This window comes from Saccopteryx bilineata, chromosome 3, assembly GCF_036850765.1.
Source record: "Saccopteryx bilineata isolate mSacBil1 chromosome 3, mSacBil1_pri_phased_curated, whole genome shotgun sequence".
Lineage (NCBI taxonomy): Eukaryota > Metazoa > Chordata > Mammalia > Chiroptera > Emballonuridae > Saccopteryx > Saccopteryx bilineata.
The window spans coordinates 96500917-96645095 of record NC_089492.1 but is presented as its reverse complement, the minus strand read 5'-3'; the positions used below and the strand labels follow the sequence as shown (position 1 = coordinate 96645095).

The 144179-nt window shown below is 41.3% G+C and overlaps 2 protein-coding genes and 1 long non-coding RNA gene across 6 annotated transcripts in view; 1 reads left to right on the top strand and 2 right to left on the bottom strand.

Annotated features, from left to right (window-relative positions):
* Positions 1-7692, bottom strand: part of LOC136328646 (uncharacterized) — a 13388-nt gene extending 5696 nt beyond the window's left edge. The window contains exons 1-2 of the long non-coding RNA XR_010730083.1: positions 7636-7692; positions 6853-6956 (exon numbers count right to left, since the gene is read on the bottom strand). This is a non-coding gene — a long non-coding RNA (uncharacterized lncRNA). The remainder of the gene's footprint in view (positions 1-6852; positions 6957-7635) is intronic.
* A 1471-nt stretch (positions 7693-9163) lies between these two features.
* On the top strand, positions 9164-41392 carry THUMPD2 (THUMP domain containing 2). Of its 4 annotated transcripts, XM_066266972.1 has the most exons (10): positions 9164-9306; positions 19347-19482; positions 21220-21632; positions 22590-22667; positions 25038-25090; positions 28800-28887; positions 30039-30110; positions 30563-30677; positions 34480-34588; positions 40479-41391. In XM_066266972.1, the coding sequence occupies exons 1-10, from the start codon at positions 9181-9183 to the stop codon at positions 40801-40803; spliced, it is 1515 nt and encodes a 504-aa protein (XP_066123069.1). In that variant the 5' UTR covers positions 9164-9180; the 3' UTR covers positions 40804-41391. The 4 variants fall into 4 exon arrangements, with proteins under 4 accessions (XP_066123069.1, XP_066123072.1, XP_066123070.1 ...); XM_066266975.1 differs by lacking the exon at positions 30563-30677 and having other exon boundaries at positions 40479-40614; XM_066266973.1 differs by lacking the exons at positions 34480-34588; positions 40479-41391 and adding an exon at positions 33648-33879.
* A 22136-nt stretch (positions 41393-63528) lies between these two features.
* Positions 63529-112689, bottom strand: TMEM178A (transmembrane protein 178A). The gene is made up of 4 exons (XM_066264741.1): positions 111761-112689; positions 77781-77894; positions 74202-74339; positions 63529-64492 (listed from the first exon to the last, which is right to left on the bottom strand). Exons 1-4 carry the CDS (start codon positions 112158-112160, stop codon positions 64251-64253), a joined length of 894 nt encoding a protein of 297 aa, XP_066120838.1. The 5' UTR covers positions 112161-112689; the 3' UTR covers positions 63529-64250.
* Positions 112690-144179: the final 31490 nt, after the last annotated feature.

The following is a 144179-nucleotide window of genomic DNA, read 5'->3' as shown; positions in this document are numbered from 1 at the left end:
TAAATGAGTACAGAGGTATAGATTAGTAAAAATGTCTCAATGTAACTTATTTAAAAATTGGTGACTAATAGCATTTACTGCACAGTTACTTAAAGCATGCACTCACAACTGCAAACCTACTTTTGCCCCACCATGTAGAGGAAAAAGATTTTCTATGCTTTCTAAATATTTTTATTGAATTAGGCCTAACCATGCACAGAATATATAGCTGTGCTGATTTTCAAAATCACACCAAGCAACTCGGAAATAGTTAGAGCTTTACTTCTGACATTTATTTACCGAAATATGTGTTGAGCAGTAAAAAGAGAAAGGAAGGAAAGAATAACAAAATCCCATCTCTGTAGGCAGTGCAAGTGTTAATACAGTAAAATGGAATAAAAGAGAAAAGCTTATTAAAAACTATTTCCAGTGATTATTACCATTTTTAAAATTTGTTTCTCAGGTTGTATTTTATCACACTTTGGTTTCCACTTAATCCAGGACATCAGATTGGATGGTTTGCCTCTGTCAGATGTTGACACCTGGGGAAAATAGAGTTTCCAGTTGGTGCCATAAAACTTCAGGCCAGAAGGCCATCACAATAACTCAGGGAGGGAGGAGGAACACAGGGTGGTCCAAATAGAACATTTCTTTCTCCTCTCCTTCAAAATCCAAACTGGGCTGAAACTATGCAGTCATAAAACACCAACCAACTTAGAACACATCCTTCGAAGACCTTGACCTCCAAAAATTTGTTTGTTCTGCACAATTTTTTTATGAGCAAAAACTTTTGATTATCATCAGTTCCCCTAAAGAGAACATGAGAATTCCCACACATTGCTGTAGTTTGTCTGTGTGAATTGTGTCTCTTTTTGTGGATATTTTCTCAAAAGTGCAGCCTCCTTGTTTTTCCATATTTATTCTATTTTCTACCTTCCAAGTACATTAAAAAAAGACTTTTCTTTAAAAAAAATTAACCGAGGAATAGCTAGTGAAAAAATTTCCCACTGGACTCCCTACAAGAACCTTTATGTTGGCCCTGGCTGATGAGCTAAGTGGTAGAGTGTCAGCCCAGTGTGTGGATGTCCTGGGTTTGATTCCTGGTCAGAGCACACAGAAGAAGCACTGCTTCTCCCCCTCTCTTTCTTCCCCCTCTCACCTCTCTCTCTCTCTCTCTCTCTCTCTCTCTCTCTCATTTCTCCTCCCCTCTTGCAGCCACAGCTCGACTGGAGCGAGTTGGCCCCAGGTACTGAGAATGGCTCTATGGCCTCTGCCTCAGGCACTAAAAACTGGCTCCTGTTGCAACAGAGCAAGGGCCCCAGATGGGCAGATCATTGCCCCTTGGTGGGCTTGCCGGGTGGATCCCAGTCGGGTCGCATGCAAGAGTGGGTCTCTGCCTCCCCACCTCTCACTAAATTAAAAAAAAAAAAAAGAACCTTTATGTTTAATTGATAATAATTATTATTCAATTAATCAAGCCCCTGTCTATGGAGATACTGGCATTTCTATAAATAACTAGTTGTTTAGCATTGTCTCAAACAGGGGTCCCCAAACTACGGCCCATGGACCGCATGCGGCCCCCTGAGGCCATTTATCCGGCCCCCACCGCACTTCCAGAAGGGGCACCTCTTTCATTGGTGATCGGTGAGAGGAGCGTAGTTCCCATTGAAATACTGGTCAGTTTGTTGATTTAAATTTACTTGTTCTTTATTTTAAATATTGTATTTGTTCTCATTTTGTATTTTTACTTTAAAATAAGATATGTGCAGTGTGCATAGGGATTTGTTCATAGTTTTTTTTTATAGTCCGGCCCTCCAACAGTCTGAGGGACAGTGAACTGGCCCCCTGTGTAAAAAGTTTGGGGACCTCTGGTCTCAAAGGTAATCCTTTAAAACCTTCCTAAATGCTTTATATAAGAAAATAAAAACATGTCAAGTAATTAGTTGAAGTAAAATTTGAGGAAGACTCTAGGGGAGACCAATTTCTAGATCTTTCTCTTTCCCATCATTTTGCATTCATGATTGGTGGGTGAGGTCTCCTTGGGAATTCACAAAACTCCTATAAATTGACCAAAGCAAGCAGAGCAGCCCAGAGTCACAAGAGCGGTGCCTGCCACAGGTCAGAAAGGAATGCCCACTAATGGTGGTATCCCTTCCCTGTTCTAAATGGGGCACCATGTTGCCATCACAGTGTCCCACTATGTCAGATCTTACTAAAATAAACCCAGACTCAAAGGGAGAGGGAACTCTTGCATAGTTATTAACCTAGGGATGCACTTCCTTCCTTTTTTAGAAAGTAGGCTTCATACAATGTCTAAATAACATATTTAAGCAATTCTGGTTAAAGATTAATCCATATGCTAGTGCTATTTTAAAGTAATTAAAAATAAAAAAAAAACCACCATGCCCTGGCCTGGCCGGATAGCTGTTAGTTGGAGCATCATCCCGAAGCACAGAGGCTGCTGGTTCGATCCATGGTCGGGGCACATACAGGAACAGATCAATGTTCCCCTCTCTCTTTCCCTTCTTCTCTCTAAAATCAATAAAATAAGCACTGGAAAAAAAAAGAAAATATCTTTAAACAGTTTCAGGATTGAAAAAAAAAAAGAAGAAAATGATCATCCAAAAATATAAAATTGAGAATGTTGGGCCCAACCTTTGATTATAATCTCCATTAGTCCAGTAGTTTACCTGCTCTGGGTTGCCCCAAGATTGTAATGTCCACAATCCATTCAGACGGTGCTGTCCCTTTCTACATCACAATCCCCTGAGTCACAAAGCTGTTTTTGTCTATTTGTTTCACTAAACGTTGGGTCACTGGAGAGGGTTTAATATGACAGCAGCATCAGAAACAAACTGAGTATTGAACATCCTCTTAGAAGGTTTATAACTACCAAACCACAGGCAAGCTGTCACTTGTTGCTTACTGCAAACCCCCTCCACCCCCCGCTGCCTCAGTGTCCCACAATCCTGTCCCACATCTTCCCTTTCCTTATCTGATCTTCCCCCCTCACAATATTTCCTATGTCCTATTGACATCTTGTGCAGAACGGTTGAATTATCTCCATATTTCTCCGGTCAGTGACTTGAAGCCTCACTGAACTCCATCAAGCAATTCTTTTTAAACAAGTACTATTTTGTACTTACAATGAATTCTGAGGCCAGCTTTTAAAATTATTTTTTCCCAACCTTGCTAATTTTAATTTTTAAGTTTATGAGGCAGAAGATCTGTATCATCTAAGTTGATTAGAGTAACATGGCAATAAAGCAAAATAGAGTGATTAAAGATACAAATGTCATCTGTGATCTAGAAGCTCAACTGTACCAAGTGATTTCTGGCACTGTTGTCTTATTTCAAAGCTATTTTATGAAAGAACCAAATGATTGCCTAAGCTGCTGCTGCAGGTTACATGCTTTTATTTTGTGTCTACACTGGTTTTCTGTTTAGCCAATGATAATTCATACCATTATAGAGACTTAAATCATTAAATATAACTAGCATATTCTAAATTATTACATTTCAAACTTTTAATAAGAAAATTGTTGGACAAGCCTGATTGGGTGTAGTTATCTGCCAGAAAGAGCTTTTCAAGGATGCTAAAATCTATTTTTCAAAACAGAGCAAAATGTTCATAAGCAGCAAAAAATTATCACCCTTCCACAAAAAGAAAAATAGAGATGAACACATAATGAAGTAAGTTTGCCTGTTCCACAGTCCACTCTCAGCTCTTCATGCCAACAACGGGAGAGGAGTGACTGAATACGCCTACATTCTAATAAAATCTTTAGATTCTATTCTGTCAAGTACTAGTCACAAGAAGGACAATATTCTGTTTCTGACAAAATAAAATCCATCCCTTGGTTGGGTTTGTTTATTCGTGAATCCCATCTGTTTGAGTTTTAAGGTGATTTTTTTCAATTAGCACTGAAAAAAACGGGCAAAATAAATAACCATCAACTACAAAGAAGAAAGGCTTACAGGAAAATGAAAGGGGGAAATACCAAATATGGGTATTCCAGCTAGTTTTGGGCATTTGGGGGACTTCCTTCAGACTAAGAAATAGATAGGTAATAGTAAGACTCTACAGGAAAAATAATTCATAATAAATACACATATAAAATGGAACAAAGTGAAGGAATATTAAAACAATAGTCTGAATGAGGTGAACATAACTGCAAGGAGAAACTGGCTTTATTTAGGCAATATAGTTCATTCAAGTAAACGGAAGAAAATTGTAGATTCAGTTGTAGATTCAGTCAGCAAATGTATCGAAGAAATTCTTTCCATACTCTTTTTCAATTGGAACACTATATGGGTCTATCAAATATGGTTTTATGGGCTCAAAGTAAATTTAAATAAATAAAATAAGATAAAATACCCTAGTGTTTCAAAATATGCATTAAATACATAGAACTTTTTTATGAAAAGCAGTAGCTATACTAGACTCTGTACATCAAAAAATTTCATACGCTGCATAACTAAAGCAATTGAATTGTCTCTCTAGATTAAAGCATGAAAATTGCTTCTTTTAAATTTTGATGCTACATTAAAACTACAGTGATACAAACACTAATGAATAAATAACATTTTAAAGGCAGTATTTACAAACAGAATTCAATAATTTTCTATTAAATTTTCTCTTTCTTGATTGCATGTTCAAAGAAGGACCATTCAAGGTGATTACTGTGCGCATGTAAGTGGTTTAATCAGTATGTGACCAATAGCTTTCTCCCAAATTGCTTTTGCAGTTGCAGCCATAAAAATATGTTCATTCTTTCTTTCACCATTTGCACTGACTTGGTTGGATTGTATATGTTGGAAGATATTTGTATCTGTATCTATGGTTTTAACACAATGCCACAATTGAACACAATTCCACAATTGGAGTTCTAAAAAATGTATAAAATCATTCTCTTGACAAGTTACTATGCTGGATTGTATGAGCAGGAGGAGTTCATCCAACATCCATGTGTCTGCCTCAGGAAGGTGGACCTCAGAAGGTAGATAATGGTCCTTCTGGGCAAAGATGCTTCAAGGAAGGTGAGAAGACAAAAAAATGGCAAATGCTCATTGACTTCAGAAAAAGTTCATTTATTCAACCTCATTTACCAAGTCCCTACTCAATGCCAGACCCAGCTGCATTTCTTTCCTTCCCATATGGCACTTTGTACTGTCATCCTTTTATGTCTCTTTGAGCAACCCAGCACCGTCACCATGACCTCTCATTAAACTGAAAGTTTCCCAAAGGCTGGGACTTTGTCATATTAACTGACACATTGCCATGGCCTCAATAGATATTTATGAATGCAAAAATAATTGATAAAGGTATTATAAAATATTAGGTAAGTAAAATGTTAAAGGAAAGGCAAGAGAAAGCATTATATAAGATGTGGCATTGAGCTTAGCTTTAAATTAAAGCAATGGAAGAGAAAAGGGCTAAACAAAGGGAACAGTATAAGCAAAGGCCTGGGCTGAGAAGAGAGAAAGAGTAGGCATTTCAGAGAAGCTGGCAGTTGAATGGTTGGTAGATAGCAGTGATCTCTGGAGGAGAAGGGGCCCTGGTTCACCACCAACCCTGCTCAACTGCAAAAATGTGAAGAAGTTTATCTTTGGGTTCCTCCTGTCCCCTTAAATGCCCTCCATTGTCCTCGGTAACCTACCCTTATCCCCATAACTAGATCATCAAGGCTCCAGCTGATGTGGGGGTTATAGTAATTCCTCCTATTGAAGGGGACTTCTTTAGTGAGCGACCTTCTGTTTGGTTACATTCCATTCAATTCAGCATACATTTACTGCAAGCCTTCCATAGGCAAGCCAGTGTGCTCTCTAGGGAGGCCCCGATGAATGAGGTCATCCCTTCCTCAAGGACCTCACAATATAAATCATTTGCATATTCATATCTAAATATATATAAAAAGCTTTTTAAGAACTAAAGAAATTGCCAATCATACCAAAATAGTAAGAGATCTTGAAGTAAATGATCTTGCCCTAAATGCCTAAAACATCTCACTTAAAAGTGTATCAGTTCTAAAATTGCTCCTGTCTGCTTCCAACTCCCTACATGTTTAATACCCAATATCCAAATAGCAAAACTCAGCTGGATATGCTAAACATCTGTAGGGATCAATAGTTCTTTTTCACTAGCGACATTTTTTAATAAGAAGTAGGAATTATGGAGGACAGAGTATTCGAGTAATGGGGAGGAAATTCCAAGCAACTCTCCTCTCAGAAACCCAATTATTTTCTTTCAAAAGAGGCAGAACTCCACCTATTTCATCTCATCTCAAGCACTGTGTGAAAGGCAAGTGTTGGAAGTGTTGTGCTGAAGCAGGGTCCAAAGGTGAGCACACTTGACTCCCCTAGAGGAAGAGTAGCCGCTGGCCTTGCTCTCTAAAGCAAGGCTCCTGGAGGGGAAGAGACAACAGAAGAAGGGGAAAGGGTGGTGGGAATGTAAGGGAAAGAGTGGCTTGCAGGACTGCAGCCTCACTCAGCCATGGTTCTGTCCAGAAAAGCAAGTTGCTGACCAGCCATGGGAGGAAAAAAGTCATTTCTTCATCCACCTTGGACAGCACTGCAATAGCTTGGTCCTTACCCACCTCTCCACCTTTATCTCTATCTACTTCTCAACTCATAATTTATGCTCTAATAGCACCTAGCTACTGTTGTGGCCTCCCTGCCCCCCCCACACACACACACTGACATTAAGCTTTGCTGCTCTTTGTACCCTAAAACACACCACCACTCCCATCCCAGTGAGTCATTTAACACATCCTCCAACACTGCACAGGAGTGATTTTTCTCCAAGAAGCTCTCCCTGCCACCTTTTTGTGCTGCCACAGCATCCTAGATACATCTTTGATAAATCCATCTCACCATTCTCTAAGCCGTTTGAAGTCCAGAACCTTGTTTACTTGTCTTTGTATCCTCAAGACTTCATGTGGTGTCTGGCAGAGAGTGGGTGTCCAGTATCTGTTGAACTGAATGAGATACATTATGTCGGCATGCTAACCATCTAGGGTACACAATGTAGGAACTACTAAGGAGGTTTCATGGGTCTCCCCAGACAGACTTGAGGGTCAGGAACCCCAGAATATAGAAAAGTTATAATGAGCTGCGGCACCTGCCAAGAGAAAGAGAGTGTAAGTATGGAGGCAAAAAAAGAGAAAGGATCTCACTACAGTGGGAGGGTCTGAGAAGTCTTAGGACTGAAACTTTGAAAAGCTCTTTTATGGCTTCATAAACATTTTCATGGTGCCATCCCAGTCAACCATAAAGCTGGGGAGAGGCTGGGCAGGAGGGAAGCACATGGGAAGCACTTGCCAGAGAGATAGTCATTCACTGAACAGTTTCTATTTATCTATTCATGTAACCACAGAGCTAATTTAATGTTGTTTTGTTTTGTTTTGTAGGCAGCAAAGTTATATCTAGAAACTGATTCTGTCTTTGACTGCAATTTATTTAGCTATGGGAATTATAATAATTTCACAGTTTTAGGCAATAGGATAAATGATAAAATCTCTTTATCAATAGGATTAAGCATCTCTTAACAAGGCAATAAGGAAATAACATACTCCAAACAAATGACAGATTAATCACCCTACTGATCCATACAAGAAGAGGTAAAGAAACAATATTCAAATTTAATATGAAGTGTACCTTTTCATATGAGGAGGCAACCGAGAGAGAGGGTGACCAACCAAGACCTAATCTCCAGCTGCCTGTGCAAAAAGAATGTTTCCTGTTGCTAGAGCACGTTGCTAGGTAATGACTACAGAAGACACAATGTTACCATTCTAGAAGGAATCACCTCACCAAGGAGCAAATGCCCCAGGGGTCTTCAGAGAGTTTTTAAGTTAGTAAGAGTCAACCTGCTCAAACCAAAACTCAAGCAGTCCTCACAAATTCTCAGGGCAGTTGACCTTGAACAAGATAAGTTGAAATGGGCTGGTCCACTTACACGTGGATTTGTTTTTTCACTAAATACAGTTGGCCCTTTGTACCCTCAGGTTTTGCATCTGTGTATTCAACCAACCTCGAGAGGAAATAGTATTTTCACTTTCCCAACTGTGTATTCCCAACCTCAGGTAGAAAATACAGTTTGAATCCTTGGATGCGAAGGGCCAACTGTAGTTAAGTTTTGAGGGAGTTAAAAGTTATATACAGATTTCCGATTGTGCAGGGGTCGGTGCCCCTAACCCCATGTTTTTCAAGCATCCACTATATTTATAGTATGAATATCCCCCTGCCATAGTTGCTTCTCCACATGTTCTCATGGATATACTCCCATTGCGATCCCCTCAACAGCTAAGCTTAGTGTGTATCAAGGAAGACAGATGAGATGATGACATCCTGACACGACTGACTTTATCCTTAGAGCAAAACAACTTTACTACGAAAGCCAACTATTTTTATGTTGTCATCAACAAGTGGATTGAAACAACCTATCATAACCAAATGGATTGGAAATCATATTCAACCAATCTACAACAAATGGTGTCCCTTTTGTAATATGGATTCTATTCTTTCCAAGAAATATTTTCATTGCCAATTTAAAATTCAGAGTTTAAAAGAAAAAACCAAAACCCTTTCCAGACCCAATCAAATCAGGTGGCCCAAACTAGATCTTGCATCATTACCTTGATTGTTAAATAAGTAATGCAAGAACTGGGACCTGTTTCATGAACATCGAGACATTCGGTTGAAGAGTGGGAATTTCTGCTCTTGGCCCTGGGGATTCTCAGCTTTGGCCCAGTTGTTGGTGAAGATAGAGCAAGGCTCCGTATGAAAGGAGAGTAGCGGCGTGGGATGAAAGAGGAGAAGAGGAAATCGGGAGGAATAGAGAAGGCTTATTTTACTAGATATTCAGACATCTAGGTTCCTGCCTCACCTGCGCCAGTAACTCTCTGTCCTTTAGCCTCACTAGGCATCAACTTCCTCAAGTGGAAAAATAAGGCAGATGGCGATCAATTCTAATCCTTCCACTGTGATTCTAAATCGTTCCAGATGCTTGATCAAGGAGTTTCTAAGGTGACTCACATAGGCCCCCTCCCCGCTGACGTCACCCTCAGGGCTCTCTGCCCCGCTGGCTTCTAACTGCAACCCGCCTCTCACCCCGCGCGCCCGCCTCCCAGAGCGCGGGGCCGCGCCGCGCGCACCCGCGGCCACGTGACCCCTGGGCCGCGGGGCCGCGCCCAAGCGGCCATGGCGGCGAGGCTTGCGGGTCTCGATTCCCGGCCTGCAGCGGGCGCTCGCTTCTTCTGCACCGCGGGCCGCGGCTTGGAGCCCTTCCTGATGCGGGAGGTGCGGGTGCGGCTGCAGGCCACGCAGGTGAGTTGGCCTCCTCGCTGCGCCCCCGGGGGACGGAGGGAGGCCCAGCCCGCATCCCTCCACGCCGGGCCGGTCTTAGACCCGGGAAAGCGACGCAGCCACGCTCGCAGCCCCAGACCGACCGCGGCGACAGCCCCCGTCCTCGGGTCCTGGCAGCGGGTTCTTTCATTACTGCTGGAAAGAACCACCGTTTTTTTCCTGCACATCTATTACCGCACATCAGTCACGGCTGAAGGTTTTAGAAAACAAGTTATTTCTTGGATTCCTTAAAAGATAGTGTTTGGTAGTACCCATCATGAAAATTGGACCTGTCAGAGTCGGAATCCTTTCCCCATCCTTGAAATACAAATGTAATCCTCAGGTTCAGTTACATGACTTGTGACTTTCCTGACAGTGATGGTACTTTCTATTTTGTTGGGAGGATTAAATGATAATCGGGTATATAAATTACACCTTAAACATACGGGAAATAGAAGTTAGAGAAATACTCTTGGAGGCCTCAGTCCAACATTCAGAGAAAGTTAATAGTTTCTGGTATTTATAGGTTGTTGATTTCAAGGACATGAACAAGGTTTCAAACATCAGCTTTGGTTCATGTAGAATCTGCTGAGCTGGTTTCTTGAAAGCAGAGGAAAAAGATGCAACAGAAAGTCCAGTGTCTTGATGGGTAATATGACAGGGAAAGCTTACTAGGTGAAATCAACGACTCTGTTATTGGAAACCCACAAAATTAGTTTCTGCAGTGAAGGGGTGGGGTGAGAGGAGGACAGAGGTGGTCATGAAAGTAGCATCAGTCTTAATAGAGTACCTGCCTTTTGTGGTTTTGGCCACAGATTTTAAGAGTGTTGGATGTAGCTAATCCAAAAAAAAAAAACAATGTAATAACAACAGTTGACATTATGCAGTTAATATGTCAGGCACATGTTCTTAGGTGCTCATTCTGTGTTCACTTGTTTAATTTCACAACAATGCTATGAGTTAGACTTCATATTTCACAGAAAAGGAAAATAAAGCATGGGTAAATCCCATAAATTCTTCAAGTCATGCAACTGAAAATGACAGAGCTGGGATTCAAACCCAAGGTGTCAGGTGGGCTGACTCCTGGGTCCAGTCCTTGACCACTGTGTGGCCATTACATGATGCTGCACTAATTTTTTTTTTTGCTCTTTTTTTTTTTTTTTTTTTTGTATTTTTCTGAAGTTGGAAACGAGGACGCAGTCAAGAGAGACTCCTGCATGTGCCCGACCGGGATCCACCCGGCACGCCCACCAGGGGGCGATGCTCTGCCATCTGGGGTGTTGCTCTGTTGCAACCAGAGCCATTCTAGCGCCTGAGGCAGAGGCCCCAGAGCCATCCTCAGCGCCTGGGCCAACTTTGCTCCAATGGAGCCTTGGCTGCAGGAGAGGAAGAGAGAGACAGAGAGGAAGGAGAGGGGGAGGGGTGGAGAAGCAGATGGGCACTTCTCCTGTGTGACCCTGGCTGGGAACCGAACCCGGGACTCCTGCATGCCAGGCCGACGCTCTACCACTCAGCCAACCGACCAGGGCCAGTGCACTAATTTTTTTTTAATGTTAACTTAGAGTTCTTGGTATGATGAATAGAAAGTTTGACCCAATCTGGGTATGTCAGATTATTAGAAGAAAAAAAGACACTTTCTGCTTGTTCTCCATCTTCTCTATAGGCAAAATGAGATTGGGACGCAGGGCACGTATTTTAATCACAGCAACAAAGTTCAGTTAATTATAGGGAAAAGCTTTTTGACAATGACAAGAATTAAATGTCAAGAGACTTGGGAACTTCTGGTTTTTGGGTTTTTTTAATTTATTTATTCAGTTTAGAGAAGAGAGACAGAGAGAGAGAGTGAAGAGGGGAGGAGCAGGAAGCATCAACTCCCATATGTGCCTTGACCGGGCAAGCCCAGGGTTTTGAACCAGAGACCTCAGCATTCCAGGTCGATGTTTGATTCTCTGTGCCACCACAGGTCAGGCGGAACTTCTGGTTTTGATATGTGTTTTAGGGATAGATATGCCTGGAGATGGGATCTGAACATAAACCTCTGAAATTCCATCTCAGTTTCTCTAATATAAACTCTCAAAATTAAGGGAATCCTGAAATAATAATGACAGTATCTAACATTTATGAAGCACTCAAAATATGTCACACACTTTATGTGCGTGTTACAATTTAATCCCCTGTGTGAAAGGTCATTTTTACCTCTATTTTAGAAAGAAAGAAAGAGAAAGCCAACGCCGAGTGGTGGAGCTGGTGTTTGTATCTGAATCTCTCTAGCTTTGAAACCCGTGTGCTTTAACCACAGTTTACTGTGGGAAACTGCCCTGGAATACTGCGTATAGGTTATTTCTGTACTAGCATGGTGAAAAGTATATGTAGACTTTAGAACAAAAAGACGTGTTCAGATCTTATATCTTTAACAGATTAGTAAATTGGGGCAAATTACTCAGATTTCTGAGTCCCAATTTCCTTGAATATAAAATAGAGGTGATAATGCCTATTTTAAAGGATTACTGCATTCCTTGAGACAAAGCTCCATAGCACATGTAGCACAATGTATGGCAAATAGCAGGGACTCCATAAATGTTCCCATTGAATGAGTTGCTTAGGAATACTTAAAATTATTCCTGCAGTAAGAGAGACTAAGAAACTTTGGTTTGCTCCAAGAAGATTAATAGTATAAAATCTTAACACAAAACAAATCAATTCAGAAGTGATTAGTTAATTTTACAAAGTATTCATTCTATTCTGATCAGTGTTTTTTCCAATTTTAGTGAACATAAGAATCCCCTAGGGAGCTTGTTGAAAATGCATGTCCCTAGGTGCCAGCCCCACAAGGTTAAGCCCAAGGTGTTTGCATTTTGACTGGCAAACTCTCTTCCCTCTCAGGTGACATTTGATATAGGTGCTTCTTCTAACACAGAACTTGCAATAGAAAATTTCTTGTGTATTCTGTTTAGTGTTTTATCATAGAGAATTTCAAACATACACTAAAGTAGACAGAACAGTATGATGAATCTGACTCAACAACCCATGGGGAATTCTGCTCCATTCACACTTCTTCCACTTGCTCCATGTTATTTTGAAGCAACTTCTAGACATCATTTCACCTGTAAATATCTGCTTGTATATCTATAATATTATAGCATAATGTAAAAAAGATAATAAACATGGCTCTTCCTAAAAATAGAAGCCATAATGTCATTATCACATCTAAAAATTAGTGGTTCCTTGTCATCATATATCTAGTCACTATTCAGATTTCAACTTGTCTCACAAATGTCACTTTTTAAAAATTTATTGATTGATTTTAGAGAGAGGGAGGGTGGAAGAGACAGAAACATCGATCTGTTTCTGTATATGCTCGGACCGGGGATCAAACTGGCAACCTTTGCATATTGGGACAGTGCTCTACCAACCAAGTCATCCAGCCAGGAAGTCACTTTTATTTTAAAGTTCACATATTTAAATCAGGATTCACATAAGGTCCACACATTTTGATTGGCTGATATTCTTTTAAGGATCTTTTAATCTATACATTTCCCTCCATCTCTTTCTCTTTCCCATGGCAATTTGTTTGTTAAAGAAGCTGGGTTATTTGTCCCACAGTCTAGAACAGCGGGCAGCAAACTTTTTCTGTTAGTGGACCAGAAAATAAATATTTTAAGTTTTGTGGACCAACAATGTGGTTTTTCTTTTTAGGCTTTCTGGATAACTTTGTGGTTTCTGTTTAATTTTATTATTACTTATATTATAAAAATATAAGAAGCATTCTTAGCTCACCAGGCCTAGTCTTCTGACCCCTGGTCCAGAGCTGTGTGTCCACTAAGATCATCACTAGCCACAATGGATATTTAAGTTAAAATTAATTAAAATTGGATGCAATTTAAAAATTCCCATTCCCAGGTGCACTGGTCACATTTCTAGTGCTCAGAAGCCACATGTGCTGTGGTAGACTGCGTTAGCACAGATTATGGAACGTTTTCATCACCACAGAAAGTTGTTAGCACTGCTGGGGTTTCCCCCAGTCTAGATATTGCCAGTTCTATCTCCATAGTGTAGTTCACCTAGATCCTCTGTTCTGCATTTCCTGTCAATTGGAATCCTCTAAGTTGTGTCTAGAGCTTGGTCAGATTCAGGTTGTGTTTTTCACCTCCTGGTGGTAGGGCAAACTTCTTTTTAGGCTGCTGGGTATTTTAAAATATTTATCATGTATTTTATATATAATATATCTATATAATGTCTATATTTTATATATAGATATATTTTTTACTCAGACTATTTTTAAGAAAAATATGGGGAACAAGTAAGCTTTACTTTGTAACAGTATTTAATGTATTAAATACTTTTACTTATTATAAGAATAATAGTAAAAAGCAGTGATTTTTAATATAAAATTCAACATAGTAGAGGTGGTGGTTTTTTTTTTTTGTATTTTTCTGAAGCTGGAAACGGGGAGAAACAGTCAGACAGACTCCCGCATGCCCCCAACCGGGATCCACCCAGCATGCCCACCAGGGGCGACACTCTGCGCACCAGGGGCGATGCTCTGCCCCTCCGGGGTGTCGCTCTGCTGCAACCAGAGCCACTCTAGCGCCTGGGGCAGAGGCCAAGGAGCCATCCCCAGTGCCCGGGCCATCTTTGCTCCAATGGAGCCTTGGCTGCGGGGGGGAGGGGGGGGGGAGACAGAGAGGAAGGGGGGGGTGGAGAAGCAAATGGGCGCTTCTCCTATGTGCCCTGGGAATCGAACCCCGGTCTCCCGCACGCCAGGCCGACGCTCTACCGCTGAGTCAACCGGCCAGGGCCAGTAGAGGTGGTTTTAATGCCTACTAGCCAGAAAGTCCCTGTCAGGTGATTCATCTGTCTTTATAAATCCACATAGCAAAGACTATTAACCCAAGTGAACAAGCCAGTTTTTTAATGGGGTCATGATAGTAGAAAGTAGCAGGGTAGAATTAAACACATAGTCTACTTATTTCAGGTAAGGGGATGATAGCATAAGGTTGCTTCTTTGAAGATTCTAGGCATTTCTTTTAGATTGGATGACTTTTTAAAAGTGAAATAAAAAGTATTTTAATTCTCTCTTCTAAAATGAACCAAAAAAGCTTACACACCACCTCAACTCTTTCTTCTCTTAGCACTGTTTCATTCTGAAACTAACTGGCATCTGTAGACTTAGGAAAACTTTGGTGTCTCTCTGTATTACGTACTTTACCCACACTCAGACTTTTACTCTTTGAGTTGGACTTGAATCCATGAATTATAAAAGAAAGGCAAAAATGCTAACTGCTTAGATATGCTAGCTGATAATAGCTGTTTTTACTTTAATAAATGCTGTTGTTTCATCTTTGGAAGTGTTAGACATAAAACCAGCTGGTTTTAGACACTTGGTTATGATTGAATTCCATATGGAATAAACAGATTGTAAATATAAATAAAATTTCAAGTAACAAATGTTAGGATGAACTACTACTCTAAAATGCTATATTTCTCCCTTAGAATTATAATTGAATATCATCACTTTCAAGCAATAAACTAAGAAAAAAGGGTAACACTAGCTTCAGCCATTTTTGAAATCATAAGTACCAAAATTCATTCTCCCTACTGCTTTAAGCTATAAAACCTTATCTTCATAAAAGGCAGACCATAAAAGTGCTTTCATATATATGATTATTTCATTTTAACAGTGAGTATTTTACAACTTGGTAAACTACTTCTAAGTATTGAATAAAAGAAATGTAGACCTTATTTTAATTTTTAAATAAAGAGAATAATGTTGATTTTGAGACTGTGTTTAGCATGTTAAAGCATCAACACATACTATTCTTATGATTTGACACCCTGAATAAATTAAACCTTATACATCCTCTTAACTAACTTGGTATTCAGTCATGTTCTTTTTGAAAATATTGCCCCTTCCTCCCCCAAAAATGAGTTTTTAGAAAAACTCACTGTAGCCCAGGGGTAGTCAACCTTTTTATACCTACCGCCCACTTTTGTATCTCTGTTAGTAGTAAAATTTTCTAACCACCCACAGGTTCCACAGTAATAGTGATTTATAAAGCAGGGAAGTAACTTCTTTACTTTATAAAATTTATAAAGCAGAGTTACAGCAAGTTAAAGCATATAATAATAATTATTACCAAGTACTTTATGTCAGATTTTTGCTAAGTTTGTTAGAATAAATCTTTATAAAACAACTTACTATAGTTCAATCTATCTTTTTATTTATACTACTTTGGTTGCTCCGCTACTGCCCACCATGAAAGCTGGAACGCCCACTAGTGGGCGGTAGGGACCAGGTTGACTACCATTGCTGTAGTCTGACCAGGAAGGCGGTGGCGCAGTGTATAGAGCAGGGGTCCCCAAACTTTTTACACAGGGGGCCAGTTCACTGTCCCTCAGACTGTTGGAGGGCTGGACTATAAAAAAAAACTATGAACAAATCCCTATGCACACTGCACATATCTTATTTTAAAGTAAAAAAACAAAACGGGAACAAATACAATATTTAAAATAAAGAACAAGTAAATTTAAATCAACAAACTGACCAGTATTTCAATGGGAACTATGCTCCTCTCACTGACCACCAACGAAAGAGGTGCCCCTTCCAGAAGTGCGGCGGGGGCCGGATAAATGGCCTCAGGGGGCCGCATGCGGCCCGCGGGCCGTAGTTAGGCCTGGGATGCTGAGGACCCAGTTTCAAGACCCCAAGGTCGCCAGCTTGAACACAGACTCACCAGCTTGAGTGTTGGGTCACTGGCTTGAGTGTGAGATCATAGTGCTGACCCCATGGTCTCTGGCTTGAGCAAGGGGTCTCTGGCTCGGCTGTAACCCCTAGGTCAAGGCACACATGAGAAAGCAATCAATGAACAACTAAGGTGCCACAACAAAGAATTGATGCTTCTCATCTCCGTCTGTCTCTTTCTCACTTAAAAAAAAAAAACAAAAAACCCATTGTATATAATATTTCCTTTGATAGTCAATAAGTAAGAAAAGATAAGATTTTTGTACAATTAAGTAACTATAAATTAATATCTAGAACACTGGCTACTTAGGTTAAAATTACTGGTCTAGATGTTGTACCAGTTTGTTTATAGGATTTGAATCTTAAAACTATTCAGTGAAATATTTCAGTTCCCCCAGAATCTTGTCAAGGTATTCTATGTCTATTACTTGTTTTGTGGTGACTTTAATATCAGCTGCATTTTTATGTCAGAGAACAAAATCTGAAATTTTTTAAATTTACTTTTAAAAACTTTGCTTTCAACTTCTAAGCATTTTGAGGGAGGTATTTAGTTTGGACCTTAGTGGAAAATGTCACCTTTGTAATGAGAAAAAAATAAATTCTAGAAACTGGAAATTCTTGTTTTAGCTACTTCATTATCCCCTTAAATATTACCATATTTTCCCATATATAAGATACACCTTTTTTTAAAAAAAAATTGGGGTCTGAAAACTGGGTGCGTCCTATACAGTGGTTGTGGCATTTCAAATGCCATGGATGGAACTGAGGACAAGGCAATATATGAAGACAATGATTCATCATCAGACACAGATGAGGACAAGCTAGTGGATAGGAATTTTGACAATGAGGAGTTGTATGAATTTTATGATGAATAAAACGAGTTTAATAACTTTATGTAATACATTTTTTTTTCAAATTTTGGGCCCCAAAATTAAGGTGCGTCTTATACATGGGAGCGTCTTATATATGGAGAAATACGGTAGTTCCTAACATTCTTCTTATCCTAAACATTCTTCTTATCCCTACTTCATCTACTTGGTCAGCTGCACTGCTGGTATCTAAGGTATTTGGGCCTTTTATTTGTTTTTTTCAGCTTTATTGAACTTTAATTGACATAACATTGTGTAAGTTTAAGGTTTACAGTGTGTTGATTTGATAAATTTATATATTACAAAATGATTACTACCATAACATTAGTTGACACCTCCACCATAACAATTATTTTTTTTTGGTGAGAAGATTTAAGACCTACTCTCTTAGCAACTTTCAATTATAGAATACAGTATTATTAGCTATAACTACAGTGCTATTCATTAGCTCCCCAGAACTTGTTAAATGTACAACCAGAAGTATTTGGGTTTTAATTGGTGTCAACCTAGGGCAAGGGTCCCCAAACTACAGCCCATGCACGGGCTGCATGCGGCCCCCTGAGGCCATTTATCCGCCTCCGCTGCACTTCCGGAAGGGGCATCTCTTTCATTGGTGGTCAGTGAGACGCAAAGCACGGCATCACTCACAGTACTACTTCCAGGTGATGCGGGACTCATGCATCAAGGCTCCAGAAGCGCGTCATATCACTTGTTATGGCTAGCAGTGACAAATATGTAACCAGACATTGACCATCTCATTAGCCAAAAGCAGGCCTATAGTTCCCATTGAAAAACTGGTCAGTTTGTTGATTTAAATTTACTTGTTCTTTATTTTAAATATTGTATTTGTTCCCGTTTTGTTTTTTTACTTTAAAATAAGATATGTGCAGTGTGCATAGGGATTTGTTCATAGTTTTTTTTATAGTCCGGCCCTCCAACGGTCTGAGGGACAGTGAACTGGCCCCCTGTGTAAAAAGTTTGGGGACCCCTGACCTAGGGCTTCCTCAGCAGAGATTCTTCTTCATCAGGCTAGAATGGTAACCCCAGAAGTACCATGCCAAAACCTTCATTAGATCATGTTAAATCAAAAAGAAAAATACTTGTAGTTGAATTTCCCGTTAAATGGGAGCTGGGATACCCCAAATTCTCTGGTGTTTCAGTTCTAGAGATGAGTTAGAACCATGTTAGACAGCCCATGGCAACTGCTAATAGAAGAATTTTAGGACAGTCCACATCCATTCTTAATTTAAGGGAGTTGGGTTGACCCAGAAAGCTTTAGGATTCCATTGGTATTGAGCACCATTCACCATACCTCATTAGACTCTCCCTGAGTCGGGGCTCTTTTCATGTCCCTCTCTTCCCTGCCATTTACCACACATCTACCCTGTCTCCAAAGCCTGTTTCTGTTGGATGCATATTTCTTGCTTCTCTCCATTTTTCAGTTCCCAGAGCCAAGTATCTCATTTCCACCTCAGTAATCTACTTTTCCCTCCAGCGTTACAGTCTACACTCAGTCCTTTATGCCTCTTCCGAAGTAATTTTTTTTCCACCAACTAATTTGGGCCTGTCGGTTTTCATCAAAAGTCTATAATGGTTGACCATTACCATCTGTGGTACTCCATTTCATGACCATTTATCAAGCTGGCCAGAGCTACACCATCCATCTGCCCGATACTCAATCAGCATAACACAGCACATGTTGCCCTGCTAACTTATTTACTTCGGCCAGGGTGTCCCTCCCACTTCTGCATCCTGCCCTTTGTTCTTTCATTAGAATCCCTCTTCCCAAATCTTACAGGATTCTTTCTCAAGACTTTTTACTAATGATGGCTCTCGCATACAGTGTTACTTACACTTACAAATTTTAATTTGTATTACATTGTTATTCATCTTTAGAATATTTGCTTCTAGTAGACCACAAGGTAGGTATTTAATAAATACCCATTGTTATGTTAACTTTGTGCTAGACACCTTATTTGTCCTATTCATTATAGCTTTTCTTTGCCCACTTTCAAATAGTGTGTGAGATTTGGCAATATAATTATTGAGTATTTTGTGTTCTGTTTTTCTAGTAGTGTGTGTACCTGCATATATATACCCATACTTTGCAAATGGTAGCATAACGTAATGTTATAAGTTACTGACTATGTGACTTATAAAAATTTTTAAAACTATCTAACCCTTAGTTTCCTAATGTGTAAAATGGGGGTGATAAAATCTACCTTAGAGAGTTGTTATAAGGATGAGGAAAAATGTATTAAGAATAGCTAGTACAGTGTCTGACAAATACTAGATACTTCAGAAATGGTTGTTATTGTTAATCTAAATGCTATATTTAGTTCATTGGAGGGGAGATGGTTCTTACTCTACACTAGACTACATTAATACCTCTTTTTTTTTTCTATCTCTAGGTTGAATATGTTTCAGGAAAAGTTTTTTTCACCACTTATTCTGACTTGAATATGCTAAAAAAATTAAAATCCGCAGAAAGATTATTTTTACTGATTAAAAAGCAGTTTCCATTTAGTGTTTCTTCCATAAGTAAAGGTATGGTGTCTACCTATTACTTTTACCCACAGGATATATTGTACTCCATAGTTTTCTGCTTGGTAATTAATAAGTAGCCATTTGTCATATTAAAGATTCATTCCTACCTGTGGGATTATTAGTTATGTATTTTCTGTATTTCCTGAATATTATCACCTCATGGTATTATCACCTAATTGTATCTCTTCTCTTTGCATTTGCTGTCTGTCTCACTGAGATTTTAGTGTCCTAAGTCGTATTTAATCTTTGAGAATTCTACTCAGAAACCTTCTCTAGAGATATGTATGGTCAATTTCATTTATTTAGATTTAGGACATGTAATGCCCTATGCATTGTCTTAATAAATTGGTCAAAACTGTTACCTTGTCAATTTTAACTAATGAGTGATATAATTGGAAAAATACTGTGTAGTAAAATTTGGGGGATCTTAAATGTTTTAATAAACTTTTAGCCATTTGTAAAGCTTAAGAGTTAAAGGGAGTTTAAGAGATTATCTGTTTTTATAAATATGCTGCTAAAACAATGTAAGGATGTTAATAAAAGTAAAAATAAGAGCTAGACACTGTTGCTCATTTTGATTGCTGATTATGCGTAAGAGATCATCATGTAAGCATATAGTCTATAATAACTTATATCAAGAAAGATAGAAATGGGAAGAATCAAGATGGCAGAAAAATTATTTTAAAGCAAATACTAAGATATTATACTGTTGTGTCAATATTTTATTTCAGTATTCCACACATTCTCATTATTAGAGAAATACAGTAATTGTTCTTGGGTCTTCTTGATGATCCTTGTTCATCAAGAAAAGATTACATTATATCAAGTATGCTGGTGGTACCGAAGTTATGAATGGGTTGTGTACCTGAAGTGTTGCTTTATGGAAACTTCTTTTATGATGTGTGCTAATACTGGATAGTCTAAAATAGTCTCAAAATACAGTTGCTATTTCTGAGCTCTGTGTTTTATAATTCTATATATTTTTAAAGTTAATTTTATAGGCAAGATCAGCATTATTTCAAAGATTGATGCACACTCTAAGTCTACACTTATATTGAAGAGATACATATATTGTCATAGGACAAATAATCTTGGTAAAGTATAATATATGATAATTCTAGTATAATATTTTAACATTTTCAATGTTTAGTATAGAATATAAGAATGAACCTTGTTCTGCACAATATTCTTATATTAAATTATGTAAGTGCCAGATGAAAGTAAAGACATTCTTCATGTAGTAGTTAAAGAAACCTTATTTTATAGACCCTGGCCAATTGGTTAAGTGGTAGAGGTATGGCCCAGCATGTGGATGTTCCGAGTTTGATTCCCGGTCAGAGCATGCAGGAGAAGCACCCATCTGTTTCTCCACCCCCTCTCTCTTCTCTCTTTCTCTCTCTCTTTCTCTTCCCCGCCTGCAGCCATGGCTTAATTGGAGCAAGCTCACCCCAGGCACTGAAGATGGCTCCATGGCCTGCACCTCAGACGCTAGGAAGAGCTCAGTTGCTGAGCAACAGAGCAGTGCCCCAATAAGGCAGAGTATCGCCTCCTAGTGGGTTTACCGGGTGGATCCCGGTTGGGGCACCTGTGGGAGTCTCTCTGCCTCCCCTCCTCTGCTGAATTTTTTTAAAAAGCCTTATTTTATAAAAATAAATGTAGTAGAATTTTGGGCTGATGCATATACTAGACTGTCTTTAAAGCTTCAATATGGGATAAACTGAGATTTTATTTATTTAGGAAAAATATTTAAGGAAATGCAAAGACTTATAAATGATGATCCTGAAAGTTGGTTGAATGCCATTGCAATTTGGAAAAATCTTCTTGAACTTGATGCAAAAAAGGAAAAGCTTTCTCTAAGAGATGCTAACCTGCTAAAAAGGAAAATGGGAGAAAATGACACCATTATTGCTAAGAAATTGAAAGCAGAACAAATGCAAGCGACACAAGCGAATAAGGAATGCCAGCTAGAAAGGCAAATAGAAGAGGAAACACTGGAGCAAGGAGATGGTCTCACTAAAAGAGACAAATTTCAAGAAGCTGAACTTCAGAATGTTGGAGCGAAAGGCGTTGACACTCCTAACCAGGACAACTTGACTTTCAGAGTTTCTTGTCGCTGCAGCGGAGCTATCGCAAAGACCTTTTCTGCACAGGTACACTCAGCTCCAAAGTGGGCTCCCATTTTGTAAAGGTTGTAAAACTACTCTTTAAAGTTAAAGTGAGATCAACACCTTTCACAGAATGGATAACTAGGCTCAGGCAGATAAGTAGGCCTAATATTGTATAATTAAATCTGTTTAAGAATGTATTTTTCATTTCAACCTTACCTCAATGCTTAATAGGAACAGTATACTGTTTACTTTCTACCCCAAAGTTTTCTTAAACTCACAGGTATCTTTTGCATTTGGAAATCCTGATATCATCGTCCTGAGTTTTTTGGGCTTCTTTTCAGTTCAGTTCTTTTTATTGAGTGATTACCTATAGCATGCCATGTATGTGTGATTGTCTCTAGAACCCAAACATAAATACATTCGAGGTCTCAATTATCTAGGGGATGGTGAACACTGCAAGCAGTTTCCTTCAAAAAACTGATTGTTTGACCCTTACAAGGTTCAGTGAGATAAAGGGCAGAGGTCTGGGTTCTTTGGCCAACTTTAAAACCAGGCAGACCCTAAAGTTTGAATCTAATGCCACTGATCTGGTCCTTTCTAAACACACAGGCTTGCAGTAAGTAAAATAGTTCAGCTTTCAGCTTGCATCCATTTCCTAAACCCAGAATGGCTCTATTTATCACGGCATAGTTTGGTTATTTCATGAATCTAAAATTACAGGAATAGAGATTTACACATGAAGAGATGTTAATGCCATAGAATGTGTTGGGGGCAGGGGGGGGGGGCTGTGTTGGGGTGGGGGGGATATTGAAAGAGGTAAAATGCAGCTTTATTACCATGACTAGAAAATGCTGTAGTGTAATATTTTAACATTTTAATTTAAATTATCAGATAGTCTGACTTGATTTTCCTACTGGCTCTGTTAGTTTCCACTTATATTTAAACTTAAATTTTTCATTTATAACATTCTTATTTTTCTATAACTTGCTGCTTTTCCAGGAGGTAGGAAGAATAATTGGAATTGCTCTTATGAAACAATTTGGATGGAAAGCAAATTTGAGGAATCCGAATTTAGAGGTAATAAATATTCATTTTATTTTACATGCTAATAACCTAATTCTTTAAAGACAAAGTCAATTAATCTATTGTGCTTCTCAATTTTGCTTTAGAGTTTCAGAAAGCATGTCTACAGGGATCCAGCAGTCTGTTTTCTCTTTAGCAGTAGGACAGTGCAGATAATTTTGCTGGTAGTTTTCACTGTGAAAATGTGTTATCCAACTAAAACATTCTGGAATGGAACTGTTTTGTCACAGTTGAACTAAAAAGCACTTATTATGAGGTTGCAGAGATGCGCCCTACAATCACTGTCGTACATAACAAGTTCCTATAATAAGAAATTATAGCTAATGTTTAAAAGAAAAAGAGTGCTTGCTTCAGCAACACATACTAAAAAGAAAAGAAAAGAAAAAAAGAATAGAAAAAAAAAAGGCCTGCACAAAATTCAGTAATATGTTAATAATAGCTTTGTTAAAGTTGTGAGATTATGTTTTTCTTTTCTTTTTCTCTACTTTTTAAACTTAATGAGGTTACACTACTTTTAATTAGAGCAAAATAAAACATGAGAATATAAATACTAGCTATAAAAAATAGTCTTCACTGTTTTTGGTAAACCCTCTCATAAATTTGATAGGTAGTTTAGTCATTTTCATAATTCACTAATTTGTAAATTTATTGTAATGTAGTTTTAAATGAAGTAATTGCCAAATCAGAATATTTTGTGTTGTTTTATTTTTTAACTTTTTTATATGATATTTTTCACTTTTAAAAAGTAATGCCTGGTATATATTTTTTATTCCTGTCATGCAAAATACTTTGATCCCCAAAGAATGTTTTCTCTCTCCCTTCTTCTTTCTGGTTTCCTTCGCTTCATCCCCTTTGATTATCTCCCTTTCTCAGAATTACAGTTTTTCATCATTTAGCTCATAAATAAATATAGCTAGTTGAATTCCTATTAACCATGTAATGTACTTAATGTTAGCTATTATTGGTAGAAATAGTCAACACAAAACAAAATTGACAACCCTAAGATCACACACACTAAAATTTGTTACCAAAATTGATAGAAGAAGCAACAAATTATATACTGGAAATATAATAGAAAATATTTATAGTGGGAGAAGCTATTCTTTTTTCAAAATCACGGGAGAAGCAGGGAGATAGACAGACTCCAGCATGTGCCTGACTGGGATCCACCTGGCAAGCCCCGCCTGGGGTGATGATCTGCCCATCTGGGGCTGCTGCTCCATTGCTTAGCAACTGAGCTATTTTAGCACCTGAGGAGAGGCCATGGAGCCATCCTTTGTTCCTGGAACCAACTTGCTCATTTGAGCTATGACTGTGGGAGGGAAGGGGGTAAGAAGCAGATGGTTGCTTCTCCTGTGTCCCTAGGACTTCCACATGCCAGGCCAACACTCTACCGCGAGCCAACCAACCAGGGCCCAGGAAAAAGCTACTCTTTTTTTTTTTTTGAAAGCTACTCATAATAACATTTCATATATAAAAATATCAGTATATCATATCTTTAGTATAAATTTTAAATAGAAGAGAAAATTAATCCCAATAAATAATTTTGCTAAAGTTGAATAATATAAAAAATTGGAAACTTTAGCTGTGGTAATCAAGGAATTAAATCGACTAAAGGGAATTTATTCCAGGTCATATTTTTCTTGATGAAAGTTTATCAGTATTGAGATAATCCTCCTTAAACTGTAGATATTAAAAATTACCTTGGAATGAGAATAATAATTGGGTTTCAAATGCTCCTGAGGTCACACAGAAGAATTAGAATATTCCATAAACTTCATCAGACTCCAAAAGTAAAAATTTTAAAAGATTCTAACTTTTAAAATTTATTTGGGCTACTAATTATAAATTGAGACATACATGTTCTTTATGGCCTAAAAGAAGAAAGGTGATAGAGAAGAAGAAGCTCCCATACAGATAGTCACCCTTGCTACAGTGTATGTGACTTAAACAGAAAGTATGTAGCCTGTGATGGGCCTGTGTGCTCTCAACTCATTTGAGGTGAGACTTTGTGTGGATTTAGAAAGTCTCCTCTAACCCCAAATGCTAGAAACTCTGATCCAGAAATGATCATTCACAGACTCTTTGGGAATAAAGTTGATCTTGAGTTCTTCATAACATGATTTGCTGTATAACTTGTATACCAAATTACCCTCAAAGTTTTTTTGTAAAATGTCATTAAAATTTATTTCACCTCTGTTCCAGAAAAGTATTATGGAATATTTTTTCATATATGACAAATAAGGCTTTGGAATTTCTTATAAAAATATAAGATATGGGTTTATAAAATAGAAGTTTTCAAATTATCAATTATCTGATAATGCACTTCCTGTTCGATTTTAACTTACGTATTTGTTCTTTCAGATCTTTATACATCTAAATGACATTTACTCTGTCATGGGAATTCCTGTGCTCAGGTAGATATTCTATTCTAAGCTTCAAGTTTATCCCTTGGGAAAATTTATAAAATTAGAAACGTTTTATGCTTTTCATTTATAATATGAAACATTGATACAACAGAGGGGGCTAAAGGCAAAGTATTTGAGTTCTTTACTTTAGCCAGTAAAGTGTTTTCATGGAGCCTAGTGGATATGGTTTTCTCTGACCAGTTAGAGCTATGAAAGATTTTATCACAATAATCTACTGATTACATGATTCATGCTGAAAATTATATCTCATTATTTCTATTATTAAATGATTTTCACAGGCCCCTATTTAAGCTAAAATTTTTAGTCTGTTGGCATCTTGGAATTTTAATTAAAATAAAAACTACAGCACAGTTCTTACAGTTCACCTAGAACATTAACTGTGTACAGCCCTGCCACACTGTACACATATAGCATTGTGGATAAGAGCCATGGACTCAGTTCTGCCTTCTCAACAGATTAACTGCAAATATGGGCAGATTATCATATTTCTCTGCTATAAAATCAGGAAAATAATAGTACCTATTTCATTGCTTTGTGGTTGGGAATAAATGGGATAACCTACATGAAAATGCTTGATACTCTTTAGGATACAGTGTTGAATAAATTTCAACTGCTTTATTTCTGTAGCAGATCAGCAACTAAGGAGGGAACAGAGAAATAGCTCTTAGAGTAAGATTAATTTATTCAGTGAATTTCGGTTGAAACATCTAATGAATACTTATATGCTAAGCATTGTGCTAGATATTCAGCATTCAAAGATGACGAAGATGGTTATTGAGTTCAAGGAATTCAATGTAGTGGTAGAACTACATTGGGTATTTGGGGTTGGGACTGCAACATATCTATTTCGGGAACATAATTCAGTCCGTAGCACGGAATGGGTCTAGTCTGAAGGGGAGGGTGGTGATGGGTACAGGGGTTGTATGATGTCTCTGAAAAGCTGATGCTTGAAGAACGAATGTACCAGCATGTGACATTTGTCTGGGAAGAGTGGGGATGTGTAGTGGGGAAAGGGTTGGACCAGGTGATAAAAGCAACTCAAGAGCCAGAAGAAGACCCAGTGGGTAGAGAGGTGAAGAATCCTTGACTAAAGTTAGGAAAGAGGATCTACCTCTGAGGGAAGATGGTAAGCAGACGAACAGAGAGCAGGCTCAGTTAATGAATTCTTTAACTGGAGAATGGAGGAGTATCTCTTCAATGAGAATACTAAGGAAGGGTTCCTCGAGTGGACAAGAGAAGGAAAGGAACTTACAAGCAAGGGTGTGCGTGTGCGAAGGCATGGAGGTAGGAGAAAACTCGATTTACATGGGGACAGCAGGTAGTGTCAGTGCAGAAGGACAGGGACTACAGAGGAAGAATGGGAAGAAATGAGACTGAGCAATCAGAAGCAAGTCGTGAAGTGTCTTGTAAACCGTGCTGAACAACTTGGGTTTTGTTCTAAAAGCAGTAAGAATTTAAGCAGCGGAGTGATGTGATCAGATTTGTGATTTTTGAGATATTACCAAGGAAAGTATACTATATTTTTAAGTGAAAGAGAAATAAAAAGGAAAAAAGAAGTTTAAATTCTTACAATAGTTCAGGCAATGTAGAGCTGAACTAAGGCAAAATTAAGGATAACAAAAAGGGGGCCGTGAATTCAATAAAGATTTAAGGAGTCTAGAGTAATTGCCATATATCTGCTTTAGAAAAACTAGTAGATATTGATGGTCAGTCACTGACATAGAAAATGTAGGGAAAGTAGTATATATTCAGTAAAAAAAAATGCCTGAGTAGATGTTTACATTTACAAGTTCAGGTGACAAGTCTAGGCTGGCTGGATATCCAATACTGTATATAACGGTAAGTGGCCCAAGAAAATGAGAAATGTATTGAGATATGAAATGCAGGGAAAGGAATGCTCAGTTTACACCTGCTGAATTTGCAGTGCTCCAAGTAAAAAGTGTCTAAACACATTTGAAACTAAAGATATGGGATTCAAGTGACAAGCCTAGGCTAGAAATGTAGATCAGAGTGTCTTCATCCTGGTAATAGATGGTGTGTAAGAGAATAAAGAAGAAATGGAGAAGAGGGTCAGAACTACATGTATTTTTGTGTTATTTAAAAGTCAACTGAAAATCTGATTAAACACCTTAGCCAGAATTCTATGAAAGTAGAGAAGTATTTTTATTTTCAAGGATGTTATTTCTGAACACGTTCTTTCCCTGAGTAAGGTTATTAGATTTATATAATGGGCCCTTTTGTTGAAGTAACAGCATATAATATGCCCAGGTTTATGAAAAATAACTCATTTATTTTGGTCACATATTAATAGGGTCAGCACCCATAAAATAGAACCTCTATTGGTAAAAATATACTTATAATTGTCAAAATTTTCAAAGGTTCTACATAAATCCCTGATGATTAGAAAGACACTTAGCAATATGTCTGGACAAAGACAGTTTTCCATACCAAGTCTCGTATTGTGGTACCAAGAGGGAAAAATAACCTCTCAATTCTGGTTTTAACTAATGTGTTTTGTAGCCAGACAATCCAAGCCTAGCCTGTAAGCATCAAGATTCCTGGATCAAAATATTTTCCAGTCATTCCTCCTGCAAAGTTTATATCCCAGATTCTAAATCTATGGATATAGTACTGTCTGCAATATGCATTATTTTCTGAAAAACCTTTAAAAAACCAAATTCCCCTGGGTTTACCATGCAGAGCTTCCTTATCATAGCAGCAAAAATACAATTACTCTGTTTTCTTTGAAAGAGAAACCTCATCTAATTATAATATTTTAAGAGGCTTACAATAAATACACACACACACACAAAAAAAAAAACACACACAAAAAACAGGGTAAGAACATCAAAGACAGATCAGAAACAAAATGATGAAAGGCATAGGGTTGGTGTGATGTTTGGAGAGGAGCCCTCTTAGTGGGTTTGGAACAAGCCCTCCCCCCAAAACAACCAAGCATGAATTCTTGAAATTATATCTTCACTACTTACCCACAAAGTAAATAAATGAAATAGGAAACTGCACTGAAATTTCTAAGGAAGTGCTTGTTCATTGCATTAGACACATAAAATCATATTTTGAAAGTTTCTATCAAATCGGGAAACGCTGACAGCAGCCCGGGGGAGGTGGAGGAAGAAGTATGAAGACCAGAGGGCTCACTGGGAGACGCCAGCTCCGGTACAGACAATGCGGCAGCGTGCTGCAGTTCATCTTTTGGGAAAGATGCAAAGAGCAAACTTACAAAAGAAACTTTTTATAGGAAACCTATTTCAAGGGTCAGCATCCATCCAGTCCTTGCCATACCACAGCTGCGTCGCAAACCAGCCCGTTCTTCTTGATGACTCCAGATCAGCAAACAAAAGTTCTCTTCCATATGGAAAGACAGAGAAGTATTGAAACACTTTAGAAAAATTTCCTGCACGTGTGATTAAATTTTATAAGCTAAACACAGAAGGGTTTAACTTTCTGTTATTTAAAAATTTTACCTTTCTGAAGTTCCACACTCGCTGGTTAAACAAAGTACCAACTAGAAAAGGTAGTTTTGTATACGCTTAAATACTCCCAACTTAGGGAATACTTTAGTGTGTGTTGCATGACCATGATAATTCACAGGTATGGACAGGTTAATCATTTTTATTTATGTCAGGTTATATCCGGTTCTTCTTTAACTTCCAGTAATATTGGGTCTATCATGCAGGGTTCCTTTAGCCAGCAGGGCTTACATCAGGACGGCAGGACTGAGATCCACCATAGCGTGGGCAATGGCCTCTGTTGCTGAAATTAAGGTAAGGAAAATGTTTTCATTCTTATTAATATAATAATGACATTATTTTTTTATAATTGACCTGGCCGGGTAGCTTGGTTGTTTAGAGCATTTTCCAGAAGTTCAGAGATTGCCGGTTCGATCCCCAGTTGGGCATATACAGAAACAGCTCAGTTTTCCTGTCTTTCTTTCTCCCTTCCCTTCTCTCTAAAATAAAAAATAATAAAATAGGTAAAGCTTTAGTCATTTCAAACTGTTGTCATTCTTTAACATTCCACATCAAATCCAACTGCTTCTTACCACTTCCACCAATACCTCTAAATTTAAGCTACCATCATCTCCTGGATTCCCTAACTAGCCTCCCTGTTAACACTCTTATCCTTCTTTTCTATTCTCAACAGATCATCTAGTATGATCGCTTTAAAATGTAATGTCATGTTCCTTCTCTGATCAGAACTCTGCAGGAGTTTCCCATCCTTCAGAATAGAACCAGCATCTGACAGTATCTACCAGATATGACATGTGACCCCCCAGAGTGGGAATGATTAGATTTTTCTCCAAATTTCTCATTCTCTTCCCAGGTGCAGATAGGATTACACTCTTCTGGCTCCTTCACATTGGGTGTATCATGTAACTGACATGCTTCAGCCAGTTAAATGTTGGTGGACATGATGTGTGTCACTCACAGATGGCACCTTTAAGACCTAATGCGTAATTTGTCATGCTGTGTTTCCCTCTGCCCCAGTGATGGCAGTGCTCCAAATGGTGACCACTTTGTCAGTTTGGCCTCCAGAGTGAGGAGCAGAATCCCCAGGAGCCCTACTATGGGCTTGTAACAGGAGGTTGCATGATGTTTTCAACCTCTAAGATTTGGAGATTGTTACCATGTACAACATAAGCCAGCCCATCTCAATGGAATCACCTACTTACGCCTCTGGTGTGATCACCACATTTTCCCTCTCATTCACTCTGCTTTGGCCATAACTGGTCTCCTTCCTAATCTTTAAATATGCCAAACATATACTTGCCTTCGGACTTTACCAACTGAAATTGCTCAAGTGTAAAAAGGAATCTTTACTCTTACGATAATATTGATTCCTCAAGTTTCAGGTTTCTTTTAGAATACCTACTATAATAGACCTAATAGTACCAAATCAATATTTCTGTCTGTAGCCTGGTGCATTCGTTTTAGATCCGATGTGTGGACTCGGAACAATACTTTTGGAAGCTGCTAAAGAATGGCCGGTAAGTTCTAAACTTTGGTAAACTATTGAGAAATAGATTTACTTTAATTGGTATATGCATGTTCGCATACCAATTTTTTACAAGTAGATTGTTTTGGGGGATTATTATTCTAATTATATGAGCCACTATTTACTATTGTCAAATGGCTTATGAAGGTTTAATTACATTGCTATATTATTTTTTTAAATAGTATGATAAATTTAGCATAATATGAGTAATTCCAATAATTAGTCATGGAAAATTTTGCTAATCCCCAAATTCTCTAGGTATTTGAAATTGTAAAATATTATTAATAGATTTTAAAATTTTAACTAAAATTATTGTCACTGAATATCATTTTAAAGAAATAGTATAAATTTGCTTCAGCCTAAAATAACACACTTATTGATTTAACTAGAGAAAATACCTGATAGTTTTATTTATACTTAAAATATTAATTTCTTTCCTCACAGAATGTGTACTATGTGGGTGCCGATGTCAGTGACTCACAGTTACAGGGCGCATGTGACAATCTGAAAGCTGCAGGCCTCACAGATAAGATTGAGTTCCTTAAAGTCTCTGTGATAGGTATGATGTTAAAAAAGCAAACATTTGGGGAAATGAACATAATGTAAATATCTCTAGAATCATAATATTAATTAAGTCTCACTTTTCATATATAAAGACTGAGTTATTTTTACCCTGTAATACATCGGTGGGGCTAATACTCAATTTGCTTCCAACATTATGGTTGCAACTTTTTTATTTTTCAAAAGATCCATGATGAGGAAGAATGTTCATATAGTTTTCCAAAGCATCGTGAATAGGTAGTAGGTAGGTCCCAGGATTGAATCTGTAATCTGAAGAAATAAGATATTGTTTGAAAGATGTTTTTTTGTAGTGGAAAAATAGGAGTAACGAAGTGGGCGGACAAGTTAGTCCAAGGCCCCGTGGGACCACTCAGGGAGATCAAAAGAGAAAGATCAGCACAGCTCACCAAGCCAACGACATGGCTCCTCCCCCAAGAAGGCAGCAGCCTCAGCATCACCCAGAAAGGCTCTTGGTTATCTGAAAAATTGAGGAGGAGCTGATCTAGAACTAGTTTGGGGAAAGGGGCATAATCCAGAGATCTGTTCCCTCGTCCCTTCCCCATTCTGCAGCTCTCCCGAGTCTATGAGGGAACACTCCAGTCGTTCTTGGAACTTGTGGATATTGACTAGAGTGAATCGCCAGTGTTATGATCCACCCACCCATTTCAAGATGGGGAAACCTAACTTTCTCATGTGGGTTAATTCTTTCATTTCTTACAACAAATAAATGCCTGCTATATCCCTTTAAAAGAAAATATAAAGCCTGACCTGTGGTGGTGCAGTGGATAAAGCATCGACCTGGAAACACTGAGGTCGCTGGTTCAAAACCCTGGACTTGCCTGGTCAAGGCACATATGGGAGTTGATGCTTCCTGCTCCTCCCCCCTTCTCTCTCTCTGTCTATCTCTCCTCTCCCTCTCTCTCTCCTTTCTAAAAAAAAAAAAAAAAGAATAAATTTTTAAAAAAAGAAAATATGTAAATTACTATTATCTGGCCTCAAAGAATTCCAGTCTGGCTCTCTTCTCCCTAAGTTGCAGAGGTCATGTGATTCCCAGTACAGTATATGCTTGGGTGACTTGGACAAGAAAATCAAGATGCCCAAAAAGTTTGGTATGTTTGGAGCTATCACTGTGCATCAAATTGCTAATATGTTGAGCTTGCCAGTATGTGAGAAGTGACTACATCTGAAGTATTACATTCTGCATGTCTGTAATAATTTGTGTCCAGATATTTCAGTGGGTTTGGAATGGTCCATTTGTCTAGAGTACTAACTTTTCAACATGTTGTTTGGAACAAATGTGTGTTTGAAGGGATAGATCTTGGTTATTAGTTATAGAGTGGTACATTTGTTCAGGTGCATTTTGGTGTTGGCCATACTATTGAACTTACCACCACTTCCCATAGCCTAAAAGGTTTCAGTCATGGCCTGTTCTTCTAGCTGGTAATGTGATCAAGGCAAATGTGGTGGTGGATCTTGCTGAATGCAGTTTCTCAATGCTCCAGCATGACTCTTGCCACAAATGTTCAGGCCATCAGAAGCATCCCAGGTACATGAGATGGGGAGTCCATCACTACCTGGGCAGTCCATTACACCTTATTTGCCACAATTCTGAATCACACACTCCCACAAGGGAAAATGGCTGTTAATTCTAGATTCACATTCTATACCATGCATAGCCAACATATGGCCCACGGGCCGGATTCAGCCCGCGTAATGAGTTTATGCGGCCCGCGGTTAAATTTTTAATATTCTCCACTACTTTAAAATCTCAGCTACTCAGAAGCGGAAGTGTCTTTGATTATTGGAATACGAGATATTTAAGAAGATAGTGATACGTGGAAAAGAATTCCGCGTGTGACTCATCTAGGGTTAAGTTCCAATAATTGGTCAAAGGATTTGCAATACTTCTTTATTTTTAAAACAAGGCCACTATAAAGATTTACAACTTTTGTACTCGTCTGTACTCGATATGAACTGTTTGACGTTAGCGGCGATGTGAAACCCACATTCTTTTAGGCGGAGTTTGCCAGTGCGCACCCAGGGTCAAACAATTCGTTATTTTTGTGGTCAAGTGTGCTGAATCAAGTGGCATTGTAGCATAGACAATAGCTGCAGTTGAAAACTGAAAACATATCCAGGCTGTTTGTAAAACAAAATAATTGTTTTATTTGTGATATAACCCCTTCAAGCTCATTCTATTAATTAAATATTGTTTCAATTGATTGTGATACAGTTTGGATACTTATACAGTATGTAATTATGTTTTTATTAAAATATATTTTTATTAAAATAATATTGTATATTAAAAAAATTTTTACTCACATTTATCCATAAACAAATTACATAATAAAATTTTGTTTACTTAAACGAATCATTTTTTGTATTTAACACTTTTTCATTTTAATATTTCGTCCAGCCCATGAAAAGTTTTCATTCTAATCTGGCCCGGGGGCCAAAACTGTTGGCCACACCTGATCTAGACCCTCAGCCTCTTATTGTGTATCTCTGCTCAAGGCTTCTAAATAACTGTCTTGCCAATAACTCCCTCTTGCCTTTGTGTCTACAAATAGTGAGAGCATATATGAGGCTGACAACAAGCTTATCCAGAGGGAATATAAATACCAGCATTAGATCATTTGGACCTCACGCCAGGCTTTCCCATTCAAAGGCTGACCTTAAAAGTGGCATTTAACCTCTCTAAACTTTAGGAATAATGATAGCTAACTAACAAGGTGTTGTAAAGATTGAATTTCAGTCATAATGCACAGTTCCCGAGATCCTTAGATGCCACCAGGAAGACAACTCAAGCACATGGATTGGTCAGGCGCCCAACAGTTGGTTTCGGGAAGGTGTCAGGAGCTGGGCCATAGCTTCAGAGCCCCATTTGGGCTCCATGGAATGCCAACTGAAGGTCATTGGCACCCATTCAGTCACCAACAGGAATCTCATTGTCTCCACTCTGTTTCAGCAAGATGTCTTCGGTATTTCAGCTCCAGCAGGGAAACGCGGTCTTCAATCTTCAATCTTCAGGGGAGAGTCTGCTCATTTTCAACTTTTAAGTTTTCTTATGTACATAAGAATGGGTGGAAAGTAAAGAAGTGGAAAGTAAAAAGAATACTCAGAAAATGTGGAAGTTATTGTGTGTATTTACCATAACCTTATGATATCTAATTTCTGAAATGAAAAGGTAAAGATGAGAAAAAAATTTAGATGTTATAAGCAAGCCTTATGTTTAATTTTATTTAGTGATAATATTCATTCTGTTGATTATTAGTGTTTAACCTCTCCTCTGGGCTTAGGACTTAAGTAGATGTTCGTAATATTTTGGCTCCCCTTAAAAATTCAATGAAAGCTATGGATCATCCCTCTTAAAAAGTAATAGATCTATCTATATATGTAAAATTTTATATATAACTATGAAAAGGGAAATGAAAGTTATAGAATATAGTTTTTGTAAAAGGTTTTTCTAGACAACATAATGTATTTCTTCTTGGATCTGGCAATTTTCTAGTCATGTAATATGTTTAAAGAATTGAATTTTCTGGTTAATTAAAATTCTGCTTAACCTGTGTCATATTTTATCATACCTGAAAAACCAATTTTCAAAGAACTGAATGTAATTATTGTACTATTTGTCTTCAGTAATTCTGAAAGCCTTTCAGAAACTTGTAATTTCTTAGAAATAAAATTAGCAACCCTAAATTTTATGTAATATGCAAAAATAATCCAGCGTAATTTTCTCATGCTAGGTTGTAAATACTCGAGCTTACTGAATAGGATTCATGATTTCTGTATTGCAGAGTTGCCATTGCCTTCAGAATGTGTCGATATTATTATTTCTGACATTCCATTTGGGAAAAAATTCAAGCTAGGAAAAGACATCAAAAGTATTCTCCAAGAAATGGAAAGGTAAGGTGTTGAATTTATTTCCATAATTTTGAGCTATTGATTGAAACAAAATATATTATAGCTTTTCAGTTAAGATTTCATTTCATTTTTAGTAATTTTCTAGAGTAGCTTAATTTTCTCAGGTTTTAAATCAGAAGTTTATAATTTAAATCCTTATTTCATATGATCTCACACTTTATTTCATTTAGAAAAAAATATTAAATTTTTATTATTGCCTGAAATTTGAGTATCTGACATAGTGACCTACACTTCAGTCACTGAGCTAGGTAATTTACATATTTACTTCTAATCATTATAAAAACCCTGCATTATATGTGTTAATCCCCCACACTTCACAGATGGGACACTGGTACTCAAAAAGATAACTTTCTCAAGATCACACGGCTACTAAACAACAGAACAGTATTGACATAAGGATCATTCAGTAGAATAGAATGGACAATGCCTTTATTGTTGATTGTGAAATGAAAATGCAGAAGTGTTATTCATCTTACAGTTTCTAAGATCAATGTCAGAAAATATAATTCAGTGAAAATATTTCTTGAGAAGTCCAAACTGAGGCTGGAATCTGTATTTTTCTGATCTGTATTTTTCTGAACATAGAATGCATAGAAGAATTAAAGGACATGAATAAGCAGTCATTTCATATTAAATTGTCTCAGCTGAGCATTTGATAGAGCAGGGCAACATAAACATTCAAGGGCCTGAATATAAATAATGTTACCAATCGAAAAAGTGAATCATGTGGGCTTGGATGGAGAAAATTCAGTGTCAAAGCTGACATCCTATAAGAATTAAAGCTTGACATGATGTCTAAGTTCAACTAAGAATCATCTAACCTCCTTCTTACTAGCTGGTTGCTCCTAACTTCTTTTCGGATTATCTTATTTTTAAGCAATGTGCCCTGTTACATAGTTACCTAACTTTTGATATGTTATGTGAGATCTCTTTCTGGGCTACATTCATAATTTAGATACTTCCTGAGCTACTGTGCTCCCTTCTGCCTGATACCACATTCCCCACAAGCAGGTATTGCAACCCTGACTTCATAGTTGAATTATTTCAGGAGCTTTTGAAAAATATCTGTGCCCATCCTCCACCTCTCCTCACCAAGACTCTGATCTAATTGTCAGTGTTCCTTCACTACTCCCAGAGTGATTCTGGTGTACAACCAGGGTTAATAACCATAGCCTTTGCACCAAATTAGGTAATTCACCAGCTATACTGTTAAGCCAGCTCATGGTGAGATACTAATATGTGTGAGTAGTGACTTACATTTAACTTTGAACTTTCTGAAAACAATGCCCTAACCTAACCAACAATTGAATACTGCATATTTTCGACATCTCCATAAGTCAGTGGAGGGCAGTATTTTGAGTAGACAATCCTTTCGGCACTAGTAAAATTGTATCATCCTGACTTTCTCCAGCCTGGTTTTGGTCTTCGTAGGTAATTGAAAATGAGACAGTAATAGACATTACTGCCATCACGTTGTGGCAGTAAATTTATTTATCTAAGAATCGGGAAGATATTCAAGATTTCCCGCATAATTTGAATGCCTCATAGGATCAGTTGAAAGTGTATGCATTTGGACATAAGGAATTTCTCCTGTGATCGAGTGTCCTTGCCACCTGCCCACAGCCTTTATCACTTGACCTGACTTTTTATGGTTTGAGGTTTGATGTAGCATTAAAGCTTGATACAGTGGTAAAGAGTACAGGCTTAGGGTTCTAATCTGGGCTCTGTCACTAGTAGTTCTTCGATCATAGTCACATTGCCTAGCCACTTTGTGCCTCATCTTTAAATAATAGTACCTACCTTATAACATTGTTCTGAGGAGTCAGTGGGTTTAAAGCTCTTAGAACAGTGCTAAGTACCTAGAAAGTGCTCATAACTGTTAGCTTCTACTGGGTTTTTTAGTGTAAACCATTTCAAATCCTTTTAGGAAGTAGGTGGGATATATATATATATAAATATATCTAAGTACACATAACTTTTCTCCCAACAGTTTATGAATAGTTTAAGGCTCGCAATAGAAAATGGAAGGGAGGGGAACTGTGTGAGTAAAAATGAAAAAAAATATATAAGAGGTCAGTAAACCCGTTTATAACAGGCAAGAAATAGTTGCTCTGTATGTCAGAACTGGACCCTTTGAGGAAGAATGTGCTGTCAGAATTAATGACTGTCAGGCCAATGATTCTCTGCTAGCAAGAGCTCTGCACTCGCAACTCCATTATTTCCGGCTTTAATTGTTTCATCAGTAACCATTTCATGCGTACAGAGCGTTGTGAGGAATTCAGAGAAGTAGACTATTGGAACCTTCCTCTCAAATATAACCATGGAAAACAAATGAGCAAAATTAGAAATTCAACTTGCTTCCCTGAAAATAGAAGTCCTTGTGTGCCCAACAAGCTTGAGGTGGATTCACTGGAGAAGCAAGATTTCAATGAAATTTAGAAATTTTGAAAGAATAAAACAGGAGGCATACCATGTTTTATACATCCAGGTGTTCAAGAAGTATTTCTTGAGTAAATACTTCAAAAGACATGTTCAAGGAGCATACTAGACTGCTGGGAAGAGAGATTGGTGGTAGAAGGTTAAGGCCTAATGCATTCCAAGGTCAACTAATTTGAGACCATTTGTATCCTCTACCCCTAGTTTTGCAGGTTCACATGCAAAAGAGAAATCTCTTTTATGTTGTTTGATACAGTTTTCTTAACTTGTTGACCACTGAAATTTTTTTAAGAAATATCTCATACTAGACTAGTGTTCAGAGGATAATTTGGGAAATGCTGCTTTATAAATTCTAAATATGTGTATATGAATATGGAACGATGCCTAGAAGTATATTTATCAATAATGTTCATCTCTAAGAAGCAGGATTTCAGGTGATTTTTACTTTCTTATTTTCTCCATTATTTGGAAAAAAATATATAATAGTATTTTAATGAATGTTCTCCTAGATATCTCTCAAAGATATATACATAATAGATATGTGTTTTCAATTTTACATAAATTGGAGCATCCTTAATTTTCTTTACTATAACCTGCTTTTTTTCACTCAGGAACATGTCATGAATCTTTTTTCTGATAATTATTATAATGTATATTACAATTTTCCGTGACTACCATAGTATCACATTATATGTGTGTACCATTATGTAAACCATACTTATGGATATGCATTTAAGTAATTCCCAGTTTTTTATTTTAATAAAGAACAATGCTCTAAACATTCTTGTATAGTTTTCAAACTTACTATATGACCAAGTTACTTAAAACCAGAGTACCTTGTTTTCTTCCATCTACAAAATGTTGATGCTAACAGGACATATTTTAATGATAAATAATTGTTTTTTTCTCATGATTAAATGATATATACTATAAAGTATTTAAAACAGTACCTGGCTTCACCATTATTGTCACTATTGTTCTACTACTACTTCTGTTATATCTTCTTAGGATAATTTTCTAGAAGTGAAATTGCTGAGTCAAAGGTTATACACATTTTATATTTTTAATACATTATTGTTAAACTGCTGTCCCAAAAATGTTACTCTGGTTCCTATCTCAGCAGTACTCATTTTCTCATAATCTTGCCGTCCTTAGTATGGCCATTTGGTTTTTTTTGGTTTTTGGAGGTTTTCTGTTTGTTTTTGGTCAATATGATAAGTGAAAAGTTCTATCTCATTTATTATTTTAATTATATTTCCTTAGATGTGTTTAGAGGTATTTGTAAGTTTTCTTGTTTCTGTCCTCTGGTAGAGAGCCACACCCGTCCTCACCCCACCCCTCCTCTCTGGTAGAAGAAGTTCCTCTCTTCTAGCCAGACTTCCTCTCCTGGGTCCTACCTCCTCAGCACTCATACTCTGTCCATGTCACATTGTTATCTTCAGACCATTCATCTCATCCTTTCCAGAATTAGTCATCCCTTCCCCGGACACCTTGGGAGGTCTCGCGTGTCCCACACACTACTAGGCACTGGGGATATAACTGTGAATAGGACAAAGTCCCTGCCCATGTGGGGCTTGCGTTCCAGTATAGGAATAGTCACTCATAAATAAACCAGGTATTGTCCATAATGTCCAATCATGACTGATAATATGTAGGAAATAAAACAGGACATTTTGCTAGAGAGTAACTGAGAGAAAAGCAGTGGCTACCTTAGATTGTCAGGGAAAGCCTCTCCGAGGAGATGGTATTTGAACTCTGGGACCTGAGTGAGGCGAAGGCACACAAGGGGACTAGTGCTTGATGCAGAGTGAACAGCAAGGCTACGTGTTCTAGGATGAGACCAAGCTTGTTGAGTGAGCAACTGAAGGAAAGTCAGTTGCTCAGACCCTAGTGAGCAAAGGGAAGCAGGCAGGCAGTGAGTGGGAAAGCTAGGTGAGGGTCAGGTCGTGTGGCCGTTTAGAATTTATTTGAAGTGTAGTGGATGAGAGCCGGATTCACATTTGTTTTCTACGTGGAAACTGGGAAGGGAGAGTGGGAAGCGCGACAAGAGGGGAAAGGATCTGTCAGGAGACTGTTGCAGTAGAGCAGGCAGGATTTGAGATGGAAGTGAAGTAGATGTGATGTCATTCAGAGACAGATTTGTCTAGATTTGCTGATTGTCCTGATGAGGGAAAGCTGCTGCCATGTTTGCTGGGCATGGAGAGATTCCCTTTACCTCTTGCGTCTCTAGCTGTCACCCTGTTTTCTTACCTACACAACCAAACTTCTTGTGAGTAGTCTACACTTGACATCTCGGCTTCCTCACCTTCTAGTCCCCTCTTGATTCCATCAGAGCAACATTTGCTCCTGCCCTCAGTGCAATTGCTGTCACTAGGTCACCAGTGACTTCTTTAATCCTAATCACTTGTTAGTTCTATAGCATTTGACACTATCGAGACCATTCCCTTCCTGTACTCCTTGGCTTCCAAGACATCACTTTTGTCTAGATTTTCCCTTGGGGTTATGTTTCATGGGCTCGTCCTCCTCTATCCTCCCATGTTCTCTATTCCTTGGTCCCTTTCTCTTCTCTCCATGGACTGCCACCCCCAGGATCTTACCTACCATCATGGCTTTATCTACCATTCACTATTGAGAACTCCAAAATCTCTGCCTCAAGCTGTATCTCCAGCTGTCTGTCGGAATCCACACTGACGTCCAAAGAGAATCCTTTTCCTCCCTCCTTCTGACTCACCCTCATGCCAAACTACTTTCAGTGTCTCCTCCTCTCCACTTCTCCCTGTCTCTGATGCTTTCTTTGCCTCCACCACCCTCCGTCACTTCAACCCCTCGTTATGCCTTGACCTGGCTTCCTCCTGCTTGTCCTTTAACTCACAGTGTAGGCTTGGGACCCACTCTTCAGTGGCCTCTCTAGCACTGTCCAGTAATCTCTCCAGCAACTCAGAGGACTGTATATCATTTGTGACTTTTCCACATTAGTACTGTATAGACTGTGGTCAAATGATTGAGAAAATGAATTCTCCTCAACAAGCTGATCTCTCAAGGTCTTCCCTGTGCCAGTCCTTTGTTCACATCCTCACTCTTCCTGGTGGCTTTCATCTGCCATCAGCCGATTGTTTAATAAATGCTGATTCTTTAAAAAATTTTTCATTTGCCTCTTCTTTTGTACAATCACTTGTTAGAATATTATTATAAATTACTTTGAGGCTTGCCTTTTAAGTAGAGTAAAAATAGATAATTAAAGCAGATTTGTACTAGCAATTCCATAATTACTATAATGAATATGCATTATGGAAGATGCGTAATTATCAAAATCCTTGTATTTAAATAGATAAAATTAAATTTTAAATTAAAAACAGCAAATATTTTAAATAAAGTGGGATTGTTTGTTATCTGGAAAGGAGGAAATACTCATACCAATTATCGTTTTTTGTCCCAGAGTGCTTCGCTGCGGCGGAACCGTTGTACTGTTGCTTAGTGAAGATCACCGCAGGCGGCTTAAAGATTGTGGAGAGAACAGCATCCCTTTGAATTTTAAAGGCAGCCACACAGATGACCCTGGCATTGAAAAGTGCTTGATGCCCGAAGAAAACACTGGCACATCAGAGACAGTGTCGTTTTCATCGAAAGCCAATAGCCAGGAAAGCTTACACAAAATGCCAGCATTTGGCTCGTTGGTGCCAGTGGAGTGCTACCAAGTTAGCCTTGGGAAAACAGATGCATTTATATACAAATATAAGAAGTCGTACTCTTCTGGACCATAGCATGCTAGATACTGGGCCAGGTTCAAGTCCTCATACGTGAGCCCTACAGCAGAAGTGGTTGTCTCTCGGATGCTTGATAGTGCCACTGAGTTCCAGGTAGACCAAGTCCCCCGAAGACAGGAGGCGTGGCTGCTGGACACAGGTTTTAATAAGAGTTTCTGCTTTCGGCTCTAAAGGGCTTAATGTTTCTGACAAAGAACAACTAATAAATATTTATGTTGAAGTACTCTTAAACTTTGTATTCCGTGAGAATAGAAAACCTCTGCTCTGCCTGCAGTGTTCCTGAGCAGAAGCTGTGACATCAAAACAAGTGTCCAGAGGGTCACAAAGCTGGTAATATTTTATTTTTGAAGTTAGAAACTTTTATGTCAATTCTTTTGATATTAAACTTGATTTTTGAACCTACCATTTTCTTCTCCATTGCAATGAAAATAATTTTATGTACAATACATGTTATATGCCTCATGTTATGTAAGACATCAGTGGGAATAATAGTGATATGAATTAAGCCAATATTCTCCAACATGATAGAAAATAGAGTTTGCTTTTTATCTAAAAGCAATAATAAATTGTCACATTATACTTATTTAAATTAAAGGCATTTCATGTGTTCACTACTTGAGAAGAAGAAACAGAAAATTGATGAAGAAATGATTATTTTTTCAATAACTTAATGTTGTAGCTTAGCTCCTTGGATGCTTTAGTAGCATGTGAACAGCCTTCCCATATTTGGGGACTTTCTCACCTTGTGAATCCCATGGGCCTCAGGGTACTCTAGTCACAATGGGGCTATTGGGGTACAAGTGAGAAGTGAATTTTTACCTGAGAGTACCTCACAGCAAGCTCAGTGGAACCTGAGCCTGTCACATATTCATTCAACAAATATTTGTTGTGTACCTGCTATCTGCCAAAGCACTACTCTAGGCCCTTGGATCACATCAGTGAACATCTCTGCCCTTATAGGACTTAAACATACTAGTGGGAGAAACAGATAAGTAATTTACTGGGTAAGTTAGAGAAGGTGATGACTGATGGAGTGGGGAAGGAAAGCAGAGAAAAGTGATTGGGAGTACAGGAAGATGGGGGCATAAATGTTTCCCCTTTTTAAATATGTCAGGCCTCAGTGAGAACATGAGATTTGAACAAATATTTAAGAGCATTCCAGGCAGATAAAACAGCCAGATGCAAAGGCCCTGAGGCAAGAGAGTGCCTAAGGTGTTTGAGGAACAGCAAAGGGACAAGCACTGCCAGGGTAGAGTGGGTGAGGAGAACAAGGGCTAAAGTGGCAGGCAGGCAGGGCTGCTAGGTTAGATTATGGAAGGCCTTGAAGACTGTTATTTTGACTGACTCAAAGCCATTGGAGAGTTTGAACAGGTAGCAAGCTAACATACACTTGACAGTATCACTATGACTGCTGTTTTGTCACTCAATCATAGAGGGGCAGGAGTGAAAGTAAAGAGACCAGTTGGGAGTTTTTTGCAATAATCCAGGCAAGAGAAAACAGTAGGTTGCCCCAGCATGGTAGCAATAAAAGTAAAAGAGGCAGCTGGATTCTGGCTGTACTGTCAAGGTGGAAGCAGCATGTCCCACTGATGTGTTTGATCCACTGGTGTGATAGATGGAGAAAAGACAGAAATGACTGCAAATTTTGCCCCAACATCTGGAACAATGGAGTTTCCACTAAATGAAAGGGGAAAGGCCACAAGAGGGGCAGACTGGGTGGGAAATGTCAGAAGTTCAGTTTTAGACTTACTATTTTGAGATGTGCATTACAGCAAGTGGAGATGTTGAATGTTTGAGGGTGTAGTTTAATACAAAGGTCTGCTCTGGCAGTACAAATTTGGGGGATTTTCAGTATGTAGGTGCCATGAAACTAGACGGGCTCACCAAAGGACTGTGTGTGAGACAGAAAGAAAGGGGAGCAGAGATGAACCCTTGATTCCTCCAACACCAAGAGGTCAGGAGAAGAGGAGGAATCTGCAGAGAAGATTGAGAAGGACCGAGTGAGGCAGGAGGAAAACAAGAAAGTTTGCCCAGAAGGCAAATAAAGGGAGGGCAGGGAGGAGAGTGATGAACTATTAAATGTTGCTGACTAGCCAAGTCAGTTAAGGACTGAAAATTGACCATTGACTTTAGCAATTAGAGAGTCATACATGAGCTTGACAATGGCAGTTTTGGTGGAGTGGAGAAGGAGCAAGACCAGTCTGGATTGGGCTTAAGAGAAAATAGGGAAAAAGCTGGAGGTGGCATACACAGCTCTTTAAATAGTTTTGCTAAAGTGGGAGGAAAGAATGCAGGTAGTACGTTAGTAGGGCATGTGGAGTCAAGAGAATAATTTTTTTAACTGGGACAAGTAGCAGCATGTGCTGTTTGTTTGTTTGGTTTTTGTTGACAAGAATGATCCAGGATAGATGAAAAATTAATGAGGTAGGAAAAAAAGGAGAAATGCTGTAGCAGTGTCCTTGAATAAGGAGATGAATACAGTCCACATGTGGAGGAATTAGCTTTCGATAAGAGTGTGAATAATTTCTCCATGGTTACCAGTGGGAAGGCAGCAGACAGGCATTTCTGCAATAACATGATAAATGTGCTCTTGAAAATTTTTTTCATTCTCAAATTCATGCACTAAAAATAGCAATTTATGGAAAAAATAAGGCTGGGGCCACCCATCTCAAGCCTGTCTAACTTTGCAACCTGCGCACTAACGAAAACACCATTAACAGAGTTTGGGGTTTTTTTTTAAGCATAGGTCTATTTCTAATAAATAAATGCATCAGTAAATAAAGAATTTCACCTTCCCAAGAAAAGGGCAAGGGCGGGATGATGGAATTTGGTAGAAGGAAGGATAGAAGAGAAGCTGCTGAGTTGAATTACAAGCACGTCCTAGACAGAACCTGTGCCCACCCTGAACCAAGAAGAGGAGGGTGTGCTGAGCGGCCATCACACAGCACCGTATTCTCCTACAGCTTGCTTATTTACAGTATCCCACTAGAGAACTTACATTCAACTGCTCTTAACTGGTGGCACAAAATAGTAAAGTGCTGGGGGGGAAATATCACCTATGAACCCACCTGTTGGGCAGATAAAATGTATTATGCTCACTTTGTTAAAGATAACACGAGGAGGCCATTGCCCAGGTGATATTAATGTGTGTTGGGGTGGGCTAAAGGCAGGCAGAATCCTTGTAGCCTGGGGCTTGGTTTTGGGATTAAGCCTTTCCTACCCTTTTTGATGTGGGGTGGTACAATCCAATCATGCCTCAGAGAAGTGACTTTGTATTAGGGACTTCCCTACCTTGTATATTGGATTAGAGGTTGTGAAGCTACAGTATAAAATGGGGACGGAGCGGGAGCTTGGGCTCTTGGCTCCTGAGACTATCATTAGAGAAGAGAGTAGAGCCAGCAGCGGAAGGAGGCCACGTGGAGGAGGCCAGGAAAAGCAGCCAAGATGGCGGAGTGCTGAGTGAGATGCCAGTTTGTACAGTTTGTATCTGGGATAAGGAAGGAGATGGGGAACTGAGGAGAATAAGGCTGGTGAGCTAGAAACCTTTGATTCTAGGAAACTCGGATAAGTCAGTGGCTTTGTGAGCACTGAATGTGAGTGGGTTTTTGGAGCCCAGTGTGTATTTTTACTTGCCCGCCGGGTGCAAACTAGAATTAAAGACTATGGCCCACCAGTTTGTGGCTCCATTGTTTCTTTACCGACTGTCCGAATCCAATGCGAACCTGCATGGGCCGGGCTGCTGTGATAGTGGCCCTGGCCGTGGCTCCTGGCCTTACACCACCCAATTCCCGTATTATGGTGACATCATCCCCCAACTGTGTCATAACATTTGAGTTAATGCCCATTATAGAAGCACGCGTTGTAGGTTTGCAGACTGTAAGTGGGAGCAGATGCTGGAAGGTGGGAAGATGTAGAGGTAGACTGCGGAAGTTCTCTTCTGACGGCTCCAATTCTCTCAGTGAAAAATTATGTGGTAATTTTCCCAGTTTCTGAGTCTAAGTGGGAACAGCTCCCCTAAGTGAAAGGCAGAAACCGCGGGCCGAACCAAAAACACAAGGCTGCTGTGTTCATGAAAGAAAATTTATTTTAAAAACACCTAGATACAAGTGGGCTGAGACCAGGGATAGGGCGGGGGTTATATAAAGTGCTCACAAAACTTAGGGGATATTTTATAGCTTTATATTTGTTTTTGAAATATCCTCTAATTTTTGTGAGCAGTATAGATTAATCAAAGGGCCTGGGGCAAAAGCGGCTGACATTGCATCCACTGGTGTGGGACAGTTTTCCTTTGTGGATTGGAGTGGCACCACAGCTCCTCAAAATCGGTTGTATGCTGACTCAACCGTCCCTTATCAGCAACTGCCTGCAAGAGAGATTTGGGCTGGGATACTAAGTAAGCCAGTCCTACTTCCTCCTTCAGGCCTGCATTATTCTCGACATGGCAGCTGAACAGCCATTTTATCTATCACTAAGTAATTACAAAATCTCCACAATGGCTTCCAACCCATAGAGCAGGGGTCCCCAAACTACGGCCCGAGGGCCGCATGCGGCCCCCTGAGGCCATTTATCTGGCCCCACCGCACTTCCGGAAGGGGCACCTCTTTCATTGGTGGTCAGTGAGAGGAGCATAGTTCCCATTGAAATACTGATCAGTCTGTTGATTTAAATTTACTTGTTCTTCATTTTAAATATTGTATGTGTTTTCATTTTGTTTTTTTACTTTAAAATAAGATATGTGCAGTGTGCATAGGGATTTGTTCATAGTTTTTTTTTTATAGTCCGGCCCTCCAACAGTCTGAGGGACAGTGAACTGGCCCCCTGTGTAAAAAGTTTGGGGACCCCTGCCATAGAGTGAGGGTGTCCATAATTGGAGGGCCAAGGTCACATCCTCCTTAGGATCTCCTGCAATGAAAACAGCCAAACAAAAGCAATATCATGTTTTTGTAGGAACTTCAGCTATTAGTGCCACCAAAAAAGAAAGAGGCACAGATGCTTGATGGAACACTTTGGCATCTGAAGGCAACCTGTGGCACCTTTGGGTTTCCTGCTCTGACCCAGTTACCTTTTTTTTTTTTTTTTTTTTTACAGAGACAGAGAGAGAGTCAGAGTGAGGGATAGACAGGGACAGACAGACAGGAATGGAGAGATGAGAAGCATTAATCATTAGATTTTCGTTGTGCATTGCGACACCTTAGTTGTTCATTGATTGCTTTCTCATATGTGCCTTGACCGCGGACCTTCAGCAGACCGAGTAACCCCTTGCTTGAGCCAGCGACCTTGAGTCCAAGCTGGTGAATTTTTGCTCAAACCAGATGAGCCCACGCTCAAGCTGGCGACCTCGGGGTCTCGAACCTGGGTCTTCCACATCACAGTCCAATGCTGTATCCACTGCGCCACCGCCTGGTCAGGTTGACCCATTTACTTTTAATGGAGAGCCCTAGGCAAGAGAGGGCTCTCCGGCTGGCGCTGTCCCACTGTAGGTGGCTCTGCATTTCTACCCTATGACCCAGGAGCTTTAATGGTGCTCAGAGTGTCTGGATGATCGTGGATGCTGTGTGGAACCTGCAGTAAGTCCTAATAGAGGAAGGACAGCTGTGGCCACTTAGCTTCTGGAGCAAAGCCAAGCTCTCTATGCAAGTAATTATCTGCCTATTGGCAATAACTCTTAACCTCCTCCCGGAGTTTGCTACTGAGGGCTTGACCACAGGGTACTAGTTAACCATATGACCTCAGCTGCCCATCTTGAGCTGGGAGTGATTTGATCCACCAAACAGAAACTTTAGTGGGCCCAGCCCTGAAGCACACCCTCTTCAGGCGGAAGTGGAGTATGTCAACACCGAGCTCACGGGCCTGAGGGTCCTCAGGAGAGACTGGAGCAGTCTCTCCTTTTCCTGCGATGTGCCTCCTGCCTGCCTCAGTCCTGCCCTCCCTCGCCACCATTGTCCCATAGGGAGTTCCCAACGAACAGTTTGCCAAGAAGGAGAAAAGTCAAGTCTGGTTTACAGAAAGCTCCACAGGTTTTGCTGGCACGTGGCTGGAATGAAACTGCTAGAGCCATTTAGCACCCCCGGGGCCGAGGGACAGTGGAGAAATGAAATCTCTCTCAGGGAGCAGAACTGAGAGTGGTCCACATTGAATCTATGCCTGGAAGGAGAGAAGGCAGGAGAGGCAAATGGTCACAATGTGGGGCATTGGCTACCAGTTTGAAAAGATGGTCAACAACATAAAAAGATGTCTGAGGAAGAAGCCTGTGGATGAACAGTCCCCAAGATAGAAGAATATTTGTGTCCCCCCTGGAAGAGTCAAGAGATCTCATTGTGGAGGAAGCCTAAGTGTGCAGGTGGAAGATGCCTGCCCTGGGTCTTCTCAGTGGCCTCATGAACAAAGTGACCATGGTGTCAGGGATGGAGATAATGCACTGGCCCAATAAGGATGTCTCCTCACCAAGACTGGTTAATTTCAGCAGTAACTACTCTTGCTATACATGCAGCAAACACTCCATTTCAATGCCAGCAGAGAGAATTCCTTGAGGAGGCTTCTCTCCAGGATCCTAGGTGCACTATGAACCAGCAACCAATAGATGGTGCTCTTTCTCCCAAAGTCAGAATAAAGAGCCAACAGGTGACTGTGGGAGAAGGACATGTTTCCATATCATCTGTTACCAGGTCACCTTTAAGTGGGCACCATAACGGAACCCCCTTTCTGGAAGGGTGACAGCCAAAGCATCTGGCCTCAGGGGTCAGCTGGGACAGAGGACAGCATTCTGGGCCCAACATCAGTGGTGCGACATCAATGTGGTGTTGGTGCCCAGCAGAGGCTGCACTGGGTCACTGGGGCAACGGTCCTGTAGTACAATTTGGATGGTGCTCCTGGTTGGATAGCCACCCAGACTAATTTTTTGTCCCTCTTGAACATCTTAATATGATACATATTTTAAATAAACCCTTTTTTTAGCTAAGCTCCCTACAGTAGATTCTGTTGATTGTAAATGGGAACACTGGCCCACACACCTGGGTTGCAGAAGCACATTCCTGTCGTGCAGGCCGGCCTGTCTGATTCACATGCTCTGTGGGTTAGGCTTTCTCTTTTGCCTATTGCCCAGGTTTCAATCTTATATTCTTTGGTGTCTCCCCTCAAAATATTTTTAATGTTTTGGCCTCTTAAAGACTTCAAACAATACAGGTTGTTTGTTTTTTATCATTCTGTGTCTAAGCCTTGCTTACATCTATAGGAGGAAAAAAATATGTATGAGGCTGGACATTTTTGCGTACATAACAAACAGGCAGCAAATGGCAGATATGCAACGTGTTTCTCCATTGACTAAAATGGCAGTGGTAGGGTCATAAGAGTCAGGGGTTCTAATTATCAATGTGTACCTCACAGAATTAAATCATGGTTTTCGTTCTGCTGAAATAGCTTTACTATCAAATGCATAAGACAAAAGAGCTTGCAGGCAACTTTCTAAAATTTAAGGGTATTTTATAGTTGGAGTATTTCGTGATTTTTTTTCCTTTGGCACAGGGTGTGGCACACAAGAACAATTAATATTTCTTGAGCTAAATTAAACTGGCTCCTGTTAGAAGGGAACAAATGCCGGTAGATCTGAGGACAGGGAGTTAAAGGGACACTCAGAGGAAAGTCATGCAAAAGACCAGCTGTCGGGGGAGACACCTACTTTCCACGTAACCTAGGAAGCTAAGTCTCATCAGTGATTCAAAATATGTTGGTTTTAAAGAGGAACCGCTTGCTTCAATACTAGATAAATATGACTGTTCAAGCAGCTAAGCAAGAAAGTCTTTGGTTTAAAATTAGGTGAGACACGAGGTCTTCAGAACAATATACTGGTAATTGAGAAATCTCGAGTGAATTTTTCTAGTCTTTTTTTATAATTGAATTTTTATTTTATTTATTTTTTATTATTATTATTTTTCTGAAGCTGGAAACGGGAAGGCAGTCAGACAGATTCCCACATGTGCCCGACCGGGATCCACCCAGCACACCCACCAGGGGACGATGCTCTGCCCATCTTGGGGCGTCGCTCTGCCGCAATCAGAGCCATTCTAGCACCTGAGGCAGAGGCCACAGAGCCATCCTCAGCGCCCAGGCCAACTTTGCTTCAATGGAGCCTTGGCTGCAGGAGGGGAAGAGAGAGACAGAGAGGAAGGAGAGGGGGAGGGGTGGAGAAGCAGATGTGTGCCCCTCCTGTGTGCCCTGGCCGGGAATCAAACCCGGGACTCCCGCACGCCAGGCCAACGCTCTACCACTGAGCCAACCGGCCAGGGCTATAATTGAATTTTTTGAGATGACATTGATTAAAAAACTTATGTAGGTTTCAGGTGTACAATTCTATAATATATCATCTGTGCATTGTACTGTGTGTTCAAGGGAGTATTTTATGTATATTATATAAACACTATTTTCCCCTAGTGTTTGTAGCCTTTTCAGTTTTCTTATTCTTTCACTCATTCATCTATTCCTTCATTCATTCAGCCTCAAGCATTGACTCAGTCCTTGCTATGCATCAGGGTCTGGAGATATTCCTTGGTAAACTGGTCATGCCAGAAATGCTGCTTTAACAGCTTTCTAGAAAGAGAGGAAAGCAAGGGTTGGGAGGGCGCCAGCCAGGAATCCAAGTTTATGGGAGATTGAATTATTTCTGACCTCTGGAAATGGAGGAATGAAACTACTCTCTAAAAAAGCATGACAGAGAACGATGAACTGAGCTCAGGAAAATATTTGAGTAAAGAGTAAGGGACTTATTGGGAGTTTAAAGAAACCACTGAAATCTTGCCTAGGTACATGAAGAGCTTAGCTTTAAAATCAGACACACTCATTTAAGACAATCAGGAGAGTGAGCGGAAGGATACTTTTCCCATCTGAATGCCACAATCATTTAATATTGTCATTTTTCATCAAGTCCCTTCAGTGGAAACTGCCTTCTCAAGGGTGTGACAAATGAGATCAATTACTCTGGGTCCCCACCCTGCCTGTCTCCCCACCCCCATCTCTTACACATTATTTCTACCATTAAGTGGTCATCCCTCTAGCTGCCCTTCTGTGACCCTTGCCCTTGAGATGTTTATACTGTTTGAGAGTAGGTTCACCTTGGAAGAGTGTGCATATTAACCATGTATTTCTGCCAAGGATTCCCAAATGCCCACTACTGGCCTCTGGGTATTAGCATGTTAACCAAGAAAAATTAATTCACTGGGCCAGAGGTTTTTGGTCATGGTTTTTCTGTAAGTCATATTCTATCACTCTCCTGCTCAAAACCCTCCAATAACTTTCTGTTTTACTCAAAATAAAACTCTAAGTCTTGATCTGACCCTTGATCACCCTCTGATTTCATCCCCCTTTTGTTCTGCCCCCATGCTCACCCTGGAATATGCAGCTGAGTCCCATCTCAGGTCTTTGTCCTGGCTGACCCCTCTTCCCTGGGCATTCTCTCACATACCTGTATTGCTCAGGCTCTCTGTTCAGTTATCTCCTTATTAGCAAGACCATCCCTGGCCTCTCTAGCTAAATGAGCCACCTCCTCACCCTTCACACTGTATTATTCTAGTGGTCTCCATTTCTCTTTGTAGCACCTGTCACCACCACAAATCTCTGCTTATTGTCTGTCTCTCTGCATTACAATGATGGCTCTTGAGGGAAATGACTTTGTTGGTTTGCTCACTGATAATCCATTGCACTGAAGTCAGTCTCTGGTGTAGACTAAAGTCGCTCAATATAGATCTGATACACAAATGACCACATGCAGGTTACTTCTCATGGTCACCTGTCAACCAAGTGAACAGAACCAGAAAGTTCCAGAATGCTAGACCAAGTTCCCACTCGTTTTAACCAAATTGACGCATTCCAGTATCATAAAGGGAGAAAAACCATTTTCAACGGTTATTTTCTGAAAGAAGATATTTTTTTCTTCCTTTTCTCCTCTGCGGCATTGCAAGTACGGAATCCTGCAGCACAGAGCCAGTTGCTCAGTCGTTACTAGGCGAGAGCCTGACATTTCCTCTGACACCCTTCTTGATTATGTAGGCGTATCACAGACCCACGGGCTGATTGCTTTAAAAAGTAATGAAATTGTACTAAATTTCATCTTAACTCATTGCAGTCTTCACTCATCTGGCTTCCTGCAGTAACTGGGTGTTTTTTATAGCCTGTGATGAGGTTATCCACAAGTCCCACTCCACATAGCTCCACGTGGCTCCCTGCCCCGCGCCACCTCACTGTGCTCACCCCCATTCTTCCGCCATCTTCAATTCTCATGAAAACCGTTCTCCACTCCTGTGAACACCTTTAAACTGTTACTTTATTTGGAAAATTCTATAAGACCTGGTTCATTCTTTAAATCAATACTGCATTAATCACTTGTTTTATCTCCCCCAGATTACCTTTCACAGTTGGTTTCATTTCAATTCCCGAGTGCATTTTATGTGAAAAACATGTTGGCACACTAGTGATTTACTGTAGGCACAGCAGAGGCATAAAAATAAAGCAGAGGCTGATACTCCATTGACACGTTTGTGGGAATACAGATACCCACTCAGATATGTCACCCCCAAGCCCGAGTTAGCTCACTTGCTGTAGAGTTACACACCTTGCTAGAGACAGGATGAGAGATCATGGGTTAATGTTCAGTCTCAGTGTCCTCTACTGTCAAGAGGGATGGACGTCAGAACCTTCACACGCCTCCCTGTCTCGAGGTGTTGTTTTGTTTTGTTCTTAAGTCACTGCTCAGTAACCCACCTCTCGAAGACGAAAATATAAAATGAAGTACTCTCCTTGATGCATAATAAAAACTGGGAAGATGCCCTTGTATTGGCTCAACATCAGATGGTTGTATTACATTGTTTGTGCAATTTACATGCTATGTTTTTAAAATTAGTTTACATTCAATTTGGAGAAAGGTAATAAAAAGTCTATAGAGGTCTTCGAAGTATTTTGTGTGCTACTTAAATGTAGGGTGATAGCTAGCGTGCCCAGAGAGCACCTCAGCTCATGAACCTCTCCAGAGGTGAGGAAGAGACGACTGACTTTTCAGGGCCACATATCAAGACAGTTACAAAACAAGGACTGAAATTCATCAGTCTCTGAGTTCTCGTCCTCTCTCTAACTGCAAAGTTATCTAGCCTCCTTTTTCGTATAATTGCTTCCATTTAATAATTTTTTTTAAAAAGCCGTTGGGAATGTTTTCACAGGACAAAATAAGGGAGACCTACCCACTTAAATATTAATCTTTGAGCAGCCCCGGTGACATGGGAATTTGTTAAAATGCTTTGGAAGGGGAGTGCCAAGAAGTTAATTAAAATTGCTGTCATACCTTTAGGCTACTGCAGAGTGCAGGGTCTCCTGAAGGTCAGGCAAGTTAAGAAGAGGTTCTGTGCTTATAAAAATAGGTCTGGCATTCTTTACAGAATTACAAAGGGCCGTGTGTGCTCTAGTTTAGAAATTCAGCAGCTTGATTAAAAACTGCAGAGCAGTAACTTCCAAGGGGAACCATGAAAAATGAAGAGGAATGTGAACCTATCCAGATATCTAAAATTTTGAGACATGAGCTCAGACACTGTTTTAAAATGCACGATTGGTATTTTTACTGGGTCTCAGGTAAGTGATCCATATCTTTCACCCGAGAAAGTGGAGAGAGTAGAAAGAGTAATGACTTCGGAGTGAGCAGCCAAACCTTGGCTCTGCCATGTAGTACATTAGGGAAGGTTATTTAACCCCTGAGAGTCTTACTTCTCCACCTATGAAGTAGGAGTGTTTGTAAAGAGCATGGCTCGCAATAGTTACAGACGAAACGCTGAGTCAGTCCCTTTGGCTTCTCATCAATGCCGAGAGACAGAACTGGAGAGGACTTGAGAATTAGAGCTTTCTTTTCCACTTATTTATATCTTCCTTTGCAAGAATGAAGGAGACCTAGAGATTGACAGGAATGGGATTCTAGCACCATCTCTTAGAATCAAGTGCTTTAAAAAGAGAGAGATGGGTGTTGTTTGTTTGTTTGGTTGGTTGTTTCATGCACCCAATAGAGTCTAGAACTAACAAATGGAAAACCAAGGCTTAGGGAGAAATGAAAAAAAACCTTAGCAATTAATTCAGGTCTCTGGATTCCTTTTGCATTCTTATATTTAATCATCTATCCAGCGGGATTTAAGCTGGGGGTGGCCAGTGTGCGGCACATGCCTTTCCCATTCACCCACAATCACTACATTCTTTCCTCCATGCTTGGACTGAAATCTTCTCAGTCACCAGTAATTGACCAAGTTCACATTCAAACTGACTCCTGTTTGCCAACCCTGGTAGAGGCAGCTTCTGGAAAACAACTAGAAACCAAAGAGGGTGAGACTGAAAGAAAAATTAGAAGCATTGGGGTCACTGGACCATATTCTCAACTATGGCTTTTCAATCCTGGCCTCCACTCAGTAAGGATAAATGCCATCCTATGTGACACTAGATTTACCACGAAACGAGTATTTTTTTCAAGTTATCTAATGATCTCTTTTATACAAGAACCATAATTGCCTTATTAAATGACCAAATTCTAAGAACTGCTCAGTTGCTATCCTTAGTAATTCTTAACGTGGCCACGCCTTCCCTCAGCTGTGGCTCCAGGAAACTTCAAACTCATTCCTCACGGGTAATTCATGTCACATCTTATCACACCTGTTGAAGCGATTAAACATAACAGCTCTGGCCCTGGCCGGTTGGTTCAGCGGTAGAGCGTCGGCCTGGCATGCGGGGGACCCGGGTTCGATTCCCGGCCAGGGCACATAGGAGAAGCGCCCATTTGCTTCTCCACCCCCCACCCCCTCCTTCCTCTCTGTCTCTCTCTTCCCCTCCCGCAGCCAAGGCTCCATTGGAGCAAAGATGGCCCGGGCGCTGGGGATGGCTCCTTGGCCTCTGCCCCAGGCGCTAGAGTGGCTCTGGTCGCGGCAGAGCGACACCCCGGAGGGGCAGAGCATCGCCCCTGGTGGGCAGAGCGTCGCCCCTGGTGGGCGTGCCGGGTGGATCCCGGTCGGGCGCATGCGGGAGTCTATCTGACTGTCTCTCCCTGTTTCCAGCTTCATAAAAATACAAAAAAAAAAAAACAAAACAAAAAAACAAACAAAAAATAACAGCTCCATTCAATTTGCCAGCGGGTCTGTCAATTCCGTCTCCAAAATGTATACATCCGCCCACTTCTCTCTCTTTCCTCTCGATCTTCTCAGTCCAGGCCAGAGGAAGATTAAGCTCGCTTGAGGCCCTGGGCACAGAAGACAATATTGGGCCCCTTAAGAAAAAGAGAGAGACAGGGGAAATAGTAATACATGTTAACCATATTTTTAAATAAATAAAAAATATTATGTACTATTAATGAAACAAAAGAAACCAAACTTGGTGTCATTAGAAAAAAGTGTAAAGTTGTGGTTGCAGGGTCCTTCAGAAGCTGGGGCTCAGGGTATGAGCCTGTTGCACCCACCATTAAATCCACCTCTGGTCCAGGCCACAATTTTGTTTCCTGGATTTCTATAACACCTTCATCCTAACTGGCTTCTTCACCTCCATTCTTGGCTTCTTCCAATCCTTTTCTATCAGGTACAACACTGACATTCTTAAAGTGGGAATCAGATCATGTCGTTGTGCTTCTATAAACACTCTCAACCGCTTCCCCTTGCCAGAATAGAGCCCAGCTTTCCTACAGCAGTCAGCAGGCTCAGCCTCGTGGCCATCTCACCTGCTCCACTGCCCACTACTCTCCCCACTCCAGCCTCACCGTCTCCTTTCAGTTCTGGTCTGCAGAGGGACCCTAAGAGAAGACCTGAGGGACCCCCATGAATAGGCCAAGGCCTTACACATAGCAGGAAGTATTTTATAATCCTTACACGCTGATAGGGAAAAAAATAGGCAATAAAGACAGAAAATTATTTTATAGCCAACCAATTTGTTTTCCTCTATGGAAGCTTCAGGAAGACATATTCTAATAGACTTGAAAACCATTAGAAATCTTGCTTTGAAGGCTGGCAAAATACAGGTTGCATATGGAGAGGAAATATATTGGCAGCCATGTTCCCAGTATGCAATGGGGCTCCCTGAGTATCTTCAAGCATTGGTGGTTGCCCTGAAGCAGAGAGAACTTCCTCTTCTTCTGGTGAAAGGACAGGGATTCAGAGAAGTTCAAATATTCAATTTAAAAGGGTTCTTGGTCAGTATAGCTATTTGCATTTTAAGGAAGTCATTTTCAAAGCAGTCCTTTCAGAATTTCAATTAGAGATTTAAAATATACCTGAACATAAATGGTATGCTTTAAATTGAGGTGTAAAACCATATTGGGGTTACTAACTGAATGCTCTGTAAGCCATCAGATAAATGTTCCATAGTGCTTAGTTCATAATGCATTCCAAGTTATATCTGGGTTTGTTTGGGTTAATAGCCCCTTTGATTATTCTAATGAGGCTTATTTGCTTACCAAGTAATATTCTTATTCTATTTAGCCTATTTTACTACTCTATATATTTTATGGGCTCCCTAAAATTAATGCTAAGAGAAGGCATTCAGTCCAGGGAAGATGATGAAAGTTTATCTCTGTGACTCTGAATTCATGCATTTGTTCCACAAAGATTTATGAGCACCTGTTTTCCAGGGCTAAGCCCTGGAGACAATATACAAACAAGACAGAGTCTCTACCTTAGAAGAAAGAGTCTTTGATTCAATTAGGGGTGAACGGGTGATCAGGATTCAGCATAACCAGTTAGGAAAAAGGTTAAAACAGTATAGCACATTCAAGGCAGGCTTCCAGGAGTGCTGTGTTGAAGCTGAGTCACAAGGGAAAGTCATCCTGAGCCAGGCAGAGAAGTGGGCACACCCAGCAGAGGGAACAGTCTGAACAGAGCCCCAGAGGCAGTGACCAGGCAGCGTTAGCACCCCACGTTCACCAGCCCCCCATTGGGTTGTTTATTTTGACCTTGTGGCCTCCTCAGTCTCCAGGATCCTCTTCATTTTGAGCTCAGGTAACTGAGGCTCACCTGTGCAGTATACCTTTGTTGTTTGCAGATTTGTTTCAAATGGAAGTCTTTTAAGGGGCAAGAATTAAAAAAAAAAATGTACTTTTTATGTTGCCGAGGATAAAGTCTAGTAAGAATGATATGAAGTAAAATGTACAGCCAATGAAAATGTAATATCAAATAAATTCTAGATTTCTGAAAACACTTAGGGTTTGAAAGAGTGTTTAATTTTTTTTCTTGTACTTTAGTGCATTTTACTAGAATAAGCTTCACTACGGCTAGAACCCTTGTCTGTTTTGCTTCTTTGCTGGTTCCCAAGTGCCCTAGAATAGTACCAGGCACATAGTAGGCATTCAGTAAATATTTGTAGAAAGATATAATAACTTTTATGGAAAAATTACACTCTATGCAAGTTTTCCACATCCTGGACTGTTGATTATTAAGGGTCCGTGGTGCTCCAAAGAAGGAGGGGGTAGGGTTCCCTCAGAGTGCGCAGCAAGGGTTCCAACATTGCAAACAAACCTAGAACAACATTGCTAAGAGGAGGGGCCTGTGGGGCCTACTATAAAGCCCTCTTTTCTCTGTAAATGTTGTCTAATGTAGAAGATGGACATGATACTTACTTTACAATCCCAGGTGTAGATCCACTTTCTATTCAAAACTCTATATTGCAGGACTGAGGGGAATTTGTCCCCGGTTGTTACTCAGGACACACAGATACAGACTTGTGCCAATGTCCCTGAGCCTTCCAAGGGTCAGACTGGCTATCACTGAAGAACCCTTTACTCCGATGCTTGGTCCCTCCCAGCCCATTCATTCCGCTGCTCCTGGTTGGAGCATGAGAGCCTTGTACCAAGGGCCTCAGTACTCCTGTACGTCCCACACAGCCATTCTCTCTAAGGTCCTGATGTCACTGGAAAGGGACCGGGCCCGGAGCAGGTCTGCTTCAGGCTGACCTGTAATGTGTGGGTTCTTGACTTAGTGCAAGAAAGAATTCACAATAATGAGTCCAGGTGATTTTGAGAGTATGTTTATTAAAGCTGGGGATAGTGAGCCTGACCAGTGGTTATGCAGTAGATAGAGCATCAATCTGGGATGGCCCCAGGTTCAAAACTTTGAGGTTGCCAGCTTGAGCATGGGCTCATCTGGCTTGAGCACAGGCTCATCAGCTTGAGCATGGGGTCACAGGCTTGAGTGTGAGATCATTGACATGAGCCCATGGACACTGGCTTGAAGCCCAAGGTTGCTGGCTTGAGCAAAGGGTCACTGGCTCAACTAGAACCCACCAGTCAAGGCACATATGAGAAGCAACAATGAATGTCTAAAGTGCCGCGACTACAAGTTGATGCTTCTCATCTCCCTTACTCTCTCTCTCTCTCCCCCAACTTAAATAAATAAACAAATAAAAATAAAATAAAATAAAATAAAAGCTGGGAATAGTGAAACAAAGGGCTTAGGATAGAAAAAGTCACAGGAAAGAGTCTAGGCAGGGCTGCTTTGGCTCTCTAGAAATGTCACAGAAAAGGGGGCCTGGGGACAGGTTCAGGACGTTAGCCCAGGATGAGCTGCTGCCGCCGGTTGTTCCCCTAGTTAAGTCCTGTAAGAACCCGTAGGTTTTAAGAGTAAGTTCATGCCTGAGAACAAAAAGGCATGGGCGTGATCCCAGGAGAGCCTGAGTTGGCATCCTTTGTCTTAAGGGTTTTTCTCTCTCTTTTTTGGAAGGAAAGCTTAGGGGACATCTCAGGGCAGGGTTTCAACACAATATTTATCAGTTCTCCAAGTGGTTTTTAATAATATATTCATGTACCAAAATGAGTACATACAGGGACCAGAGTCATTTTCTGGTCAGCTTTGCCTCTACCTTGGATTTGTTTGGTTCTAATTGGGTTTCTTTGGTATTTTCCCCCCTGACTTTATCCATCCTTGGGTTTGGTTGGCACTAATGGCAATGATGGGGTCTCTGTTATCTATCTCCCTGACAAGGGTGATCTAAGCTGTTTACTGTTAGGTTAGGGAAGAGAAGTGTGGACTATTTGCTCTCAAGGGTCTTCAGTTTAGGAAAGATAACATCGATCTACTAAGCTGGCTGCAAATTGCTTGACTTGTTTGGCCCTATTTGACTGTCTCAGTTTCCCTTTTTGCACTTGTCAAAAATTCTAACGTCTGCCTATCCTGCCTCACTGATACCTTCAGGTAGCGTGAGGCCCTGCTAATCATGTGGTTGCCACACATTTCCCTTACTTTTTTTTTTAATTAAGTGAGAGGCAGGAAGGCAGAGAGACAGACAAGCCCACTAGGGGGCGATGCTCTGCCCATATGGGGCCACTGCTTTGTTGCTGGGAACTAGGCAGAGGCCATGGAGGCATCTTCAGCAGCCGATGGGGACCAAATTGCTCTAACCATTTGTGCCATGGCTGCGGGAGGAGAAGGAGGGGAAGGAGAGAGAGAAAAGGGGGAGGGAAAAGCAGATGGTCATTTCTCTTGAGTGTCCTTGACCAGGAATCCAACCCGGGACTTCCACACACAGAGCTGACATTCTACCACTGAGCCAACTGGCCAGGGCCAACCCTTTCTCTTCCCAGTCTCTGGGATGCCCTTGAGCTCTGCTAGTCCACAAGTCAGCCTGGCTCGTCCTCCCTTCCAGACCCACTGTGTCCTCATTTAAATGAGCTCGGCTGCCCCTGCTTTCTGCCCTGCAAAAACAAACAAACAAACAAACAAAACACGCACACACACACACAAACCCAGGCAAAGAAATACAGTCTGGCTACAGGTGTGCAAAGTAGAAGTGGGACAAGGAGCAGGAGGAAAAACAAATGGTCTCAATAAATTATTCTGCCCCAGGCAGGACTGGGGCAGCCACTTCAATTGTCTTCATTCACATGCCAATGAAGAAAATAACCCTAAGAGAAGCCTGAGGACTGGGGGCCAAACGCCGGTCTTAGGAAACATTGATCACATTTCTCTGACAGTAGATAGAAAGCCAGGGACCTACAGAGCTTCTGGCTCTGAGCTCACTTCGGTTCTGTTCTCACCAGCACGTTTGAATCCTAATTGAACTTTCTCCCCTTCTGGGCAAATCTTTCTGGTGCGTGAACCCTTCAACCTTCTGTCACTCAGAGGCTTTCTTCCATTCTCACCCCAAACCCCTTGGTAGCTTCTCAGAAACTTCAAAAGTCAGTCCCTCAGACACTGCTTTGTCGGGTGGAATATAAATGTTCGAGAGTCTCGACATCTTCTAGGGGAATCTTTAAAGAAGGCTTCAAAGAAACAGCTCTCCTGCTTTGAGAATTTCCCACATAAGCAATAAATAAAAATAATTGCCCCTTTTTGTATATCTCTGATCTCAACCAGAGGGACAGGTTTATTAAACCGGCCTGAGAGATTGGCAGGGAGATACCCACCGGCCCGGGGAGAGCTCCTGTGTCTCTGGGATCTAACCTCTTCCAAAGGGCCTACGTCACATTATATGGACACTGTCACTTGGAAATCACACTTTATTTGGAAAGGGAGAAGGTAGCTTATCATTATCCTTTTATGATTACCTAATCAGTTTTTAAAACGAAGAAAAGATGTCTCTTTTGTGAAATTAAAATCCACTTACTTCTGGGTTTGGCATCTTCCCCTGTTTTAAAGAGCAATTTATTATTAGAATAGAGGATAATGTTGGAGTTAAAAGGAAAAGCTTAGAAGTGAGCCAGCGCCCACCCTCCCATTTAAAGATACAGAAACACAATGGAAGGATTTAAACGTTTCAACTATATCCATCCGCACACGTAAAAAAGGACTGAACCAGGCCCTGACGGCTATACCAGCGAATTTTATCAAACATTCAAAGAAGACTTGGTTCCTATTCTACTCAAAGTCTTCCAAAAAATTGAAGAAGAAGCAATACTTCCAAACACATTTTATGAGGCCAACATAACCCTCATACCAAAACCAGGCAAGGATGGCACAAAAAAAGAAAACTACAGACCAATATCTCTAATGAATACAGATGCTAAAATACTAAACAAAATACTAGCAAATCGAATACAACAACATATTAAAAAAATAATACATCATGATCAAGTGGGATTCATCCAGAATCTCAAGGATGGTTCAACATACGTAAAACGGTTAATGTAATACACCATATCAACAAAACAAAGAACAAAAACCACATGATCTTATCAATAGACGCAGAAAGGCTTTCGATAAAATACAACACAATTTTATGTTTAAGACTCTCAACAAAATGGGTATAGAAGGAAAATATCTCAACATGATAAAGGCCATATATGATAAACCATCAGCTAACATCATATTAAATGGCACTAAACTGAAGGCTTTCCCCCTTAAATCAGGAACAAGACAGGGTTGTCCACTCTCTCCACTCTTATTTAATGTGGTACTAGAGGTTCTAGCCAGAGCAATCAGACAAGACAAAGAAATAAAAGGCATCCATATCGGAAAAGAAGAAGTAAAGGTATCACTTTTTGCAGATGATATGATCCTATACATCGAAAACCCCAAAGAATCCACAAAAAGACTACTAGAAATAATAAGCCAATACAGTAAGGTCGCAGGATACAAAATTAACATACAGAAGTCAATAGCCTTTCTATATGCCAACAATGAAACAACTGAGAAGGAACTCAAAAGAATAATCCCCTTCACGATTGCAACAAAAAAAATAAAATACTTAGGAATAAACATAACAAAGAATGTAAAGGACTTATATAATGAAAACTATAAACCATTGTTAAGGGAAATCGAAAAAGATATAATGAGATGGAAGAATATACCTTGTTCTTGGTTAGGAAGAATAAATATAATCAAGATGGCTATATTACCCAAAGCAATATACAAATTTAATGCAATTCCCATCAAAATTCCAATGACATTTTTAAAAGAAATAGAGCAAAAAATCATCAGATTTATATGGAACTATAAAAAGCCCCGAATAGCCAAAGCAATCCTAAAGAAAAAGAATGAAGCTGGGGGCATAACAATACCTGACTTCAAACTCTATTATAGGGCCACGACAATCAAAACAGCATGGTATTGGCAGAAAAATAGACACTCAGACCAATGGAACAGAATAGAAAGTCCAGAAATAAAACCACATATATATAGTCAAATAATTTTGATAAAGGGGCCAACAACACACAATGGAGAAAAGAAAGCCTCTTCAATAAATGGTGCTGGGAAAACTGGAAAGCCACATGCAAAAGAATGAAACTGGACTACAGTCTCTCCCCTGTACAAAAATTAACTCAAAATGGATCAAAGATCTAAACATAAGACCTGAAACAATTAAGTACATAGAAGAAGACATAGGTACTCAACTCATGGACCTGGGTTTAAAGAGCATTTTATGAATTTGACTTCAATGGCAAGAGAAGTGAAGGCAAAAATTAATGAATGGGACTACATCAGACTAAGAAGTTTTTGCTCAGCAAGGGAAACTGATAACAAAATAAACAGAAAGCCAACTAAATGGGAAATGATATTTTCAAACAACAGCTCAGATAAGGGCCTAATATCCAAAATATACAAAGAACTCATAAAACTCAACAACAAACAAACAAACAATCCAATAAAAAAATGGGAAGAGGATATGAATAGACACTTCTCCCAGGAAGAAATACAAATGGCCAACAGATATATGAAAAGATGCTCATCTTCTTTAGCTATTAGAGAAATGCAAATCAAAACGGCAATGAGATACCACCTCACACCTGTTCGATTAGCTGTTATTAGCAAGTCAGGTAATAGCAAATGTTGGAGAGGCTGTGGAGAAAAAGGAACCCTCATACACTGTTGGTGGGAATGTAAAGTAGTACAACCATTATGGAAGAAAGTATGGTGGTTCCTCAAAAAACTGCAAATAGAACTACCTTATGACCCAGCAATCCCTCTACTGGGTATATATCCCCAAAACTCAGAAACATTGATACGTAAAGACACATGCAGGCCCATGTTTATTGCAGCATTGTTCACAGTGGCCAGGACATGGAAACAACCAAAAAGCCCATCAATAGATGACTGGATAAAGAAGATGTGGCACATACACACTATGGAATACTACTCAGCCATAAGAAATGATGACATCGGAACATTTACAGCAAAATGGTGGGATCTTGATAACATGATACGAAGCGAAATAAGTAAATCAGAAAAAAACAGGAACTGTATTATTCCATACGTAGGTGGGACATAATAGTGAAACTAAGAGACATTGATAAGAGTGTGGTGGTTACGGGGGGGGGGGAGGGGGGAATGGAAGAGGGATAGGGGGTGGGAGGGGCACAAAGAAAACAAGATAGAAGGTGACAGAGGACAATCTGACTTTGGGTGGTGGGTATGCAACATAATTGAACGACAAGATAACCTGGACTTGTTATCTTTGAATATATATATCCTGATTTATTGATGTCACCCCATTAAAAAAATAAAATTATAAAAAAAAAAAAAAAAAAAAAAAAAAAAAGGACTGAAGACCAAAATGAAGCAAACGTTCTGAGTCTGATTCTCTGCTTCCTTATTAGGGAAATGAAATCATAGTACCTACCTCAGAGGTGGAAAGGATTAAATGAAATTATACCTGGAAAAAAATAGCCCCGTTACTGGGACATAAGTAAGAGCTAAACAAATGTTAGTTGCTAAAGCAGTAACAGCAGCCTCTGGCCCAGAGCAGTGGCTCTCATTCCCGGCTGCACATAAGAATTATCTGGGATGTTTTTTTCAAAAAATACTCAAGCCTCCTAGTGGGCTTGCCGGGTGGATCCCGGTCCGGGTGCCGGCAGGAATCTGTCTCTGCCTCCCCTCCTCTCACTGAGTAAAAAAAAAAAAATTAAAAATACTCAAGCCGCCCTGGCCAGTTGGCTTAGTGGTAGAGAGTCGGCCTGGCGTGCAGAGGTCCCGGGTTCGATTCCCGGCCAGGGCACACAGGAGAAGCGCCCATCTGCTTCTCCACTCCTCCCCTTCTCCTTCCTCTCTGTCTCTCTCTTCCCCTCCCACAGCCGAGGCTCCATTGGAGCAAAAGATGGCCCGGGCGCTGGGAATGGCTCCTTGGACTCTGCCCCAGGTGCTAGAGTGGCTCTGGTTGCAGTAGAGCGACCCCCCGGAGGGGCAGAGCATCGCCCCCTGGTGGGCAGAGCATCACCCTCTGGTGGGCGTGCCGGGTGGATCCCGGTTGGGCGCATGCGGGAGTCTGTCTGACTGTCTCTCCCCGTTTCCAGCTTCAGAAAAATACAAAAAAAATTTTTTTTAAATAAAAAATAAAAATAAAAAAATGCTCAAGCCCAGGGCCTGCTGCAGACATTCTGAGTCAACTGGTCTGGGATGGAGTCCAGTTTAGGTACATTGAAGAAATCAGGTATAGATGATTCTAATGGGCAGCCACGGTTAAAATCTACTGGCCTAGGTGGTCCAAGGAGAAAGGCAGAGACTTTATATTCTCATTACTGGCTAAAGACCAGCCAGATGATTAAAAAGAGAGAGAGAGAGAGATATAAGAAACTTTTAAATACTATGGTAAGGTTTTAAAAGAAATTTGAAAATGACATCTTTTTTCCATAGTAAGTGTGTAGCTGTGACTTACAAAAAGATAAATAATAATGACCAACCTAATTGAAGTGAAGCAAATTAGTAAGGCATAATAATAGTCTTATTGAAACAAGGTTCTCCTCTGTCTGTATGGCTGGGACACCGGCTGCCACAGCAACTGAGAGTCAGGAAAACACACCCAGGGTAACAAGGGGGCAGTCATTTAATGCAGAAATCCAGGTAACATAAAAAGACAGAGGATGGACAACAAGGAGGACTTCCAACAATCCTGCATAGTATCACGGGTTAGCTCTTACATGGTTGATCTGTTTTCCTTATGATTTTGATTCCAGTTCAAAGACAGAGAAGAGACTTCAATTAAAAATAAATAAATAAGGCAACAGAAGCATCTTCCTGTGACAAGGAACATCCACAAACACTTGGTGCTGACACATCAAGACACCATGAGGACAAGTTCTGAAGACGCTGCATTAAAATTTAACAAGCATGGTGCAATGACAAGAAAATTATGCTTGCTTCATTATGATTCCTTTTGCAAATAGAAATGACTCTCAGGTAATTGTTATATACAAACTTTCTGAAAGAAGTGGCAATCGTACAAATTTTCCATTGCAATTTCCTCTTTTTCTAAACCTAGAAATGTTCCATGGCACAGCTCCCTATATCTCACAGTCAAAGCATAAATAGTCATTAAAGCACTTGAATCCACAGTAGTCTTGTCCTTAGAAAGGTATGGAGGTTTTGCATGAGTTTCTATCAGTCATCCAGAGAGGGCTGGCAGGCAACAGGTTGGAATGTAAAAGACCGCTTTGTGCTTGGGATCCTAAGGCGAACTCCACTCTGTTCCCCTCAGGGGTCGTCCGCATTGTTGACAGGCCACCGAGCAGTGAACTTGAGTGTGGACAGTCATACCGTGGAGTCCCTGCCAGACTTTAGATGTGCAATCTTCGTCCGGCTAATAAGTGGATAAGCGATGCAGAGACCTCCAGCTGCCACAATAAAGCCTAAACTGCACCAGGCGCAAAAGATAGACCAGCTGTAGCCATGTTCCACATCATCAGGCAGGCTATAAATTAGCTTCGGGAGACGGTTCAAGTCATAGGAGATGCTGGCCGCGTAAGTGCAGAGAGAAATGGTGCAAAATATTCCTATAAATAATACAAAGAGAACAGAATGATCAATTACAGTTTTGCCTGCTACAAGGAAAATGCCAGACAGGCCTTTGTGACAATCAGATTAACTAATGGGGTAATCATTCCAAATTTATAAAGGATCTACAATTTTATTATTATTATTATTATTTTTTTTTTTTTGTATTTTTCTGAAGCTAGAAACGGGGAGAGACAGTCAGACAGACTCCCGCATGCGCCCGACCGGGATCCACTCGGCACGCCCACCAGGGGGCGATGCTCTGCCCCTCCGGGGCGTCGCTCTGTTGCGACCAGAGCCACTCTAGCGCCTGGGGCAGAGGCCAAGGAGCCATCCCCAGCGCCCGGGCCATCTTTACTCCAATGGAGCCTCGGCTGCGGGAAGGGAAGAGAGAGACAGAGAGGAAGGAGAGGGGGAGGGGTGGAGAAGCAGATGGGTGCTTCTCCTGTGTGCCCTGGCCGGGAATCGAACCCGGGACTTCTGCACGCCAGGCCGACGCTCTACCACTGAGCCAACCGGCCAGGGCAGGATCTACAATTTTTTTACTTGAATGACTTCATTCAACAATGATTGGCAAAACCTTAATGTGCCAGATCGTAGGCAAGGCAGTGGAGATAAAGGAGCAAAGAGCACAGGGAAAACTCTAATAGCTTGAGTTATTCTGAATTATCTTGCTTGAATGGTATGTATATGTAATTAAAATTTGTTTTTCCATTGATTTGAGAGAGAGAGATGGGAAGGGATGGGGAGGGAAAAGAAGCACCAACTCATTGTTCCACATAGTTGTTCTATTTAATTGTGTACCCACTGATTGCTTCTCAGACAGACCCTGACGGGGGGTCGAACCCGCAACCTCTGGTGCACTGAGTCGACGCTTTATCCACTGAGCCACCTGGTCAGGCTCAAATAATATGTATATTTAAATTTATATTTGTTTTTTGTTATTAAAAACAATAAAAATTCTAATTATTTTTAAGGACAAAACTCTTTTATAACCACTCAAACCTAAGTCTTCGTTTTGCTTCATTCTATACCTTGATCTGCCATATTTTTATATAGTTGCAATCATCATACAAATTCCGCTTTCTTTTTCAGTTATCATTAGCATTAGTATTTGTCATGTTGCCTGTAAATAATATTTAAAATTAATTTTTACTAGTGCTAAATCATGTTTTAAGCCACAGAGCCTGGCCCATACCAGAGCATCAACAAATTATGTGGGGTTTTTGTTTGCTTTTTTAATGAATGAATAAAAGCTTTTAAATAATACAAATCAAATCCAAGAAGTTGGAAACGATGTAAAAAATAGCTGAGCAAGGAGATCATATACTTAAACCACTCAGAATTTGTGTGATGTAAACGGAAAGACCCAACATTTTACTTTTTTATACAAACACGTGCATGTTTAATTGTCCTTCCACTAAAATCAGGACTCTGACTTAAAAAACATCCCAAAGCACAGGCTTTTTAGTATTCCAGTTATCCTCCAAGGATGTAGATGCTCCTATTCCACCACAATGGACCCCGAGGGATGCTTCTCTTGCACGGGCAGGGCATCAGAATGAGGCTGCTGCTAAGCTGAAGACAGGTAATGAAAACAGAAACTGGCCCCCAGTGACGTCTGGGCATGCCCAGTTCTGGTCCGAGTCTTACACATCTCCTCTCCCTTCTTTGGTTTATCTGTGTGCACAGTGGAGGCTGCACCTATTTGCTACTGAATTGTTTTGGTAACCTTAGGGATCTGTTCAGCCTTTCCATAGTAAACAGAGACACAGATTTGGGAACTGAAAAGAAAGCATTAAAACTACAGAAAGCGTTAGAAATAGAGCTTTAGGGATCAGCAACACTACCAGAAAAGCAAACTCAGAGCAGGCAGTAATTGGGAAGAAATAAAGACCGCATGAAGGCAACTTTTTTTAAGTGCTGGGATTCTGTCTCCACTCAAATCATCTAAGAGCACATCACCTGAATCCTTTTCCAAATGTTCATTTAGAAATGTTTTAAAGAGATGCTCTATCTGAGATAATTTGGTATTTCCTACTCTGCCTAATTCTGTTTTTAAGCCCTAAAGTGATTACTTTTCTACAAAGGATACAATCTTATCTTCTGATTTCTTACTCAAGAATATAATGGCAAACACATCCCTTTGAGTTCTCTGAAGAAAGATCATGATAGAAATAATTCTTTCATAAAAGAATGAACCAGGCAGAAAAGAATACTCCCCTGCTCTTTTCAAATCTTGTGAAGAGCAAATGTTTTTACATCTACATGAATGTTTTCACTGGCACCGAAACAAAGACAGTGTTTATATATAACAAGGTCCTTCTAATGAATTCTGGAAATAGAATAATAAGGCAGCTAGAAAAAAACTGACCTTTGGAGTATTAACAGGTACAATATAATAATAGAAAAATGACCTGTTCGCAAGAAAAGCAACTCTATTCTGCATTTAACTGCCTGCACCCAGCTGAAGGACTAAAAACAAGGCAAAAGCAAGGCTTTGTACAAGTAATGTGGTTCTAATGACCTCTGAAAGCTTGAGTTCAAACTTGGACTTTTAAGTATCCTTTGATGTCCAAAAGCATTGGGATGGGACACAGGAAATGTGTTTTCTGGTCCCCAAATCCATTACTAATCACTGTGCAACCTTGACATTATCTAGCCTTGCTGTGCCTTAGTTTCTTCATCTAGGAAAAATTGGGGGCTTTGGCTTGGTAGCTCAGGTGGTTGGAGCCTTGTCCTGATATGACAAGGTTGCGGGTTCAGTATGCATACAAGAAGGGCATATACAAGAAACAACCAATGAATGCACAACTAAGTGGAACAACAGCTAGGTCTCTCTCTCTCTCTCTTTTAAATCAACAAATAAAATTTAAAAAAATATTTTTTAATGGAAGACTTGGTTACTGAAGTCCCTTACCATGTCAAATATCTGTGATTCGGTTATTCCGAAATACAGCATAGAGCAAGAACATGTCCCAAAACAGCCTAGTGATTTCAGATCTGGTAACATGCAACTAAATGAAAAACGATTGTCATGGGTTTTTCATTCTCTGCATACTCCCTTTGATTTTACTCTAAACGTTGATTTTATTAGCACCTCTCCCCTGTAAACTCCATGAAATTGCTTTTGGTGAAATGAAGTTTAGCATAACACCTCCAGTTCATAACTGAATAGAAAGGATTATAAAAAAAACAAAACAAAACAGTGTAACCTGAGAATTTAGCCAAGAGGCTAATTTTCTCTGCCCTCGGTGTCATGAGTGGCTATGCTTTTCCTGGGCACTTGGTTTGTGCTCACTTTATGGGCACTGTGGATGAGGTCACTACTACAATGTCTTTCTTTGACCAAGTTGCCAGAAAGCTGGAACTCCCTCAAACTACATCTGTGGCCCACCATGGGCAGAAGGCAGGACCCGAACAGCATGCTTTTTTGCAACTAAGCTCACCTTTGGATTCATCTTGCCCTGCGGACCTGATTGCTTGTCTTATTTTTATGATTTACTTGCATTGATTTTATCCTGCAATATTATGTGCATTTTTGTGCCACTTAAGTTCTTTTTGGAATGGTGCACTCATCAAACTTTGTTAAAAACCTGCTTTATTTTCTGAGGTCTTCACTTGCTCAGCTGAAGGTCATAGAAAGGGTTACAATGAGCCCACAAATATGCCCCCACCTGCGCTTCCCACTTCCCAAAAATGCCCCTTCAGGCTGTTCTTTAGTGTCATTTTTTCCTTTTTCTTAGATGTCCTTGAAGTTGTTGTGAGTGAGAGGGAAGCCAGGATAAACAAAAAAGCATATCTGAGAGCTCCTCCTTTTCAGAGGCCCACGTCTCTAACGAGTCCACAAATCCATAGCCACCACAGCCATCATTTGTGGGATGGGCAGGGCTGTTCAGATCACTTCCAGAAAACGAACTGAGCATAGGCAAAGCATTGTTTCTATCATTCCCAAAACCTTTGTCAAAGAGGCCTGAGCCGCTCAAGATATTTTTAAAAAATAAAAATAAAACCATCTAACTTCAGAGACACCAAGAAAAAGTGTTGTTTGATGGAAGCATCTTTGTTGTACCTGGGTTATTAATCTTAGATCAATTCTATACTGTGGAACTCCATTTTGGTTCCCTACGCACACCCTGCGGTACTCATGTGTATTAGTTTGCGAGGGGTGGCCACCACTGATACCTTTCAGCCCAGCTTGTGGCGCTCAGGGAGAGAGCTCCCTGAGTCCCAAGCTCAGTCCCAGCTATTGCTGGTGGCATCTTCAAAAGGGTGAATAATAGCTGGTTCTGAAAAGCCAGGGATGCAGCTACTTTCCTTATAAAATATTAAAAGGTTTTCTGCCAATATTCTTAATGAGAAAATACCATGATCTCACAAAATTATAGGGCTGGAAAAGATATTTTGGAGTCAAGACAGAAGGAAATGTATGCTTCCATCCAACATCATGCACCTAATTTCCTTCCCCAAAATCTTCATGGTGCCTGTGGCCAGCTGGTAACATGTAATTAGGGTAACTGAGCCCATTCTCTGGACCACCCTCCTTTGATGTGCTTAAAAGGCTGAAAGAAGCAACTTACTTCACCGGGGTTAGCCTGCTTGATAAATAATATAATTGCAATGCCCAAAGGTATAAACATTGACTTTATTTATTTTTTTTTTCATTCCTTCCAACTATGACCTGCCCATCATTCTGGTCTCTGCAATTCCAGAAGAAGAAAAAAATGCTTCATGCTACTTTTCACACAAATGGCTTAAAAAGCCATTCCTAAATCATCTCAACTAATGACGGGGCAGGTGCAATAGAGACAGACAAAACTTAAATAAAGAAAAAAAGTAAATAAAACACCCACAATTGCAATTATTAAGTCCCCAAAACATCCACTCTTTTCCTGAAAGTGTGCAACAATCTCATTAAAAGGCAAAACCTGACCTGATGGGACAGAAGGATAAAGGACCATTCATAGTCCTTATCGATCCAGCTTAGGATGCGCTTTGCTGCAGACATGTTAATGTGTTTGATTTCAGACCTTGCTGAAGGTGGCAGATAATATATGCACCATGTTACCTTACAAAAAGAAAACTTTAAAATCCTGAATTCCGCCCTGGCCGGTTGGCTCAGCGGTAGAGCGTCGGCCTAGCGTGCGGAGGACCCGGGTTCGATTCCCGGCCAGGGCACACAGGAGAGGCGCCCATTTGCTTCTCCACCCCTCCGCCGCGCTTTCCTCTCTGTCTCTCTCTTCCCCTCCCGCAGCCAAGGCTCCATTGGAGCAAAGATGGCCCGGGCGCTGGGGATGGCTCTGTGGCCTCTGCCCCAGGCGCTAGAGTGGCTCTGGTCGCAACATGGCGACGCCCCGGAGGGGCAGAGCATCGCCCCCTGGTGGGCAGAGCATCGCCCCTGGTGGGCGTGCCGGGTGGATCCCGGTCGGGCGCATGCGGGAGTCTGTCTGACTGTCTCTCCCTGTTTCCAGCTTCAGAAAAATGAAAAAAAAAAAAAAAATTAAAATCCTGAATTCCAAAACGTACAAGACCCCAAGGGTTTCCGATAAGGCATTAAGGACCTGTAGTTTTAAGCATAATCAATGGATAACCCTAGATAATTCAATACAGCTACTACAGCCCAGTCTTTCTTTCTTTCTTCTTTTTTTTTTTTTTAATGCATTGGAGCAAAGCAATGAATAGCCTAATTTGGGTGTTAATTGTCCCTGAGCTTTCCTGGAGCATCCTGTGCTCTGTCTCTACTTTGTTGTCAGGACACTGGCTGGACCGCCCCGCCTCCTTGGGAGTGCTGCCCGGGGCACAGCCTGTGAAGGTGAATGAGTCCACTGGGCAGTGAGACCTCATCCAAGGAGGACCAGTAGATTAAAAGATAATAAAGACCCGACAACAAGACACAAAACTTGGATTTAAAAATATTGGCACTGAAATGGAAACAGACTTCACAGACACAGAGGACAAACTTGACAGCTGCCAAAGAGGAGGAGGGTTGGGGGCTGGGCGGAAAAGGTGAAGGGATTAAGACGCACAAATTGGCGGTTACAAGACAGTCATGGGGACGTAAAGTACAGCGCGGGGGGAAAGAGTCGATATTGTAATCGCTGTGTGTGGTGCCAGGTGGGTACTAGAAATATGGGGGGGAGGGGCACTCTGTAAAGTATGTGATTGTCTCACCACTATATGGTACACCTGGAACCAATACAAAACAATGTGGACTATAAACTGTAATTGAAAAAATAAAAAAAAAGTTTGCTTTGAATAAATTAAGCATTTAAAATATTTATATCTATAACAAATTGTTATCATAATTATGACTATGGCTATCTAATGAAACGCATCATTTAACGTGGATGAAAATACACTGCCCTGAAAGCAGCGTGTTCTAGTAACGGGCAGCAGCTTACAGTTGGAAGGTGAGTGGCTTGCTCCCTCTGTCCTCTGATGCCTCTGCGGCCACGTGTGCTACCTCAGAGGACATGAAGTCAAAGGGCTACATTTGAAGCCCTAGGGGGGTGTGAAGCCTAGCCCTGGTCCTCATGGAGGACACGTGAGAGGCCCCAGAAAGGAGAAAGGGGGCAGGAAAGAGCAGAGAACCTGGCTCCCTGATGAGAACTGACAGTCGGCAGCAGCAATTCCACTTGTGGGAAATTAAGAGCGGTCTGGTCTGTATGCAATAAAGCAAAAGGAAAAAGACCTCAGACTGTCACATCGCCAGTGCTCCCCATCCAAGGTCTGGCTAATAAGTTCAGGTGGAGAATGAAGATGCCAGCACATCAGAAGGGGCTAAGTTTAGCATCGACAATCTGTGGGAGTGATGCTGACAAGGGCTGCTGAAGACACTTCTGCTTAATTAAAATCAATTTCTTCCTTTTAACCCTTATGATTCTCCTTCCCCATTATTGCATGTGAACATCCTACAGCTAATTTATCTCATGCAGTGGATTAATGTCATTATCTTGGTGTTTACAAAGGTAATGAAGAGGCATCTGTAGTAGAAAAATAAAACAACCCTCTTTAAATCCCACAGTAAGGGAACAGATGAATACAACACAGCATATCCACTCACGCAGCTATTTAAAATTGAGTGGAGAACAATGTAGTGACATGGGGAATGGTGACGTTATGATGTTAAGTGGAAGCCCAAAACACTAAATACTATCCATGTGATGATGGTTGCAAACATTTCTCCCTCCCTCTCTCTCTCTCTCACTCTCTCTTTTAATGAGGCAAGCACATGGGCAACAAAAATAATTAAACTATCTAATTTCTCAGGTGGTGGGATCTATAAGTGAATTTCCCCCTTTATTCCAAAAATGTTGTGTTTCTTAGTCCTTCTGGACTATCAACTTCAACTTTATAAGTTTGTGTTGGTTTTTTGTTTTCTAGGGTTGTTTTGATTGTTATAGTTTTTTTTTTTATTATTGTGGCTGTTGCTTGGTTTGGTTTAACAATTTCACAGGAGCTTGCGATGACAAAGCCTGAGGACCCTGCGCTAGCCTGGCACCACGCTGCAGTCCACATGTAGATCAGAGATAAGGGCTGAGCGGGAAAGCCAGAAAGGTCTCAGGAAACTTGGCTCCTTGCTCTCAGAGTCAACCCAATGCTGAACTCCAGGCCTCCGTTCACTTAATACCAAACCAGCCCCTCGACCTCCCAGGGAAAACTTACTAGACCTGGCTTTTATGACTCTCTGTGATTTTTTTTTATTGCTAACAGTTGTTTTATATGCTAAGAGCATTCCAAATTATTCATGTATTACTCATATTAAAAATGTCCTTTAAAAACTGAAGATATATCTGGGAGATACTACAGGTTAGTTCCAGGCCACCACAATAAAGTGAGTGTCACAATAAAGTGAGCTGTAATCTTTTGGCCAGTGGAGGGTCTTGCCTTTAAATTTGTAAGAAGAGCAACATCTGTGGAGCGCAATCAAGTGAAGAGCAATACAACGAGGTATGTCTGAACTACTGCTGAGGCTTTTGTTGTCCAAGCTTCTCTCATTTTCCTGACCAGCAGATGTGATATGGGCCTTACCACTCTTGCAGCGGGAAGGGGCTAAGAGTCAGGAAAATGGGAACTCAACTAATAAAGGGAGGGAAGAAAATGGGGAAGATTTTTAATGACCACTGAGCCCCACCAGGGATCCTCTGGGCAGCACAGCCTCTGATTCTTTGCTGCCCAACCACTTATTCTATAATTTGGATTTTCAGTCAATCCCTTCAGCAAGCACCGGATGACTGGTCTTAAGAGTTCAAATCCTCCTCCCTAACCGCAGGAACTGGAATTTTGGCCTCCCTGTGCTATGGTGTTATCTGGAAGACCTCAGCTGGCTTTCTGCTCACAACTCTTCAGGGGCCATGAGACTTCTAAATGCTCTGTCGGGATGCATGCAATGATGACCCACGTTACTCACAGGGTGGGAAAGGGGCAGATGGGAGTTTCTTAGGTTGATTGGTTGACCATGCCAGAAAACAAAGTGCCACCTACCTGTCAGCCCTGAAAAGAAGACATCAAGAAAACGGTTCAGCCACAGAGGGGCGCTGCTGCCTTCTGTTAACAAGGCTTGAGTGACAAGTGCTAGAAAACCCAGTTGCCATCACTTGAGTAACAGAACTCCAGGTTAGTAGAAATAAGCTTATTCGAAGTGGCTGCACATCTAGAGTCATATTAGTTCTGATACTGAGCATACTTCGTGAAACTTAATTTGGCATTCACTAATCATGAATATACTAATTTTTTTTATCAAGGAACAGAAAGAAAGAGTTCTTCCCTGCAGTCAGTGTTAGCCATCAATTCAGATCCTGACTCCTTTTTAGACAACAATGTCCTTCACCTGCCCATCAAAAAAGCCAGGGTCCTGTCTCCAACTACCCCCCACTACAGCACTCCCTTTCCAATCTCCTGCTTAAAACATTCTGGTGGCTTCCATCACCTGTTTATTAAAATCCAAGCTACATCCTGCTTCTCGTCTGATACTCTCCCTTCCTCCCCTGTCTGCCCTCCCTCCCCTAAGCCATTCCAGTCTTCTTACCACTTCTCACAATGCAGCTCAGAAAGCCCCTCCTCTGCAAGGCCTCCCTGGGTCCCCTAGTCCACCCTGTTTATTTTCCTCATAGCTCTTCTCACTCTCATAAACTGTTTATGTCTCACCTCAGCAAAAAATGGAGAAGGATTTTGTCTACCTACTTCATTTTGTGTCTCTAGTACCTAAAGCAGTGTCCGCTACATGGTAAGTCCTCAGAAACTCACTGTGGAGTGAAATGAGTGAATGTTTTGTGTGTAAAACTGACACCAATGACACCATCGCTAAGAGATGTAATTGAAGTTGACTTTCAGCCTGGGGGGATGGGCTGTGCTGATCTATCCCCCTCTCTCTCCTTGAGGCTCCTTGTTTGCCAAGAGTCTGGGTCAGGGTTGGGCTGCAGTGTGAAAAAATGGAACAGAAAAATGAGAGCTGACACATGGGGATCAACCCCAAGACATTTCCACCTAACCTTCTAACGAGCCTCACTGAAGAAACCAGGGAAGCATTTTTAACGCTGTTCTTTCTTTAAACGCTGTATTACCCACCCAAGCCAAACGACCATCGACCATTGGTTACTTTTCTGTCAAATGAAAACAAAATAAATGGCGAGATAACAATGTGAATTTCACTGCCTACAGAGCAGCCTGCGCTCTTGCTGGAAGAGACAGCTGAGGGGTTTTGCCTACCTGTCATGAGGAAAAGCAGGCCGGCCACGTGCTGGGTCAGGCTTTCCTCCCAGAAGAAACTGACCATGGCCACGATGCAGCCACAGAGCAGGACAGCCACAGCCATGCCCAGGAAGCCGGCAGTGATTCTTCTCAAATCTAATCTCGAAACACAAACAGACATCCAGCATAAGAAGCAGAGGAAGGAAAGGCACTGGGAATGAAGAGCTTCATGTATGTCATGAATATTAATAAGGAATACGGACAGGCGTAGGGCAACAAAGCCGAGGTGGTTTAGGGCACTGTCTTCCCAGGTGTTTCCTAAGAGGGTACATGGGGTGTAACAACCCGAGGGGTCAGAGTCACCCTCTGTGAGTCCATGGAGAAGTCCACACCAAGTCGAGGACAGCGCAGGGTCAACTCCGGTAACAGACAGTGAGTTACTTAGTAAACTGAGAGCAAGGTAGATTTGCAAAAGATCTTTATTATCCTATAAAGAGCAATAGACATGTAGGTTACCACCACTGCAAGGGCTGTAATTCATGACTTTAGAGAAGGAGCCTAAAAGTGAGCTATAGTGAAATACAGTTTCACTTGAGCACCACGGGGACACGTTCTTTTCTTTATTTATATCTATTCCTGCAGATTTTTCAAAAAGGATTTGATGAAGTAAAGGCAACTGTGGTGATGGAAATAGAGCCCAAGCGCACATATGTGACATCTGCTCACAACTGCCCTCTCCCCTTAAATAAGGGCCCTACACCCAAGCACCCATTTGCCAGGTTAAGGAGGGGCTGTTCCCACTGTATACACCACTGCCAGGTTTGGTCTCTCACAAGATCACAGTTGTGATCACTGGGCCAGGAACATAGCTGCCTTCTGGGCAAAACCAAAGGATGGACTGACTGCATGTACTTGGACACCCTTCCACTCTGACTGCTATCCTAATTGTCCTGCTATCTTTAATTCTTTCTGTGTGGTTTGTTTTTTTTTTGGGGGGGGGGGTGTTTTGTTTTTAACAAAGCTAATTTTTATTTATTTATTTATTTGGTATTTTTCTGAAGCTGGAACCGGGGAGAGACAGTCAGACAGACTCCCGCATGCGCCCGACCGGGATCCACCTGGCACGCCCACCAGAAGGCTACGCTCTGCCCACCAGGGGTGATGCTCTGCCCCTCCGGGGCGTCACTCTGTTGCGACCAGAGCCACTCTAGCGCCTGGGGCAGAGGCCAAGTAGCCATCCCCAGCGCCCGGGCCATCTTTGCTCCAATGGAGCCTCGCTGAGGGAGGGGAAGAGAGAGACAGAGAGGAAGGAGAGGGGGAGGGGTGGAGAAGCAGATGGGTGCTTCTCCTGTGTGCCCTGGCCGGGTATCGAACTCGGGACTTCTGCACGCCAGGCCGATGCTCTACCACTGAGCCAACCGGCCAGGGCCAACAAAGCTAATTTTAAAAATTGTTAGCTAAATTTCTATGACCCCCTTCTTAAAACAATAGATCCTAAAGATAGGTCTTTAGTCCCTGGGGACAGTCAACAAGTATGGGCACACCTGTGCGCACATGGGGCCTAGACAAGGGGCGTACCCCACCATTTGATGTGTGAGTTGCTCTACTGAGGGGTGACTGTCCAGGCAGCTGCCACCTCATTATATGTTCATGTGGCTGTTGGCCATCTGAGGGGTGCTCCATCGAGGGTAGATTATAGTAGCTGCTGATAGTAGAGCTAGTCTAGCTCCTAGTCATACATGGATAAACCAGCCCTTCCTTCTAAGGACATTTTTCATTTCCAACTCAGAGCAGAACATTGCTTCCTTAAAGGAATAGTAAGTAGACAGAAAGCAAGGGGCCAGGAGCAGTGATAATTTAAAGGGACTGAGTTTAATGTGAAGGGTATTTTTAAGACATCCACATCTGAGCAGGGGAAATGGAATAATATAGGTCAGTCAGTATATATCTCACAACCCCCTAAATTCCCTGTGGGTCAAGTGTTATTTTCTATGACCATTTAAAGGCATAAGGGTCAGCTGTAATCTGCATGGGATTCGTGCTGGTACGAGGCATGTTAAAGCTTCTCTGTTAACCATGGCACAGATCAGCAAGTGTGATTTTCTTAGAAAGAGCCATGCACAAGACTGCTAAAAGCATCTTTCCATGAGAAGCTCACAAAGGACTAAGAGAGAATGCTCAAATATTGTCTTGCTGGGAATAACAGAATACAAACTGTTAAAGAGATGAGGTTCTTTGTCAGGATAATCTTTTCTGATCTAAAACCGGTGACTACAGGGCTTTCTAGACAGATGACTGAAGAACTCCAAACATGCTCATAAAGAATTAAGGTATAAGAAGGCTTAGATTAGACTATCTCAGATCTGCTGAGAAATGATTGTTAAGAACAGCCAGTAAGGGCCCTGGACAGTTGGCTCAGCAGTAGAGCGTCGGTGGCCTCCACCTCAGGTGCTAGCATGGCTCCGGCTGTAATGGAGCAATGCCCCAGATGGGCAGACAATCGCCCTCTAGTGGGCATGCTTGGTGGATTCCCGTCAGAAGCATGCGGGAGTTTGTCTGTCTGCCTCCCAGATTCTAACTTCAGAAAAATACAAAAAAAAAAAAAAAGATCAGCCAGTAAGAACTAACTTTCAGGAAGTCACACTATTAAGAAATAAACCCCATTTTAACCAATCACTTTCCCAGTTCTAAATTTTCCAATCATAACATTTGTTTATTAGACACGGCAATGGAGCTTCCATTTATGCATTTGAGATTCAAAACAGATCCTTCTGATCCGCAGAGAGATTTACTTAGAAAATGAGACCCTGCTTGGTTGGTTTTCTGCAGCGGTTTTAGTCACCAAACAAGATCACTGAAGTCTTTGCTGTTTATTTCACTGGAAAACAACAATGTCAACACCTGATTAGGGTAAACACTGTAAAGAACTCAGTCTAGTTTTTACTTTCCTGAGTTATCTATCACCAAGCAGCATAAATCAACAGTTTTCAAGTAAATATCAGCCCTCTTAAGCATCACGTGACATGATCTTTTCTAGGGTCCTACATTTTCCTAACAGTGTAAAAGGTTAGCATCTGCTGTTGGAATGAAGAGGTAACAGATACCCTCTGAGGAAACTATGACATATACTCATAAAAATATTTTAGCAGAAATACAAGGTCAGAAATAGACACAGTAGCTAACATTAATACTGTATAAACAAAATGAAGATAGGAGTATCTTAGGAGTGATCTCCTTTGGTTTACTGAGACTAGTGGTGGAGCATGTCCTTACACCTGCAGGTCCTAATACCTGAGGGCTTGCTAAAGAAAAGACTTGGGAAGCCAGTTGTGAACAGATGCCACCAGGGCAGATATGCACACGGCACAACGTCTCACACAGCCTTGTGCCTGATTTTCACACATTTGATGTGCAAATGAGTTGTGACCAAGGGACAGTGAGATGACTCCCTGAGTCTCTGACATATTGGCTCAGGGGTCCAGGCATGATCAACACAGCCTCTTTCAGTCCAAACCTGCGAAGGCTGGCGGGAATACTTTTTTGTTGTTGTTAAGAGAGATACCCGTTCCTCTCTGACCCCGTTCAGGAAATACTCACGAAGCAGGTGCCATTCATCTTGCTGTATTGTCTTGGTCAAATTGAAAGGTATGTTGCGTAGGCGGATTGGCTGAGAAAAGTGGTACTTGATAGCCGTGCACCGCTGCGCGATCCCTGGTAGGAAATAAGAAATGTGATGTACTAGTCTGCATTCCTGATAGAATCCTGGAGACCTGAGGCCGAGTGATGCATTCTACAGCTGGGCGGCAGGAGGGAGGGGCTAGGAATCTCTTGATCACTCTCATTAGACAGAGACCCATCAGAATGGTAAAAACCTAAAACGTGAAATTGTTTTCTAAATCGTGTTTCATTTTTTAATGTATTAAATTTGATAAGGAGCTACACTCCCCTAATTGTGTTATGACACCGAGTTTGTAATAACTAAATGCAAAACTCCTCCAAGAGAAATGGCCTAAGCATATACAAATGTTTGGGAGAAATCAGCCTGAAACATGAAGTTAACACAGATAAATTACACGTGCCTGAATCGAATCCAATCTCTAACTCACAAATGGGTTGCATCAAAAAGTTCATTAGGAAGTGTGTTATCTGGAAACCAGAAGACATTTTTCCATAAAGGCAACTTCTATCAGGGGTCTCCAAACTTTTTACACAGGGGGCCAGTTCACTGTCCCTCAGACCATTGAAGGGCTGCCAAATACAGTGGTCCTCTCACTGACCACCAATGAAAGAGGTGCCCCTTCCAGAAGTACAGTGGGGGCTGGATAAATGGCCTCAGGGGGCCGCATTGCGCCCGGCCCGCAGTTTGGGGACGCCTGTCTATGTGGTGGCTTAGATGGTGATTGGGTCTCCAGACCACCCACAGAGCCCGTCTAACCCCAGGCCAGCTGATGCAAGTCCTTTATATGAATTTCACTGACCTGGATTCTGGGTCCTGAGAAAAAAGGTAATACTGAAAAATTCCCTCCCTTTCCTGGTTGCATGGCCAGCCCGAGGCACAATATTCTGAAATGGGCACGGGTACCCATTGCTTTATCTAATACCTTCTCCTACCCTCCCTCCCAATCCATACTGTTATTGCATAAATTAATATGGGCCTATTTGCCCCTTAGAATCTCCTGAATCCCGTACAAGTATCTACCCTCCCTTTAAATTAAAACACAACAGAACTTCCTGCTGTCATTGTAAATCATCTTGGTCGGGCTTCGGGATAAATGCAATCTGATTAGATTGATTTCAGAGAGATGTGGGTGAATGTTAATCCTTTAATCCTGGCAGCTGTTAAGAAAAATCCTTATAGATGAAAATAAATCTCTAATCAGTGGAATTTCAGTAAGTATAATACTTCATGCTGACAATGGGGTGTGGACTGGGGAGACATTTTTCTTCTCGACTGAGAAGGGCTGGACTTGGAAACAACTCCTGTGCTAGGAAATGTGTGGGTCCCTTTTACATCCTTGCAAATATTCTCAGGGCACACTCCTCCTCTGCCCCTTGCTGGGAACAGGCACGAATCCCAGTAGGCAGGGAGAGAAGCAGAGAGGAGGTGAGCAGCCTGTCCTGTGCTCTCCCCTTCCCCAAGGGAGTCTGGCTGGTGCCAGGAATGAGGTAAGCAGTGCACATGTCACCACATTACCTTTCTTCCCCCACCAGGCTCCCAAGCTACATCTAAACAGGCAGGATCCCTGAAATGACAGGAGAAAGGAGGTGGAAGAATGGCAAGGTCTGCCCTGGACAGTACTAACAAGCAGCCCTCAAAGATCGCTAAGACTGGGAGTCTAGTGAGCCCAGAGCTCCTTAGCTGAATTTGCAAGAAAATGTTCTACAACGGCAGCACTCCACGCCCTTGGAGAGAATTAGGAGAGAAAGTGGGAATGAAGGACAGATAGGCGGCCATGTCAGAGGCCTGCCATTTGCTGTTTTATCTCCTTGTTCTAAAACACTTGTTCCGTTGTCATAGCGGGAATTCTGATAGATTGAAAGAGGAAAGTATACTGTTAAGGTTTGGCTTCCTACAACCTACAGGTACAACTGGAACAATGAAACCTGACACAAACCGCACAGGAAAAGACCTGCAATTTCTTGATGGCTTACGAAAGACAAATTAGGTCCTTTTGATAAAAAGATGAGTATACGTATGTACATCGATGGTGGTAAAAGATAGAGGTTCCATGTGATGCTTTGGTAAAGAGTGATACTGTGAAAATCCACAAGGAGGCATTAGATTCAAATTTTTTCAAAGCCATGCTTGCAAACTTTGAAATTAACTGGTTTTCTGGGTTTAGAGAGCCATGAATCTCGCTCTCTGAAAAGGAACACAAAAAGCATGATCTCATAGCACCAGATGGCATCACACAATGGGGGGAAGAAACATGCAGAGGGTTGAAAAGAACAAGTGGTGGTCTATATTTAGTGATTAATGAGCTTCTTAAAGGGCCAAGTAGAGCCACTTTGATGGTGATATAAACCACAGAATAAGGTCTATTAATATGCTGCACTGGGGTTAGGAACGAAGTTTATGAGTTGGTGCATTTCTGTTGTTTCTGGTGCTTAGAGAGATGAATCAAATCCCAAGCTTAGTCACAGAAACCCATATTCTCGGTTAAATGAGGAAGAAATGTGAGAGACAGCAGAACATGCTGTAAAATGTCATTAGCGCCAATCAGTGATAAGGCAGTCTACGGTAGCCAAAAAGCCTTGCAGTCAGACAAAGTTAGGTTTGAATCTCAGCTGTGTGACTTATGGCAAATTACTTAACCTCTCGAAGCGTCAGTTCTCTCATCTGTAAAAGAGGGGGAATAATGACAAATACTTTATGGGGTTATTGTGAAGAATAAAAGAGGTAATTCAGAGACTTAGTATATAGGACAGGGGTCCCCAAACTACGGCCCGCGGGCCACATGTGGCCCCCTGAGGCCATTTATCCGGTCCCCGCTGCACTTCCGGAAGGGGCACCTCTTTCATTGGTGGTCAGTGAGAGGAGCACTGTATGTGGCAGCACCGCAAAGCGCGGCATCGCTCACGTACAGTACTACTTCCAGTGACACGGGACGCAGGCGTCACGGCTCCAGAAGTGCATCACTTGTTACGGCTAGCAGTGACAAATATGGAACCGGACATTGACCATCTCATTAGCCAAAAGCAGGCCCATAGTTCCCATTGAAATACTGGTCAGTTTGTTGATTTATATTTACTTGTTCTTTATTTTAAATATTGTATTTGTTCCCGTTTTGTTTTTTTACTTTAAAATAAGATATGTGCAGTGTGCATAGGGATTTGTTCATAGTTCTTTTTATAGTCCAGCCCTCCAATGGTCTGAGGGACAGTGAACTGGCCCCCTGTGTAAAAAGTTTGGGGACCCCTGATATAGGATGTGGTCCACTCTCAGCACTCAATAATTGTCAGCATTCGACCATGAGTTACCTCTTGGTACCTGCTCACATTCAACGTACACAACCATTGCCACACACTAGGAGTCTGTATCCAACATGGGCATCACAGATGAACCCAGGCTGACACATGAAACAGCTGCCTGAACAATGGCCCAAAGGAGGGCTCTCACGTTTCTTCTCTGCTGTCACTCCTGAGAGTTGGCTAAGTGGCCTCCTTGCGGCTGTGCGCTCCACCGTCCAACCCCCCCTGCATGCCTCCACTGGATAAATCCACTCCACGAAGACTCAGGGCCTCTGGAGCCTCTGTAATGTGTAATGTGAAAGCCTTCAGGATTTTACCACATCCACCTGACATCTACATATCATCAACTTAATATGTTTCTTTAAAGATTACTGTAAGTTGGAAATGGGTTCTTGCCATAATGTCATTGTGTATTTGTTTAACAATTAATGTATTTATTTAAAAATAAAGTGCTACATAATGGTTCATCAAACATGTGTTCATCATTAATGCTGTGCCAATGGGCCAACTTCCTCACATAATCAAATAGAAGGTGAGAATGTCCCTGGGGGTCCCTGAGAGCAGTCAGCCTGGGTTTTCCTCATCCAGCTGCCCTGCCCCTGTACAAGAGCACACCATTGGCTTCCCCCTCAATCAAACTCAGACTCCCGGTACCTAGCATCTATCCCTGCCCCCCACCTCACTCACACTTACCTGTGAGTGACTAATCCCCAGGGGATACCCCACACCTCCTAGACTCATGCCCTGGCCATGTGGTATCCATTTCTTCCTCTACCTACACCCACATCTTAAAACAGTCCAATACCTACTAAGCCTCCAGGCCCACTGACTTAATCCAAAAGGCCTTCCCCAAACATAGTAGCCCCTGCAGCTTACTCCCTTCTCTGGCTTTATTTTGATGTTAGAGGCTGAGCCACACAATCAATCTAGCTCTTGATTACTCAGTGTTTTTGTCATTTCCTAATAGATCAGAAAGTCTGCCTCCCTTTGGGTTTCCCAAATTCCTTAAGAGCTGAGGCCATGACCTTGTCCTGGGCCTGTGACAGTTAAGAGACATGCCAATAACAGTTGCTGACAATAGCAGTATAGCCAAGGCTTCGAGTTCTCTAGCAGATGAAAGGATCCGTGAACAGTCTGCATCGTTTCCTAAAACTGAATTTCAAAGGCAGCTTGGAATTCCGTATCTGACCCGTGGGCAGAAATTTTCCCACCAGCTCTGTCCACACACACCCCGGTTCAAAAGGCAAGATCAAGCATAGGGTCACAGGGCAGAACAGCTGCCATGTTCTTGTCAGAGAGATTTAATTTCAGAGGAGTCGGGTGCTAAGCGGACAAAGGAAATGTTTTCCTCATCACCTCCTTTCACGGGTCTGAACAGCCCTCGCTTATATAAACCCAGTTCAGTCAGTTTAGCGGCTCAATGCTGTCTTTGAAGCCTCAGATGACCAAAATGAGTCCTGAAAACGAAACCCCAGGAGGGCAGGCCCCTTATCAAGTCTCCAGAATTGAAAGGAGCTAGGTACAAAACGAGTAAAACGGAGGGGCACTGTACAGTAGAAATACACTGCAAATCGCACACACAGTTTTAAATATTCTAAATGTCACACTAATATTTTCATTTAATACACAAGCAATATTTCAAAAATTATTGATATTTTACACACACACATACACACACAAACTGTCTTTGAAATCAGTACATCTCCTTTTGGACAAGTCTAATTTCAAGCGCTCGGTCATCTCATGTGGCTGGTGGCTATTGTACTAAAGAGATGAAGTTCCCAGGTGAAAATGAATAACATTCCAATTAAAGTTAAAGCAACAGAAAGCAAGAAGGTTTGATATAGGAAGTGCCTGAAAGGTGTGAAAGTTCCTCTTTATTTAGATTCTCTCTCTGCAATATACTAGCTTGTTCTGCTATAATTGTCTCATTACTAATGCACAGTCAGCGTCTTAATAATGTGGAGCATTACTTTGGAGCAAGACAGCCTGGATTTGCATTCCAGCTTTACTGTTCACTAGCTGTGTTTCCCTGGCAAGTTACTTAACCTCTCTGGGCATCAGTTTCCTCAGCTGTAATACATGGACAGTGATAGTTCATCTGTCTCATGGAATTAAATGAGACACTCATATCATACATTAGTATTAGCTTCTATTATTATTACTGCTACTACTATTATTCCTACTGCCAGTTTATTTACCTGAACAAACCCAGGTAACGGGACTATTTGTTAAAGGCAAGACTCAAGCAAATTGCTTGAACTATAAACAGATGATCTCTAGGGGCCAAAGATAAAGGATTCAATAACAAGTCTGACTGATTCAGCCAATTGCAGAGATAATAAACATTATCACTGGAAGTTTTGTGTTTGTTTTTTTTTAAGTGGCAGTGGAGAAAACCAGGAATAATGGTGCTCAAATAGTCACAATCTTGTACGAAAGTGGAAATTGTTATTCGTTTAGGGTAATGGATGATCACCGGTTTCCCTGAATTAAGGTTTAAATTTCCTTTAATGTAGTTAAATTTTTTTTATATCTACAGTAAAATGGAATAAAGTATTTAAACTTTAAAACCAGAGATTCTCAGCTTCTCAGAACCATCATGGCTGTATATTCGGTGACTTAGCTGATGGAATGGGCATTCGTGACTGGAGAGGATCTGGGGCTTTCAGCCCAGCTGAGGGCTCTCTGCTTCTTCCTCCCTCCACATTTTTTCCCTCCTTTGGTTTACCTTCCCTCCCTAGCAGGAGATGGGAGAACCATTGTGTGGAAACAGTTCCCTGTGGTATTTTCCCATCTCAGAGTTGTCAGCCTCAGAGTTCCAGCAGGAAAGAGTATATTATTATGCCATCGGATGATGCCATCCCTTCTGTGGAAGGCAGACACAGGCTGGAACAGACACTTGTCCCACACTTTGTTCCCTGAGCCTCCACCCACGTGAAACTGAATACAGCCATCCACTCAGTAGATGCTCGACCACAACAACTGTGGGATTTCCTTCCCACGGGGTATACCAAGTTACAGGGATAGAGCGACAGTCGCTGGTGGTTATTCTTGCTCTGGTCACAACATGCTGACTCAGAGGGATCGATATAGTCAGAACAAAAGCTGTCTTAATCGTACATGGGTTTAAAGCTGTTGTGAATACATACCGGAAGTGAAAATCTCCTGGGTCGGGAAGGCATCCAGTCGGTGTGGGAAGTGATGCTGAGCTTTTTTCTCTCTTCAACATGTTGTTTTCAATTAGTGTAAACATCAATGAATATAATTTTTTTTACCCAAAACCTTAAGCCTGTGTACCCTCAAACACTGGGAGAAACTTGGTAATATGGGGATTTTTGTTCTGCATTTAATATGTGTGTATAAGAAGCAGCAGGCAAGAGTGTAAACTAGAATATTGGCTTTGGAACCAGCTGTGTGACTTAGAGCACTACACTCAACCACTCTGAGCCTCCATTTCCACATTTGTAAAATAAGGGTAATACAATCTCATAGAATTGTCAGGAGGATTGACTGTATAGTTGACTTTTAAACATGCATAGTGGGGGATGGAGAAAGGGGTGGGAAGCTCAGGGCTCTGAACTCCTACCATTTGAAAATCCACATGTTACTGTTGACTCGATAGTGGGCCCTTCGCATCCCAATTCAAACTATCTCAGACCCAGTGCAAAACAGCATTGTCCTTCTGCCATTGAGAAACCACATTTGAAAACACAGAAATACTGTTTCCATTCTGAGACTGGTTGAATTCACAGATGGGAATCCTGTGGATGGCAGGGCCGAATATATTTACTGGGAAAAGGATTAGCATATAAGTGGACCTGAGCAGTTCAAACCTGTGTTGTTCAAGGTCCACTATACTGGAAATTTCATCCCCATCTCCATCATTTGGGAGGAAGTTAATTGCCAAGTCTCCATCACTATTTGCCATCATAAGTCAACCACTTATTCTTTCTTTTACTCATTTATTTATTCATTTGTTCAACAAAAGTCTATTTAGCAAGTGCCTTTTAAAAGAGGTCCTATTTTCCAAATCTAGAATATGATGCCACAAAAACAAAAAAAAAATGAACAAAATGAAAGTAAACTATAACTCTAAAATGGGGAGAAAGAGGGAGAGGGTTGGAAGAGGTCTCCTACCCACCACATGCTCACTTGCCACATGATGACCTATAAATGCTGATTTCTTTAGCAAGTTCCCAAATACTACTCAAAAAAGAGCAACTTACTGGAGAAAGGCTGCCCATTTTAGAATGGGTTGGCAGTGTTCTGGGTAAATTACCCTTTAAAACAATGCACTGTTGGCCCCTTGCAGGTGTTTTGAGAGAACCCTACTAATTGAGTTACACTTTCAGAAGTTTGTTTCCTTTATGAAAATGAACCCTGGGTCTAGCTGAACTGACTGATTAATACTGTATATAGAGATCAGGAAAGCAATGTTTGGTAGGGCTAATGTATAAAAATATAGGCGAGGGCAACAGCTCAGGCTGTGAAAACAAATTCAAACATATTTGCTACTGTGAACAATGCTCTCATGTCCCCATACCAGATGGGCTCCTGGATTTATGAGGGGATGGGTCACAGATACATATCAAGATACATGGAAACTGGGAGCCGCTTTCAAGCAGCCTGCAGGACCCACAGAGAGACTATTCTGTAGCTGCTCCACAATTGATAGCTGTATTCCTGGGCTTTGGTAGGTTATAGAAATCAATTTTTAAAGAAATAACATAAACTGATTTTACACAATATTTCCTATTTTTTTCTAAGTTACAATAAAGGCTAAGCCATCATCAAGCAAAACTGACAAGTCTGAATTTTATTTCATTTAAAGTCCTCAGCCCACCCTCCCACGGTTAGGTGGGCTGGTAGGTCCCCGAGACAAGAAGTGAAACCTCCAGATCGAAGGGATGATCAAGAGTTCACTCCAACAGGAGCAGAGGATGGCACTCCCCACCTTCCAGGGGCAAGAACCTTATAGCAGAAAGAAGCCAAATCCCAAAGCCATCTGCGGCAGCCTCGAAAGATTCCGGGGCAGGACCCTTGGTCCTTGGCAGCCTTTATCAAGTTCCCGGGTGTCTGCTCCCTCCCACAGCTCCCCAGGCATGACTAAATCATGACAGAAATGTGCAGCAGATAAATACACTTCTGAGGCCACCAGAATTGTGTTAGTATAGTTATAGGAAAAGGATAGCCATACTCTTACGTATTAGAAAGCCTCTTAGGCCTTCTCACACATCTCTTAAGTTACACAAGGCAGTCTCCCTTTTATAAAAATAAGGAGAACAAGGCACAGACCACTTAGTCGTCTAAATAGTCACGAGCATTTACTGAGGGTGCACTACACACCGGGCGCTATGCTGAGAGCTTTGCTCACATTTCCCGCATGAGACAGGTCCTATCGTTACTTTTATTTCGAAAACTGAGGCTTAGAGAGGTTAAATGATCTGCCTGAAGTCACATGTCCGACAAGTGACGGAGCTGGCATCTGCCTCTGAAAACCAATTCATAGATATCTTAACACACTTTGTCAGAGGAGCATTACTATGATTATATCTGATCATGCCTAATTATTCCCCATAAGTGGACAAGGACAAAGCAGGCGAGTCTGGGTGACATGTGGCACTGCTTCTATCATAACATTGGTCTGTGTCTTTCCAGTACTCTCACACCACCCTCCACCACTGGGAAGCAGAAACAAAGACTTCACTAAAGCCCTGTCCAAGGCGCTGAATGCAGATTTCCTTCCCTGCTTGCTTCCACGTGAGCAGGTTATCACGTGTCTAAACCCCTGACCAAGGCCAAGGAAAACCAGAAGGGGCAGAGAAATGGCTCTGGGAAGAGAAGAAGGTGCTGGAAGAATGGGAGGGGGAACGGGCCACAAGGGGAAGAGATTCCACCTCTCTGTAACCCCAGAGCCCTGGACACCCATGAGACCCAGATGGAAGGTTGGGTGTGGGGGTAGAAGAGTGGTTCACACCTAAAGTGAGGCTAGGAAGGGAAAACTTCACCCTTCGCCTAGTGGAGCTGCCATCTCCTGACAGGCATCTCTCTGTGTGGGGAAAAAGACTTCCACCCCAACAGCATCTTCTAAACTGAAGTCTTCAGTCTTCCTCCTACCAGAACTCACCAACCTAACCACATAGTTCAAACAGTCAAAATAACCACCAGGTGCTTCAGCCTGAAATATAAATGTACCTGAAATATAAATGTTGGGTTCCAATGACAGCATGAATGGGAGCTGTAATCCTCTTTCTGTTTACCACCTGTGCTTATCACATCTAGTCCTAACAAGTCCTTTTTGGAGGACAGAGGATGAGACAACTTGCACATATATAGTTCAGAGCTATACTGTACTACCATTCTCATTGCATCTTACCACATACATATACACACACCCACGACCATCTTATCACACACACATACACACACACACACGACCATCTTATCACACACACATACACACACACACACGACCATCTTATCACACACACATACATACACACACGACCATCTTATCACACACACATACACACACACACGACCATCTTACCACACACATACACACACACATGACCATCTTACCACACACACATACATACACATGCACATGACCATCTTACCACACACACATACACACACACACAACCATCTTACCACACACACGACCATCTTACCACACACACATACACACACACAACCATCTTATCACACACATACACACACACACACACGACCATCTTATCACACACACATACACACACACCACCACCACATTTCAGCTTACATCTCATCACAACATGCCCACAAAATGTTTCCAGCCCTAATTTTACATCAAGCAGCATGAATGACATAAACAAGTGGGCAGAAAAAAGTGCCAATAAGCACTTTTACTTAAGCACCACTTAAATCAGCTATTTGGGGATACAGCACGAAGATCCAGAGGGCAGGCCAAGTTTAGCCGAATCACAAAAATGAAAGGTTCACCCAGCCCACTCTGCCCCCTGCCCCTCAAAGCCACCCCTCGGCTCCCCACCCTGTCCCCAGGACCCTCCCACCAGTTCAGCCCAGTACAGCTCATTAGCATTCTTTTCATTCCCCTCAAGCCTAGGGGTAAACTTCCAGAGGCCTTGTACTTAATGTACTTAAGCATCACCCTCAGCACCATATACCTGAGCCTGAACATAATTGACAAGAACTGTGTTGATAAGAAATGGGACCATCCCAAGTATCTGAAGGATAACTAGGTAATTAAAAAAAAATTCCAATTTCTGAGGAAATTCTTTTTTTTTTTTTTTTGACAGAGACAGAGAGAGACAGATAGGGACAGACAGACAGGGAGGGAGAGAGATGAGAAGCATCAGTTCTTCATTGCGGCACCTTAGTTGTTCATTGATTGCTTTTCATATGTGCCTTGACTGGGGGCTACAGCAGACCGAGTGACCCCTTGCTCAAGCCAACGACCTTGGGCTCAAACTGGTGAGCCTTGCTCAAACCAGATGAGCCCATACTCAAGCTGGTGACCTCGAGGTTTTGAACCTGAGTCCTCCGTGTTCCAGTCCGACGCTCTATTCACTGTGCCACCGCCTGGTCAGGCTCTGAGGAAATTCTTTTAAATTCTCTGGCAAGGTCCTTTATGGGTTATTCTTTTTGTGCCAGCGACTTTTGTTTTATTTTGTTTGGTTTTCAAAGCCTGGGGCTGGATAACCAATGTTCCAGAGCACCCCCCTGTCCTTGGCAAAATCTGGGGGCAACATAAAAAGCCCTGGGCTAGAAGCAGAAAGGCACCTCCATTTCCCTGCAGGGCTCAAGTACCTGAGTTTTCTGAAGGCTGAGCACCTGGTGACTTCCTGCCCGGGACTGAGCACAGTGCCCTCTGAGGATCCTGGCAGTCCGGCCAGCAGCTGTCCTTGCTTGTGCAGAGCAATGAAGAAGTTCTCCAAGAGCACCATTAATTACCAGAGCGCAAATGTGCAGAGATGAGATCAGCCTCTGCAGTGCTCATGCTCTGCTGCACTATTTGGCTTCCTGGCTGATGTAAGGCCACACCATGGGCCAAAACACTTCCTGAGACACACAACTGAACAGAAGGACTCTCCAACCTGCACACCAGGAGGTCCACCACTTCCTAACAAACAGCCTGGACCAGCGTGCTCTTCACTCCACACCACCTCCCTATCCTGGATGTTGGCTTAACGTTAAATTATGGCCCTATCACCTGCTACCTTTATGAAACTCTTTGAGTCTTAATTCATCTGTAAAATGGAGCTGGTAATATTAATTTCATACAATGCTCCAAGGATCACCTTTAATCCATGCCTCTTGCATCACCCCATGTGAACTAACTGGTCTCATCTGGCCTGGTTTGTTGAAGAACTTGTTATTGGACCTTGTGGTTTCCCCCCAATCCGATCCCACCTACAAGCTGGATAAAAATGAACACAGATCTGCCCTCAAATAGTTGGGAGTCTAGCGAAGGACGGTGGCGTTACCAAAATACAGCACTAAGAGATGTACAATCACAGCTCTGACATAAAGGACACCAGAGCACAGGAGGCAGTCCAAGAAGGCTGGGTCCCTCGGGTACACAGCATTATCCCTGTGGGGCAAAGGAAGGGCAGGTAGAGGGCGGTACAGAGAAGGCCTGCAGAAGTGGGGTACAGAGTGTGAGGGGTGTCAGGGAAGATGTAGCTAGGGAGGAAACTGAGGGCTAGACCGCAGCGGGCCTGAGAGCAGGTTGAGACTTGGTCTCTATCCCAAGCCTCAGTGGATGTCAGCACAGAAGGTAAAAAAGAAGGCATAATCAAAATATATACTTTAAAACGAACAAGCATAAAAACACTTCACTCTTGCTCCTGCATGGAGGACAGACTGGAGAGGGCCAGGGTCGTTTAAGTGATGGAAACACAAGCAGACCACAACAGAACAGCCCAGAGAGGCAGGTTTCCAGGGAAGGGAGGCCAGAGAAGGCTCCCTGGAGTCAATTTGAAAACTGAGTCTGAGTCAGCCAGGTTGAGAAGCAGGAGGTGGGTGGCATTCCGAGAAGAAATGGGCATTCCAGACAGCGGAACAGCGAAAGCGAAGTTATAGAAGTAAGGAGTGTTCACAGGGCCTGCCGAGCAGGAGGAGGTCTGTATCGCTGGGCTGCAGTTTGAAGCGTGAGAGGGAAAGTGGTGATAAATAAAGCCCTAAGAAGGAAGTTCGGCAGAGATGAGGCAGGAGGAGGTCCTTGCCTGACACTCCAAGGCCTCAACCAGGACATTATCAGGAGCTACAGAAGGGTTTAGGCAGAGCAATGATAAGATCAAGTTTCATTTTAGAGATGGTTCTGTCAGTTGGGCAAAAAAGAAGGCCTGTGAGGAGATATGAGAGCTGGAAAGATTCCATAACTAGCAGGCTATGCACCCATAGTTCATATATGATGTGGGTATGACAAATGATTAAAATTGGAAAATTCTCATGGTTTAATCCCAGAGGCAAAGCAGCATATATCTTATCATCTCAGAATAGGTGCTTGTGTATATATTTGCATAAAGGCTGGATGTAAAAAAAAAAAAAAACTTTTAACAGGGTTATATCACGATGTTGTGAGTTTATAGATGATTTTTGTTTCTTCCTTTGCAGTTTTCTGCATTTTCTACAATGAGCATGTGTTTGGGAAAGTTCGTAATGAGAAAAAAATAGAGATTTCAACGCCATGCAGTCAGCAGGAATGGCCCCCCCAAACTGACAGCGACAATTTACATGTTGCTAGTGCCTGATATTTAGTGACCCTAAATCTTAAGCCACAAGATAAATACCATGCTCCCTGTGTTCACAGAGAGGAAAATGAAAAACAGGGAAGCAAAATGATTCATTGAACGTGACACAAGGGGCTGGAGGCAGAAGCGGAGAGGAACTAGGTAGATGCATGCACTCCTCAACCGTTTCAATTATTTTTGCTGAGAAATTATTTGAACAGAACAGATCATGAACAATCCAATAATTAAGATAGCCAAAATAATTAGAGACAGCCCAACAGACTGCATGATTAGCAGCCTAGATCAATAAAAACGCAGTGGATCCTCACCCTTGAATAAATAAGGCCACAGGCTACACTGCTGCAGGCACTGTAATTCCAGAACCCGGAGCTCAGTTATGACTATTTTTCTACAAGCGAGGAGGGGCCAGCAGGAGAAGGGAAGAAAGCAGAAGCTGTTTCCACACTGCGCCTGCCCATCCTCTGCCACGGGGACTGTGGGGAAAAAGAGGAGAAAGCTAGCAAGCGACCCACAATCGACACACAGTTTTGGCACACTCCACGCCCGTGCAAAAGCAGTCATACACACAGTCCTGCTTCTTTAAGAGCTGCATAAACGCAGTCCTGGAAGAAGCCACAGCTGCAGATATTAGACCCTCCTGTCCCCGTCCTGGGCAGAGGAGCTGTGGTCCCAGGATGGCACGAGTCCTGGCCGCCTTTCTTCTGTGTGTAGCCCGCAAACACAGCAAAGAATGCCCCATGGAAGACTGGCCTGCGTGACACTTATTTTCACTTATTTATTTTAAAACTTCCGAAAAGTTTAGAGAAATCCAGTGCTGTTTGTATAGCCTAAAATTCTACTCTCGGCTTTGTTGGATGGGTGAGGTGAGGCTATGGGGAGGAAGAAATAAAGAAGTGGGAGGTTCCCAAAAATGGCAAGCTTGCAAATTAAACAAGTGCAAATTAGTCAGTGTCCAAATTTATGCTGAAGTGGACAATACTGTATTTTGCAAGCCAATAAAGTGGCATTTATATGTAAATACACAGAAAATGAATAACTAATTTACATTTTCTTAATCTACTGCAAGAGGCCCTGAGGATCAATAGGATAACCATTAACTAGAAGTTCAGCATCCATGGGTTCTATTTCAACCTTGCTACAGCCAGTCCCCCTGTATTTGCTTTTTCTAAAGGAGGTAATAATGGGCTGTCATGAAAGGCCCTGGTTGGCAAGCCAAGGCGGTGAACAGGATGGCTACTAGGATGCCCTGCAAATGAGACCTGACTGTGCCTGTCAATCATCTGAACACTCTTAGAGACCCGCCCATCTGGTGACCGCCTCTCTTTGTGCCCTCCTGGCTTAAGCCATTCTGACCCTGCTCTCCCTCTCATTTCCTCCTCTAGTACAGATGGCCACAAACTTTACATCATTCGGTAAACAAGAAGTGCCACATTCCTGGACCCTGGGCTGATCTAAGACTCACTTGTTGCAGCACAGAACACCCCAAAGGCCACAGGCAACGACAACAATGTCCCAAAGTCCTCACTCCCAGGAGTACCTCCTGAAACCTCACCTCAAGACCATTTGCTCTAATTTCAGACCTAATTCCAACTTGCTTCCCCTCTGGCCCCCAGTTCCTGGCCCATTAGAAGCAGCAAAGCGGAATATGAAAAGGGACAGTTAGAGGCAGACAAAGGAAGCAGAAGAAAGTGATATTTAGAAAAGCAGCAAGCACAGAAAAACAGAACAAGCACAATCATTTTTTTAAGGGCAGTAGGTCATCATTTAGTTTCAAGGCAGATAGTTCTACACACCTCTACATTCCCTATGGTTCTAGATATCATATCATAGTTTGCATGAGTCATTAAGCAAAGTTAAACTTAGTCTTCTCTTATTCAAAAGCAGAGATGCGCCTAAATGCTTTGAATAAATATATCTATCCAGTTAAATTAAAACGAGTTTTGAGCCTGACCAGGTGGTGGCACAGTGGATACAGCATCTGCCTGGGACACAGAGGACCCAGCTTCGAAACCCTGAGATCGCCGGCTTGAGCACAAGTTCACCAGCTTGACTGTGGGATCATAGACATGACCCCATGATTGCTGGCTTGATCCCAAGGTCACTGGCTTGAGCAAGGGGTCACGTACTCTGCTGTAGTCCTCTTCCCCACCCCTAGTCAAGGCATATATGAGAAAACAGTCAATGAACAACTAAGGTGCCGCAACAAAGAATTGATGCTTCTCATCTCTCTCCCTTCCTGTCTGTCCCTATCTGTCCCTCTCTTTGTCTCTCTCTGTCTCAATCAAAAAAAAACAAAAACAAAAACAAATCAACAACAAACATGTTTGGAGGCCCTGGCCGGTTGGCTCTGTGGTAGAGCGTCGGCCTGGCGTGCAGGGGTCCCGGGTTCAATTCCCGGCCAGGGCACACAGGAGAAGCGCCCATCTGCTTCTCCACCCCTCCCCTCTCCTTCCTCTCTGTCTCTCTCTTCCTCTTCCGCAGCGAGGCTCCACTGGAGCAAAGATGGCCCGGGCGCTGGGGATGGTTCCTTGGCCTCTGCTCCAGGCGCTGGAGTGGCTCTGGTCGCGACAGAGCAACACCCTGGAGGGGCAGAGCATCGCCCCTTGGTGGGCGTGTCACGTGGATCCCGGTCAGGCGCATGCGGGAGTCTGTCTGACTGTCTATCCCTGTTTCCAGCTTCAGAAAAATACAAACAAACAAACAACAACAAAAAAAACATGTTTGGAGACAGAGAAAGGTAGGATTTAGCTCTCTAGAAAACTCACCCTTCATTTTCTGATGCTCTAAAGAAACTATAGCATGTTATAACTTGGGAAATTCTTAGAAATCATGAAGTCTGACCTTTCACTTATACAATGAGAAACTGAGATCTAGAGAAGTTTAGATGACTTGCCAAGCTCCTGTCTGTAGCAGGAAGAGCCAGAACCAGACCTGTAGCTTCTGGTGCCCAGCGTTCCTCATCTTCCCCACTTGACCATATGAACACAAGCCTTTTTGTACACAAATGGTCATCACCAGCAGTTCTAATGTTATTCTCCTCCATCACATATGCTTAGTCAAGGAGCCTTGCTCCTTTTCCTCTTTGTAAAAGTTAGTTTGAATTGTGTAAAAGAAATGTACTGTGTGCAGTAGGGTGCTTTTTCTCATATTCCATGAGTGTTGCAGTCTTGGTCATATGGTTCCTCTAGAGTAATTTCACTTCTTAGTTCATAATCTCCCACAGATTTTGTAAGGCTCTTCCCTACTATTACTGTCTGTAAAAGGAAACAAACAAAATCCCTAGAGAATGAAGAAACGCCTAAGAAATATATCCAAATCAAGAGACCAAAGTTAAGACCATCATGTGATGGCTCTCCTCTCATTGCCCCTCCCCCATCTTCCCCATCACTGTTTCGGTGTAGGTTAGTTAATTTTCTTCGAACAGGTTTATTTTCCTTCTCTTAGATAATCTAAGTAAGTCTTCCAAATGACCAAAATGCTTATGAGGGGCAAAGGTAAAACGATAAGTGCAATATCTTGACATACACAATCTGTCTCTGGAAGCCACACTCTTGTTCCCTCAGTAAGAACCAGCTTGACCCTGATGGGGATGGTGTAGATGACTGACCTGTCCACCTAATCTCTGCTTTGTATGGAAGGATTTAAGTAAAAACAACTGCTCCCATCAGGCATCAGAACTTGAGCAATAGAGCTACCATCATAATCATTACCATGGATGACTAAAAAGGTTACCTGGATGTAGCTGCTTCTCTGCATAAAGGTGGAAATTGGGGGTCAAGAAAGGTATAGCATGTTCAAATTTTTTGAATAGAGCTTTCAATGAAATTAACTACTATGCTAATTACACTATGTAGCAAGCCACCTAAAAGATCTTTGAGGAAAAAAAAAAGTAAAATGAATAATCAAGATGTACAATACAAATTAAACCAAAGTGACCAGCTATAACGTCTAGTGGGTTATTAGATTCAGAAAGCACATCTCTAAAACTTTTAACAAAATGAAGCATAACACATAGTTGTAGACTTCTCATTCACTTCACATAGATTATGAATATTAAATATTCTTTTGAAGAAAAGAAAGAATAAATCTAGAATTTTTTCCTGTATTAACAAAAGAAGTATATGATTTTTTTCCATCAAGATCATTTCAAAACTTCTTCAAAGAAATTTTAAACGAGCAAGTAGGCAAAATTTAACTTATGCTATGAAATTTTCTAAAGAGTCTTACTTTTTGCTGTTTATTATAAGCTCTAATTCCAGTTCCTAAAACCAGATATAACTTATTATTACCAATTCCCTGTGAAATCACCTAAGAAAAAAAATTTATATAGTTGAGTGCTTCCAACCAAATGGCAAACATTGTTCCCACAGCAGAGAATTCCTGGAATAATGTAGAAAGTCCTGCTTTCTTTTTTGAAACCCTCAGGAAATAAAAAAAAAAAAAGCAATAAGAAAGCATGTCACATTTAAAAGGGCGAAGAAAAGACATGTTGGGTGAACAATATGAAACAGGAAAAGACTCTCAAACTTGGATTGTGCACATGCTTACCTGCTTCTGGAGAGAGCTGACCTTTTTCTCTCCTTACACTTTGCTGAGTTAATTAAGCTGCTGCTTTCTGGGCATCCTGTAATTACAGCCAGTTAATGCTGCCAGAGACCCAACAGGTTACACAGATCCAACCTCTATATTTACAAATGAGAAAATGAAGATCTGGAGAGGTGAGGTGACTTGCCCAAGGTCACAGAGCTAGTGAATAGCAGAGGAAGAAGATGCTTCAAGTCTACTGACTTCTTTCACCTCAATAAATTGCAAAATAAACTTGCTGGGAGGGAGCTCACTCCAGAATGCCAGCAAAGCCACTGGTCTCTTGGAGAGTTAGCTCTGCTAGAAGAGACAAAGAACACTCTTGCTCCCAGCATGATTCTTCAGGTTTTCTCAGCATGCAAGAGCCTCCCTGGACACAAGGCTGACACAGCAGAAGAGCCCAGGGAAGAGCCAGAGGCAGGGCAGTGACCCAGAGTCTTCCAGCACTTCATCCCAAGGATTCTGCTTTCTGGCCAAAGGAAGTATGTCATTGGAATTGCAACAATGTAATTGAAAATAAAAAAAATATTTAATATGTCAAAACTGCACATAGAAATACTTATAATGAACTTGACAAAACACCACCTATGTATTGAGTTCCTAGTATTTAAAAACCACCTTAAGGGACCTTGTAAAGAACCGAGACAAAGGAACAGTTCTTTGGAGGTAGAGACTTCCTATGGAGATGAGCACAAGACAAAAAGACTTCAATAATAATAGAGTCCTTTAGTTAGGGATTGAGAACATTGTATGAGGAAATCCTGCATTAAGAAGCACTCTGTTTTAGCTATTATCAACAAGACAGGTAACAATAAGTGTTGGAAAGGCTGTGGAGAAAAAAGAACCCTCATTCATTGTTGGTGGGAATGTAAAGTAGTACAACTATGAAGAAAGTATGGTGGTTCTTCAAAAAATTAAGAATAGAACTACCATATGACCCAGCAATCCCTCTACTGGGTACATAACCCCCAAACTCAAAAACATTGATACATAAAGACACATGCAGCCCCATGTTCATTGAAGCACTGTTCACAGTGGCCAAGACATGGAAACTACCAAAAAGCTCTTCAATAGAAGACTGGATAAAGAAAATGTGGTACATATATATGATGGAATACTACTCAGCCATAAGAAATTATGACATAGGATCATTTATGACAATATGGACGGACCTTGATAATCTTATACTGAGTGAAATAAGTAAATCAGAAAAAACTAAGAATTGTATAATTCCAAACATAGGTGGGACACAAAATTGAGACTCATGGACATGCATAAGAGTGCAGTGGTTACCAAGAGGAGGGGAAGGGAGGAAAGGGAGGGGGTGAGGAGGAGAAGAGGGGCATAAAGAAAACCAAATAAAAGGTGACAGATGACAATTTGACTTTGGTGATGGGCATACAACATAATCAAATGTCAAAAATGATCTGGAGATGTTTTCTCTGAATCTATGTACTCTAATTGATCAATGTTGCCCCATTAAAATTAATTGTCTAAATAAAATTAAAAGAAAAAGAAGCACTCTATTATTTCTACACTGATTTTTAATACTTCAAAACTAAAAGCATAAACAAAATGTTTATTTTACTTTCACTACTATTGTTACTTTTTTCAAATGCCAAGTACTTTGTCTTCTTTGAATTATTAGTGTCTTAGTCTTTGAAAACAGAATAATTCTCCCTTCTCCTTGCCCTTGAATTGAATAAAAAACACTGAAGTGGATAAGAAGAAAATGGACCAGATATGACTGATTTTGAATCAATCCAACGCAATTTTCTCAACATTCTATAGAAAGATAGCTATGTGTCAAATACAGGCATCTGTCCCTGGCATCAAGGTAGAGAGGAAACTAAACAAGAAAACAAAGCACAAGACAATGTAGAAAGTAACATAATAGAAGTATGTATAAGGCATATTGGGGTCCCAGCTAACAAAGTAATTAATTCTGCAAAGAATGAGGGGCTATGTAGAGAGTCAAGGAAATTTAGACAGAAAATAACAATGGCACTAAGCTTTCAAGGAAGAATGCTCAGATGGGGGTGGGTGATTGGTATGCCTGGCAGAAGAAATAGGATACACATGACACAGAGAGTGAAAGGCTTATGTTTTGAAGGAATTTGGCATAGCCTGATCCTAGATGTCAGGGAGAAGTGGCCAGGGTATGCGTGTGTATCTGTAGCCACACAGCGAAGGCTATGTCATGACCTGCTCAGAAGTTTAGACCTGTAGCTGTGGGCAATGGGAAACCATTAGAGATTTTTTATTTTATTTTAACCACTTTAAAGTGTACAATTCCAATTTTATTTAGTACATCATGCAGTCATTCCCACCATCTATTTCCAGAACATTTTTACCAGCCCAAAAGAAAACCCTGTATCCAGTAAGCAGTCACTTCCCATTCTTCCATCCTTGTTTTTTGTCTCTGTGGATTGGCTTATTCTGTATATTTCTACAAACAGAATCTTATAATACATTGCCTTTTGTGTCTGATTCCTTTCACTTACTATTATGTTTTCAAGGCTTATCCACATTGCAGCATATATTAACACATCATTCCTTTTCTATGGCTAAATAATGTTCCATGATATAGATGTACCACATTTGGTTTATCCATTTATCTGTTCATGGACATTTGAGTTGTATTCACCTTTTGCCTAATGTGACTAGTGCTGTTATGAACATTCATGCAGATATTGCTAGTTTTGTATGCAAATTCTTCTGGGTATGTTCCTTTGGATGGATTTGCTGTATCATTGGGAATTGTTTAAGTTATTGACCCAACCCTTAGACAGATTTGTATTAAAAGCAAAGATATTGATCATATTTTAGAAAGATAAATGTACCTAATAGTTATTTAAAAAAATAAGGTCCCATAGACATGATGCCCCAAAGATCCACCAAATAGCTGCTCATTTGCTCCTTCCTGCTTTCCTTTCTTTCCTGCCTACTTTCTTCTTCTTCTTCTTCTTCTTCTTCTTCTTCTTCTTCTTCTTCTTCTTCTTCTTCTTCTTCTTCTTCTTCTTCTTTTTTCTGTTTGAGCTTTCAAATTGGTATGCAGTCTGGTGGCCCAAATATATGTCCACCCACATACCTTGTGGCTCTATACCATCTTCTGAGGCGTCTGTGCTAAACTCCTGCTGGCTCAGCCCATCTGCAGCAGTTCTGATTGTTTTCCTGCTGAGATATTCCTGCTCTGAAGAGGCATCAAGCTTCACTAAATAGGCCTCTCAGTTTCAAATGAGGTCCAGGAGGAGCCCGGCAACGCCATCAGGGAACATAAGGCGCGCTGGACCGGTCTGATGTGCACATTCCCGCTGAGATGTCTGGGCTTCACCTTAACACCCTCCCCCTCCATCCCCACCCATGCAAACACAGAATCACATACTGCTCAACAAACCACGTTCTCAGGTGGCCTTCCAGGTTTTGTCATTTCAAAAGCAAACAGTTCTTTACAAAAATTTTAAAGTGTTGGAGCCCAATACAGAAGCAAGTAAACTGGCTTTTCTTCAAACCAGAATTGGTTAGTTTCTCAAATTTTGAATATGTGCCTCCATCCACACATCAGGACACAGGCAATAGCAGAGAGTAACTCGCTAATTTTCTTTCTCAAAGTTGTTACAGTTTAAGTGCACTTGGAAGTTGCAGTCAAGGGATGGGCATGAAATATGGTGTTGTCACTTTTGTTTTCCTACAAAAAAATTAAAGCAAGTCAAATTGTGAGGAAAACAGATTTTTATAAATTGGCTTCAGGGTGGGGATGGGTGAGGGAGGCACATTCAGATAATGATCTCCACGAAGCTGTCACTGGAGTGCCCTGCATTTGCACTGGGGGCAACAGGGCAGGCGAGGCTATGCAGCCAGGAAGCACTGCCTCACTGAGCTCACCCAACCAGCATGTCTGGAATTTACAGCAACTGCACTATCACATCTTAGACTACACGGATATCCCTTAAAATACACAATTTTTCAAATTTCACATTCCATTTAAGTTTAAAAATAAAATTATAAATAAGCCTCCTTAGAAACAGCCATGCAGTCTCTGGGTCACTAGAGATTAAAGAGTCACCAAAGCTAAGCATGGGGTATTCAGGAAGCTTTCGGGTGCTCAGGAAGGGTAGCAGAATAGGCCACCCAAAAATAGGCCATGTTAATACAAGCAGTAATGTGAGCTGAAGGCAATTGAAAAGCAGAACATAAATTTGTAAAGGTGCCCCACCTCCCCTCTCTAAGAGTAAAGATAGAAATTAATCATTGGTGACAACTCGAGACCCTTATCAGCCCAGAGACAGTACCAAAGGGATCTACATTAAAAAGCATTGCTGAAATTAATCCTTATCTTCCATTACTTTCCCCCATATATTTGCCTTCCCACACACTTTGCCAGCTCTAAAAACTCCAAGTCCTCTTCCTTTGTCTTATCACTTCTCTACAAATGTATTGCTCTTTTGTTAAAATGCTATATAAGCCTAAACTTTAACCACCTATTTGAGTTACTCATCTCTGAGTGCTTCCATGTATATATGTTTTGTCTCTCTTTTGTAAATCTGTCTTTTGTCAGTCTAATTTATAGGGTCACAGCCAGGGAATCTAGGAGCATAGAGGGGAAAAAGATGTTTTCCCTCCCCTTTATCAGGGTAGGATGTGGAAAAAGAACACAGTCAATCTGGAAGAGCTAGCAGGAAGTTGAAATTCTCCTCTCAGTCCCATTTTCCCTATGGAATCACCACAGGTAGGACAGGACTGCCATGCAGGCTTCTCTGCCATGGCAGGCACCAGGGTTCTATATACAACAGCCAGGTGTTCTTAGCTAACAGAAACTAGTTTTGTTCTGGTGCCAGGCACCCAAGTGCTTCCTGGGAGGGGAAAGCCTTCCCCAGCCCCTGGGAGGAAGTTGATTGGTCTGAGGGAATTATGATGATTCCATTTAACTTGTCAGGGATTGGTTTAGAAATGGTCATATGACATAATTCTGACCAATGAACCCTGTGGAATGTCTGCTGGTACTTCTGGGAAATTGACTTTATCGTAAAAAGTTTCAACAAAAAATGGGCATGGCCTCTCTAGCCTCCTAGCCTTTGAACTGTTGCTATGTGAGGCAATGACTCATGGCACTGCTGTGAACAAGAAGAGACAAGCCCAAAGGCAAACTACCCATGTTAGGACAACTGAAGTACAACAGTGTTGAATCTTCCATCAGCCCAGGTACATGCTTCCCCCAGACGTCTTGTTATGAGAGATAATATATTTTTCCTGTAGGTTAAGCCATTTTTATTTAGTCATTCTGTTATTTGGTACTAAAAGATCCTTAACTGATAAACTTAACCCACATGAGTGGATAAAATGTTTATCAAGCACTTTATCAATGGCATTTAAAAAAATTAGACTGACAATCTAAATTACAATGTTTCATACTTAATCAGAAATGCTCCTGTACCTGACTTTCCCAGGCATAATAACAACTTCAGAAAACTACATACATAGAATACTTGATTGGGGTGTGGGCAGGAGGGATTAACACAAGACTGCCATTCTAACCTACAAGTAAAACTTGAAGAATACTAAAGTAATAACTCTGTGATAATTTAGAAATAAAAACAGCCTGACCAGTGGTGGCACAGTGGATAGAGTGTCGGACTGGGATGCGGAGGACCCAAGTTCAAGACCCCGAGGTTGCCAGCTTGAACATGGGCTCATCTGGCTTGAGCAAAAAGCTCACCAGCTTGGACCCAAGGTCGCTGGCTCGAGCAAGGGGTTACTTGGTCTGCTGAAGGCCCACGGTCAAGGCACATATGAGAAAGCAATCAATGAACAACTAAGGCGTCGCAACAAAAAAATGATGATTGATGCTTCTCATCTCTCTCTGTTCCTGTCTGTCTGTCTCTATCTACCCCTCTCTCTGACTCTCTATCCCTGTAAAAAGAAGAAAAAAAAAATTCTAAAAGAACACCCATGCCACAAACTTCCAAAATGAAAATCTGGGTCATATTAGCAAAAAGCATTCAATTTCCCCCATGGCATAATCAAAATATTACTGCAGAATCATCTGTGCGTATTTTAGAGTATAGGGAACTAGTCTGTTTAATGCCTCTCAGGGCCTCTCAGACATAGTTTAATAACTGTCATATTTGGAGGGCATACAAAACTGTGACCTTTTATGATTTCTCCTATCATTAAAAAAAAAAATTCCCAAATCAGATGTGTTGGGATCAGAAGACTAATAGGCAATAAGTTATTCATATCTCCCAATTTTCCAAAGTCATCCACACCTGAGGATGGCTTTGAGTTCTGAGGCACCCATCCTCACAACACCTATCAGCTTCCCTTCTGCCTCCCACCCCTAAAAATACACAGTCTATTTAAGTCCCCATCCACACTGCCAATCAGACTGCTGTCTCTTAACCTCTTCTGTACAAGATTAAAGGGCCACCCCTGTCCAAATGATAGAGTCTGTTTTATAAATTAAAACCAATTTGAGATTATGCTAATAGCATCCCTTTCCTCACAGGCATTCTGATAATACGCTTTCAGAAAGAAAAGGATGGAGGTTAGAGTTGGCACGCTTGAAACTGCATGTAATTGACAGGAATTTGTAGAGCAAGTGAAAATCATCTACCAAGGGCATCATAGTAAAAATATAAACCGGTAAGGATCACTGCTTAGCATTTCTTTGATTCTACATGTGCTTACCCATTTTCCTCCTACCAATTTGAGTTTCTTTCAGAAAAAAAAAGAAAGAAATATAACACGACTTTGATGCTTCTTTGGTGGACATCTTCTGGCTGGATTTTATCCTTTACTGCTGAATAGTAAAGAACTTCCTTGTGTCTTTTGTTCTGTTTGTTTCAAACAGCTGAACAAAAAGATAGCATTTCTCAGAAACGTTCCTGTTAGTAGTCAAGTAGTCATTGTTGTTTTTCCTGTCATTCTTTAGTTCAGCCTATCTTTTATTTTCTAGTACTTGTTAGTTTTAGGTTCCTTCAACCAATACCAGCACTGTCTGAACACCAAACAAAATGTTCTTTATAACATGTTAGATGCTAAGAATTAAATCACCTGGGATAAGTGATTCTTAAATATCAATGGCATAGAACAAATAATAAGCTCCAATTGGCCTAGACTCAGTTATTCCCATTGGCCATTATATTGTTGGGGTTGTTTTCCTCAGCAATTTATCCGCTATGTCAAATTGTCACTCTGATGACCCGTTTCATAATTTTTCAGTCACATCACAGACAAGTGGTCTGTTGAGTACCATTTCACAGGACACACATATTGTACTTAAAATTCCATAACAACTGTACACATTACTATAAGCTTTCAAAATTGTGAGAACTTAAGACATGGCATTAATCAAACTCAAATTAACCAACAGCTTTCTGCCACCAACTCAGACCCCGTTCCTCACTGCTCTGGGTGTGGTTAGGGGAAGCACAACCTTGCAAGACAAGAGGGACAGAGCACCATGTTTTTCACTAAGCAGCCTCTTATTCTCAAAAGCATTGCATGCCCAACACTCAGTAGTAACATTTGTCAGCTGATTGTTGAGTGAAGCAATCGCTCACATCTCCTACACCAAATAAAAATTCCTTAAAATGTAGCCAAAAGAGATCCAAACCAAATATAGGCTCCCACACCCCGTTCCCCCTACCCTGCCTGTTCCACTGTTATAGACTCTAAGTCTGCCAATCAATACCTATTGGCAAGGCAGATGGAACCATCAGTGTTAGTTTGCAATTGAGCGGCCTTTGTTGTAAAGGGACAGTTAAGCCTTCTGGAATTATCTATACACTTGTATTTCTGGAATCTCTTCCCTATCTACCTGCAGAGTATCAAATAACTTGGAGAACCAAAAGGGAACATATTATATCCTTTAGATCTGTAGAGGGGGAATGAGCTGATTGATTTTTACTAATGAACTAAATATAAAAGTCTAAACACTGGGAGACATCCAGCAAGTTACAGAAAATAATTCAGCGTGTCCTCAGTAATTCAAATAGTGGGAACTAAAATATGGTTTGCACTGCTCCCCTTTTTTCCCTTGCTAATGAATTCCCTGGTGGGCATCCCCAAGACATTATTGTTTGGTCTGCAATCAGCTTATCTGGCTGAGTCACAAGAAAGATGGAGTGCAGCATGCAGTTTCCCATTACTCTGCTGCCAACAAAGGCTGTCGGCTTCCTGCCGGAGCTCTCCAGCTCCAAGTTCAGTTACTTTCCCTTTAGTTAAAACTTGCAATGAAATAGACTAATCACTGCAATCACTTTTAGCCACAGGAAAACACTACAAGAGAGTGAAAAAAATAAATAAACTGTCATGAATTTTACCAGATTTTGAAGATAAAGACCATTTTCTATTTACAAATGCCTTTATTTAGATAACAATCTTTTCAACCAGTTGTGTAAAGCTTTAGACAATATCAATGGTGTGGTGTCTTTTTTAAAAAGTAGTAACTGTAGAAAAAAAAACAATTTTTAACTTAAAGCAAGTCTACATGGATAAAATGATCTTATCTGAATTGCCTCCAAAATATTGAGCTAAAATGGGCATATTTGCTATCTGTATTATTTGCCATTCCTCCAGTTTGGTTGTCTTCAACCAGTTCCTTCTATTTTACCAGTTGTTGTTGTAAGGCGGTGGGAATTGAGGAGGAGGACCAAATCTGATTACTTTTATTATTTTTAACCAGCAAAAACTACGAGAAAAAAATCCCAGATGTTCACAGTTGAATATTAAAGCAAGACAGTGGACTCTCCCTGAAAGAGAAGGTGAGTCTGAAAAGGCAGGCTCAGGGAATAAGGAGACCGCCTATCCAAGGTCACAGCTTGCTAGGTAGAGGTCACAGATCAGTAATCCAGGTTACACTGCAGGTGTCCTCAAAGATGGAAGGAGAGTCCATTCTTGGTAATAGTTGGGAAAACCCTATGACCAACCTAAATTCCTTCAATGTTGCCACTCCTCGTGGTCTGCCATTTGCATTGACACGGGAGCAGGGGTCTCGGTTATTCCTTGTAACATCCAGATACTTCCCCCAATAAAAGCTTATCTTCTATGGCAATCAAGAACACTTGCAATTATGAGCAGTCTGCCTGATGGGGTTTGAGGGCTCTTTTTGAGCTTTGAAGCAGAAAAATCAGTAGCTAAGGAAGAAAACCACAGCAACTTGGGTATAATTGGTTGTGAACTTTCTATGACATAGCAAAAACTCTTCTTTTTTCTTCTTCAAGGCCAATGCTAAATGTTATGCTTGAAGCATGGTAGACACAAATGTCATTCATTGACTGGCAATTTTAATCACAAACCACTCAAATCACCATTTATGTTTGTGTTTATAAATTACTTTTAAAAGACAATCTTGTATTCAGATGAAAAGAATGGGAGCAAGTATCTTTTTTTGAGCTCAGAATGGCAAAGAAGAATTTAATTTCTGACTATGACCTTCAGGAATGGTAGCAAGAGAATGTGTTGAAACAGAGTATCACTCTTGGGTATGGTGAGCTTCAAAACACTGAGAAGGACAAAAGGACAAATCTAATCATTATGAGTTGTATGGTACGAGCTGGCAGTTGTTTAACTGGAAAGGATTCATTGAATCCTGTGTCTAATGTCAGAAGTGATAAAGGAATAAAATGTATCTTCTTCTCTCCCCTGTGCAAGCTAAAATGTGTGTGATGTAACAGTACACTGGGAGACCCACTATAAATTTCAGCCATGATAGAAAAAATCACTCCTTCCTCTGCTCAGATGAGAAACTTGGCTCCTTTAATTAGCAGCGACAAAAATGGTCTTCAAAATGGAGTGTGTACATGCTGGAGGTACACAAGCAATCCTTTGGGACCGTAGGTTGAAATAATTGAATTTCCATTTATGTCTATTTATGACCACATCCCTTCAAAATGGCTTTTGTCTGTGTTTTATGATGTCTATGTTAGCACAGCCCATGCATATAATTTAAAAATGAATAAATAGACTGACTGGTGATTGTGCAGTGGATAGAGCATTGACCTGGGATGCTGAAGTCCTCAGTTCAAAACTCCTTGAGGTCACCAGCTCGAGCACAAGCTTGTCGGCTTGAGCATGGGCTTGCCAACTTGAACTTGGGTTCACTGGTTTAAGTGTGGGATCACAGACATGATCTCAAGGTCACTGGCTTAAAGCCCACTGTCACTGGATTGAGTCAAGGTCTCTGGCTTGGGCAAGGGGTCACTGGCTCAGCTTGAGCCTCCAGTCAAGGCATGTATGAGAAGCTATCAATGAACAACTAAAGTGCTGCAATTATGAGTCGATGCTTCTTATCTCTTTCCTCCCCCCCCCCACTCTCTCCCTTTCTGCCTCTGTTTCTTTCTCTCAAATCAAAAAAGTAAATAAATAAATTATATAGGGTGGTATTCAGAATAATTTCAGAATTATTGCTTCAAGAAGAAAGAAAAAGGAGGTTTTAATAATGTCCCCAGTGCCTCCAAAACTGAGAAATCCCTTTGCCAGCAGTATCCTCTGGTCCAAGAGAAGGTGCTAGCTTCTCAGCTTTCCTAGATATATCTGCTCTTGGAAGATAATTATTCCAACACAAATGATACTTTGGTCTACAAATGAGCTGAAGAAAATCATCAATCTATTTCCGTGTCAGGTAGAACTTGGTGGGTCCTGTACAGACTATTAATTTCATGGAAAATAAGCAACAGGGGAAACATAAATCATTAGCAGAGTGAAGAGCAGACCCAGAGAATTCTTACCAATTCTTCCACTTTCTTTTTCTTGCAGAGAGCAAAATGACAAAGTATTTATGTCCCACTGTCTTTGATATCTCTGTTTATCTCATTAAAGGAAAAATGCTTCTGAAACCACAAGGACATGTTTCATTTCAACTTTCAAGAATTCAGTCCCAAATGATTTATACAAGTTAACATCAGGCATACAGAATTATAATCTTCACATTTCGGAAATTCTATCATTTTAAATTTCATAAAAACAAAACACTACAGCATTAATTATCCATTTTTATTGCAGGCAATATATAATATTTGAATTTGATTTACATAAACAAGGGACACATATTTGAAAAGTAATGTTAATTGTGTTAATGAAAATTTTTAATTAAAAAATTTTAAAAAGTAGAGGCTAGCAACAACAGTTGGAACTACTGATACAATTTCAATGACAAATTCCTGTTCAAAATTAATTTCTCCAAAGTTCTACATAATGTATTCACTAGTCTCAACAATGTTTATTTATTAAAGTCGGTGTTTTTAGGCTATAGGACGCTGCTTTAACCAACCAAGCTATTTGTCCAGGGCTTGTCGGTGTTTTTAGGAACTGAAAGCAGCATTATATAATGTTTCCAACTGAGTTTCTTTCCATCTGTCCTCTTATTTTATTGTTTATCCAGTAGTTTCAACATAAGAATTGCACTTGGAACAGAATGCCCGAACATCCCTCAAAGGGTACAGAGCTCCATCCATTATGTTGCACTGGATTTTCTGTCATTTGCTTACCAATGCCATCATCAGTTTTCCCAAAGTGCTTATCCCATAACCTACTAATAGTAGTTATTGTAAAATCCACTAGAAAAATAACTCCATTACTTAATATAAACTCTATGAGGGCAGGCATTCTTACCCATTTGTCCACTCCTGTATCTTGTATACCTAGAACAATTGCTGATACTCATTATATATTTGTTGAGTAAATAAATTGGGTGAATAAATAGATGAATGAATGAATGATTAAAGTATTATCAGTTCCATTGTACAGATTAACTAAGACTCAGAGAATTTCATAGATGTAGCAGTGATAGGGCCATGATTTAATGTTAAGTCAACCTCCAGGATAAGAAGGTGATATGGAATAGGGAACCTAACTTTAAATCACCTTCTCTCATGTCCTAGGCTCCTTATACAATCCATGCCACATTCCTACCTCTCTGCTTTTCTGTGACTTTTACTTATAAAAGCTTCTTTCAAACTGCTGACAGCCCCAGTGGCACTGAAGGGTCTAAGCCTCCATGCTTTAAGTCAGTGGTAGTCAACCTGGTCCCTACCGCCCACTAGTGGGCGTTCCAGCTTTCATGGTGGACGGTAGCAGAGCAACCAAAGTATAAATAAAAAGACAGATTTAACTATAGTAAGTTGTTTTATAAAGATTTATTCTGCCACACTTAGCAAAAATCTGACATAAAGTACTTGGTAAGTAATTATTATTATATGCTTTAACTTGCTATAACTCTGCTTTATAAATTTTATAAAGTGAATTCACTTCCTTACTTTATAAATCACCATTACTGTGGAACCAGTGGGCGGTTAGAAAATTTTGCTACTAACAGAGATACAAAAGTGCTCATTAGGTATAAAAAGGTTGACTACCCCTGCTTTAAGTTCATTCTCTCAAGTTTCTAGCCCTAGGTTCCCTCAAAATTTCTACCCTTTTATTGCTAAGTAGAGGAAAAGTTCATTTGCATACTTGTCAGAGACAGCCCTCACTTTCACCAGCAAAGCTTCCTTAGAACCTAAAAGTCAGCCTAATGGAGTAGCATAGGATTCTAGTTTTGGTTCTTAATGGATTGATAAATAAGTTCACCTCCATTCTCACTGAAGGGTCTGGATGAAGGTCCAACCTAGACCTCCAAGGATCACTCTGGGCTAGAAGTAAACAAGAATCCTAATGAAAAGACTAAAATAAATAAATAAATAAAAATTTAAAAAAAGAAAAGACTAACAATTAGAATTTGATGATTTTTCCCAACAACTTGTTCTATTGAGATCAATGGTTTTCTGGCTCTTGTGATTTCTCTTAAGTAGACTATAGAGTCTACACATGCCATTCTAAACTAATTTCTAACTGTCCACATTGACTGTATCTCCTATACATCTCTCAAAAATACTTGCCTCCATTAACAGGAAATGCAACCAATTCCAATCGTGAGAATGTTCCCTATACCATCAATTCTACCTTTACCTCTGCAACTGTCAAACACCTCCTGGCTTTGTCCTCTAAGTCCAAATGAGGAAATGCTGGCCTCTTTTTTCCCTCAAAAGCTTCCTAAATGTGCAAGGTGGTTCTTGGAGCTTTTTCCCACCCTTCTTCACTTTCCAATCTCAGTCTACTTTCTTTCATTTTCTATTATTAACATTTCTAAGTCTTAGGAGTCATAGACAAGGTAATTCAGAGAAGAAAGTAAGAATAAAACTTGGGACCCTAGTTATACAATTTTTTTAATTGGATGTGATATCAATTTCTAATTATATATGATTTATTTAAGAAATGAAATTAATACACCTGACCAGTGGTGATGCAGTGGATAGAGCACTGACCTGGCACACTGAGGTTCCAGGTTCAATAACCTGAGGTTACCAGTTTGAGCATTGGCTCATCCGGCTTGAGTGTGGGCTCACCAGCTTGAGCACGGAGTTGCCAGCTTGAGTGTGGAATCATACATATGACCCCATGGTTGCTGGCTTAAGCCCAAAGGTTGCTAGTTTGAGCAAGGGGTCATTGGCTCAGCCTGAGCCACCCCCTCTCCTTCAAGGCATATATGAGAAACAATCAATGAACAACTAAAGCGAAGCAACTATGAGTTGGTGTTTCTCATCTCTCTCCTCTCTTGCCTCTCTTTCAAAAAAAAAAAAAACCCAAAAAACTAAACTAAAAATACACCCACTAATGTCAGATGTCAAACAAAAGGTAATAATGTTTACCTAACATAGGGGTCAAAGTTGTCTGTTTGAGAAAAGAAAATGTTGTTGATATTTTTCTTTCTCAAATTATTTATAGAATTTTAAAGCTGTTCATTTTATCCATTCACTTCACAGATGAAACTGAGATTCAGAAGACTTAGGTAACTAGCCCAAGGTAGGTGAGTAGCAATACTGAAAGTAGTTGAGACATTTTTGGCTATCTCCTAAACAACAAATTATGATTCTGTAATGTACTAATCTGTCATTTTTTCTGAACTCCTCATGTTTTAATAATGTCAGCTCATTAACTTCCCAGGAAGCTAAATTTACGTTGTTGTTATTACAGCAGTGATAGATTTCAGAATTAGAAAATTCTGTAAAGAACAGTCAGCTTTCCTAATATGCATTATAGACAAGAAACTGAAGGCCAAGAGGCCTGCCACCTGTTGGAGGCTACACTACAATTTAGCAGCAGGGCCAGTCATGGAGCCCAGGTCTTCTGATTACAACTTAGGACATTTTCGTGTTATGCACAAAGAATTAGCTAAACGCCATCAATACTCTAAATCTGAGATTGTTTCAATCTAAAATAGTCATGCCTAGAGAAATAGAATTTTTTTAATGTACACAAACTCCATCTTATGAAAGCAGTAGGTTAGACAACCATTTGTCAGAAAGACTGTAAGAAGAAGAGAGTTTGAACAACGGGTGGGTGGTTGATTCAACGACCTCTAAGATCCCTTCTGTCTGCAGGATTATTTGAGTCTGGACTGACCATGGCACCTCAGCCAGCCAAGGCACTTGCAGAGATGAGGAATGTACAGTGAGTGTCCTGTAGGGGGTCCCATTCCTGCCCTGATGAGTTGGACTCTGCCCTGATGTTACAGGCATACTCTATATCCAATTTACATGACCATCAAATACAGTCGACATAGAAAGAGTGTAAGGAAATGCAGCTCTGTCATTTTCAAAGACAGACTACAATGCTTAGCTTTCAAAACTGCCTTGCCTAAATGAGTATTCTAAAACTGAGCCTCCAAACTCAGCTTTTTCAGTTTGTTCGTGTACTATGCTACTATCAGAATTAATTATGCAGCATCTTCAAGAAGAGGAATCAAATTTGGATGCAAGTTAGGAGAGGGAAAAAAGGGTACACTTCCCAGAGGAAGGTTGCTGTATGTGATCCCCCCAAAAGCTTTGGAGTCCTTCCATGAACAGACAGGTTTCAGATGGCAGTCCCCAGCTGAGCTAGCCCTAGGAAGGAGGAAGTTGACACATTTGAGAAAAGAATATGCCAACTCACAAGATTTTGAAGGCCAAAATATTATTAACCCCCTTCTTTCTAAGCAATTCCATTCCAAACTGGAATTCAACACGTCTGTTCATTTGTTTTTCTTGAATGGCTACTAAATAGTAAAATGTATTGATTTCAAACTTTTTCTATTTTTGCCAGTCCAAGGGAAAGGATTATTTATTTGTTTTATCTCAAATATATATATATATATATATATATATATATATATATATATATGGGGTGGAACTCTGAAAGTTAGAAAGGAACTTCTCCCAAAGGGTTGTCACATTGAATATTTATATACGAATAAGATTTTTTTTTAGTCAAACTATCTATCTGATTACATGCAGAGGGTCCAGGTGTTGCATAGATATTTGAAGACCAAATTGATGCTCTACTCAGGGGCAAATTACAAAACAATTAAAACAGTGTTACAAGACAGCACGAAAGTAAAAGAGTGATTGTGTAGAAATTCCATGCACAAACCCAGAAAGCTCTACTTTCAAGGGCTTGGGCAGATTCGCCCCTCTCCTCGCCCTGGGTTGCATAGACACGGAGGATGGTGTGCCGAGTCATCACCAAAGCTGAAAAAAAAAAGTAGATATCCAGTGTGCGTTCCGCTGCCTCCACCAATGCACTAATGGTATGTTTGAGGTCTAATCCGTAAGAATCATGCACTTACGAGGTTCCTCAGGCCTCCTTTGGTCCCCGTAAGCCCACCAACTAGCTACCACATCAGTTCCGTATGCTACTAACATCAGCTCGATACAAGAAAAAGCCCCTCTCCCTTTCTTCCGAGGCTTGCACCACTTTTCTTCCCAAGGTATTTCTAGAAGGAAAGCACAACTTGAAGGAAGGAGCCTACTGGGAAAGGTCAGGTCTTCTCGATTGTTAACCCAGTGGGGAGCAGCTTCAAGAAAATCGATACATGCATTCCAAGTGAGGCAGGTGTACAAAGACAGTGGAGGAGGAGGAAAGAGGGAAAGAAGAGGGAAATAGGAGGCAAAGAAAGGGGGGGGACAGAGAAGGGGAGGCTAAAGCAGAGACTTGAGGGAAGAAGGAAAAGAAAGAATAAGATGAGGAGAAAAGAAGAGAGTCGTAGAAAGAAAGAAGTGCGAGAAAGGGAGACGAAAGGAGGAACGAGAAAAGAAAGAGAGAAGAATAAAGGAGGCAGCGGGGAAAGATAAAAGAATGTGCGGGGACGCGGCGGGAGGTGACTGGGGACCGGCACGCCCCTGGGGAGCTCGGGCTGCGCTCCACTCGCGGGCGCCCAGGGCGCAGGGCGCGCCCGCCGCTCACCTTTCAGGATGAGGGTGTCGATGTCCCGGTCGATGCCCAGGAAGTAGCACTTCCTCCAGAGGCCTGAGTAGGTGGCGAAGAGCGGCCGGCCACACTCGGCGTCCAGCCCGCCGAGCCCCAGCAGCGAGCGCCAGGACTCGGGGTCGGTGCGCAAAGGGCCACCCGGGAGCAGCCGGCGCCCCAGTGGGGGCGAGTCCCGCAGCGGCAGGTGTGAGAGCGGCATCAGGCGGTTCTTCTGGTCCGGGGGGTCAGCGCCCGCGCGGCTGCGCTCACAGCTCTCCTTGTGGCGCCGGGGGTCGGTCTCGTACCAGTGGTCTGTGAAGATGGCCGTGACGAGCAGCCCCAGGGAGCAGAGGCTGAGGCCGAGGCTGAGCGCCGTGATGAGCGCCCGAGGCTCCATGGCTTCCCGCCCCGCCGCAGCCGGCGGTGGGATCGCACGCCGCCGCCAGACACAATGCACTTGGCCTCCGCTCTCCTTCGCGCTCCCTCTCGCAGCCCCCTACAGCCCCCCACCTCCCTCCCGCGGCCTCGCCTCCCCGCCCCGGCTGCCGGCCCCGCGGGCTGCCTCTCCCCCTTCCTTATCTCTGCTCCCCTCTGCAGCCCTGTCTCCTCGCCCACCCTTGCGCCGATCGCACTTTCTTGCCCTCCTCCTCCAGCCCCCTCGTCTCACTCTCTGCGCCCCCACCCTCGCTCACTCCTCTCTCGCCCTCCTCCAGATCTAACTATTGGTCCTTCTCTCCAGGGATTCCCCCTTCCCTTTTTAATCCCTCTTCGCTGTCTTCACTTTTCTTCCCTAAACGCTGTCCCTACTTTCCCCTTACTTTTCTTCAACTCTTCCTCTCTTTCTTTTCCCCCCCGCTCATTTATCCCTCTGTTTCCCGACTACAGCTACGTGTCCCTTTATGTCTCTGCCCTGGGCTCGATGCTTCTCTCCACCTACCCTTGAGCACACTGCCTTCCGTCCTCTGCCCTCCAATGATGTTAAAAGACATCCACTAACATCAAACTCAGTCTTGTCACTTGTCCAACTTGATTTTGATCAGTATCCCGTTTTGCACCCAGAAGCAAACCCCATACAGGTCGGGCTGCATTGGTAGTATTTAACTCTTTGGGATCTAGATCTGCTGAAGACCTTTTCTCCCTCCCTCCCAGCTCTCTGTCGCTTGCCCATTGCAAGCTCTGAGCATTCTCTCTGCTGCAGCCCCTCTTTGAAAGGAAAGATACCGAGTGTCACTGGAGGGATAGACAGATGGCCAGAGAGCTTCTCCTACTTCACTTCAGTCTGCTCATAGATGGACTTCTTTCTCATTGACCATCTCCATCTCCTGCCAGAGTGACATCCTCCTGGAATTTCTAGAAGGGCATAGGATCAATAAACCCTTGCAATGGCATCTGCTCTGTGAGGTGATTATTGCCTTTGAATAAAGAAAGTCCAGGTAATAAATCAAAGTAATGATTTTTCTCCTGTGCAAGTTTCTTGCATAAACTGGGAGTGTCAACAACAAAGCAATGTTACACACCAAAGTCAACACATCACTTGCTTTCTGTTCTTCCAGAGCACCAAGTAGTCACAGATGTTAATTTTGAGAATGGCAGACAGATTCACATTTTCTAAAGTGAGAATATATTAGGACCCAGGGTACTAAAAGAGTTCATTGCTTTGTTGTATATTCTTACAACAGAGTTGCAATAGCTTGTGCCACTTAGTGCCCTAGGGGCCATGTCAGAAACATAAAACCATGCTGCATGAGCCCAGGGTTGCCAATTCTTGTGCTATGAAATATTAATGATCAAGAGATTACAAGGCATTCATTAGATGCTAAATGTCATTACTCCACAATTTAATGGGATTTATTAATTAGTACCCCACATCAATTGATATTACTGTGATTTATCTATTTCCTCTTGAATGACATCTGTAAAGGGGGTATAAGACTATTGTTCTGATTCATTTTCAGTGCTGTTTGTGCTCAGTATCGTCAGAGGGTATATTTCCAATGAAGACATGTACCTCTTCCGATCTGCTCAGTTCACAGATAGATCACTTAAGCAAATCGTCACATCGGACCCCTGTGTCCATTTCTGCTGACCTGACAATGTGAATTATTGCCTGGATTTTCTCACAGCTTCAGCAAGATCTATGGTGAGCTACAGTCTAATTAAGGAAGACAAAGAGTTATAATTTTAGTGTTCCTTTCACCTACAAGCTTTCCCTTGAAAGGAAATGCTAAGCTCATCAAAGGAATCTTATCTGGACTTACACAAAAATAATGAGACTTAGAAGCTTTCTTTTATTTATACTCTATAATATGTGTAAAATCTTAGATCTTTATGGATATGCAGAGAGAGTACCTTTAACTCTGAGCCTACAACTGACATCTGAAATTCACTCAAGTTGTCACGAGTCCTTTGATTTTTTAAAATACCTCTTGAGATATAGTGATTATCTTTAGCAAGTCTTCACTCCCTTTTCAATCATTGATGTTCCGCAGAAAAATATTCTACAACCTTTCAGAGTCACCTGATTATCTTCATACAATAACCCTGTCCCCAACTAAAGTAGGCGGGAGGAAACCTCTTTTTGAGGCATATCTGATGAATTTAAAAGAGCATAACGTTTTGCCTCTTTTTCCTAACTGAAACCCTTGGTTCATACCCTCCTTAGAAAATAGCATTATTGAAGTTCAGCATGTCTATGTTTAAGATCAGTCTCGGCATATAACCCAAAAGTTACTATATGATGAATTACCTTTGACAGTATTTCATTAAAAAATGTCACACATTACAAATATGAGCCAGCAGCATGTAACGAGCGCATTGCCTCTGCTGGTGCAGCATTAACGCCATCAGCAGGAATGTGACATATGATGCGTACACAGGCTTTGCTACGGCAACTGCACATCGCTCCATACGTGTTCTTAAAATTTCTCTTTTGGATTTTCCAACAATGAAATGCCACCCACTAACCCTTACTCTGTTAGGGGAGTGGGGAATACAGAGATAAATAAATAGTTCTTATCTTCAAGATGTTACCAGTCTGGTGACAACAGACAGAAACATACACTGTTCTATGTGCTCTAGTAGAAATAAGTACGAAGTGTTTGGGACCATAGACAATTAAAAAAAAAAAGATTAATTGCTCTGGGGAGTCAAGTAGGCTACTTAGAGAAGTAACTTTTGAGTTAGTTCTCCAAGGATATATTAAACTTTACCAAGAGGATTTGATCAGGCATCTCGTCATTCCAGTCAGAATATTAACTCTTTGATTTACATTTCTACCTCACAAATCTGGAGGCTTCACTATTTTGGGCCACTAAAAAATCAGAATTCTTTTCTACACTTTTAAAATCATAAAGTCATCATGTCCTAATGCCTAACTACAAGCTAAATACTTGTAGATGAGTCGAAGCAGAAGTCTAAGCCAGAATACAGTCAATGTATGAGGGCAGTTAGCCTGGCGGGGAGCCAACATGCTGCGAGATCAAATATCCAGCCAGAACACTGTACGTCTCAGCTCAAGCTGTGCTGTGACCTCAGCGTTTTCAAACCTAGCTTGTTCTTCACTTGTCTTACATATTTCTTTGCTGTCTCCAGATATGATACCCCCCATGCATCCCTCAGTGAACAACAACGTCCTAAAATGACAGGGATGGAGCCAGAGAATTTCCACGTGGATATCTCCCTGTGTGATGGAACTCAACCTTTCCCTACGGTTCAGCCGCCCCTCCCCCACTTCTTTCTCTCCGTATTAACAAGTCATTCACGTTGTCACTCAGACTCGATATTTTAGGATTAGCTATCACATTCACAAAGTCATGGAGATTTTTCTTTTGACAGGTCTTTTAATAGCCATTTTTTCCCCTCTACATTCCTACCACTTGCTGTCACTATGCCTCCCTCGCCTCACATCGAGATTATTCTTACAGCTTCCTCCTTGGTCCCTACCATCCCAAGAGCAACCCTGCCTACAGTTACCCTGTATACTGTTGCCAAATGCATCTTCCTCAAATGTTACTTTGATTATGTAACCCCTCATCTTCCAACTCTTCTTTCTAGGCTAGAAGGGATGAGTTAGTATCCTACTCTGGGGTCCTCCTTTGTTTCTGTCAGTATTCCCACAGCATCTTAACATCCCAACTGATGTGTTGGCCACGTTTAAAATATTTAGAAAACAAAATACTTTGCCTGCTCTAAACATACTTATCATAATACATAGGTGCTTTATGACTTTCCTTGTATTTCTCTTTACAGGCAGGAAGTTTTAAAATGAATATTTTCCTATAAAAAGGTACACAGAGAGAAAGAGATAATCAATTATTACAGAGCTATGGCAATGATTTATTGACATACCTATGCTAAGCCAACCAGGATATTCTAAAAGGCTTTCACCCTTTGCCCCAGTGCCAAGACCAAAAGCAATACCCTTCTTCATCCCAAACATTCAGATTCCACAGAATTTACACAATGCAATTTAACCTAAACCACACACTGGCTTTTCTAAAGAATGGGGATTTTTTTTCCTTGGTAATATTTTTAGCATTTAACGTAAGGATATATATAGTCCATTATGTTATTCATCTACAATATGTCATGCCTGTAAATAATTGAGGTATCTTGTGTTAAAGGCATAATTTGAAAATTGTTTTCCTAAAACAATTTTATTTCAGTCTGACAACGTATGTTGAGCCCCTCCAATGTAAATTATTGGGCTAGGTCCCCCTGGATTATGCAAAGATGAAGAAACCATGTCCCGGGCCCTGAGGAGCTACAGTGGAAGAGGAAGATAGAAATTCAAGAGGTTAAAAGAGGAATTATCGGGGATGCGTGCTACCACAGAGGTGTAAACAGAATGCACAGGAAAACCTAGTACAGACGGATTACTTTCCATTGGGAAGAATAAATATAAACCAAGCAGATTATATTTCATTTAGGTCCTGGAGAGAACGGGTATTTTCTGTATGTGTGTCAGCTTTGTCCAGGGCCAACCCAAAAGCAACTTTCAGAAGTAGCACCCATCATGGCGCTCTTCTACCCCGCCACGTGGTACATCATCTTGGCAGTGCCATCTTGTCACTAACTGGAAGCTGGAACCATAAAATACCACAAAACTCTCAAAATAGATGGTGCCTGATAAGTTTCTCATTTCACTGACACACTACAGAATGTCACCATTCTTTTTCACATTCCTAGATTAAGCTGTTTCCTTTTCAGAGACTTTAAGCACATATGGTAGGAAAGGGAAAAAAAAAGAAAACATTCAAGGAAACCCATAACCATGTTAAGTGCCACTCAGAGTGTGATGTTTTAACAGATGGAGGCTTATTAATTGTCATACCTAGCTGTATTCCCACCTTATCCATGTGTATGGATACTGGGTTTTGAAGTCAGTACTGAATTCAGCTCATGCACGAGGTTTTTGACAATCTAGGCAGAATTAGATATAACTAACGTGTCCAGTCTCTCCAACTTACAGTGGTCAGTGATGCTTCCCATGGGAATAAAATATCTCATGTTTCTCATGTTCTTACCCTCAAATCTCACCTCTCAGATGTGCCTGCCCCAAGGCCCCAGGATCTGGGGACCACACATGGGAGCCGAGTCAGACCACCTGTAACTTCCAAACCTACTGCTTCCTACCTGCTCACTATTTGCCAGTTACCTAACCTCTTTGAATTATCTAAGTTCTGAAAAACAAGGTTATAAACATCTACCTCACCAGGTTAATGATTCATGATTATCACATGCTATGTATGTGTCTTCCCACTGCCATTCCTACTACCTTCTCTTCCCTACTCCATCCATGTAAACATAAAAACATGCCTTAGAAAACACATGGCCTAATTCTATTAAGCCCATATAATTTAAATGTCATAAATACAAATGGCTAAATCAGTTATTAATAATATATTTCTTTAAATTATTTATATTACTCATGTAGAAAAGGCAATCTATTCTCGTTCGTTCAGTTAACATTCATTGAGCTCCTATGGTCCAGGGAGAGAGTATTCCAGGCAGAGGAAACATCCAGTGCAAAGGTCCTGAGGCATGAAAGAGCTTTGTACCACTGAGGAACTGAAAAAAAGACCACGATAGACAGAGAGTAGTGAACGAGGCAGCAAGTGGTATGAGGTTCAGTTGCAGAGTTAGCCAATGGCCAAATCATATATGGTTTTGAAGGCCATCCTATGGACCCTGGACTTTTAGTCAAAAGAAAATCCTTCAAGATTTTTAAGCAGAGTGAGGGAATGAGTTGATTCATGTTTTAAATATCACTCAGAAAACTGTGAAAAATGAATTGGGGCTGGGGGTGGAAAGTAGGGAAGCCAGTGAGGAGGTATTGTAACAATCCAGACAAGGGGATATTAGTCATTTAGACCAAAGAGACCTCAGTAGAGACAGAGGGGTGGGTAGAGATTGAAGTCACAGAATTACTATAAACCCCCATGAAGGAAAGGAGACATCAAGGACCATGCCTACACTTCTGGTTTGATGTTTGGATGGTGGCATCATGCACTGAGATGGGAACGTACTTGGAGGAGAAGTAAATATACATATCTATCTGTTTGGACTTAAGTTTGAGATGCCATTTAGAAATCTCAACTGGATTTATGAAACTGAGAGTAAGGGACGCAGTGTGGAATGAAGATTTAGATTTTGGAGATGTCGGCATATAGGTGTTATATGTATGCTAATATTTAAACTCCTGGGACTGGGTAACATTGCTTAGGGGAAAGTGCAGATAGAAAAGCTAAGGAGTTCAGGTCAAGGCAGGCTCTGAGGCACTCGAGCACTTAAGAGCTCCATTGCAACTGAGGTGCCAAAGGGGACTGGGAAAGAAGGTAGGAGGGAAACCAAGAAAACACACGTCCCCAAAGCCAAGACAGGGGAGTCTAATGGTATGCTATGATGACATAGTGACAAGACCATTAAGAGTCTGGGATTTGGAGTCATAAAGAATTTGGTTCATTTCTAGTGTGTGTGTGTGTGAATGCGTGTGGCAGGGAAGAGTGATTTACTTAATCTCTCCAAGCCTCTGCTTCCTCATCTGTGTAATGGGGCTAGGAGTAATAATATCCTTCTTAGGGTTGCTATGAAAATCAAATGGTGAATATACAGCATTTAGCAACATTATGACTGTAAAGGCTGGCAGATAAGTCCTCCAGATATGAGTGGCAGCTGTCGTCACTGTTGTTTATCATCACCAACAATATTTGGTAACTGTTCACATTTGCAAGCCATGATCTTAAGTGCAGTAAAGAACATTATTCTTCCAAGAATTGTGCCCTAAAGCACGGAAGCCTACCATAAAGCCCCTAAAAACATAAACTGTCTATAGTATTGGCAGAATGGTGGGCATTCAAAAGTATGAGAGATAATTACACTTTCTCAATACGTTAGTCTGTTATGAGCCCATAAAAGAGGTTTAACGCTGCTTTGTGAATCGCCGAAATAAGCTGTCAGAGTATGATAAGGTATCTCCATTTCTCAAGGACTTTAAATGGACTAGATAGAAAAGCCTCTTCAGAAAATGACTGTTCATAGTTACTGCCTTTTGGGGAGTACAAATCATGTTAGGGGAATATGGGGAGTGCCTGGACCTGCCCGCCCCATGCAAGGGGTTGAGAGGACAAAGGGACATTAAACCAGCTATGGAGAGATTCTGGATGACAGGAGAAGGTCCCCATCTTAGAAGGGACAAGAGAAGAAGGTAAGACTCAGGAAGGACCCAAGACTCAGCCAAGATGCAGCTACTGGAAGCCAGAAGGCAGCTCTCTATGAAGGATGAGAAATTCAAACTTTGCCCGCAGGAGCAAGGTCAATATTCCAGATTTACGTTGTCAAGATCAGAAGACAGAGATTGAGTCAGATGTCCCTGAAAATAATGGTCCCCCACTTCAGAGAGCATGGCCCCCACCCTGGACAACTCTTCTTGTATCTTCCATTCTTGATTTGGATAAACCTCTTGAAGAATTACTTAAATCCAAGTAGTCAGTAGCCAGTACATGAATAGCTATTATGAATTAGATACTCTGAAGAATGCATATCAGTGGTTGTATTCTTTACAGCACTCAGCATGCCAGGATTTCAGCAGGCAGTGCGGGGTATGATGATCTGATTGATGTGCACAGGGCTTGGAGAACCATCCTGCTCTTTTGGAAGGAGTATCCAGTTTGGCAGGACTTGGCATACACCTCCCCAACAGCTGCACCTGAGCCCCTATAATGAATGGGTGCCACGTGGCACTGACAGTCATTCAAGTGGAGAAGTAAATGAAAGCCCGAGGACAAATTACCATCTCACCTCCGACTATTGGTATGGAGAGGTAGGACCTTGTCAGGGTCAGATTTATGAGGCTAATTAAAAAAGAGAGAGCAAGGAAATGCACCAATAGCCCAAAACGAATCCAAGTAGGTGGCTTTGATGCATGAGTTCCATCTGCCTAATTTATCTGGTGTCTGCAATCTGTATGTGATCAAGAGCCGTAGACTATGTGAGTGGCAAGTCAAGGAGGGGATTGGCAGTGGGGGAGATGTCTCTTAGTGTTTTCCAACCAGGTCACCATGTGCCCTGGTGAATCCTGCTGAAACAAAAGCACAACAAAAGAAATTTTCTCTTAAGAATCCTTGTATTTATCCAAAAGAAATCCCCAAAGTTTTGGGGTTTTTTTTAAAAATGAGTGCTTTGTTTATTTAATACTTAAAAAGAAAATATGTTGAGTGCATCTGCATTTCAAAACAGTAAGTTTTTTTTTTTCCATTAAGTCAAATGCAATTCAGAGAATTTAGGGTTTTGTTTTCTTCTACAATGTTAAATGCTATTTTTCTTTCTTTCTTTTTTAACATTAAAATTGAATTTATTGTGGTGACATTGATTAATAAAATTGCATAGGTTTCGGGTGTACCGTTTCATAATACATCACCTGTATACACTGTACGGCACGTTCACCATCGGGGTCACATCTTCCATCACCAATTTTAAACATGGAAGTTTAATTCTATTTCAAGAGGTTACTTTCTGGAAATTTAGGGGAATTCTTTCATTTCTCAATTTCCTTTTCTGAAAGCTGTCTGACTCTTTGTGTCCTGAATTTTGTGGGCATGGTTTTCATTATTTGTCTTTTTCCATCCTCAGCAGTTTACTCTTCTCTATTCCATGTCAACCAATTTTGCCAGGAATCCCAGTTCCTCTGTGTCAATAAAACAATAACTGAAGAACAGCAATCACAGCAGTATCATTAACTGGGTTTACAGAGCACGCATTTAAATATCACATATGTAGCAATGACAGCGAACTCAATATTGAGTCCTGAAAGGGAGAGGTAAAGCCAGAATACAGCCAGAATCAGGACTAAGACTGAGGTTTCTGGGACATGAAGGGAAGTTTGGAAAAGCTACAGAAAATACTCATAAGACAAAGGAAAAAGAGGTGACAATGGGAAATAATATATGATCAAGAAATGTTAGTTACACTACAGTTGACCCTGGAACAACACAAGTTTGAACTGCATGGGTTCACTTTTTTATGCAATTTTTTTTCAATGAATATACAGTGGGCTCTCTGTACCCTTGGTTCTTGCATCTGCAGGTTCAAACAATCACAGATTAAAAATAGTACTTTCCGGCCTGACCTATGGTGGCACAATGGATAAATCCTCAATCTGGAACACTGAGGTTTCCGGTTCGAAACCCCGGGCTTGCCTGGTTAAGACACATATAGGAGATGATGCTTCCTGCTCCTCCCCCCTTCTCTCTCTTCCTCCTCTCTCCTTCCTTTCTCTCTAAAAAATAAATAAATAAATAAAAATTTAAAAAATAGTATATATTTTCTATCCACAGTTAGGAGTCTGTAGATGAAGAAGGCCAACGGTATGCATTGCTCTGCCATTCTATATAAGGGACTTGAGCATCTGCAGGCTTGGGAATCCACCAGGCTCCTGGAGCTAATCACTGGTGGGGGAGTCAAGTTAGATATGGATTTTGGACTGCATGGGAGTTGGTACCTAACCCTGGGGTTCTTCCAAGATCAACTGTATTATTCTCTAAATCTGTAGGGAACAGCTGTGCAAAATAAACAGCATACTAAGCAGTAGGCACAGGTCAAAGTGGGTTGGTACAATAATTCTGCAGCCTGATTCAGTGTGGGTTTGGGTATTAAAAGATTTATATGGCTTATGCTTAGTAGAAGAGCCATTTCCATATTTCCTTCCTGATCTTCTTGCCTACTACTTTCCATCTATTGTCACAGAGTTTTTATAGCTTTATAGAATAATAGTATATAGCTAACATTTGTTAATCACATAGTACTATTTGCCAGGCACTCTGCGAAGCACTTTATGTTTTTCTCTTGTAATCCTTGTAGTAATTGTAGTAGCAGTACTGTTATTATTATTTTACAAATGAGGAAACTGAAGCAGAGAGAGGGTGAATAACCTACCCCAAGGTTATACTTTTAAGAAGTGGCAGAGCCCGGATTGAAGCTTGCAGGGTGTCACTCCAGGAACTGCACTCCTCCTGTTATTCCCATTGTTTATAGAGAGATGACAGAGATCAGGTGACAACACTAGAGTGACAAGAGTGGTTTGGATTCTGGACAGATACTGAAAAGTAGAGCCAATAGGGTTTTCTGATGTGGTGAGTTATAAAAAAGGGGACTGGTTGGAGGTGTCACCAGTGGACATGAGGGAGGCTGTTAAAAGTTCAGGGACTCTGTTTGTGTGCAGTAGATTTAAGGTGTCTATTAGATATCTAAGTGGTGATGCTGAGTGAGCAGGGGAGGTGTTGAGGCTAGAGATATAAATTTGAGAGCCAACAGGATCCACATATAGATGATGGTACTTTAAACCATGAGCCTAGATGATGTCACCCAGGGAGTAAGTGTTGATAGACGGCTGAGCTATGGAAAACTGCAGTAAGCTGAGGTCTAGGAGATGAATCGGAACCAACAAACAGAGCTGAGGGTAGTGGCCAGAGAGATAGAAGAGTGTAGAGTCTTGGAGCCAAGGGAAGAAAGTGTTTCAAATAAGAGAGAGTCATCAAGGTCTTAAAGTTTCTCATTGGTCAAGCAAGACAGGACATGAAAATTGAGCTTTGGATTTAGCAAGGTGGAGGTCTTTGGTGAATGGGCAAGAGAGAAGGGTCTGGTAGTCTAGTGGAGAAGTTATCTCAGGTAGGTGCATGCAGAGTTTCTCTGTAATCACAGTGGAAAGAATTGAGAAGATGGGTGGGTGGATGACTGGACTTCATAGAAATTCTCTGCTTGTTTATAATGGGTTCAGCAAATGTTAATGTGTTCAGAGGAAGGAGAAATCTTATAAATAGAGATGGCCAAAAAAGGATTGATGGAGAAATTGGAACTTGAGCTTTGAAAGGTCTATGAGAATAAATTGTTAGAGAGGAAGAGAATGTTTCAGGATGGGAAACAATGGGAAACCCAGAGATAGTAATGGGCAGTTTTGTTCACAAGACAGTGAGCATGGAGGGTTTGCTTGAAAAAATGGAAAAGTTTAGGATAAATTTGAAAATACTGATTAGATTCAGTCTGCAGAGAGTTTAAATAACAGTGAGGTCTTAGGTAATAGAGAAAAGAAGAATGACATAAGAGGAGAGATTAGGTATCAATCTAGCAGTGGTGATAAGGTAATTAGCGAGAAAAACTATGGATCGCCTGGGCTAGTTGATGACGGTCATGATGGTGACATTGGAAGCAAAGGAAGAGATGCCAGAAACAGCCTGAATGAAAATAGTGAATAGGTCAACTAATGGGGAGGAAAAGTCAGATACAAATGCTGGAGATTCAAGCCAACATGACTAAGACGATGATGGGTCTGTAGACAAAAATAGATAACCTTATATAAGAAAGTAGATAAATAAATCAGAAGAAAGGACAATTTGGAAATTTAAGCTCTAGCCATTTGTTTGAGAGAACAGAGGATATTTGTATAAAAATGCCCACCAAATAGTGAGAAAAGGAGATTTGTCAAGTATCCACATAGAGACAACTGCATTGAGAAGCCTTGAGATTTAGGGTAGAAAAGGAGAGCAGAGGTCATGGGTGTGTGGAGCTAGGACTAAGTGGAGGATGAGGACCCAGGGTCCGGCAGCACGTTGTGAATGAATCGGGAGGGCCACTCAAGCCAGCTATGGGGGCTCTCAAGATGGGTCTGGTCAATGTATTGAGAATTGCAGTAACATCCAACTGCCTGCAGAAGAGAGAGAAAGTGACTCAGTGACATGACCCCTGGGGCCTTCCGCAGGTCTGTGTCAATAGAGATTAGGGCACATCAAACTTCCAGCCTCTGAGGGAAAAATTAGGGAATACATTTCCATTAAGTCTTGGAGAACTTCGGCAGTCAAAAGAGGGAGAGGAATTATTCTATAGCCAGAGAGGGCAGGAATCAATATGTTTTAAAGGCAGAGAAAAGTCACGTATGTTTGAAGCAGAGACACAGAGGAGGGCCAAAGTTACTCCTAAAACTGAAATCAAAGTGATAATCAATATGTTTTAAAGGCAGAGAAAAGTCACGTATGTTTGAAGCAGAGACACAGAGGAGGGCCAAAGTTACTCCTAAAACTGAAATCAAAGTGATAATTTGAATAAATAAAAATTATGGCATCATTAAAATTGTTAGTTTGCCTATAATAGAATTTCATTTGTCACAGACTAATGTGGTGTCAAATAGAAAAAAAATATTTTCAAATCTATAGATAAACCTTTAAGATCTGAGGGAGACAAAAATGATAAGTCTAAAGGTAAAAGCATCTCTTTTCTATCTCAGTTTCTATCAACTTTGTGGTTGTGGTAGGATAGAATAATTCCTGTCTCCCTTCTTTGAACCTATGAAAATGTTACCTTACAAGGCAAAAGGAACTTTGCAGCTGTGATGAAGGATTTTAAAATAAGGCGAGTATCTGGTATCCCATGCATTCTTATAACCAGAAAACCTTCCTGACTATAGTCAGAAGGAGGCATACAGTGGACAAACGGGTAGCAATTCATTGTTGCTGGCCTTGAAGGAAGAGGAAGTGAGCCGAGGAATACAGGAAGCCTCTAGAAACCGAAAAGGGCAAGGAAACAGATTCTCCCCTAGGGTATTTAGAAAGGAATTCAGCCCTGCCAATGCTTTGGCTTCAGCCCTGTGAGACTGATTCTGAACTTCTGACCCACAGAACTGTAAGATAATAAATGGTCTTGTTTTAAGTCCTTCAGGTGTTGGTAATTTGTTATAGCAGCAATCGGAAACAAATACAGTGGTTAAACTGCTTCCTTTCCCAGACACATAGCCCACAGCTCACCACGACTCTTTAATCATGCTCCAAGGGTCTGCTGAAGTCCAGAAGATATGACAATTAAAATTCCTAACAGCTGGTGAGTGCATGTCTGAGCCAGTCCTCCTGAGCTCCAGGCATCCTTTCTCTTCAGGCGTTTATTTCAGCTGAGCACTCATTCCCTGCCCAAGGTGCTACTCTGTCTGCCATCCAGGAATAGAAATGATTGTAGTGGATGCTCCAGAAAGCCACAGGGAAGCCTGAGCGCAAACAATCGTGTCTGTTACAGTCACAGCAAAGATGTGCCCTGTGAGTTCTTCAGGTTCCTGCAGAACCATGAGCTGTTTCCTATAACAAAGAGTTGAGAAGATTTTTTTTTTTCTTTCAATTTCACTTTGAATTCAATCAGAACGACTCTCCACCTGGTGTTTCACAGAATGGAGTATATGTAGCCATAGCCCTAATTATCTGAACCCAAGTTCTCAAAGCCCTAGAGATTGCCTTTGGACTCAGAAGATGGACTCTGACAAAACAAAACAAAACAAAAACCCCAACTTTTCTGCGAGTCACTTATGAGGCAGGTGCATACTGAGTGAGCAGTATTGATCAGAGGAGGAATTTATTGTAGGAAGAAAAGACATCAAGGCTAACTAGTAGAAATAAAAGGAGCTAAACTAATGAATTTGGGAGAATAGAGAGAGGTCATAATGAATGTTCATTGAGAAAGAGTCAAAAATAAAATTTTTTTAAAAAAAGGAGAAACTGAAAGACATTTATATTCATAACACCATAGAAGGCACAGCTGCCAAGAACACAGCTGAGGTTGAGGCACAGAATGCAGAGTTCAGCTGAAGTTGAATGGCACCTGCCCTGGTATCTATTGCCCTCACACTGGGACTTACTTCCCTTGCTAATGACATTCTGATAGAAAAAGCACACTAGTTAGTTATCAGAAGCTGAGCTATATGTGTCTAATCAGCACCATTCTGAGAGGAGATCTGAGTAGAGGTTTGGAGGAAGGACAGTTGTGCAGCCATGAATAAGGCCATGGGAAAAAGAAATTAATTATGTCAAAAGCTTAATTTGGACGTTTGCAGCAGCAGTTCTGGCCCGGAGACCTGTTGCTTCTCTGGTTGAACAAATGGGTGTAGGCATTAACAAATGTGTTTGTATGTAAGTCTTTTCTGGTTCCTCCTGCATGGGAGGAGATCTTCGGCACATAGGCCAGGAAGCAGTTCAATGTCGTCGTGCTTTTTGGAGTCCATCCTGAGAACAAAGCGCTGGTGGCAGCCCGTGGCTTGCCCTGTCTCGCTGGTGTTCAGGAGGGTGACCCCGCCCCAGCGGGTGCACATGGAAGAGAACAGAGTCAGCGGCACTCAGGCACTCATCATTCACTGCAAAAACAAAACCAATGTAGGGGACCACTTTTTGGTGGAGATTTGCTTAAGGGTACGACAACCAACAAATCTATTGATCTTGGTATCTGAATGTAAATGATTCCTGAAAAAATAAAGAAAATGTATGCTTATCTGTACATCTCTCAGGGACCTTTTCTCTCTAACCAGACAAGGAAAAGGGCAGGCATTGGGGAGGAGGGGCAATAATGTGATATATCTTTTTCAACTTTTAGAATCATTTTTTGTTGAGATTCTATGGTACCTTCATGTGCCTTGAAAAAAGGTAGACAGGTCCTGGCTGGTTGGCTCAGCAGTAGAGCGTCGGCCTGGCATGCAGGGGTCCCGGGTCCGATTCCCGGCCAGGGCACAAAGGAGAAGTGCCCATCTGCTTCTCTACCCCTCCCCCTCTCCTTCCTCTCTGTCTCTCTCTTCCCCTCCCGCAGCCAGGGCTCCATTGGAGCAAAGTTGGCCCAGGCACTGAGGATGGCTCTGTGCCCTCTGCCTCAGGCGCTAGAATGGCTCTGGATGCAACAGAGCGACGCCCCAGAGGGGCAGAGCATTGCCCCCTGGTGGGCATGCCGGTGGATCCTGGTAGGGCGCATGCGGGAGTCTGACTGCCTCCCCATTTCCAGCTTCGGAAAAATGAAAAAAAAGAAAAAGAAAAAAGGTAGACAGTGGAAGTTGTGTGTTTATATCAACTTGCACTCATACATACTTATAAATATATACCACCTCTCACCTTGACAAGTGAGTTAATATAATGTTTATGTATATAAGAGTGATGGGAGGGGTTAGAAAATCCCACCATTAAGAATCCACTGTCACCTGGTAATTAAATTGTATAGCTTAATTGCAGGAAAACTGAAGAAATAAACTATCTCCAATGACAAAGTAATCTAGTGGTCTTGGAAGAAGAAATGACATATAAGCCTTTCTCATACTTATGAATGCCAAACCAGTGGTCTGCAATGAAAGTGTAATATATTAATGCACAGAATATTATACAGTGATAGGTTATACATCCAATTTTTATTAATACTCCTGCTTGCCAATTTTTTGCTTTCTTTTAAGTCCTAACCTAATTTATATCAGCCTGTATTAAGCATGTCTTTTTATTCTGATGTTTTGACTTCTAGGGTCTTGTTGACTCTGGAGGGACTGTCCCTCTCAGAGCTAGCCAATTCGTAGAAATAATGTAGAACTCCCCTGGGAGCACATCTTTTATATGCAAACCAGGCAATGCAGAGACCGGACCTACCACCTCCTTTATTGGGCTGTCACTGCTGAGCCACTGTCCCCCTGCTCTAATCACCCTAGGGCCCTGTGCCACAACTAGACAGTCCCTCCTCCCCAGAACCTGCTATACCTGCTATTATTCAAACTAGCCAATCCTAAGCTTGTACCCCTGCCTCACCTGTTTCTTCCCTGGAAGCCACAGTAAGGCCTCTTCCTCATGCTTTCCCTTTGCTCCATCTGCTTTCTGAGTGACCCTGTGCTTCCCTGTAGGCCCCACACCCACCCCAAGGCATGGCCTAGGCCTCCCCTTGGGAACGGTAACAAACTCTCTTTTTAATGCCAGTCATCCCTTGATCTATAAGCCTTACCATACATGAGTAAAAACAAAACCTACATCTTAAAACATAGCTCTGTGGGTGTAGGTTCAAGAAAATTAGTTGGATTAGTCAAAGATTACAATTCAGTTGCTTGAGAGATGGTACTAAAAAGAGCCAAGGTGATGACATAATAGAATCTTTTTTTTTTTACTCAACTTACCCATTGCCAAATATTCACACTGCAAATTCAGTTATTTAGCAAACGTTTTAGAACTACCATGTACCAGCTAGATCAGCGTAAAACCATCTCTCAACTCTAATTCAAATGAATCCTTATATGAAGAGCTGAAATTACCAAGGCCAGGAAAGAAGAACCACAATTCGCCTCTGGTGGGACCATGCCCACCTGAGATAGTACAGACGGACAATCTCCGGGAGCTTGCCGATTTCCTATCTGTGCACCTGGGAAGTAGGGCCACAGAGAGAATGATGTGACCATATCACTTTGGGTTCCTTTCAACCAGTCTGCAATAATTCGTCCTTTAAATCACTCCACAAATGTACAGCTTTTACCTTATACCTAAACATGCTAATAGAAAGGATGTCTGCCCTGTCTTTATAACATAAATAAATATCTTTAAACACATCCATGGAATTATCCCAAAGGTAATGGGGGTTGGGGGGTACAGAGTGCCTACTAGGTTTTATTTACATAATTGCTTGTTTTATCTTTAGAAAACTTCCCCATCCCAGTTATATGGCTGAGGAACCTGAGACCTAGAAAAGCAGTGATTGATCTAGAATGAACGGCTAACTGGGGATGGAATCTGCCTCTTACTGCGGTTCTGCCCCAACTAGCTGTCTGATTTAGAGCATGTCGACTAATTTCCCTAAATCTCAATCACTTTTCCTGACAATGAGGATAACAGTACCCTTTCACAGCATTGTTATATTATTCAAGATTCAAATAAAAAGTGCTTTGGAAACTATAAAATGAAAGATGAAAATGTATATTATTAATAGTATCATTAAGCTAATAGAATAAAGGGGCCACCAATAAACCACTCACTTACAATCCTACCTTCTTTCAGAAAACAGAACACATATCCTAGAAATACACTTGGAAGAAATGTTTCATCCAACAGCCTTAGAGCTACTAGCAAACCTCTGTTTGTAATTATGAATTTATTGTTTTGGGTTACCGTGTAATCCTAGGATTACTACGGGAATCTTGACTGGAAAGCTTTTAAATTATTTAATCTCCTCTTGCAAGTATATACAGGGTGGGGCAAAAAATTGGTTTACAGTTGTGAAGACATGAAACATAGAGTTTACTCTTGTATTATTATGTATTAATTATTGCATTATTTTCCATACAAACAACTGTAAACCTTACACCCCACTTCGTATTCAGTTATAGAATACATGTTAATCGCAAACTTCTCAGTAACACAAACATAGAAAGCCAGAGTAATGACAATCCTTCCCTCACCTTGCCCAACTCCAACCCCTAAAGTTAGCACTGTTACATACACCATTTTTAACCCAGAGAAATGGGGTCATATTTTATAAAATAATTTAATGTTTCTTCATCAGCATTCTAAGGTGGTCATCTCTATCGTTATGAAGCGGTCTGGCTGTTTTTCCAGCTATATATTATTCCATTGCATAAATGAATCATAATTTGTGACCCCCTCCCATTCAGGGTGTTTTCAATTTGGCATTCTTATACAGGGCACTATAATTAACTTCATTGTTATGTACTCATGAACACTTGTTTGAATATTTCTGTAGAATCGATTCCTGGAAGTCAGAGGGTAGACACCTTTGGGAGGGCTCAGAGAACGTAGACATTTGCTTTCATGTTAAGTAACTGTCCTGTCTGACTTTTTATCAGTCTTCCCCAGCCCAGGAGTCCGGGCAGACAATTATGTGCAAGCCCAAGGCAGACGCAGCCTGGATGGTGCAGAGTCGGTGTCGGCACTAGAATAGAACTGGTTGCATAAGAGGGGTTATCTGGCAGGCTCTGCAGAATGACTCAGCACGCACACTCTTCGCCTCTCACCCTGTCAAACTCCACGTTCCTGCCGACTGGCGGCATCTGTGTGTACAATGAGACTTTTGACAACACCAGCCTAGGCTGCTTTAAATGAACCAAAGAGGTCACGTCACAGTTAGTGAGCATTCATAAATAACTCTCTGATGAACAAAAGAAAAAGGAAGACGGAAAACTCTCATTCTGCAAAAAGGTCAGACTCGATCTCCATTTGGAGTCAGGGAATATTAATCCCTCTCCAACCAGGTGAGGCCCTGGCATACCCATGGCGTGCTTCTACCCATTGGGCTGTTCACCACCTCAGCCTCTCAGCTCCCCTAGTTCCAATGCCTGGGGAAATGCTGGAACAAATCCCAAATTTTGGAGTTGTCTTCAGCTTCGAGAAAACACTTTCAGAAGTCCAGTTGCATTTCCTGAACATTCATGGACCAATTCTGATGTAGCCAGTTTTCTAGACCAACTGTAATTCACCTGTTACATTTGGACTTTTGTCTGTGCTATAGCTTTTCTAAATTGAAATGTTCCTTATGTTCAAAGCTCTCCCTGGTGTTCAAAGCAAAACTGGTTTCCTATAAAAGCTTGGCATAGCTATCATTAATTAACAGAAAGCAGAATGACTCTGTGTGTTTACCTTTACAAAGTATTCATGCAACGCCTTTCTTCCCCAGAGACATGGCGTATTCCTATAGATCAGAAATTAAGGATGTATTTTTAAAAAGTAAAGGTATGTCTTTAACCAGCAGGGAAGTTTTGAAAAGTAAACTATTGTATTTCATAAAAAGGCATCAGACACAGGGACGTGAAAATTAAATAGAGCCTCTTACCATGAGAAAGTAAATTATGTTAAATCATTCACTTTATCTGAGGCTATTTTTCTGTGACTTGATCCAATTTGCCAAACAAAACATTGGCTGATCAGCCAGCCGGTCAGTAGCTATCTATTGGCCAGCTTTATGGTTCATCTGACTTGTTAGTAAGGTAAGGTGTGTGTGTACGTGTGTGTGTGCGATTTTATTACTAGTTATAAGAGTAAGGACTCGTTGAACTTTAGAGCTTAAAGTTAGAATTCTTACAAAGACTGATGCTGGAAAGAAAAACTAAAATAAAAGTTCTCTGTATGGTTTCTTTTCCGTCGGCATAATCAGAATCATGGTATATCTACATCTATAAACCACATTGAAATATGAGTTACATTTCATATGCATTAGATCATTTTAAGTTATAATGACTTCTGGGTCTACCCTTGAAGTTTGGAACCACAATTTATATGATTTTTTGCCTCTGTGACTTTTATAATAAGGTTATAGATATAATACTGATAAATACTAGACATTTAATAAACACTTGCTGGATTTAATTAAAGATAATCTCATGCCTCCACTATCTATGTTCTGTGATAGGCTGCATAAAATAAAATATTTTAATTCAAAAATCCTACTCAAAATCGTCCAGGCTTGTCCCTCGAAGAAGCAGGAGGCACAGGGGGATGTACAGTGGAAGGAAATGGCCTTCTTGGCAGTCCTCTCTTCCTTTTCCCTTCTGTTGAAATCAGGGCCAGAGCCAAGCAGAGCAATGCCATGTGCCCTGGGAGAGCTGAGCAACATCAATTCTATTAAACTGAAAATGGGACAGAGCCCAGACTCGGGCCAGCAGGAGGCTGGCTGGGGCCTTGGCAGCGAAGGGTGGGCAGGAGTGGGCATCGGGAGCCAGAGTACAAGCAGCGCCAGATGCAGACTGGATGGTCTTGTGTCCAGCCTGACAAATGCCTACTCAGCCACAAGTAAAGGGGTCATAAAGCCTGCAAGATTCACTCTTTCCATGGTCATGCCCACCTCACCCCCTGCCAGACCCCCCCCTTCTCGCCAATCATTTATTTCAGCCCCAGTTCCATTCTGGGCACCTTGGGGCACCTGTTGTTTTGTACAGTGACCTACCCCTTCACCTCTAGGCTGATGACATTTCTTCTCCATTCAAACTGCTTTTCTAAAATGATATGCATTGTGGTCCCTCAAGCTTGTTTTCAGAACTCGATCCTGTAACTGCCCCCATAGGACATAGAGCATTCAGTTTGCCCTTGGCTATAAGCAGCAAGAGTCACCCTCAAGGCATAATGATCCAAGGGCGTAATGAAGTCAGGCACGGGTCAGAGTCTGTAGACACGTGGAACTTCAGCCCAAAGGGAAGAAGAGCAGAGTAGCAAGAGATTCCTAGGGCAGGCTCAGCTGTGATGTCAGGCAGGAGGTTGCTGCTTGGTATTGGGTGATGAGGACGAGGTCAGCGCTGATACCAGAGCCCAGCCTTTGTGGCCATGTCACTTGACACCCAGGCTGGAAATGTGAACTGATTTCAAAATGAGGCTAATACACCTCCTGCCAAGATTGATTTTGCAACTAAAGTGAATGTGAAGTTGGAATTGGGACTACCTAACATCCAGTCTTAAGGAGTTAGGGAGGACAGTCAGAAGAAGAAAGACAGGGACAAGAAGTGACATGGATGTCTTGGAGGAAACTCAGACTTAAAAGATGGCTATTTATAGTATTCTGAGACAAACAGAAGAAGATCTTTTATTTCCACTAAAAGAAGTATATTTGAAAGAACTTTTAGGAAGAAAAGAAGATGCAGTAGTTAGGAATTTTAGGTTTTCCAAACTAAATGGCAAGAGCATTTATTGACATTAGGCATGCAGCTTGCTGAGGGAAAAAGAATAAATTTCCCTTTAAGAACTCACAAGTTTCAAGTGGAATGACAACTCTCTCAATAGAGCAGGTAGTTCAAAAAGAAATATTCAGGCTTGGAGAAGGCCCGCTTTTTGTGAGGCAACATCTGAACTCACATACCAAGATCCAAAGGTGTCCTCACCAGAGTGTGTGTCCGTAATTTGATTCTCCTCCCTCCATAATCTGATTTGCTACCATACATCAGTGCAAAAGTCACAGCACCAAATACTTAAATATATGCTTCAAACCTGGATAATTGCCCAGAAGTAGAAGCATCCAAGGATCCAATACTCTGACACTTAATAAAAGTTTGAATTATATTTACAGTCTGCCGTGATTTAATTTTCTTGAGTTCAATATTTAATAAAACAATAGAGAATTCTTACAAGTATCTTATGCCATTCAGAAACCACTGGATAGGAGCCTAATTCAGGAGTCAGACTGCAGGAGATTAAATCCCAATTTAGCCATGTACTGGTTGTCTGACTAGCCAATCACTCCACCTCTCTGTCCCTTGATTTTTCTCAGCAGCAAAACAGGGATTATCCTAGAATCCATTTCCCATGACTGTGGTGTGGGATAATGAATTATCATACATAGTGAGTACTCCGTATAAGTGAACCAAGTTTTCTTTTGCAGAGTGGAACCCAGCTGCTCCTCCTTGTTCTGTTTGTTTGCATGCTTGTTTCAAATAACTGTACGGACATCTGCACATGTCCCCAGTTTGTTTCAAATATTTCTTCAAATTAACTCTTTTTTAAAAGTGAAGAATTCTCTGGATTGCTGACTTCCCCCTGGGAGATCCAAAGTCATGTGGACTGAGAATAGGAGCAGCGACACATCTGAACCAAAGGAGATCACAGGGAAATCTGACTCGAGGGCAACCTTGACTCCGGCACCAGCCTCCGAGTGATTTCCACAAAGCGCAAGGGAAGACAGACCTGGCGAACAAAGTAATATGACAATATTGCTTACGTTTACCTCTGCCCTCCACTGTAAGCCCCGTAATAGCAAGACAGATGTCATACCTGCCTTGTTATCTTTGAGGCCAGTAGAATGTCAAGAATCTAGAAGATTTTTAGTGAATGCTGGTTGTTTGTTTAAATGAATGAAATATGAAGTGAACTATAGACTTGGCATCAGCTAATACATACTGTGCCATTTTTTTTCATGTAAGTTAACGCTACATCAGAGCAACATACTGTACTTGTGAAAATAATGTTACCTAGGGACAAGTATTTTGCTCCCTTTCTCCATAAAATTTTGTTGAAGGCTTTGTTTTCTTGCCTGGTTCTCTGGTTTGTTAAGTAGAATATGTTAAGGTAACAAGGAGACATAATAATTATAGATCCCATTTATAAAGAGTTTAAATGTGTCAGTCACTATACTACCTAAGCACGGTACTTTTAAACTTACAAGAAATTTGGCCTGAGCCCTGGCTGGATAGAGCATTGTCCTGAAGCACAGAGGTTGCCAGGTTCAGTGCCTAGTCAGGGCACGTACAGGAACAGGTCAGCATTCCTGTCCCTCTCTCTCTCTTTCCTTTCCTCTATTGCTAAAATCAATACATTTAAAACATTTGGGCTGTAGATATTACTATTGTACTAGTTTTACAGATGACAAAAAGGGAGAACAGAAAGCTTGAGTTTTTCAAGCTCACACTGCTAACAAGCAGCTGACATAGGCCTAAGACCCAGCTTTCTCTGATCCTAAAAGGACCCACTTTTAACCACCACATGGCATTAAACCCTTTTAAAATCACAAAATATCAGAGACAAAAAGATCTTGCATATTTTATAAGTAAAAAACCAAGATTGAGAGGTGTAAAGTGTCATGCCAAATGCTGGCTCATCAAAAGCATAGCGTGGGACTTGAACTTAAGACTCTTGTCTGACAATTCAAAATGCTTCCTCCTGCACCTAATCACTTGCTTTTGAACAAAAGCAGCCCTATTCTATCTAACCTTGGTAAACCTCAGTAGGTCTCTTTACTGAATGCTAAAAAGGATTTCCCTTCCAGAAATGACTTACTCCTGTTTCATAAGCTCAATCAGTTCTTTTGTAATCCAAAAAAAAAAAAAAAAAAAAAAAAGCACCACAAAATAAATCCCACGATTTAGCAGTCTAAGCATTCATTTTTGTTTTCCCTGCCTTCGAAATCACCACTCAGGACATGCTATCTGACACAGACTCTTTCTCAGGGACCGGGACTTATGGAGAAAAAAGGAAAAAATGAGACAAAGTCCAAGCCTGTTTTCACAATCAGATCTAGCATTCACCAGATGAGTGTCAAGCAATAGATGTGGGTGACAACAGTCACCTGATGAGGTCCAGCATCTTAACTAAGATGCCCATTGTGTCCAACCCATTTGTTAAAGGTGTCTACACTACACAGACCATGGGATGATTTAAGGCATTGTTCACCAAACCAAGCATTAAGAATGATGTAAAAAAGAAAAAGAAAAGAGCACTTTATATGTAGAATGCAAACCTGATAATAGCAGTAATAATGTTTTGTTTTTGTTTTTGTTCAAAAGGAGATGCTATGCCAGCATATGTGTAGGCTCTTCTACCCCAGCAATGATGGTTGGATGCCAGGCCATGCTCTGAGAATCAAGGAGTGTCTCCATGATGGAGGGAGGGGAGTGGACACAGTTTACAGGTGTAGGACAAGAGAAAGTGGCTGTGGGATCTATTAAGTCTCTTTGGAATCACCAGCAGAGCCTACTGCAGAACCACCCCCAGGAACAGTGTCCTTTTCACGTAGCTTATAGAGCAAAACGTTGATAATTGTCAGATCTGGGGCACAAGAAAAGAGGTCTATTATTTTATTCTCTCTATTTTTTATGAATTTGAAAACTTTTGTCATCAGTGTGTTTTGTTTTTTCTTAAAGTAATCCTTTCCTTGGGAAGAGGTTTCACAGAGTCTTGTTTAAGTATGATGCCCGTCCAGGAAGCAGGAATTTGTCAGAGGACTCTGTACTTGAACTCAGAAGAAGCCCATGACCTCTAGCAATCCAGTAATCTATCTGGCAACACAGCTTTGAAGAATCAGCATTTCCTGACTCCTGGTCTGTTTTATAGCTTCCTTTCCATGTGCTCTCATCATATCAGGAACAGCCATTGTTCTTGGATTTCCTTTGTCTTCTTCCTCAACCCCCAGGACCATGACTTATCTGATGCCAAATCACCAACATCTAGTACAATGTCAGCATGTAACCAGCACTCAGTAATTTCTTGCTCAGTCAAGGAGGAAAGCAACTGACATTGATCAAGTATGCATTAATTAGTAGTACCCCCCTCTTAGCACAGCTGTGGGTGTAAAGTAAGCACTCATTTAATGGCAGCTGCTTTAATAATTATCGTTATTACTAATATCATTATTATTATCCACCTGCATATGCTGTCTAATCATCACCTGAAATAGAATGCTCAGGGAGTTCCCAATCACACTATTATGAAGTGGCAGAATTTGAACCTAAGACCGTTTGACTCCAAAGGTCATGCTCTTAGCTCTGCACCATTCCGACTCTTGAGTCACTGCCACTTCTTAGCATTAATCAGTCTGTAGACGGGCCTAAAGAAGGCCAAAGGATCTCAGTCGTGGATGGTTATCCTCATAGATAGGGTGTTAGATTCTGAAGGCAGGACACCTGGCACCTTCCATGGCTGAAAAAGAGGAGTCATCAAACTGTTCCAAGCTGCTTAAACTCAATTTAATCCTTGAGTGAGCAGAAAGAAACAAATAACAGCCACTATAGTTCATGTAGTTGAAATAAATGTATATTTCACTTGAGTCGGCAGTTTTCCTCCCAAATATGCATGTGATAGTATACTTTACATATACTTTTTGTCTTTAGATTTAGTTCAATCATTACGATATTAAACCATGGGGATGCTGCTAGTCCAACAGCACAGGATTGGATTAAGTGTTAAGAAAACACTGAATTGAAACAATTTCTTTTTCTTCTGCCTGCATTTGAATTTCTGTTTTGCTCAGGAACTGTGAACAGCAGCTGTCATGGAAGACAAAGTGTGAGGGTGGACAGGTGAGGCACAGGGTGGGGTAGGGACAATCAGTCAACTAGCTCTGCCTATTACACAAACTTGGTAATCGCAGACAAGTCACTGTCCCTTCATGCTTCTGTTGGCCCAGCCATCAATGAGAGAAGTAATGCACAGATGTAGTGAGAATTGGGAGTTCACATCTGCAAAATACCCTGAAAATCCACAAAGAGTTAATAAAAAGGACTTTTTATTACACATGCAAATTGCCGCATATATATATTTAACCCACTTTAAGAAGGTATCAGAGCCCTGGCTGATTGGCTCAGTGGTAGAGCATCTGCCCAGTGTGTGGATGTCCCAGGTTTGATTCCCGGTCAGGGCACGCAGGAAAAGTGACCATTTGCTTCTCCACCCCTCCACCTCCCTCTTTTCTCTCTCTCTCTCTCTCTCTCTCTCTCTCTTCCCTGCCCAAGCTATGGCTTGACTGGTTTAAGCACATTGGCCCTAGGCACTAAGGATGGCTTCATGGAGCCTCTGCTTCAGGCGCTAAAAATAGCTCAGTTGTAAGCATGGCCTCAAACAGGCAGAGCATCTGCCCCAGACAGCAGTTGCCAAGTGGATTCTGGTTAGAGCGCATGTGGGAGTCTGTCTCTCTATCTCCCCTACTCTCACTTGGAAAAAGAAGAAAAACAAAATAAAAAGAAGGTATCAAAAAAGCACAGATATTCTAAGCTTCATTTCCACATGCCTTCCCAACCCACAGTAGAAGAAACCAGTCAGTGTCAGGGGGCCACAGACAGCCATTCTCAGGCCACATGGAGCTTCAAGGTCCTTCTGGTGCCAAGAGATCAGACATGTCCTCCTTGTAGTGTGTTTTCCCTGTGAACTCAGCCAGGGAACTAGGATTGAACTTCCAGGACCAGCCCTCAGACATTCCTTTTCTAAATGTATCACATAGATCATCAGATAAAATTATAATTGCATCGAACAACCTAGCCTAAGCTCATACTTTTAGCTTTCTGGGAATCTTAGAGTGAAATTCAAAATTATTTCCCTGGCAAAGGACGGGAACAACAAAATGAATCATTGATGTGGCGATAAAAGGTTAAAGGCAGGAATGCATCAGATAGTAAAAGGTTTGCCAACATCTTCAAAGTTTAGTGGTTTTACCTCCTTCCAAGTTTTTTAGGCTTCCTTTAAAGAAGAGAAACATGAAAAATCTTAAAGAGATCCTGGGAATTCAGATATTTCCTTCTTCAAAAGCAAGCCTTCTTAGAAGAGAGTAGTCCCCCCTCTCACATACTCCACATATGAAATAGTAAATAGGAGAATAGTGGGGGAAACAGGAGATAATAAAATCAAAGAAGACGAAATGTTCAGAAAGCAAAAGAGAAATTCCAGGAACAAGATGATAAGGTTTTAACAATTTTTGGATTATGTAGGGGAGTCTAGACATTGTGATCATAATGGAACACAGACATCTTCCCAGAAAAGTCCTTAAGCCCTTTAATCATGAACAAAATGAAACCATGGATCAAGATACCCAGGAAAAATATGCACCCAGCCTTAATTGTTGAGGAAGCATTGCCAAGTCTCTTGTCTTGCCCTTCTGTGATGAACAAGGACTAAACATAATGTGCAATGAGTTAACTAGTTGAATGAATGCTATATCAATTCTATTGAGCACATTGAATTATCTTCAAATAACCCAACCATGTTTTTAAGGTTTGATTCCAGAATCCTGACCAGGTATTGTTTATAGCAACAAAAGCAATATGACAGATCCTAAATGCCATGTTGACATCCATGCTATGTCACAGATGGTGGTAAGATCAAACAAAATTAAAAATACTTGCACACTCAATATCACAAGGAGAAAATGTGTTCACATCACATGACCATATCCAGGCTCCACGCTCCCGGGTTGGTCTCTAAAACCATTACTGTGATTCCTCACCTAGTCTGCCCCTGCCCACATCAACTTCACTGCCCACTGACCAACTTCTCTCTGCAAATAACACTGCTGCTCTCTCAGTTTGTAGCAATCTGGTTGAAGCAATTTATATTAAGTTATGAATGTCTGATAGCCTTAATCTTTCTGGAAAAATTCGCATTTTAAAAATAGAAGACCCATGAACTTCAACTGATCTTCAACTAAAGGTTTTAGTAAAGTGTAGGCTGTTTTATTTTTTAATTTATGGAGACCTAACCTGACTGATACAGCCTGGTTCCTTGCATGGCCAAGGACGTAGGGGCAAAATAGTTCACATGTGAATGCTGGTGTCCTCCCTATGGTTGGAAGTTGTCAGTGAGGATCTTAGAGGCTGGATGGACATTCTGAAAGCTGACTCCTGAAAGAGGCCTTCCCACAGACCTTTGTAATTGGTGTTTTCTACTTCGTTAGTTGTAGATTCATCAGATCTTCTCCTACAGAGTCTGAACCAGTAGGTCTGGAATAGAGCCTGGGAGTGTACTTTTAGTAAATGCATCAGGTGATCTTTATCATAAGAGAAGCTTGGGAAACCCCATTGAATTAAATCACAGAGACTATTGCCTATAGCGAAAGACAGCTCTGCGCTGTGCAGCCAGGCTATGCCATCCTGATTACTCAGAATGCTTGTCCTCTGAGTCTCAACGAGCCTCCTCTCGCCTCAGTCTGATAGCTGGGAGTCTTCTATCCTGTCCTGAATCATTTCAAAGTGTCAGGAAGTAACTGTGAGGCAACTCAAAATTACTCACACTTCAACTTTAATAGGAGATAGGAGTCCATCCTTTCAGTGTCAGATGTAAAGCAAGGATTTAAAAGCAACAGTCCATTTCCCATACAGATTTCTCCCCCTCTCCTTTGGGTCCAGGGTGATAAGAAAAACCCTCTTCCTTTAAGAATTTCAACTGCTTTGGGAGGTGCCACCTGTCACATTCTCCCTTCACCCCACCCCCACCATTCCAACCCACCTGGGTATTCAGGCATTTCATCACATTGCTTGAAAGATCAATTTGCCACTTCCAGAACATCCCAATAAAGAGCTGATGAGACAGTGGCGTGTAATAAACTAAAGCCTTAGCCTTATGTGTTGTTTTAACTCAAATAACATTATCCTAAGGGAGAAAATGCGCCGCGGGTCTGTCCTTAGGTGGGGGTAATCAAATAAAAAAAAAGCCACCAGTTGCAACTAAAGCAAAGATCAAATAGACAACTAATCACAATGGCTGAAATCTTTTTCCTGTGTAAAGTACACTTGAGTTTTTAAAAAGAAGTGTGTTGCAAAAAAGAAATACAGAATATGAAAAATTGTTCTACCTCAGTAAAAGAACAGAAATTAAAAGAAAAATGAGCTCGGTTCTTGCCTATCACAATAGCAAAGGTAAAAAAGAATGACTCCCAGTGCTGGTGAGCGTGTGGGAATGTGGGCACTGAATACATTGCTGGTAGGAATATAGATGGGTGTAGCTTTTCCAGAAGGTAATTTGCGTGTGTATTTCTAAAGCCTTAAAAATGTTCAAACTTCAAAAAAAAAAAATGTTCAAACTTCTTAACTAGCAATTTTGTTTTTTAAGAATTTATCAAAAAATAAATAAGACTGGGTACAAAGATTTATTAGAACATTGTTGATAACAACATTGACCATGTTGGTAAATACCTGGAGGAAAGAATATCCAGCAATAACAGATGGTTGAGAGAACTGAGGGTCACTAAAACCGAAGAGGTACGGTAATATTTACAGACAGGGAAGTATGTTGGCAAAATATGAAGTGGAAAAAAAAAGTTACAAGAAATATGACCTCATTTTTATATTAAAAACTGTAGCAGACACATTTGGGCATGGTTGCCTAGTAAACAATCCATTATTTGGAATTAATCCCTACCAAAAGGGGTGGACTTTCTGGCTGTTTTAATTACAACTTGACTTTGGCTGATTGGTGTGAGGAACCAATTAATCACCTAGAATTCTCTGACTGGAGAATTGGAAATAAGAGGCACAAACCATGGTCACGTGGTTGTGGACATGTAAACTGAAGGATGTTATCAAATTGGGGATGGAGTGGCCATTTTAATTCACCTACAAGTGGAAAAGGAAGCAGAGAGAGCCCTTGACATCAGCGGAAAGGAGCAGAAGAGAGCAAGCAGAACCAGCACGGGCGCAGTGTGAGATTCTGATGGTTGGAAGGAGTATCACCGCACCCCTCCCTCTCACTTTTAAATAAATCCCCCTTACTCGGGCTATCCTGAATCACGTAAGAGTAAACCTTCGAATTTAACAGATCTTACTTCTGAAAGATGGGATTTCAGATCAAACTTATGACCTCAGTTTTCTTTCTAATTTTTTTTTTTTCTGAAGTGAGAAGCAGGGAGGCAGAGAGACAGACTCCCACATGCACCCGACTGAGATCCACCAGGCATGCCTACCAGAGGGTGATACTCTGCCCATTTGGGGCATTGCTCCATTGCAACCCGAGCCATTCTAGTGCCCAGGCCAACTTTGCCCCAGTGGAGCCTTGGCTGCGAGAGGGAAGAGAGAGACAGAGAAAAAATAGAGGCGGAAGGGTGGAGAAGCAAATAGGCACTTCTCCTGTGTGCCCTGGCCATAACTTGGAAATTCTACACACCGGGCGAACGCTCTACTGCTGATCTAGCCAGCCAGGGCCTCTAATTTTTTTTTTATTACAACACATGAGATTAAATGTCAGAAGGTTTGTATGTCACTCAGAATCCTGCCATCAACTAAGTGACTTTGGGGTCCCTTCACCATCTAGATTCTGTGGGAATTTCAAGGAGGAAATTCTAGTCCTTCCAGAGAAGATACAGAAAACTCATGGGGGTAAGACCCATAGAACTCCATATCTATCTACCTTGTAAATGGCTCAAAATCTGAATACAAAGCTGAATAATGTTCTGTAATTTATGAGGCCAAGTGGCAGCCTAGATGTGAATCCTAGTTTTACTACTTAGTCTTTGTGGGTTTGGGCAAATTGCATTAATGTTTTGTATTTCAGTTTCTGAATAACTGAATTAATTTTTGTACTGCCTGCATGGGACTATTAAATGAGATGTCAATATAAAGTTCTTAGCTTGGAGCCTAGAACATAAAATAAGTATGGAGAAATAGTTGTGGTTCCCTGAGGTGTACCTCAAGGTGTACACTTCAAGGAAAGGGGGTTCCTCCCTTTCCAAGAGATTGTCACTCCCTTAGGCCACAGCTGCAAACTTCAGTGTGTTTATGAATGCCCTGGAGATATTGCTAAGATGCAGATTCCTTTCAGTAGGTCTGGGGTGAGCCCTGAAAATTTATATTTCTAATTAGTTCCAGGTAGACCAATGCAGCTGGTGTAAGTTAACCATTCCACTTCGGAGAATATCTAACAAATACAGGCAAAAGAACCCTCACTTAACTGAAAAAATTGACCAGTACAGCCTTTTGGTTACATGGATTCTTTAGTTAAACAGGGGTTAAACACAGTCATGTTTTTAGTTTTAGCTCCTAGAGCAATTATTTCTAGAAGATATTATGAGTTCACCTCTTGGGTTTGGAAAGGATAGGACATAATTTAATCTTTCTTTGATTACTTGTGAGTTTCTTCAAACCTTCGCCGTGCCTCGGGTCATCATTTAGAACATTCGTTTCATTACTCAGTTCCATAGAAATAGAAGTTACAGAATAAGAAATTGCACTGAGGGTCAACAGAACTGACTTCTTTTCATTTCAATAAGACTTAAATTATTGGTTGAAAGACAAGATGGCAATGGAGTAGGCGGATGTACCAACTTCCACCTCCCAGAGCCAAAGTGAGATTATAAACTAATTTTAAGAACCATCATCTGGAAAAACCAACTTTGGACTAAACTAAGAGGACTTTTCAACCAAGGAACACTGAAGAAGGCACACTGAGACTGGTAGGGAAAGCAGAAATGCGGAGAGGGCTGCCCGGGAGAGACTTGTGTGGCAGGAAGTGAGTTTAGCAGAGAGGGGAGGGTCCTGAGTCCCAGGAACAAAGCCCCAGCATGCAGCCCCAGAGCCTAGAAGAGGTGTATGGATAGTATTTAGCTGGAAACAAGACAGGATACTGTTTGTGAGAAAGAGACTGATTTCTCAGACCCAGGATTCTTCTGAAAGGTACCGCACAGAAAACATCTTTCACAACCACTCACCTGGGGCTCCAGGGGATGGGAGAGAGGAGAGGACCAGAGTAGCAGGAAGAGAGTGTAATCTAGGAGGCACAGGGAAAAACACGTTGAGAGACAGCCACTCTAACTTCTGGGACAAGTTACTCCCCAAATCTGAAGTGAATATTTCTCCTGGAAACAGCAATATCAGCAAAGGGAAACAGGACACCAGACAAACAAGCTCTCCCGTGGCACTCAGAGCAGAGTTGCTTAGAAGGAGGGAGCTTTCAGGACTACAGTAGTGAGTCTTAGGGTCTGAGCTGCAGCGCCTGCACCCCACACAGCTGAGGGCTCGCCTGAGGGCAGGTGGCAGCAGGACGCAGAAGCACAGTTCTGTCGGCAAGGGAGGAAGCCAGCTGGCCACAACTGAGGCCCAGGTGTGAGCTCAGTCTTGCCCAACTGGGGAGGAGGAGATGTGAAAAGTGGCCAAGCCTAGCTGCAGGCCGCCTGCAATCCCGCCTTAAGGGGAAGGGCAGGAGCCCCAGAAGGGGCAGAGACCCACCCTTCAGCAAGGGCACAGGAGCAGAGCCCTGCCCCACCCATGGAACCCAGGCTTGTGACCTGACTTGGGAGCCTGCTCCTCCCGCAAAGGTGGAGCCAAAAGCCCAGAACAGGCGGAGTCCCGCTACTGAGCGTGGGCACACAGTCCCATCCAACCTGTGGAGCCAAGACTTGCAGCCGTCCCACAAGCAAGCTCCTCCTGCAGGGGCGGGGGAAAGCCCAGAATCAGGCGGTGACCTGCAGCTGAGCAAAAGTGCTCACCCCTGCCCTAAGGTTCGAGCATAACACCACCGGCGGGGGTAGGGCGAAGGCCAAGGCCACCAAGGCTTATACACTTGAGCACGTGATCACAGCCCAACCCATGAAGGAGAGGCAACAAGCACAGCAACAGCCCCAGTGGGCAGACACCAGCAACACCCATACCCAAATGCCCTAGGCAGCAACAGCAGAGGGGGTGGCAGGTCTGCAGACAGACCACACCTAGGGAACACAGAGGCCACACCCAGTTGATTCCAGGGGCAAAACCTTCTTTTACACAGACAAAATGAGAAGGCAGAGAAATGCAACACAAATGAATCAAGAGAAATCCCCAGAAAAGGACATGAATGAGTCAGATATAACCAAATTATCAGATGCAGACTTTAAAATAACAATTGTTAGGATGCTCAAAGATATTAGAACAAAAATAGATGGTCATTATGAACACCTAAATAAAGAGACAGCAAATATAAAAAGGACATTGAAATAATAAAAAAGAATC

Excerpts from the sequence above, each read along its gene's own strand:
- THUMPD2 (XM_066266972.1), top strand. The coding sequence starts at position 9,181 with ATGGCGGCGAGGCTTGCGGGTCTCGATTCCCGGCCTGCAGCGGGCGCT. Across the intron at positions 21,633-22,589 it reads CAAAGACCTTTTCTGCACAG|GAGGTAGGAAGAATAATTGG; the intron begins GTACACTCAGCT and ends CTGCTTTTCCAG. Across the intron at positions 22,668-25,037 it reads TGAGGAATCCGAATTTAGAG|ATCTTTATACATCTAAATGA; the intron begins GTAATAAATATT and ends TTGTTCTTTCAG.
- TMEM178A (XM_066264741.1), bottom strand. The coding sequence starts at position 112,160 with ATGGAGCCTCGGGCGCTCATCACGGCGCTCAGCCTCGGCCTCAGCCTC. Across the intron at positions 77,895-111,760 it reads CGACACCCTCATCCTGAAAG|GGATCGCGCAGCGGTGCACG; the intron begins GTGAGCGGCGGG and ends ATTTCCTACCAG. Across the intron at positions 74,340-77,780 it reads AGATGAATGGCACCTGCTTC|ATTTGAGAAGAATCACTGCC; the intron begins GTGAGTATTTCC and ends TTTCGAGATTAG.